The 144,179-nt window shown below is 44.2% G+C and overlaps 1 protein-coding gene and 1 pseudogene across 1 annotated transcript; one reads left to right on the forward strand and one right to left on the reverse strand.

The window, feature by feature from the left end:
* The first annotated feature begins 316 nt into the window (after positions 1-316).
* On the forward strand, positions 317-64,865 carry LOC118366637 (ceramide kinase-like protein; annotated as a pseudogene).
* Positions 64,866-65,833: 968 nt separating this feature from the next.
* LOC118366868 (integrin alpha-4-like) lies at positions 65,834-97,462 on the reverse strand. The gene is made up of 28 exons (XM_035749660.2): positions 97,040-97,462; positions 96,589-96,704; positions 96,208-96,302; positions 93,374-93,503; positions 93,038-93,105; positions 92,383-92,512; positions 91,859-91,944; positions 91,023-91,085; positions 90,611-90,748; positions 89,335-89,443; positions 88,134-88,228; positions 87,412-87,502; positions 86,266-86,311; positions 85,732-85,886; positions 82,572-82,726; positions 77,986-78,135; positions 76,164-76,240; positions 74,719-74,869; positions 74,421-74,519; positions 74,096-74,172; positions 72,509-72,598; positions 71,971-72,058; positions 71,746-71,853; positions 71,434-71,559; positions 71,087-71,212; positions 70,807-70,905; positions 70,389-70,508; positions 65,834-70,194 (listed from the first exon to the last, which is right to left on the reverse strand). The coding sequence occupies exons 1-28, from the start codon at positions 97,219-97,221 to the stop codon at positions 70,093-70,095; spliced, it is 3,072 nt and encodes a 1,023-aa protein (XP_035605553.1). The 5' UTR covers positions 97,222-97,462; the 3' UTR covers positions 65,834-70,092.
* Between the last annotated feature and the right edge of the window lie 46,717 nt (positions 97,463-144,179).

Genomic DNA, 144,179 nt, shown 5'->3' on the forward strand with positions numbered 1-144,179 from the left:
GCTGTTATTGGCAGATAGGTTTGAAACTCTATTTCTTATTGGTCTATTAACTAATTTACCACATGGTGATGTCACCATGGAAGGCTAAAACTCAATCCCACCGAAACAGGCTGAAATTTCAGGTGGTCTTTTCAAACAGCTTTTACACTAAAAGGGTATTATCATACATTTCACAATGTCACATTGTTATTCCAATCTCATAGTGTGGAAATAAAGAATATATAAAACACAGGAAATCACGTTTTTGACTGCACTGGGCCTTTAACACTTTTAAAGCTATTATCTCTCAGAACTAAAGTTATTTCTTTGTTCAAGTATGGGCCTAAGCCTTTATGTCGGCATTGTGGTAAAGGGTTCCTGCACTTCCGGAGCATGTCTTTGCTTCCTGTGTATCTCTCGGTCAGTCGGAGACTCTGAGGCGTACAGAGTATGTGCAGTTGAAGGATATGTTTGAAGTGAAGGTGAAGAGAGATGCTACGAGCCAGCAGACAGGGGGCACTCTCTTGGGCATCACTCTGTTCCAGTTTAAGAAGAATGGACCCAAACTGAAGGACTATGCCATTCACTTCAACAACATGAATGTGGAACACTGTGAGATCTGTTTTTAAAAAATGAAGGAGATACTCAGTGGTAAGTGTGCTTCAAAAAAAAAACTTTAAACATATAGGACTGGTTTCTCTGACAAAGATTAAGCCAAGTTCTAGACAAAGTGGCGAATCTGCTTTTAAGACTGAATCTAGGTCTGGTAAACTGGCTCATATATTATTTGGTCTGACTGAGTAAAAAAGATGGAAAACATCAAATAATGTAGTGCATTTTTATGTGGACTCAACCTTTGGCCCAAACGTAATTGTACTACCCTAAGTGGGCTGTGCTTTTGACAAATATTTGAACACCAAACATATCAGGGCATATATGTTGTACAGCAGTTTGCAGTGATGTTGTTGCCAACAACCCACAAAGATTTTGAGACATGCTCAAATAGTTGGTCACTGATAATAAAGCAATACATTATCGATCACGGTAGTCACTAGGATATCACAATCTTTTTACAGGTTGTCACACATAGACATTCTCCAATATCTTCCTGTTGTGATTTTTTTATGACTTTTTAAAGCAGCACCCCTGTGTGGTTATTGGCTCTGTGAGTGTCCCTAGGAAGAGACCTGGCATGATGGGGACACCTGTCTCTGAGGGCCCTGCTGGGTTGGACCATTTAGGCAGCCTATCCTCCTCCCCTCTCCACCCACTGTCTCCCCCTGTCAGTCCCGTAGAAGGAAAGATAATTACTAACTACAGGGTGGCCACCATCAACCTGTTCTTCAGGCCCTAGTGGCCAACACCTCCACATCGTTCTCCCACCCTCCTCCTCTCCAGCGTAGTCTAGGGCAATGACATGGCCATCACACAAAAAGAGTGCCCATATCCAACACCTTTCAATTCATCTACTATATGCTACCTCATCAGACATAATATCCTTGACAATATAAAATATCCACCCCAGAAATGTTGCCTAATATACAGTACAGTGTGTGCATAGAATGTATGTTGGAGTTTCTGTAAATGAAAAACCTGGTTTAGGGATAGCTCTATCAGGTGCAGCTTAGACAAGCACTCGAAAGCTAGACAGCCCAAGTTAGTGACACTGTCTGTCTGTACATAATGTTGTGTTAACACAATTCAGCGTAATCCCTGTAACGTTCGTTATAGCAGCAGCCAGCTAATACTACGTGATTAGTTCTGCATTAGTCATCTGAGATTAAAGGGGATTGTTGTTATGTTAGCTCAATCTAGCCGGCATTACACCATCTCTCCTTTCACAGGCCTGTCCGCTCTGATATAGCCCTGTACTGTTCTGTTCCTCAGGCAAACCAAGGATTTGTCCAAAATGTCATCCTATTCCTTATATAGTGCACTACTTTTGACCAGAGCCCTATGGACCTGGTCAAAAGTAATGCACTGCCTAGGGAATAGTGTGCCATTTAAGACTCAGTACAACTTTGGCAAAGCCGACTTTTAAAGTTGTACCTCCCTCAGCCTTAGGAGGATCCAAAGCCTTGGCTGTGTTCCAAATGGCCCCCTATTCTCTATATATAGTGAACTCATTTTGACAAAGGCCCATATGCGTCTGGTCAAAAGTAGTGCACAATGTAGGGAATAGGGTGTAATTTGGGACATTGGCCTTGGGTTTTTGTGTGAGAGGGCTGTGAGTACTTTGTACTTTAACACGAATGTATTAACATAATTAAAACAACATGCCTTGAGGCGGCCTACAGGGCACTGAATAGCCTTATTTATGAAGAAAAAAAACATACAAAAACAATAATTAATTGATTCGATATTGTCTTCTTCTTTTTTATGTTGCAGAATGGATCATCTTATGAAACTAAGCCTGGGCCCGTATTCAAAAAGCATTTTAGAAGAGGAGTGCTGAACTACAAGCGGTGACGTCTTTTATCATTGTACAGAATATTTTTCACCAAATGTAACACAGCGGCAGTGCATTTGCACTACTAAATTGAACCAACAAGAGTTATTGGTTGTTATAAAACCTGCATCTCATTACACTCAGATGCTGGGCAAATATGGTTCGACACAGATTCATATACTAAATAAATATACGGCTCTGGCTTGTTCGGACAAAGATCCACTGCGGCTCTAAATATTGACCCTGTTAAAAGGTGGTATTAGGAGCATAATGCAGAGCCCTTAGCCTTCACCTGGCACAACAAGGTCCAAGTAAGTACAAAAGTAAATTAAGGGCATAACAGACCTTGTCCTTATCAACAATAGACATATAATGTTATATACGATTAAATAATAACCATCAACTACATGAATCATGCATATATTCATATAGGCTCTATACAAAGAGTTAAAACATAAACGGTAAAAAAATCCTCTCCATTCTGTTGTTAAACAACTTAGCTAACAGGTTTACGTAGTTCTCACACTATGACTTATCAATAGACATATGAATTCAGTTTAGAGGACAATGGTCAATGGATCAACTCTAAGTTGAACTCTGAGCTTTCCCCCCTCTCTCTTTTTCTCCTCTCTGTTTCACTCTCTCCTCCACTCTCTCTTTTCCTCCCCCTGAGGGCCTTTAGCTACGACAACAATAAAGTTCAACTTGATGCAGGAGTGTGACCATCCACTTTGACAAGAGCACCAAGGCCATATTATCTGTCCAGAGAGGGGAGACGGCCTGGTGTGGGCTATGAGGGGCCTGGTTGGTCTGATTGACCTGCCCAACACAGGACCCACTAATCTGTGAAAGAAAGGGGGCTTTGAAAATGCCATGGAGGTGATTGTAGGATTGTAGCTCTACACAGCGTCGCTCCGCTCGCACAAGGCAAGGGTATCAGAAAGACACAGACATCCTGCCTTGAGCCTTGTACAGGTGCTGCCATTGTTAGCGCTGGCCTCTACACATGCTGGTCTGTCTGTGACCAGGCTGGTGACATTACCAGACGACTGATGGCTGGTTTAATCTGGTGGCTGACACCCTCAGCTGGACCACGCCACCTCATGTGTCAGACCACATCACATGGCTTGTCACTGCGATGGCCCAGCAATGACCACAGCACTGGCCAAGGCAATGCCTCCATTTGGTTTCCAGCATTCAGAATCCGTCTCTAGGAAAGGAGAGTGAGGGGTTGATAAAAAAGGCAAGGAGGGAGACGGGGTTATGCAGCAGCACCTTTTGTGTTTAACTGTCAGCTGGGACACTCCCTTCATTGTGCAACGTTATTAGAGGCTCCCTGGGAAACGAGGGCGTAGGGATACATCGTTCCCACTGTAACAGGTGAGAGCTCCTGTAATCCAGCATACCGCAGTTTAAATTCCCCCCGTGGGAGAAATTATTCAGCAGCACCACTGACTTAACAATAGCCTTATAATAAAACAAAATACATCCCCCTGTGGAAAACAGAGAGAGCAAGAGAGAGAGAGAGAAAAAGAGAGAGAGAGAGAGAGGAGGACCTAGAGGAGGAGCTAGCACACAGTCCTTTATGTTCCATTGTGTGAGGCTATCAAGGTATCATTTTAACAGGCAGTCATGCGCGGCGCGGACCAGGGTGACATGTGGCCCAAAGTAATGCATTTCTCTCCCAGGCAGGCAAGTCAGTTAGCTAATGTGGGAAGCTAATGTAGTAAAAGATAGCAGCATGCATCTGTTCTTCAGGACACACACACACATAGAACCTGGCTAAGGCAGTCTGGAGGAACTCTAATGAAGGAGCTGAGAGACAGAGACTTCACATCTCAGAGCACACAGGAGCTTAATATCCACCGCTTAATGTGACACTGGAACTTTATAATCACCTTCTATCAGAAAGGCTAAAAAACAAAACATCTGGGGCTATATTTATAAAGCATCTCGGAGTAGGAGTCTCTGAGTAGGAGTCTCAGAGTACGAGCCTCAGAGTAGGAGTTTCAGAGTAGGAGTCTCAGAGTAGGAGTCTTAGAGGAGCTCTGCCTGACCTTAGAACCTTATTTATCATATGCAAAATTGTTATTACAATCAGTTGCATAAAGTTCATGATTTAAATTGCTTTACAGCACATGACCTATTTGTCAGTGTGTGTCCAGCAACCTCCCCTCTTCTGATGTGGTCATATCCTCTGTAGGATATTCGTACTCTTCCTGGTTGAATGAGTGTATGAAGGACATTACCCTGGTCCTTGCCTGGTAGCTGACTAGATGAGTGTAAAATCTTAGCCTGGTCCCTGTCTGCTAGCTGACTAGATGAGTGTAGAATGTTAGCCTGGTCCCTGTCTGCTAGCTGACTAGATGAGTGTAGAATGTTAGCCTGGTCCCTGTCTCCTAGCTGACTAGATGAGTGTACAATGTTAGCCTGGTCCCTGTCTCCGAGCTGACTAGATGAGTGTAGAATGTTAGCCTGGTCACTGTCTCCTAGCTGACTAGATGAGTGTACAATGTTAGCCTGGTCCCTGTCTCCGAGCTGACTAGATGAGTGTAGAGTGTTAGCCTGGTCACTGTCTCCTAGCTGACTAGATGAGTGTAGAATGTTAGCCTGGTCCCTGTCTCCTAGCTGACTAGATGAGTGTAGAATGTTAGCCTGGTCCCTGTCTCCGAGCTGACTAGATGAGTGTAGAATGTTAGCCTGGTCCCTGTCTCCTAGCTGCATGGATTAGTGTTGAATGTTACCCTGGTCCCTGTCTGCTAGCTGCATGGATTAGTGTAGAATGTTACCCTGGTCCCTGTCTCCTAGCTGCATGGATTAGTGTAGAATGTAACCCTGGTCCCTGTCTGCTAGCTGCATGGATTAGTGTTGAATGTTACCCTGGTCCCTGTCTGCTAGCTGCATGGATTAGTGTAGAATGTTACCCTGGTCCCTGTCTCCTAGCTGCATGGATTAGTGTTGAATGTTACCCTGGTCCCTGTCTGCTAGCTGCATGGATTAGTGTAGAATGTTACCCTGGTCCCTGTCTCCTAGCTGCATGGATTAGTGTAGAATGTAACCCTGGTCCCTGTCTGCTAGCTGCATGGATTAGTGTTGAATGTTACCCTGGTCCCTGTCTGCTTGCTGCATGGATTAGTGTAGAATGTTACCCTGGCCCCTGTCTGCTAGCTGCATTGATTAGTGTAGAATGTTACCCTGGTCCCTGTCTGCTAGCTGCATGGATTAGTATAGAATGTTACCCTGGTCCCTGTCTGCTAGCTGCATGGATTAGTGTAGAATGTTACCCTGGTCCCTGTCTGCTAGCTGCATGGATTAGTGTAGAATGTAACCCTGGTCCCTGTCTGCAAGCTGAATGGATTAGTATAGAATGTTACCCTGGTCCCTGTCTGCAAGCTGCATGGATTGGTGTAGAATGTAACCCTGGTCCCTGTCTGTTAGCTGCATGGATTAGTGTAGAATGTGACCTTGGTCCCTGCCTGCTAGCTGCATGAATTAGTGTGGAATGTTACCCTGGTCCTTGTCTGCTAGCTGCATGGATTAGTGTAGAATGTTACCCTGGTCCCTGTCTGCTAGCTGCATGGATTAGTGTAGAATGTAACCCTGGTCCCTGTCTGCAAGCTGAATGGATTAGTATAGAATGTTACCCTGGTCCCTGTCTGCTAGCTGCATGGATTAGTGTAGAATGTTACCCTGGTCCCTGTCTGCTAGCTGCATGGATTAGTGTAGAATGTTACCCTGGTCCCTGTCTCCTAGCTGCATTGATTAGTGTGGAATGTTACCCTGGTCCCTGTCTGCTAGCTGCATGGATTAGTGTAGAATGTTACCCTGGTCCCTATCTTTTAGCTGCATGGATTAGTGTAGAATGTAACCCTGGTCCCTGTCTGTTAGCTGCATGGATTAGTGTAGAATGTGACCTTGGTCCCTGCCTGCTAGCTGCATGAATTAGTGTGGAATGTTACCCTGGTCCTTGTCTGCTAGCTGCATGGATTAGTGTAGAATGTTACCCTGGTCCCTGTCTGCTAGCTGCATGGATTAGTGTAGAATGTAACCCTGGTCCCTGTCTGCAAGCTGCATGGATTAGTATAGAATGTTACCCTGGTCCCTGTCTGCTAGCTGCATGGATTAGTGTAGAATGTTACCCTGGTCCCTGTCTGCTAGCTGCATGGATTAGTGTAGAATGTTACCCTGGTCCCTGTCTGCTAGCTGCATGGATTAGTGTAGAATGTTACCCTGGTCCCTGTCTGCAAACTGCATGGATTAGTGTAGAATGTTACCCTGGTCCCTGTCTGCTAGCTGCATGGATTAGTGTAGAATGTTACCCTGCTCCCTGTCTGCAAACTGAGTGTATAATGTTACACATTAACAGGCTTTCCATTAACTCACCATGTGTATCCATGGAGACACCACTTTCTCGTCAACTCCTCTGCATAGATACCAGTCCGTCGCTCAACCTTGCTTGGTCAACAAGGTTTTCTATTGTTGGTCTTTGTATACTTAGTTTGGTGAGGTGGAGAAAACTTCCCCGTGGGCGAGTCAAGTCAATCAGTTAGAGGGTGAATTGTGTGGATGTAATGTAGTAATATGAATTAGTGGGTGAGTGAGTGAGTGAGTGAGTGAGTGAGTGAGTGAGTGAGTGAGTGAGTAAGGGATTGAGGTGTGTGTGATGGATACAGAAAGAAAGTGGATCAGGGAGTTGGTGATTGAGTGATTTCATTTGATCATGGAATATGGTAAGTAAGTTAGATGAGTAGGAGAGAAAGAGAGCATGAACAGTATGTTAGATGTAAGTAAGTTAGTGTGAAAATAGTGTGTGAATGAGCATGTGTTATGTGGGAGAGTATATAATAGGGAGTGTGTGTGTGTGTGGGCTCTCATCACCATGGGAGAGCGGTAGTGTGTGTATATCTGTCTCCTTTCTCTCTGTGGAGGATGAAACAGAGAGAAGCAGATGCTGTCCTCCGTAACAAAGCTATCACAGCCATATCACTTTCACTGGAGGGAGTACCAGTCCTGTCTTAGTGTATTCCCCCCCACAGACTGGACCCTTCTGTCTGTCTTTCTGACCGCATCTGTCTGTCTGTCTCTGCCTCTGCCTCTGTCTCTACATTTACATTTACATTTAAGTCATTTAGCAGACGCTCTTATCCAGACCGACTTACAAATTGGTGCATTCACCTTATGACATCCAGTAGAACAGTCACTTTACAATAGTGCATCTAAATCTTAAAGGGGGGTGAGAAGGATTACTTATCCTATCCTAGGTATTCCTTAAAGAGGTGGGGTTTCAGGTGTCTCCGGAAGGTGGCTTTCTGACTTTAACTGTCTGTCTGTCTGTCTGTCTGTCTGTCTGTCTGTCTGTCTGTCTGTCTGTCTGTCTGTCTGTCTGTCTGTGTATCTGTCTTTTTTGGGGGGCCTTGTCTGTCTGACTCACCTCGTCAGTGTTGAAGCACAGAATACGTGTCGCTGTCTGACACACCGCATTTATTTTTTAAAAAACACCAGCAATATAAACCGAGGATTATCACCTACAGTGAAAACACACCAGCAATATAAACAGAGGATTATCACCTACAGTGAAAACACACCAGCAATATAAACAGAGGATTATCACCTACAGTGAAAACACACCAGCAATATAAACAGAGGATTATCACCTACAGTGAAAACACACCAGCAATATAAACAGAGGATTATCACCTACAGTGAAAACACACCAGCAATATAAGGCACAGGATTATCACCTACAGTGAAAACACACCAGCAATATAAACCGAGGATTATCACCTACAGTGAAAACACACCAGCAATATAAACCGAGGATTATCACCTACAGTGAAAACACACCAGCAATATAAACCGAGGATTATCACCTACAGTGAAAACACACCAGCAATATAAACCGAGGATTATCACCTACAGTGAAAACACACCAGCAATATAAACCGAGGATTATCACCTACAGTGAAAACACACCAGCAATATAAACCGAGGATTATCACCTACAGTGAAAACACACCAGCAATATAAACCGAGGATTATCACCTACAGTGAAAACACACCAGCAATATAAACAGACGATTAACACCTACAGTGAAAACACATATGCTGCTATGCATCTCTTCACTGTACTTAAAGTATGTTATTTTTTTGTAATATTTTGGTTTATAATGTACTTAGTGCTAATACATATTCAAAAAGTTCATTATGGTAACCTTTTGTGTTAGTAACCAAAGACACATTCCCATGAGTCTTTTTGGATTATTTAATGATTTCCAAATACAGTATTTGTTTATTTTTTGTATTCATATTTTCTATATTGACCCAAATCACATGCAGATAACAATTTCTATTATATTCACAACACAGTTGTTATATTCACAACACAGTTATTATATTCACAACACAGTTATTATATTCACAACACAGTTGTTATATTCACAACAGAGTTATTATATTCACAACACAGTTATTATATTCACAACACAGTTGTTATATTCACAAAAGTTATTATAGTCACAACACAGTTATTATATTCACAACTGTCACGTTCGGACCGTAGTTCTGTTATTTTATTCTTTGTTTTAGTATGGTCAGGGCGTGAGTTGGGGTGGGCAGTCTATGTTTGTTTTTCTATGTTCGGCCTAGTATGGTTCTCAATCAGAGGCAGGTGTTGTTAGTTGTCTCTGATTGAGAATCATACTTAGGTAGCCTGGGTTTTACTTTTGGTTTGTGGGTGTTTGTTTTCGTGTGAGTGTTTGGGCAACACGGTACTGTTTCGGTTTTGTATATTTCACATTTATTATTTTGTTCCAGTATTCAGTTGTGTTTTTTGAATAAATCCATATGGACACTTACCACGCTGCGTTTTGGTCCAATCCTTACTCCTCCTCAGACTAAGAGGAGGAAATCCGTTACAACAACACAGTTATTATATTCACAACACAGTTGTTATATTCACAATACAGTTGTTATATTCACAATACAGTTGTTATATTCACAATACAGTTGTTATATTCACAACACAGTTATTATATTCACAACACAGTTGTTATATTCACAATACAGTTATTATATTCACAACACAGTTGTTATATTCACAACAGTTATTATAGTCACAACACAGTTATTATAGTCACAACACAGTTGTTATATTCACAACACAGTTGTTATATTCACAATACAGTTATTATATTCACAACACAGTTGTTATATTCACAACACAGTTATTATATTCACAACACAGTTGTTATATTCACAACAGTTATTATAGTCACAACACAGTTATTATAGTCACAACACAGTTGTTATATTCACAACACATTTGTTATATTCACAATACAGTTATTATATTCACAACACAGTTGTTATATTCACAACAGTTATTATATTCCCAATTTATATTCATTTGTTAAAGTACTGTGAATAAATCCAGAAGAATTATGGTGTATTTTTGTAATCAGCCTACATCTACAACTCTCTGTGGACTGGACACATACAGCCTAAATAATCCCAAATATCTAGTCAATTTATCCAGCACGGAGGGAGGATTGGGTTTGGTTGGGGGCAGAGCACATATGGAGGAAGGGATGTGTGTGTGTGTTGGCGTCAGATCCAGAGCCTCAGCACGGTGATCCCCCTGCTTGAGGGGGTAAATCTGGAGATGGCCGGGTGGGGAAGGGACTCGGTGGGGTTTCGTGCAGGGACTGGGCTGGGGGCTCCCCCACCGCTAATGCGTTCTAATGCCAGCTCCTGACACAGCGCCAGATGCTCCTGTTTGGCAGGGCATCTGAGGATCTGAAGAAAGGTCTGGGGTGTTGGGTTCGCCACCCGTATGCCATACGCCCAGGAGAAGTAGCACAAGATGGGGACAATATGGGGACAAGACGAGTCCAGCCTACACGACTCAGTACTAAGTTAGCCTGGTCCCAGATCTGTTTGTGCTGTTTGGCCAACTCCTATGGTCATTGTCATGTGGCCTGTGTCTTGACAATTACCATAGGAGTTGACAAGACAGCACAATCAGATCTAGGAACCAGGCTAGTTCTCCATATCCTGTATGCCGTCTTTTAATTCCCTGCCTCTCCTGGGCCTTCCAGATCATCCAGGATCCAGCCCCTTAGAGGCCCCACGAGGCCCTGACCTTCCCCAAACTCCGATCCCCCAGCCTGGGCTCAGCCAGGAGGATCATGGCCCCCTCACCAGCCAGGCAGCCAGCCAGTGAATCAGTCAGCCATGGATTTTCAGCAGGGAAAAATAAGACATCTGTTCCTAAAGGATTAGCAAATATTCTGTGCTCTTCTGAAAGCCTGTCTGTGTCCGAGTATTGTCATTGAAGCAATCACTGAGCTGCATATGTGCATTACATCTCTCTCTCTCTCTCTCTGCCTCGTGAACACTCAACCTCCCAGTGTTTTTGAACTCATTAAATGGGAGATTAGCAGCTCACAGCCAAATGAAAAAGAACAGGGACAACACAACATTGGTATACCAGGGCTAAGGCTGAGTAATTGGCCTCAGCTATAATAGCCATAGGTTAACTCCAAATGGCTCCCTCTTCCCTATAAAGTACACTACTTTTGACAAGGGTCCTATGGGACCTGCTCAAAAGGAGTGTGATATATAGGTGATAGGGTGCCATTTGGGACTTTACCATATTTCCCATCATATCCCAGTTGTGATCGTTAGCCCACCAGAGGGGACGAGGCTCTTAGTCTTCCGGTAGGACAGAAGCTTTGTTTTCCAATAGGAATCACTGAGAAACCTGACCTCAGCTCCAGGTAATTTACTGGTGATTATGGGAAAAGTAGTCCCTTGTGACTTGTGGCTGTCTCCAGGGGTAGAGAGAAGCCCTTAGCAGGTCTAAACAGATGCTCTGGTGACTGAATCTCGACCACAGCCACAGGAGCCACACGTCCTCTCCTCCTGGTTCTTTCGGTCTGCACTTAGTGGTGGTCAGAGACAGATGTAGTCACTGTGTTGGGCGACATTCATGTGTGTGTGTGTGTGTGTGTGTGTGTGTGTATGTGTGTGTGTGTGCATGTTGGGTGACATTAGGCTAGCCTTATGGTCCTCAGAGGTAACACAGCATTAAACCCATGAGTCAGCGACAGAAGACATCATCATCGGATACAAACTTGATGATCTCATGTTGTTTTCCACAAGTCCACAACATGGACAACTTCACTCTCTAATTGCACATACGGTATCTTGTCAATATTCAGTCAATGTAGCACCATCATTGGTTATGTCACCCAAGCTCCCACGATTGACCAGTTTTCCATGTCATGTTAGCAACATGTAAGTTAATGAACTCAGAAACACTTTATATTTTTAAGGCTGATTCTGAGGATGCTAAACGAACAATTGAAAAACATAGCTTGCAAGTCTCATTCATCTAGCAGGAACTAGGTGGTAAATGTACCTGTTGGTGTATTTTATGGTGTACTGAAGTGACCCAATAAATACATTTTTCTGTTGTGTGTACACTGTGCGTGTACATGAGTTACCCAGTGTTGATGGTAAACATTTCCTAGCGGGGAGAGAGAGGACTTGATTGAAGAGAGAGATCCCTCACCAGCCTGGCTACCCAGCCTGCCGTGTTGCTATGGTACATAATCCTCTGTAAATTATGAAGCCTGTAGGAAAGCTCTGCTGACGACTGGACTGAAACATAATATTCTGGATTGTATGGAGACTCATGTTGGTTTCATGTTGTTTTAGAAAGGAGAAGGCCAACAAGATTTACAGTCATAGGGTTCCAGTTACCTATGGCTACTTACAGTGGAATGCATTAGTTACTTAGATACTGTACCTAATAATAAAATGTTACTATAATGCTATACGACACTATATGGTGTTTACTTAAAATTAACAGCTATAATGCACAATCCAGTGTTCGCGTTGACAATGACCTAATAAATAGACCTAGCTGTAAGACCGATATATGGCTCAAAGTGTCTCTTTCGATATGATATGAAAAGCAGAGTGTTTTGTGTATCCGTCTGAGTCAGACAAAGTGTGGCTTAATGTGTGTCTGTAGTCCCCTCCCCTCTGTGAGACTGGGGGCTATGTGAAGTTAGCTGGGGGATGATGAGAAACTCCCATGCCCCCTCTTAGCCTCCTTAACTTCCCCTGTTCCTCCTCCCAGTCCCCCTAGCCTTCCCCTGGCCTCCTAACCCTCCTGAGCCTCCTGGGCTGAGCCTCCTGATCCAACCCCCTGGCCTACTTTGGTCCTCCTGAGCCCCAGCCACAGCCCCAACTCAGTCAGCAGTGACAGCATCCGTCCTGCACCTGCTCCCAGTATCAGTGCCTCCGAGCCCAGTAGGAGTGGGAGAGGATAGAGAGACAGGAGTGGTATAGTGGGCCTGGAGGTCATAGGGGGAGGGTAGAGAGAAGTGGAGTGCAGGGCAGGAAGGCCCAGTAAGGCTGGAGATGTGATTCTGCTCTCCAGCCTCATCTGTCTATCCTCTAGAGCAGTGTTTCCCAAACGTTTTATAGTCCCGTACCCCTTCAAACATTCAACCTCCAGCTGCTTACCCTCTTTAGCACCAGGGTCAGCACACTCTCAAATGTTGTTTTTTATCATCATTGTAAGCCTGCCACACACACACACTATACAATACATTTATTAAACAGAAGAATGAGTGTGAGTTTTTGTCACAACCTCGCTCATGGGGTTGTATCGTGGGGTTGTAATCTTACATATTTGTTAATCAAAATTGTGAATAACTCTTCCTGGGTTCCAGCAAAATTAAGGCAGTTTATACAATTTTAAAAACATTACAATACATTCACAAATTTCACAACACACTGTGTGCTCTCAGGCCCCTACTCCACCACTACCACATATCTACTGCAAACCCAACACCTCCCATCACCCCGAGAACACCATCCCACCACCATGGTGGTGGCAGCATCATGCTGTGGGGATGTTTGTCATTGACAGGGTCTGGGAAACAGGTCAGAATTGGAGGAATGATGGATGGCGCTAAATACAGGGAAATTCTTGAGGGAAACCTGGATCAGTCTTCCAGAGATTTGAGACTGGAATGGAGGTTCACCTTCCAGCAGGACAATGACCCTAAGCATACTGCTAAAGCGATGAGGGCTGGATCCAGGATGTCTCTAGCGGGAACCCAGCACCTCTCCTCCGGGCCATAACCCTCCCAGTCAACCAGGTACTGGAAACCCCTGCCCCGTGGTCGAACACCCAGGAGACGTTTTACAGTGTAGGCCGGATGGCCATCAATGACACAGGGAGGGGGGTACGGGGTAACACAAGACAGACAGCAGTGGAACTCAGGACTTTGGAGATTGGAACAGGGCCAATGAAATGAGGGGACAGTTTGCGGGACTCTACCTGAAGGGGAGATCCCGTGTGGACAGCCATACCCACTGCCCAATGAGGTAGCGGGGACCTGGGGTCCGACGACGGTCCACTAGTCGACGATACTTGGAGTTGGTCTTGCGAATAGCCGCCCTGGCGCTTCTCCGGGTATGTTGACAGCGGGGGACAAACATCTAGGCCGAGGGTATGCTGACCTCCTGTTCTTGTTCCGGGAACAGTGGAGGCTGATACCCCATGGAGCACTCGAATGGAGGGAGACCCGTGGCCGAACGGGGAAGGGTGTTCCGGGTATACTCCACCCAAACCAGTTGTCGGCTCCAGGTAGTGGATTGGTTGAGACCAGGCATCTCAGGGTGGTTTCCAGGTCTTGGTTGGCTCGCTCCGACTGACCGTTAGTTTGGGGATGGAATCCGGATGGCCGATGACCCAATAAGGGTACAGATTGCCTTCCAGAACTGAGACGAGAACCCTGATTCAAGACCATGTCTACCGGGAGTCCATGGATCGGGAAGACATGCTGCACCATGAGCTGGGACGTCTCCTTGGCAGAAGGTAGTTTAGGGAGAGGGATGAAATGGGTGGCCTTGGAGAACTGATCAACAGCCATCAGAATGACAGTGTTGCCATCAGACGGAGGGAGCCCAGTGAAAAAGTCCAGAGGTATATGAGACCAGGGACGATGAGGGACCGGTAGAGGCTGAAGGAGGCCAGAAGGAGCTTGCCATGGAGTCTTGTTCTGAGCACACACTGTGCATGCGGCGACGAAGGCAGAGACATCAGGAACCATGGTGGGCCACCAGAAACGTTGTCGGAGGAAGGCTAGTGTACGACGGGACCCTGGATGACAGGTCAGCCTGGAGGAATGAGCCATTCCAGGACCTGGGACTGGGGCTGGGTTAGGGACAAACAGCCGGTTAGCTGGGCCCCCTTCAAGTTCAGGCTGGGAGCACTGCGCCTCATGAACCAGGTTCTCAATACCCCAATCCACAGTGGCAGCAAGGCATGAGGTAGGGAGAATGGTTTCGGAAGTCGAGGGTGTGGCAGAGGAACTGTATAGCCGGGAGAGAGTGTCAGGCTCCACATTTTGTGACCCTGGGCGGTAGGAAACGGTTAAGTTGAAGCTGGTAAACAGGAGGGCCCACCGGGCCTGCCTGGAGTTGAGGCGCTTGGCTGTATGGAGATATTCCAAGTTTTTATGGTTGGTCCAGACCAATAATGGCTGTTCTGCTCCTTCCAGCCAGTGCCTCCACTCTTCCAACGCCATCTTAACCGCCAGGAGTTCTTGGTTGCCTACATTGTAGTTCCTCCCTGCAGGATTGAGACAATGGGACAGGAAAGCACAGGGATAAAGCTTTTGGTCCTGGGCAGATCGCTGGGACAGGATGGCCCACACTCCAACATCCGAAGCATCAACTTCCATCACAAATTGACACGAGGGGTCCGGATGGGTGCGGTTGTGAACCGTTGCTTCAGGTCCACAAAGCCTTTGTTGACAGCAGGAGACCATTTGAACGGTACCTTGGGAGAGGTGAGTGCCAAGAGGGGGGCCGCCAGGGTGCTGTAGTTCCAAATGAAATGGCGGTAGAAGTTTGCAAAACCAAGAAACCATTGCAACTGCACCCTGGACGTTGGTTGAGGCCAATCCACGACTGCATTCACCTTTCCAGGATCCATCTGAACATTGCCCTCAGCAAAGACATATCCCAGAAAGGTGATTGTAGAGCAGTGGAACTCACACTTCTCTGCTTTCATGAACAGTTGGTTCTCCAGGAGGCACTGAAGGACCTGTCTGACATGAAGGACATGTTCTTGTGCAGATCGGGAAAAAAAGAGGATGTCGTCAAGGTACACGAACACAAACCGGTTTAGCATCAATGACCAAAGCCTGGAAAACAGTGGGGGCCGGGTGAGTCCAAATGGTATGACCCCGTACTCATAATGCCCACTGGCTGTGTTGAAGGCTGTCTTCCACTCATCCCCCCGCACATCCGAACCAGGTGGTAGGCATTTCCAAGGTCCAACTTGGAAAATATGGTGGCCCCCTGGAGAGGTTCAAATGCGCAGAGAAGAGGAGAGGTAGGGGGTAACGATTCTTGACAGTAATGTCGTTAAGTCCCCGGTAGTCAATGCATGGACGCAGGGTCTTGTCCTTCTTCTCCACAAAGAAAAACCCTGCACCGGCAGGGGATGCAGACGTATAGTGGCATCCATAAAACGCTCATCAGCCCCAGAGTCAATGAGCACTCTGAGCGACTTAGATTGGTCTCCCCAGAGCACAAGCACAGAAAAGGGTGTGTGGGTGATGGGAATCAGGGAACTCCCAGTCTGACTCACCATAATGCTGGTACCCACTAGAGACAAGGGTTTCCTAATAGGACAGGTCGCTAGCTATAAAATGCCCTGCCCCTCCACAGTACAGACAACAGTTACTGTTCATCCTCCGTGAGTGTTCCCCAACTGACAACCTAGCTCTTCCCAACTGCATAAGCTCAGGAGTATCCAACTCACCCATCGTAGATTCACGAGAGGGCTTGGGTGGCTTCGAATCCTCTTGGAAAAGCGGCCTAAGGAAACTTCCGGATTCCCTCGAAGGTTGTACGAAACATAGCAGGTGTACGATGTTGCCTGAGACCAGACCTCCACTCACTCCTACGTTCCCTTAGGCATCCATTGATTTTGATGGTTAGGGCGATAAGGGAGTCAAGGTCCACCGGTAATTCTCGAGCAGCTAGCTGGGGAAAATAAGCGACACCTGGAGTGAGTGGAGACAATAATGAGGACAGGGTAAACTGATCAGGGTGTGACACCAAGGGATTTTAACAGTTTTTACAGTCATTTTCTTAACAGCAAGATTTTCCAAGGCAGGATACTGAGTGCAGCCCAATCCAGAAATCTGACAGTGGCTTCTGATTAAATGTAATTATCACAGAACCGCTTGTTGCAATTTCGATGAGGCTCTCTTGTTCAGATATCGGTAAGACTGGAGGCAGGGCAGGGAAGGGATAATGAATCCAGTTGTTTGTGTCATCTGTTTCGGGAAAGTACCTGCGTAATTGCGCACCCAACTCACTCAGGTGCTTCACTATATCACATTTGACATTGTCCGTAAGCTTAAGTTATTTGCACACAAAATAATCATACAATGATGGAAAGACCTGTGTGTTGTCCTTTTAAATGCAGACATAGAAGAGCTCCAACTTCTTAATCATAGCCTCAATTTTGTCCTGTAAATTGAATATAGTTGCGGAGATTCCCTGTAATCCTAGATTCACATCATTCAGGTGAGAAAAAACATCACCGAGATAGGCCAGTCGTGTGAGAAACTCATCATCATGCAAGCGGTCAGACAAGTGAAAATTATGGTCAGTAAATAAAACTTTAAGCTCGTCTCCCTTGATGATAAGTGCACTTCTGTATGTTGTGAAAGCGTTACATGGTTGCTGCCCATATCATTGCAGAAAATACACGAGAGTTCAGGGGCCTTGCTTTAACAAACATAATAATTTTCACAGTAGTGTCCAAAACGTATTTCAAGCTGTCAGGCATTCCCTTGGCAGCAAGAGCCTCTCTGTGGATGCTGCAGTGTACTTAAGTGGGGTCAGGAGCAAATGCTTGCACGCGCGTTACCACTCCTCTATGTCTCCCTGTCATGGCCTTTGCGCCATCAGTACAGATACCAACATGAGCAGCAGCTACATTTGGCTACATACGTAAGTGGAATACCCACAAGTGAGTAACGGTTAATGTGACTGGATGTTAGTTATTTGACTAGGCTACCTGTATTTGACATTGTGTTGTTATTTCGCTGAACACTAGATGGTTTTATTTTATTTTTTGCAGTGATACGAGGCTACTCAGGCGAGAAGAAAAAACTGTATAGCCAAATGTATATCCCTTTTGGAAAATATAAATGGACTGTTTGAATTATATTTTTATTTTTTTTAAATGATGATTATTATTATTATTTTTAATGTGAATCACATTTTTATTTGGCGTACCCCCGACGGCATTGTGGGTACCCCAGTTTGGGAATACCTGCTCTAGAGAGACTGGAGAAAGCACATCTCCAGGCCTGCTGTACCTTCCTGAAGCTCCTCTCCTCTCCCGGTCCCCCATGACACCATTGCTCCCTGGGACCCTGACTTTGGTCCCCTCTGTCTGCACATCCTCCTTGATCGTTACTCGTTCCCTTCCTTTTGAACATGTGACCCCGGATGCCCCTGAAACCCAAGAGATCACAATGAATTGTCAGAATGGATAGCTGGGTGGCTGGCAGAGGGCCGGGGGTCCGGGCTCAGAGTGGGGCTCTGTCAGAGCAGAGCCAGGGCTGGCAGGCTGAGGCTCAGGCTCAGGCTGGGGCTCAGGGGGCATAGGGCTCATTAGCGTGTCGAGGTCAGGAACTTCAGGGACCAACCACCAGGGAGCCAGTGGATTAGAGTAATGAGGGGGATAATGGAGACAATGATGGGGATGAGAGGTTCAGCATGCTGCCTCTCCCCATCGATTCCTGGGTCTCCACCAGGCTCCAGGGCAGCCAGGAAGGAACACTCCCTAATTATGCCTAGTTCTAATCCAGTGTGGAAGCTCAGTAGCTCAGAGGCTGGGTGCTTAGTGGAGGGCAGGGTGGAGAACAGACAAAGAGAGGGCGGGGGGAGCTCAGAGAGAGAGAGAGAGGGCAGAGGGAAGAGAGAGAGAGGGCAGGGTGAAGAGTGGGAGAGGTCAGGGGGGAGAGAGGGCGAGCGTTGAGGGAAGGGGAGAGAGTTAGACAGAGAGTCATGACTCCCCCCTATCTCCCTCAGCTCAGACTCTCTAGCTGCAGTTCAGGTTCTGTAAGCGAGAGCTTCAAACCTACTGACCTTTAGAAGTAGAGCGTACTCTACTCACTCTTTGTTCAGCTGATTTTATAGCAAGTGCCTCAGACAAAAGCTCAATACACAGTGATAGAACTGACCATGCCTGGTAGGGATGCCTGCTTTTACTGACTAACAGATGTGCTTGACCTGGACTGGAAATCCCAGTGAATCAGAAATGTACCTGTTTGTTTGCCTTTTTTAATTCTGTTGTCCTCTGCTTCTGTTTTTGCTGTCTCTTTTTGGTGTCTACACCAGGACTTGGTGCTATAAAATAGCTTTACAAATACATTTGATTGATTGATTATCCCCTTGTCTTCTTGCAGGTTTCCAGAACAGGCCCAAATCCCTGAAGGTGTTTGTGAACCCTACCAGCCATAAGAAAGAGGCCTATCAGATCTACAGAGACTATGTTGCACCACTGTTTCAGCTAGCAGACATCAAGGCTGATGTCACCAGTAAGTGTCCCATGAGAGTGTGTGTGTGTGCGTGTGCGTGTGCATATAGCAGCAGCTGTACTACTCTGTTGAGTCTAAAGTGCGTCTCACACTTAATAACAGGAGCAGTGACTCCTCTCCTTACTGAGTAACCTGACCCATGGGAGGGGCTAGGCCCATCTGTTCATATCCTCCCCATCTCCTCCTCCCCCTCTCCTCCCTCTCCTCACCCTCTCCTCATCCTCATCTACTTCTCTCCCCCTGCTCCTCCCCCTCCTCCTCCGCCTGTTCCTCCCCATTCCTCTTTCCTCCTCTCCTCCTCATCCGGTTCCTTCCCTCCCCCTCTCCTGTTCCTCCCCCCCCTCCTTCTCCTCCTGTTCCTCCTTCTCCTCCCCCTCCTACTCTTCTCCTCCTCCTGTTCCTCCTCCTCCCCCTCTTCCTCACCTCCTCTTCCTGTTCCCACTCCTCCTCCCCCTCCCCCTACTCCTTTCCTCCTCCTCCTCCTCCTCCTGTCTGTGTATTGTGTACGTGTGTGTGTAAGTGCTTGTGTAAGTGCGTACATGCTTGTGTGTGTGTGTGTGTGTGTGCACTCTAATGAATGCTACTATCTGATTCCAGAGACTTCTAAAAGCCAACTGACTTCTAAATGCCAACTGTAATAGAATCTGGTTGTGTCCCAAATTGCACAATATTCACTATACAGTGCAATACTTTTGACCAGGGCCCACAGGGTTCATAGATCTCTGGTCAAAAGTAGTGCACTATGCAGGCAATAGGGTCCCATTTGGGATGCGGCCCTTCTTTCCTGAGACTGTGTTCTCCCCGTGGGGAGGGTAGGGGATGAGTGGTCGACGAGGAGCCATTAAAACATACTTTACCTAATATAAATTAAATATCTCATTCGGGCCCCGGCTGGAAGCTGGGAGCTGTTCTGGAGTCTGCAATACACTGCAGTGGCAGTTGGGACCAACTGGGTTTGATGATGTTATAATTTCTGTTATTGATGATGTTATTACTTCAATGAGTTGTGATGGTGACAAATGTGTCCGCAATTTACTTTAACAAGTGAATGATAATGTCATTTGGACAATATAATGACAGTTTGGTAGAAACAGAGAAAAAACATGTTTTTGTAAGCATATAGTTGTAATATTTAGAATAACAGTTGCATAGAATATCTAATGCATGACAAATCATATGTGAATTTATGTATATGGGCCATTTCTTCTGGATAAAAAAGCATCTCTGCATAGTCACTGTTTTTACTTGTATGTACACAACATACATCAACATCATCTTGATATGACAACACAACTGGTACCAGGGAAGAAACATTCCTGCTGTCATGCCCTGGTCGAAGTATTTTGTGTTTATCTTCATGTATTGGGTCAGGCCAGGGTGTGGCATGGAGTTTTTGTATTGTGGTGTGTTTTGTCTTGGGGTTTTGGTGTTGGTATTGGGATTGTAGCTTAGTGGGGTATCTAGCAAAATCTATGGCTGTCTGGAGTGGTTCTCAATCAGAGGCAGGTGTTTATCGTTGTCTCTGATTGGGAACCAGATTTAGGCAGCCATATTCTTTGAGTTTGTCGTGGGTGATTGTCCTTAGTGTCCTTTTTCCTGTCTCTGTGTTAGTTTACACTAGTATAGGCTGTTTCGGTTTTCGTTACGTTCTTTGTTTTGTAGTGCTTGTATTTAGATTCGTGTTACGTTTTGTTCATTAAACATGGATCGCAATCACACGCTGCGTTTTGGTCCGACTCTCCTTCACCACATGAAAACCGTTACACCTGCAGATAATTTTTGGCTATAGTGTATTTCTTTCCGGATAGCAGGATATGTTCAAGCCCCTGTTTTTGCTGTACACTGAGTGTACAAAACATTAAGAACACCTTCCTAATGTTGAGTTGCACCCCCCCCCCCTTTATGCCCTCAGAACTGCCTCAATTTGTCAGGGCATGGACTCTACAAGGTGTCAAAAGCATTCCACAGGGATGCTGGCCCATGATGACTCCAATGCTTCCCACAGTTGTGTCAAGTTCGCTAGATGTCCATTGGGTGATGGACTGCTCTTGATACACACAGGAAACTGTTAAGCATGAAAAACCCAGCAGCGTTGCAGTTCTTAACAGAAACCTGTGTGCCTGGCACCTACAACCATACCCCGTTCAAATGCACTTAAATATTTTGTCTTGCCCGTTCACTCTCTGAATGGCACACATACACAATCCATGTCTCAATTGTCTCAAGGCTGAAGATTCCGTCTTTAACCTGTCTCCTCCCCTTCATCTACACTGATTGAGGTGGATTTAACAAGTGACTTCAATAAGGGTTCACAGCATTCACCTGGGTGTTTTGTATATTCAGTGTAAATGTCCACCTAACATTTCCATGTAACAAAACAAAAGCAATGGTAGGCATTGGTACCATAGACATAGACCAGGAATGAAACATCCATGTGGTTCTTCAGATAGATTTTTTAAAATGAATTTAAAAAATGTAACCTTTATTTAATAAACAGTGGGTTAACTGCCTTCAGGGGCAGAACAACATATTTTTTACCTTGTCCGCACGGGGATTCGAACCAGCAACCTTTCGGTTACTGGCCCGACACGCTAACCAATATGATACACATTCTCACACAACAAATCCTCATCTGCAAGTGTCACATCCGTCATGGAGGAGCCTGTGATGGTTGTGTGTGTGTGTGCAAGGGTGTGTGTGATGGGTGGGTACAGCTGGGACTAACCTGCTCCGACGGAGAGGAGGTGCCCCAGAAATGCTAAATGGGGCAAGGCCATGTAACGCCATCTGTGGTATAGAACCCCGTTCCCCCATATTCCTTGGCATCTTCCTCTGTGGGTGTGTGTGTCGGGTGGGGGATGAGGTGGGGGGGTGATTGTATCTGTGTGTGTGTGTTGAGGACAGCGATGCAGAGTGACAGCTACCTAGTCTCTGGAGAACTGGGTGGGGATACGGGTGCTCCTCTCCCTGGCGTGCCACCCGCTATCCTTCCTGTCTCCCCCACACCCCCACTGTGGATATGCCCACATCCCAAATTGCCAATCTATCAACTCGCTCCAGTGCTGTTGTAGAGTGCATAGTAGTCTCACTGTGTCCCTCGGATGTCCTTCCCCCCGGAAAGTTTGACCTCTTTCTGCCTGAAAAAAAAACAGATATAGGATTTAGAATAACACACCAACTACACGTTATTACAAAATAATGAACATAAGTGTTGCAAAAGATTTAAAATATCCACACCAACTACACGTTATAACAAAATAATGAACATGAGCAGTGGCATTACTGACCTTGTTTTGCATAAGTGAGAGAAGCATTAACACTCTGGAGGCAGCCTCTTTGCATTGCTTCTCTTTTCTTCTTTCAAAATGCAAACTGCATGCAAGTATAAATTGTACTTTACCACCACCCCCATATGTTCATCAGCCATGTGCCAAATTAACATTGGATAGGGATACTAAAAGCCATGTTTTTGTGCCAGCCCAGCCCTCTGATTTAATCTTTCATTCATTAACACATTTATTTATGTTCTCTTGCCTTTCTCTCTTCACAGTCACTGAAAGAAAAAGGGCACACTTTATTCATTCTGTGCAGAATCTAATTGGATGAATATGATGGGTAGGTTTGCTTGCCACACTATCTGTTAGATGGTCCATATAAATCCTCTCCATAAAATATCAGACAGAAAGAAAACCAACCAATACACTGATATGAGCAGGTGTTCCCAGTACGGGAATGCAGCTGCAGCAGAATGATACATCTAATCTCACCTAAGGAAATTCATAAAACCAATCACTTTATTCATTTTTTATATTTAGGGGTTAGGTAGGTAAACAAAAACACCACATTGATATGGAGTTGTGTAATCAGCATGGTGAGATTCCAATTAATACAAGGTATTATACTGGGCTGTGATGTGAGGGAGGAGGGATGAGGGTGGAGGGATGAGGATGGAGGGATGACGGTGGAGGGATGGGGATGGAGGGATGGGGATGGAGGAATGGGGATGGAGGGATGAGGGGGAGGGATGGGGATGGAGGGATGAGGGGGAGGGATGGGGATGGAGGGATGGGGATGGATGATGGCACAGAGTCAAAGTCAGATGAGGAAATAATCCCATGTCTGTGGTACGGTCTGTTTTGTTTATCCTCTTAAGGTGGCATTTACAGTAGCTGTAATAAAAAGCAGAGTTAGAGAAAGAGAAGGAGAGAGAGAGAGAGAGAGAGAGAGAGAAGGAGAGCAAGATAGGAAAGGAGAGAGAGAGGAGAGAGAGAGTAGAGAGAAAGACGGTGAGGGAAGGGAGAGTCCAGGTTTTACAAAATTAGTGATAATACTATGATTAGAACAGTGTGCCAGGGGACCAAGTCGACCCAGCCGAGGCAGTCTCCTTTAAAGAAGTGTGTGGGTGTGTGTCCTCTCCAGTATGGGCATGGCAGGTGGCACTTTAATTACTTGTTCTGGAAGCAGTGATGAAGTACCTCCCATCCAGCAGACTGCTGGTGCGTGTGCGTGTGTGTGCGTGTGCGTTTTCTCCCTGTCTGTGTGTGTGAGTGTGTTTTTACACCACACTGCCACACCGTAGCTCCCATGTGTCTGCATTATAGTCACAATTAGATCCTTTTAGGTAGCTCCAAACTCCTGTTAAACCAGGATTGCTGCATTGGTGTCGCTCAGCAGATCAGCACAGACTAGTCTACACCACAACCTAACCCTTACGAGGGATAGGGGAGAGAAGGGTAGAGGGCAGGGTGGGGAAGGAGGAGGAGGAGGAGGATGGAGGTAGAGGCAGGAAGAAGATGTAGGGGTGGGAGGTAGACAGGGGTGGGAGGTAAGCAGGAGAGGGAGAACGGAAAGACGGAGGGATGTCTGGCTCATGCTCTGCTAGGCAGGTCTGATATGAGGGACAGATGGAGCAGGTGCGAAGAGTGACTGGTGGAAAAGCTGAGCTCATGATCCTTCTGTCCTGCTCTCACAACCTCATTACTGTGGCCCACATATATTAGACACATTACGACACATATACACAACCAATATCTCAATGAATATCTCAATATTTCATGATAAGAACAAATGTGTATTGTGTACTGTAGGTTTTAATGTTTGGATTTATGGTTGACGTTAAGAGTCAGACATATTTTATGCTCCTCTTATCAAAATTAAATATTCTGTTTGCATGGAAAAATCACTGGGTAAGTCCCGGAATATTCAAGCTAAGCTACTTAACCCAACATAGCCTTGTTCGGTTGTTTGTGGTACAGTATCATCTTTAAGCAGGGAAGCTGTGGTATTACCAATACAAGTGTCATTTAATGTCTAATTGATTTGCAATATCACTCAAATTGTTCAGAGACAGGGTTCATAACATGCACTTCAATCAGAGTCAGAACCTGATTGTACAGGATTCACACAAGGCTTATTTCATACAACATTTGTAAGTTATTATATGTCCGTCTCTATGGAGCTTTTTTAAACTTTGGTTAGAAAGGAATTGTGTCTAGCTATATAGGAAGTTTTCACAGACTGTGTGGAAGACGTACGGTATATTCCCCATAGAGAATGAGGTTTTCTAGAGTAGTCCGCTTAAGGAGAGGCTTTCTGTCTGGAAGACATATTCCCAATAGAGTATGTGGTGTTATAGATTCAGGGTCCTTCGCAATGGTCTGATTCTAGATCATATCCTCTTTGTCTTGTCAACACCAGCTTAATTAACCCCAGAAGACTGAGAAGTGGTGCGAAGGCATAAAAAGCTAATCACATACGTCTTCATTAATACATCATAACTCATTCATCTCTGCTTTTAAGGAAAAAAGTATATTTTTTACTGTTTTCCGAGGAAGTCATGCAGGGTGTGACAGCGTGACAGCCTCAGTCCCTGTTACATGGGTTGTGACCCAAATGGCACACTATTTCTTTAAAGTTCACAAATTTTGACCAGGGCCCATAAGGCTCTGGTTGAAAGTGGTGCACTATAAATGGAATAGGGTGCCATTTGGGACACAACCATGGAATCGTGGTGTGTGTAACACAATAGGAATGTCAGACACTACTGTAGGCTGTTGCGATGTGTGTAATTATTTCCAGATCTCACATTAGTGTTAATTATCAGCTCCTCAAATTAAAACATTGTATTAACTGGAGCTTTACTGCCTTTTACAGATTTTATTACTGCCTTCCTGCTTGGGGGGTTGGGGGGTGGATAGGAGACGAGGGGTAGTTTAGTGGAGAGCCTGTGTTCTTTAATAGAGGGATGTATTGCCAGTGTATAATCAAGCAATGGCAGAACATTAGGCAGGCGTGGAGGAGAATGATATGTCATTAGACATCTTTGGAACACGATGCAGAACTTGAGGTCAAAGCCTGGCTCCTATCTAATGCCTCAGCTATATAACCTGTACATAACCTGAGTCTGTCATGCACTGTGAGGTGGGCCTCATCAGCTCAGCATAGGACAGACAAATTCCTTGCTGCTGATTAATCATGTTTTCAGTGAGTGAAACAAATAAACACTGCATCTAATAATCAATTCACGGAATCCTAGAATTTTGACCACATTTAGTGCTGACATTTATGCACATATTGCTTTGTTTTGTTACCACTGCTAGGTAAACTACAGCTCAATATCAAAACCTTAGTAACAGGCAAGTCATCCAATGGGAGTGTAACGGTTCTCTTCTATCTCCTCCTCTGACGAAGAGGTGGAACAAGGATCGGACCAAAATGCAGCGTGATGATGATTCATGATATTTTAATGAAGGAAAAAACTATACATGAAGAAACTACAAAATAATGAAATGTGAAAACCGAAACAGCCCTATCTGGTGCAAACACAAAAACAGGAACAATCACCCACAAAACACTCAAAGAATATGGCTGCCTAAATATGGTTCCCAATCAGAGACAACGATACACACCTGCCTCTGATTGAGAACCACTCCAGACAGCCATAGACTTTGCTAGATAACCCCACTAAGCCACACATCCAACACCCCACAAAACCCCAAGACAAAACCACAATAAACCCATGTCACACCCTGGCCTAACCAAATAAATGAAGACAAACACAATATATTACGACCAGGGCGTGACAGGACCCCCCTAAGGTGCGGACTCCCGGACGCACAGCAAAACAATAGGGGAGGGTCCGGGTGGGCGTCTGTCCATGGTGGCGGCTCCGGCGCGGGACATGGACTCCACTCAGTCAATGTCTTAGTCCCTCCTCCTCGCGTCCTAGGATAGTCCACCCTCGCCGCCGACCATGGCCTAGTAGTCCTCACCCAGAACCCCACTGGACTGAGGGGCAGCTCAGGACTGAGGGGCAGCTCGGGACTGAAGCAGCTCGGGACTGAGGGGAAGCTCGGGACTGAGGGGAAGCTCGGGACTGAGGGGAAGCTCGGGACTGAGGGGAAGCTCGGGACTGAGAGGAAGCCCGGCACTGAGCCGGAAGCCCAGCACTGAGAGGAAGCCCAGCACTGAGAGGAAGCCCAGCACTGAGAGGAAGCCCAGCACTGAGAGGAAGCTCAGGCAGGTAGTTGGCTCCGGCAGATCCTGGCTGGCTGGCGGATCTGAAAGAGTCTGGTTGACTGGCGGGTCTGGAAGAGTCTGGCTGACTGGCGGATCTGGAAGAGTCTGGCTGACTGGCGGATCTGGAAGAGTCTGGCTGACTGGCGGATCTGGAAGAGTCTGGCTGACTGGCGGATCCTGGCAGACTGATGGATCTGGCTGCTCCATGCTGACTGGCGGCTCTAGCTGCTCCACGCTGACTGGCGGCTCTGGCTGCTCCATGTAGGCTGACAGCTCTGGCGGCTTCTTACAGACTGGCAGCTCTGGCAGCTCCGTGCAGACTGGCAGCTCCTTGCAGACTGGCAGCTCCTTGCAGACTGGCAGCTCTGGCTGCTCCATGCAGACTGACAGCTCTGGCTGCTCCATGCAGACTGACAGCTCTGGCGGCTCCGTGCAGACTGGCAGCTCCGTGCAGACTGGCAGCTCCTTGCAGACTGACAGCTCTGGCTGCTTCATGCAGGAGACTCCAGCAGCGCTGTAGAGGAGGAAGGCTCTGGCTGCGCTGGACAGGCGGGAGACTCCGGCAGAGCTGGAGATGAGGAAGGCTCTGGCAGCGCTAGATAGGCGGGAGACTCCGGCAGCGCTGTAGAGGAGGAAGGCTCTGCCTGCGCTGAACAGGTGGGAGACTCCGGCAGCGCTGGAGAGGCGAGGCGCACTGTAGGCCTGATGCGTGGTGCTGGCACTGGTGGGACTGGGCTGAGAACACGCACAGGAAGCCTGGTGCGGGGAGCTGCCACCGGAGGGCTGGTGCGTGAAGGTGGTACTGGATAGACCGGACCGTGCAGGCGCACTGGAGCTCTTGAGCACCGAGCCTGCCCAACCTTACCTGGCTCGATACCCTCTCTAGCCCGGCCGATACGAGGAGCTGGAATGTACCGCATTGGGCTATGCACCCGCATTGGGGACACCGTGCGCTCCAAAGCATAACACGGTGCCTGCCCGGTCTCACTAGCCCCCCGGTAAGCACAGGGAGTTTGCGCAGGTCTCCTACCTGGCGTAGCCCTACCCCCTGTGAGCCCGCCCCCAATACATTTTTGGGGCTGACTCTCGGGCTTCCGTCCGCGCTGCTGTGCTTGCTTTGCCAACTCCATTATCCGATAACCTTCCGCGCACTGCTCCATCGAATCCCAGGCGGGCTCCGGCACTCTCCCTGGGTCGACCGCCCACCTGTCTATCTCCTCCCAAGAAGTATAGTCCATACTCTTGTAGTCCAAACCATACTCCTCTTTGGGCTGCTCCTGTTGCCTCTTCTCCTGCTGCACCTTGGGGCGGCTACACTCCCCTGTTTTAGCCCAGGGTCCTCTCCCGTCAAGGATTTCCTCCCATGTCCAGAATTTCTTATTACGTATCTCCTGCTGCCGCTGTTGCTTCACCTGCTGCTCCTGCCTGTTGACACGCCGCTTGGTCCAGTTGTGGTGGGTGACTCTGTAACGGTTCTCTTCTATCTCCTCCTCTGACGAAGAGGTGGAACAAGGATCGGACCAAAATGCAGCGTGATGATGATTCATGATATTTTTTATGAAGGAAAAAAACTATACATGAAGAAACTACAAAATAATGAAATGTGAAAACCAAAACAGCCCTATCTGGTGCAAACACAAAGACAGGAACAATCACCCACAAAACACTCAAAGAATATGGCTGCCTAAATATGGTTCCCAATCAGAGACAACGATACACACCTGCCTCTGATTGAGAACCACTCCAGACAGCCATAGACTTTGCTAGATAACCCCACTAAGCCACACACCCAACACCCCACAAAACCCCAAGACAAAACACACCACAATAAACCAGACAAACACAATATATTACGACCAGGGCGTGACAGGGAGGGGCCAATAAAATACTCTAATACAATTTTACCCAATATAATCACGCTTTAATTACAACTAGCCATGGATTGGAGGCTAAAAAAATATTTTTAGGAATGGTAATATAAGGCCTTGTTCAAAAGCATTTCTGAAATGAACTGTAATAAGCTTTCATCAGTGTACTGATGTACTGATGTACTGATGTATTAGTAATGTGCTTATAGGAGCTAAATAGGCTCAGGCTTACAGATTTGACCAAATTCCTAGAAAATGCTGCATCCATGACATAATCTGACTATTCAATACATTTAATGGGAATTATCATTTCAATGAATTGAAATGGATTCGACAGGTCTAGGTCAACCAGCGCTGTAATAGTGATGAATGTAGAGAGAGTGTGTGTGTGTGTGTGTGTGTGTGTGTGTGTGTGTGTGTGTGTGTGTGTGTGTGTGTGTGTGTGTGTGTGTGTGTGTGTGTGTGTGTGTGTGTGTGTGTGTGTGTGTGTGTGTGTGTGTGTGTGTGTCTGTATCTGTGTGTGTGTGAATTCTTGCATGTGTATGCACCTGTCTGTCTGGCCCTGACCTGTATTACAGACATGTTCTCTGTTTAGTCAGGTGATTAATATGATTGATTTATCTTGATATGTCAGTATGTCATGTTTACCTCAGTTACGTAGGCTTAGAGGAGGAAACAATTACTCAGGCATTTACCCTGAGCTGCATTGAAGTTCACTGTTTCATGCTCTGTGTGTGTGTGTAATGTTGTATTTTATCCTTCAGGGTGGTGTGTGTCAGCGTCGACAATTCGTGGCCGATTTACGCGTGTGCTGTATCTCATACATGTGTGTTTTCTCCAGGGTTGTGGCTTTCGGTGGGGACGGCTCGGTGGCCGAGAAAGCCCATGGTTTGTTGCTGCAGGCCCAGATGGAGTCAGGCAGGGACACAGACTCCATGTTCACGCCTGTCCAAGCACCACTTCCTCTAGGGCTAATACCAGCAGGTGAAGAGCAAGGGTGGCAGCGCACACACACAACAACAAACACGTACACACACACGCATGCACACACACACTCCAGCAGGTGAGGAGCAAGGATGGCTTGACCTCTCTGTTCTGCAGCTGTTCTCAATCCTCACCCAATATTTAGAACAGCTTATCTCCGGGTGTGGAGATGACCATGTAGTTTATGAAGTGTATATCCGCTAATAGAACCCCATATTGGTTTGAATGGTTTTAGCTTGTGTGCTATTACACACCATCAATCCATAAAGGTCATATAAATGTTTTCTTGAAGCATAGCAGGGGCTTCTCAAATTTGAGCTTTGTGAAATTGTGTTAATAGAGCAAAGTGATTTCTTAGCTACTCAAAACATATTTTTTTAAACTAGGCAAGTCAGTTAAGAACAAATTGTTATTTACAATGACAGCCTAGGAACAGTGGGTTAACTGCCTTGTTCAGGGGCAGAATGACAGATTTTTACCTTGTCAGCTTAGGGATTCAATGACATTTCCATAGAGGGAGTTATTTACTTCTCAATTGAAAACAAACTGGTCGTTCAAGCAAGTGTATCATTTTCAACTTGGTTGAATTGCAATTTGGTTTGATTGCACTGAGAGCTAAATGCCTTGTATTATAGACGGAACCACAATTATACAGCATTCTATTCCACTTTAAAATGGTGAAAGCTCCATCAACCATTGAACATGCATGTGGCTCAGACATTGGCTGGGTGTATGCCTCATGCAGTAGATGATGGTTATAGAGCAGGCAGGTAACCCCGTGATACAAGTCAGTATTCGTCATCTATCCATGTTTGAGGACGTCGGGAGATGACGTGGACTAGGGTTTTGGTTTTCCTAGGGTGTTATAGATGGTGTAAGCATCTGATTCCAAAGGTTGCATGTTCGAATCCAGCGATATAGAGTTGTTTTTGATATTTTGGTTGCAAGCCTATCCAAAACCTAAGAAACTAGTCGTACCCCTTGACTTATTACACATTTTGTTGTGTTACAGCCTGAATTCAAAATGGATAAAATATTTTTTTTCCTCACCCATCAACCCACAATACCCCATAATGAAAAAGTGAAAACATGTTTTTAAATTTTTTTGCAAATGTATTGAAAATTAATTACAGAAATATGTCACAAGTATTCACACCCCAAGTCAATATTTTGTAGAAGCACCTTTGGTAACGATTACAGTTGCGAGTCTTTCTGGGTAAGTGTCACAACTTCCGCCGAAGTCGGCTCTCCTTGTTCGGGCGGTGCTCGGCGATCGACGTCACCGGCTTTCTAGCCATTGCCACTCAATTTTTCATATTTCCAATGGTTTTGTCTTGTTCCATACACACCTGGTTGTAATTCCATAATCACACTGAATGTATTTAGTCCTCTGTTCCCCTCCATGTCGTTGTGTGAAATTGTTTTATGTTATGTGGGTATTGTCACGCGCCAGACTTTCGTTTATGTTCCGTGTTTTGGTCACGTTTATGTACTTATGTGCTTTCGTTTGGACTGAAATATAAAGTGTGCCTGTTATCTACACTGCTCTCCTGCACCTGGCTTTGTCTCCAGTACACACCCGTAACAGAAGAGACAGGAAGTCTCTCCAGTGCCTCGACCAACGCAACCGGGGTTACCTCCACCCGTCCCGTCCGGAGCCAGTCCCAGTGGGATGGGTCTCTCCCTTCCCAGGGAGTATGATGGGATGGCAGCACAGTGCCAGGGATTCCTGTTACAACTGGACCTCTACCTGGCCACTGTTCACCCAGCTCCCTCAGGAAGGGAGAAAGTGTCCGCCCCTCGTCTCATGCCTCGTGGGGAGAGCTTTGGAGTGGGCAAACGCCGTGTGGGGAGAAGGAGACGTGGCATTGGACCTTCAAGGAGTTCACCCGGCCGTCTTCGACCATCCGCCCGAAGGTAGAGCGGCTGGGGAACGGCTCTTCCATTTGAGGCAGGGGACGAGGAGCGCCCAGGAGTTCTCCCTGGAATTCCGGACCTTGGCCACTGGAGCAGGCTGGAACAACAGGGCCCTCATCGACGTGAGCTGGCCTGCAGGGATGCCACCATCTCATTTGACCAACTGGTGGATTTGTCCATCCGGTTGGATAACCTGCTGGTCACCCGCGGACTTCCAGAAGGGGCTCTCTCGGTTCCATCTTACTGCACCCCCACTCCGGTGCCCGAGGAGTCGGGAGGGGCTGCCCGTAGGGAGGCTGGAGGAGGGGCCATCACATGCACCATCTGTGGCCGCAGATGGCACACTGCCAGTCGGTGACGTGTCGGTCCCTCTGGGAGTCGAGTCAACAGGCAGGGCACTCTGGCGTCACCCCAGGTAAGTCTGCACCACACTCATCCAGAGTCCTCTGTTGACCATCTGTTTGTACATGTTTGTTTCCCTGAGTTTTCCCGCCTCCTCAAGTTATTTTTTTGTGAAGAAGAAGAAGGATGGAGGTCTGCGCCCGTGCATTGACTATAGAGGTCTCTATCAAATCACGGTGAGGTACAGTTACCCGCTACCTCTTATTGCCACGGCGATTGAGTCAATGCATGGGGCGCACTTCTTCAAGAAACTGGATCCCAGGAGTGAGTATAACCTGGTGCATATCCGGGAGGGAGACGAGTGGAAGACAGCGCTTAGTACCAACTCAGGGCATTATGAGTACCTCGTCATGCCGTACGGGTTAATGAATGCTCCATCAGTTTTCCAATCCTTTGTCGATGAGATTTTCAGGGACCTGCACGGGCAGGGTGTAGTGGTTTATATCGATGACATTCTTATATACTCCGCTACACACGCCGAGCATGTGTCCCTGGTGCGCAGGGTACTTGGACGACTATTGGAGCCTGACCTGTACGTCAAGGCCGAGAAATACATGTTCTTTCAGCAGGCTGTCTCCTTCCTAGAGTATCGCATTTCCACATCAGGGGTGGAGATGGAGAGTGACCGCATTGCAGCCGTGCGTAATTGGCCGACTCCCACCCCGGTAAAGGAGGTGCAGCCATTTTTAGGGTTTGCCAATTACTACCGGAGATTTATCCAGGGTTTTGGCCAGGTGGCTGCTTCCATTACCTCACTGCTCCTAGGGGGGTCCGGTACGGTTGCAGTGGTCGGCTGAGGCGGACAGGGCTTTTGGGCAGCTAAGAGTTTACTTCGACTCCCGTGCTGGTCCGGATCCCTCTTTGGCGTTCATAGTGGAGGTGGATGCATCACCAGGCTTGGGATAGAAGCTGTGCTCTCACAGCTTTCTTCTCGAAGAAGCTCAGCCAGGCGGAGCGTAACTATGATGTGGGGGACCGGGAGCTGTTGGCTGTGGTTAAAGCGTTGGCGTGGAGACATTAGCTTGAGGGGGCTAAACACCCTTTCCTCATCCGGACTGACCACCGCAACCTGGAGTACATCCGGGGAGCGAGGAGACTGAATCCACTTCACGCAAAGTGGCCCATGTCCTTTACCCGTTTTGTGTTTACCCTGTCCTACAGACCAGGTTCCCAGAATATGAAGGCAGACTCACTGTCCCGGCTGTATGACACAGAGGAGCGGCTCATGGATCAGACTCCCATAGTCCCAGCCTCTTGCCTGGTAGCGCCGGTCATGTGGGAGCTGGACGTGGACATTGAGCAGGCGTTGCATACAGAGACCGCTCCCCTCTAGTGTCCCGTCGGGCGTATGTACGTTCCGTCTGCTGTCCGTGACCAGTTGATCTATTGGGTCCACACGTCACCCTCCTCTGGTCATCCGGGGATCGGTCGGACGGTACGCTGTCTGACTGGGAAGTACTGGTGGCCCACCTTGGCTAAGGGCGTGAGGGTTTATGTTTCCTCCTGCTCGGTGTGTGCCCAGTGTAAGGCTCCAAGACACCTGCCCAGAGGTAAGCTATACCCCTTACCCGTTCCACAAAGACCTTGGTCACACATGTCAGTGGATTTTTTAACCAATCTTCCTCTTTCACAATGATCCTGGTCATTGTGGATCGTTTCTCTAAGTCCTGTCGTCTCCTCCCTCTGCCCGTGCTTCTTACCGCCCTACAGCCTCCTGAAGCCCTGTTTACTCACGTCTTCCGGCAATACGGGGTGCCTGAGGATATAGTGTCTGATCGGGGTCCCCAGTTCATGTCGAGAGTCTGGAAGGCGTTCATGCCTTACCTCGGGTTTTCACCCTGAGAGTAACGGTTAGGTAGAGAGAGTCAACCAGGATGTGGGAAGGTTTCTGCGGTCCTATTGCCGGGACCGGCCGGGGGAGTGTGAGGCGTTCGTGCCGTGGGCCGAGATGACGTAGAACTCACTTCGCTACTCCTCCACTAACCTCTCCCCCTTTCAGTGCGTATTGGGGTACCAGCCGGTTCTGGCATCGTGGCATCAGGGTCATCAGGCTGGTCCTCTCCAGGAATCTGAGATGTGGGAGGATCCTCCGCCTCCTCTGGACATCGAGGGGGCCCTGGCGTACTCCGTTCGTTCCATCCTGGATTCGAGGCATCAGGCAGCGGCCCTTCAGTACCTCGTGGAGTGGGAGGAGAGGTGCTGGGTCCCGGTTGCGGATATTTTGGACAACGAACTGCTGCAGGAGTTTCACCGTCCCCGGCCGGATCGCCCTGTGCCTCACCCTCCGGGTCGTCCCCGAGGCCGTTGTCGGCATGCCGCTGGAGCCGGGCGTCAAGGGGGGGGTGGCACTTTCACGACTTCCACCAAAGTCTGCTCCTCTCCTTGTTCGTGCGACGTTCGGTGATCGACTTTTGTTTATGTTCCCTGTACTTATGTGCTTTCGTTTGGACCAGAATAAAAAGTGTGCCTGTTATCTACACTCTGCTCTCCTGCACCTGACTTCGCCTCCAGTACACACCCGTAACCCGTAAAAGTCTAAGAGCTTCCACACCTGGATTGTGTAACATTTGTCAAGTTGGTTGTTGATCATTGCTAGACAACCGTTGTCAGGTCTTACCATAGATTTTCAAGCAGATATTTTTTCTTTACACGACTAGGTGCCCTTATTTGCTAGGCATTGGAAAACCTCCCTGGTCTTTGTGGTTGAATCTGTGTTTGAAATTCACTGCTCGACTGAGGGACCTTACAGGTAATTGTATGTGTAATTGTACAGGTAATTGTAAATCATGTTAAACATTATTATTGCACACAGAGTCCATGCAACCTATTATGTGACTTCTTAAGCAAATTCTTATTCCTGAACTTTTTTAGGCTTGTCCTAACAAACGGGTTGAATACTCATTAACTCAAGACATTTCAGCTTTTATTTTGCAATTAATTTGGAGAAGTTTGGAAAAACATATTTCCACGTTGACAATATGGGGTATTGTGTGTAGGCCGGGGACAAAATAAATCTCAATTTGATCTATTTTAAATTCAGGCTGTAACACCACAAAATATGGAAAAAGTCAAGGGGTGTGAATACTTTCTGAAGCTACTTTATATGACAAAACAAGCAAGTATAGTGTAGAGAATCATTGTGCCATCTAAACCGCTGTGAAATATATTTTTCATAACCCCAAATATTGTATTTTCAGCTGTTTGAAGTTGGTGTACAAAACCGAAAGTAAAAGAGGCAAAAAATAAAAGATTAAAATAGCTCACATAAAATTGATCTACCGCTTCTTACACTTGCTTTCAATGAGAATGATAGATCTATATCTCACATTTCTATGTGAGTTTGGTCGGTTCACCCAAAAAGTTACATATTGCAACTTTAAACACTTCGAAATTTGATGTTTGCAACAACTTCGAAATTTGACATTTAAGAAACATGGATGAACATCTAATTCTGATGTGAGACTGTGAGAGCTTGTAGTATAGAGAGCTCATCACTCCAATAATTTGTGGAATAAACCCCCATAGCCACACATACACACACACTCACGCATCATGAGTGACCCTACACACCACAGCCGGCAGCAAGGCTATCAACAACGCTGCCGTGGGCCAGTCCGGCTTTTTGTGCCAACAGTTTGACCTTCATGTGCCATTCTAGGCTGTGGTGGTGGGTGGTAAAATGGAGTGCTGTTGTTAGCAGCCACTCTGCACTCATTGCAAATTGGTCGCTCAGAGGTCACTGTTTCTCTTCATTAGTGGGTGTTCCCACGGGAGTATTTGTGAACAGTTTCTTGTCACAAACAGGAGAGAGAGGAGAGATAGGCACCACTGTACCATGACTATGTCACTCCTGAGACTGAAGGAGGGATGCTATCATGTCTCCTTTGTTGAAGAAAATAATAAATAAACTCCACAGTTTATCAAAATGTGTCAGACACCATTTGAATTTAGAAAATAGTTGGAATTAGGGTACTGTCAAAGTAAACCATTACATTCTCAACAATATCCATATTTATTATATATCTTACAGTTTTTTCATTTAATTTATTTATTTGAGATTTAAAAATCGAGCTACGGGCGGCAGTCTAACGGTTAAAGCATTGGGCCAGTAACCGAAAGGTTTCTGTTTTGAGTACCTCAGCCGGCAAAGAGAAAAAGCTGTAGATGTGTCCTTGAGCAAGGCTCTTAACTTCTTGAGTGTAGGGGCAGGATTTTCGTTTTTGGACATACCCATTTGAAACTGCCTATTTCTCAGGCCCAGAAACTAGAATATGCATATAATTGTCAAATGAGGATAGAAAACACTCTAAAGTTTCCAAAACTGTCAAAATATAGTCTGTGAGTACAACAGAACTGATATTGTAGGTGAAAACCTGAGGAAAATCGAACCCGGGAAGTGCTGTTTTTCCTGAAAGCTCTCTGTTCCATTGGATGCCTTGCCTCCATTTAAAGTGATATCAACCAGATTCCCTTTCCTATGGCTTCCTCAAGGCGTCAACAGTCTTCAGACATAGTTTCAGGCTTTTATTTTGAAAAATGAGCGAGAAAGATAACATTGCGTCAGTGGATAGATGGGTGTTCACAGAGTTTTGCTTGCGTAACAGCCATTGTCTCTCCCTCTCCTATTGAAAAAGCGACAGTCCCGGTTGATATATTATCGATGATATATTTTAAAAACAACCTGAAGATTGATTATAAAAAACGGTTGACATATTTCTGTGGACATTGGGAATACTATTTGGAATTTTCATCTGCGATGTCATGACTGCTCGAGCCTGTGGATTTCTGAACATAACGCGCCAAACTAATGGAGGTATTTTGGATATAAAATAATCTTTATGGATCAAAAGGAACATTTATTATGTAACTGGGAGTCTCGTGAGTACAAACATCCGAAGATCATCAAAGGTAAGCGATTTAATCTATTGCTTTTCTGACTTTCGTGACCAATCTACTTGGCTGCTAGTGTTTGTAATATTTTGTCTACTGAAAGAGATGTTCTTACATAAACGCTTGTTATGTTTTCGCCGAAAAGCTGTATTGAAATCTGACACGCCAGGTGGATTAACAACAAGCTAAACTGTGTTTTGCTATATTGCACTTGTGATTTAATGAAAATGAAATATTCTTAGTAATCTAATTTGAATTTGGCGCTCTGCAATTCAGCGGGTGTTGATGAAAATGATCCCGCTAAAGGGATGGGTGCGTCAAGAAATTAACCCTAATTTGCTACATTAGGGCTGTACTACTATGGCTGATCATCAACTAGATTCAGCCGCGGGATGATTTATTTTCTTGAGTGGATGGTCAGGGGGCCAGAACATAATTACAAATAATTTGTACACTGCAAATTGGCCGCAAAAAGCCCTAACATAAAATACTTATTTTCCACCATAATTTGCAAATAAATTCATAAAAAATCCTACAATGTGATTTTACGGAATTTCTTTTCTCATTTTGTCTGTCATAGTTAAAGTGTACTTATGATGAAAATGACAGGCCTCTCTCATCTTTTTAAGTGGGAGAACTTGCCCCCCCCCCTCACCCACTGTATATCTCTCTATTATGCGTCGGAATACTTTGGAACATATTTCCAAAATTAAATTTGATTTGCTGGTGTTGTTACAGTATATTATGTCCAACAATGAAAGCAATTATTTAAAAAAATGAAAACATGTATTTAAAATAATTTGCATTTGTATCTTAAAAATATGGGCTACTTAATGCGTTGTGCATGCTAATCAAGTTATCATTCCTATATACTAGCCTATTATACACTGCACCAATTTGGTGTATGTGACAAGAAAACATTATTATTCTTTTTTTATACAGCTGTTTTGTATGTATAGCATAGACGCTCCGGAATTCTAATTAATTTGACTTGTTTCTTTGAAATTCCAATGTTGGTGCCGTTAGTTTCTTAGTCTCTCGTAAGTCTCCCATCTCTCGCTCTCTCTATCTATCTATCTCTCTCTCTCTCTCTCTCTCTCTCTCTCTCTCTCTCTCTCTCTCTCTCTCTCTTTCTCTCTCCTCTCTTTCTCTCCCCCCTCTCTCTCTCTCTCTCTCTCTCTCTCTCTCTCTCTCTCTCTCTCTCTCTCTCTCTCTCTCTCTCACTCTCCGTCATGCTTGACTAGACTAGCGAGTCATTGCATCCAATTCATCTGCCGGCCCGGATAGGGGCGGGGAGACATTAATGAGATTATGAATATTCATGATGTCTGCTAAATTAAGTTAATTGTTCTGCAGAAGTGCCTCACACACTTCCAAGGACATTTTTTTTCTCTCTCTCTCTCTCTCTTTTTCTCTTTTTCTCTCTCAATTCAATTCAATTTAAGGGCTTTATTGGCATGGGAACATATGTTAACATTGCCAAAGCAAGTGAAGTAGACAATTGAACAGTAAATATTACATTCACAAAAGTTCCATTAGTATAAAGACATTTTAAATGTCATATTATGTGCAAATAGTTCAATTAGAAAAGGGTGTATGGGTCTATATAGTTTGGCAGCAGGTTAGGAAGTGCAGCTCCACCTCATTTTGTGGGCACTGTGCACATAGCCTGTCTTCTTTTGAGAGACAGATCTGCCTGAGTCTGTACATAATTAAAGCTTTCCTTAAGTTTGGGTTGGTCATAGTGGTCAGGTAATCTGCCACTGTGTACTCTCTGTTTAGGGTCTCCTCTCTCTCTCTCTCTCTCTCTCTCTCTCTCACACACACACACACACACACACACACACACACACACACACACACACACACACACACACACACACACACACACACACACACACACACACACACACACACACACACACACACACACACACACACACACACACACACACACACACAATCTCTCTCTTTCTCTCTCTGTCTCTCTTCCTCCCCTCCTCCTGCATGTTAGCTCTCTTCATCCGTCATGTTGTTGTATGTATGAGGCAGTGCGTGTGCCTTTTGGGAAGGGGAAATTAACGAGGGTGAATTATGGAATTACAATCGCTGGAGATAATATGAGCACCACACACAACAATGTCTAGGAACAATAGATGTAAACAAAACTGATGATGGAAAATACTACATTATTATCTACACTAGTTCCGTTGTAGTATTAGGGAAATCTCATGTGGTATTTATCTGCACTGTAGATATATTGGATTATAAGGGACAAAAGCATTCCATGCAATGGAGTAAAGAAGAGATTAATCACACTATGCAAATTATTAGTTAATTTGCATAATATGCCATTACAATGCTTACGCCTAAGCATCTAAACATTTTGAACTGTCTTAGTCCAATCAATACATTGAATTAATAATTGTAGCAATGAAGATCTAAATCACCTTAAAATAAATTGTATCATTGGGAACAACTTTGTTACAGTAACAGTGTAATAGTAGCTGTGGATTGGAAGGTCAGAGGTCAGCACTATATAATATCTATCGGTAGCCAAGCTGTCTGAACATCACCCCTGTATTCCGTGCTCTGTGCTGTCCAGGCCTCTACCGCATTTCATAGGAGAGGAGGAACAAGTCAATCCCTCACCCAACCAACCACCCATCCATCCAGCCATCCAGCCAGCCAGCCAGCCAGCCAGCCAGCCAGCCAGCCAGCCACCCACTCAAGCCACTCACTCACTCACTCACTCACTCACTCACTCACTCACTCACTCACTCACTCACCACTCACTCACTCACTCACTCACTCACTCACTCACTCACTCACTCACTCACTCACTCACTCACTCACTCACTCACCCAGCCACTCACCCAGCCACCCAGCCTGTCCTATCTGTCTGTAATGCACTTCTTTACAGACATCAGTTATCATATCCTGTTAATCTGAGCAAACAACATGGCAGATAGCAGCTTGAAAGGAAATGCCTACTCACCTAGTGACAGAGACAACCTGCTCTCTCTTTCTCTCTCTGCTATCTCTCTCCCCATATCTTTCTCTCGCTCACTTTTTCATTCTCTCTCTTTCTTTCTCTCTTTCTCTCTGTATATACAGTAAATCTGTCTCTCTTTCTCTCCTTTCTTTCTCTTTCTGTCGCTCCCCTTTGTCTCTTTGTCTCATGCTTTGTCTCTCTCTCTCTCCCCGTATATACAGTAAATCTCTCTCTCTCTTCCTCTCTCTCTCTCTCTCTCTCTCCCACACTCTCTCTCTCCGTTCTGTGTGTTTGTCTCTGTCTATAATCAGTACAAACACACTGACACCTGTTCTATCCCGTCCACCACTGCCAGCAAGGTAAACTCAGCCTAATTGGCACCAGACAATATTAAGTTGAATTAATTCATTATTAACCATAGCTACCTCATCTACAAATAGTAGGATACATTGTGTTTGCATAGGCTTTCTTGTCTTTTGTATCATTGAGAATTGTGATAGCTTGCTACATTCAGATGGCTTACTTCTGCAATAATTAAGCTCGGTCATATGTTTGGTAAATAGGATAATTGATAGGAGAATGAGTGAATGCAAATAGCAGAAATACCTGGATGGTATAGACATTTCCCCTTTGAGAACTACTTATTGTTTGATGACAATATCATGTGTATGGCATTCCACTGATGTTGTTCTGCATCTCTTTTTCTCCAGGCTCCACTGACACGGTGACGTGTTCTGTCTATGGCATATGGCACCTTGTTACCACTGCAATGCACATCATCATGGGTACGTTCTCATTTCTCCAGTATTATCCCATTTAAGATGTAGACATCACTACAATGCTATTGATAATAGAGCTGCTTCGTAACACAGAGACCTTGAGCAATGGAACAGGGATCTAATACAGCTCAAATATACACTGAGTGGATTAATATGTAAATGGTATGCATATTTACTTTACAATTCCACCAAGTTGTGTGTCTGCGTGTGTGTGCGATCCTCACATAAGGTATGGGTTTCAGTATTATATGGTGCTTCTTCGCCACATTAGAATGGTTGGTGAGGAACTAGTGGTTGGCGCAATCTGGTCCTTAATTAGCTCCATCGCTGCAATTGTGGGATGTGGGAGGCCCTGAGCAGAGATGCTGGTATTGTCTTCTGACTACTAGATCTGGTTAACAGGCCCCCTGGAAGAATGAACAGTCCCTGGAGAACAAGGGGGAAGGGCTGTCATCCTGTCCCTCACACGTTCTCTGTTTTTTCTCACGGTGTAGATAGGGCTTTCTCACACTCGCTGAGTCTCTTGTGACAGACTCTTAACATAAATGTTAACAATTCTAATAGCTGGCTTGGGCAGGTGTTATTTGGTTCTGGTGTTCGGAGAATACAAACCTTACCATACGTCTGTCTGTCTTTCTGTCTGTCTGAGGAGGAGGTGAAGTTCCTGGTAGTGAATTGTCTGATCTGTTGTGTTGGCGGTGCTGTGTGAGCTTCTCCCGACTTAGCCTGATAGACAAGAGGATTGGGCTGTGAAGAGATAAGAGACAGTACCGGGGTTTACTGGAAAACATGCCACACAAAATATACTTTGGAGATAGAATGCCCTCTTTTTGTGGACATTCAAACAATATGTTTATTGCATTAGCTGTATCCCTGTTATAAATGCAGTATAATGTATAGTAAAATCAGTTAGAAATGTTATGAAAAATAGCAACTCTGCGATGGCGGTGACAGAGAGGGCTGCCTCGCTTCTAGTCCTTAGGAAACATTGCAGTAAATTGTTTTTTGATGTATTGTTTCTTACTTTGTTAGCCCAGAAAATCTTAAGTGTAATTACATACAGCCGGGAAGAACTATTGGATATCAGAGCAATGTTAACTTACCAGCACTACGACCAGGAATACGACTTTCCCGAAGCGGATCCTTTGGCCGCACCACCAGGGCATTTGAACTGATTCCAGAGGCCGACCCAAAACAACGCCGCCGCAGGAGATGGAGTCGAATCGGTCTTCTAGTCAAACTTCGGAGGAGCGCACACCCCCACCGCTTCCAAGAATATTACTCGCTAATGTCCATCCCTAGATAACAAAGTTGACGAAATCAGGGCAAGGGTTGCTTTCCAGAGAGACATCAGGGATTGTAACATACTCGGTTTCACGGAAACATAACTCTCTGGGGATATGCTGCACAAATTTCTTGTTAACAAACTATAGTTTTGACAAGCCTGTCGGGAAATCTACTTTGTGCATGATTTGTTCTATAAAGTTCATAATTTATGTCCAAAGTTGTCCCCCTTGTTGTTAGTGCGTTCAGCCCAGTAATCCAACTTCATGACCCGCGAGGTGCAGGCAAAAAGTCCAAAAGTTCCATTACAGTCCGTATAAACATGTCAAACGATGTATAAAATCAATCTTTAGGATGTTTTTAACATACATCTTCAATAATGTTCCAACCGGAGAATTCCTTTGCCTTCAGAAATGCAATGGAATGCGAGCTAACTCTCACGTGAATGAGCATCACGAGCTCGTGGCACTCTGCCAGACCACTGACTCATGAGACCTCATGAGGCCCACTTCGCAGTAGAAGCCTCAAACAAGGTTCTAAAGACTGTTGACATCTCGTGGTAGCCTTAGGAAGTGCAATTTGACCCCATAGACACTGCGTTTCAATAGGCCAAGCGTTGAATAACTACAAACCTCAGATTTCCCACTTCCTGGTTGGAGTTTTCTCAGGTTTTCGCCTGCCATATGAGTTCTGTTATACTCACAGACATCATTCAAACAGTTATAGAAACTTTAGAGTGTTTTCTATCCAAATCGACTAATAATATGCATATATAAGCAACTGGGACTGAGAAGCAGGCAGTTTACTCTGGGCATGCTTTTCATCCAAACGTGAAAATGCTGCCCCCTATCCCAAAATGGTTTTAAGCAGCTTGGGAATATTCCAGAAGATTTTGTCATGGCTTTAGAAGCTTCTGCAATTACATCATTTGAGTCAATTTGAGGTGTACCTGTGGATGAATTTCAAGGCCTACCTTCAACCTCATTGCCTTTTTGCTTGACATCATGAGAAAAAAAGGTTTGGTTCATCCTTGGGAGCTTTTTCCAAATGCTGAAGGTACCACGTTCATCTGTACAAACAATAGTACCAAGTAATGGGACTACGCAGCCGTCATACCGCTCAGGAAAGAGACACGTTCTGTCTCCTAGAGATTAACGTACTTTGGTGTGAAAGGTGCAAATCAATCCCAGAACAACAGCAAATGACCCTGTGAAGATGCTGGAGGAAACAGGTACAAAAGTACCTTTCTATACTGTAAAACAAGTCCTATATCGACATAACCTGAAAGGCCGCTCAGCAAGGAATAATATAATAATAATAATAATAATAATAATAATATAATAATAATAATAATATATGCCATTTAGCAGACGCTTTTATCCAAAGCGACTTACAGTCATGTGTGCATACATTCTAAGTATGGGTGGTCCCGGGAATCGAACCCACTACCCTGGCGTTACAAGCGCCATGCTCTACCAACTGAGCTACAGAAGGACCACCAGAAGGAAGAAGCATCTGCTCCAAAACCGCCATAAAAAAGCCAGACTACGGTTTGCAACTGCACATGGGGACAAAGATCGTAGTGTCCTCTGGTCTGATGAAACAAAACTGTTTGGCCATAATGACCATCTTTAATTTTGGATGAAAAGGGGGGAGGCTTGCAAGCCGAAGAACACCATCCCAACCATCAAGCAGCATCATGTTGTGGGGTGCTTTGCTGCAGGAGGGACTGATGCACTTCACAAAATAGATGGCTTAATGAGGAAAGAAAATGATGTGGATATATTGAAGCAACATCTCAAGACATCAGTCAGGAAGTTAAAGCTTGGTCGCAAATGGCTATTCCAAAAGGACAATGACCCGAAGAATACTTCCAAAGTTGTGGCAAAATGGCTTAAGGACAACAAAGTCAAGGCATTGGAGTGGCCATCACAAAGACCTGACCTCAATCCCATAGAACATTTGTGGACAGAACTGAAAAGGCGTGAGCGAGCAAGGAGGCCTAAAAACCTGACTCAGTTACACCGGCTCTGTCAGGAGGAATGGGCAAATGTTCCCCCAACGTATTGTGGGAAGCTTGTTGAAGGCTACCTAAAATGTTTGACCCAAGTTAACCAATTTAAAGGCAATGCTAGGCAATGCTACCAAATACTAATTGAGTGTATGTAAACTTCTGACCCACTGGGAATGTGATGAAATAAATAAAAGCTGAAAGAAAGCAACTATTATTCTGACATTTCAATTTTTTAAATAAAGTGGTGATCCTAACTGACCTAAGACAGGGAATTTTTATTGGGATTTAATGTCAGGAATTGTGAAAAACTGAGTTTAAATGTATTTGGCTAAGGTGTATGTAAACTTCCGACTTCAACTGTAGGTAGAGTTATTAAAGTGACTGTTGCATAGATAATAACAGAGAGTAGCAGCAGTGTAAAAGAGGAGGGGTGGGCAATGCAAATAATCTGGGTAGCCATTTGTTTAGATGTTTGGGAGTCTTATGGCTTGGGGGTAGAAGCTGTTTAAAAGCCTCTTGGACCTAGACATTAGCGCTCCGGTACCGCTTGCCATGCGGTAGCAGAGAGAGCATTCTATGGCTAGGGTTGCTGGAGTCTTTGGCAATTTTTATTGCCTTCCTCTGACACCGCCTGACACCGCTATAGAGCTTCTGGATGGCAGGAAGGGCTGGGCCGATGTACTTGCCATACGCACTATCCTCTGTAGTGCCTTGCGGTTGGAGGCTGGGCAGTTGGCATACCAGGCAGTGATGCAACCAGTCAGGATGCTCTCGATGATGTAGCTGTAGAACCTTTTGAGGATCTGAGGACCCATGTCAAATCTTTTCAGTCTTCTGAGGGGGAATAGGTTTTGTCATGCCCTCTTCACGGCTGTCTTGGTGTGCTTGGACCATGTTAGTTTGTTGGTGATGTGGACACCAAGAAACTTGAAGCTCTCAACCTGCTCCATTACAGTCCCGTCAATGAGAATGAGGGCGTCTTCGGTCCACAATCATCTCCTTTGTCCAGGATCCAGTTGCACAGGGAGGTGTTTTGTCCCAGGGTCCTTAGCTTAGTGATGAGCTTTGAGGGTGTGTTGAACGCTGAGCTGTAGTCAATGAATAGCATTCTCACATAGGTGTTATTTTTGTCTAGGTGGGAAAGGGCAGTGTGGAGTGCAATAGAGATTGCGTCACTTTTGGATCTGTTAAGGCGGTATGCAAATTGGAGTGGATCTCTGGTTTATGGGATAATGGTGTTGATGTGAGCCATGACCAGCCTTTCAAAGAACTCCATGGCTACGGACGTGAGTGCTACGGGTCAGTAGTCATTTAAGCATGTTACCTTAGTGTTCTTGGGGACAGGGACTATGGTGGTCTGCTTGAAACATGTTCATATTACAGAAAATGTCAGTGAAGACACTTGCCAGTTGGTCAGAGCGTGTTCGGGGTTCACGTCCTGGTAATCCGCCTGGCACTGTGTCTTTGTGAATGTTGACCTGTTTAAAGGTCTTACTCACATTGGCTGCGGAGAGCGTGATCACACAATCGTCTGGAACAGCTTATTCTCTCATGCATGTTTCAGTGTTACTTGCCTCGAAGCGAGCTTTGAAGTAATTTAGCTCATCTGGTAGACTCGTGTCACTGTGCAGCTCTTGGGCTGGGCTTCCCTTTATAATAATAATAGTTAGTTGTAATAGTTGGCAAGCCCTGCCACATCCAATGAGCGATACCACAACGGCCCTCAAGGAACTTCACTGAACCTTACTGGACTTTATGAAAACTGGAAAACATATATCCTGAGGATGCATTTATTGTAGCTGGTGATTTTAACAAAGCCAATTTGAGGAAAAGGCTACCTAAATTCAGCATATCGACTGTAGCACTCGCGCTGGAAAAACATTGGGCCATTGTTACTATAAAAACACTGGACCATTGTTACTCTAACTCCTATAGGAAGAAACTCAAAAAGGAAGTACCCGTGCTAAGGACTATTCCACGCTGGTCTGACCAATCGGAATCCACGATTGTTTTGATCACGAGGACTGGAATATGTTCCGGGTAGCCTCAGAGAATAATATTGACGTATACGCTGATTCGGTGAGTGAGTTTTTAAGGAAGTGTATAGGAGATATTGTACCCACTGTCTATTAAAACCGACTCAAACTAGAAACCGTCGATTGAAGGCAGCATTCGCGCAAAACTGAAAGCGTGTACCATTGCATTTAACCATGGCAAGACGACTGGCAATATGGCAGCATTCAAACAGAGTACCGTAATTGCTGGACTATTAAGCGCACCTGAATATAAACCGCACCCACTGAATTATTAAAAAATATGTATTTTGTACATAAATAAGCCGCACATGTCTATAAGCCACAGGTGCCTACCGGTACATTGAAACAAATTAACTTTACACAGCCTTTAAATGAAACACAGCTTGTAACAAACATAAATAGGCTTTAACGAAACACGGCTTGTAACAAAAATTAAAACGGTAGCCTACCAAGAAAGTAATTGGTCACTATCTTCCTCCTCCTGTGCACTGAAACCACTGAAGTCATCTCCTTCGGTGTCGGAGTTGAATAGCCTCAGAATTGCTTCATCCGATGTTGGATCGTTTTCATTGTCGCTCTCGTCACTTTCATCCGGAGGCAAATTCCCCGCTGAGCTCATGCTGCCCCTTCAACACGCAGCAGTCCAGCCTTTCGAAACCCGTTGATGATAGTGGATTTTTTGACAATGCTCCACGCTGTCAAGACCCACTGGCAGACTTGACCATAAGATGCTCTTCGCCTGCGGCCCGTTTTAGTGAAGGATTTCTCCCCACTTGTCATCCAAGCCTCCCACTGAACAAGGAGCGCCACCTTAAATGCACGATTTACACTGATGTCGAGTGGCTGCAAATACTTTGGGCCATCTGCATTTCTTCCCTCTGATAGCTTTTGTTGTCTTTCTGCACTGAGTCAGTTCCTCACGCTGCTGTTTCCAACGTCTTATCATCGACTCATTAAGGCCAAGCTCCCATGCAGCAGCTCTATTTCCTTTTCCAACAGCCAGATTTATCGCCTTCAACTTGAAAGCTGCATCATATGTGTCTTTGCCATGATGAGGGTGACAAAATTACTACCGCAATCAGAATGATGGGAAGTTTGAGCGCGCTCTATTTACGTCACATTATGTGATGGTGCTCAGTTTTTTGGCGGCATGAATCTTGTGAAAGCGGGAAAAATCCATAAATTAGCTGCGTCATTGTATAAACCGCGAGGTTCAAAGTGTGGGAATAAAGTAGCGGCTTATAGTCCGGAAATTACGGTAGTCATTCCCTCCGCAAGGCAATCAAACAAGCAAAATGTCAGTTTTGAGACAAAGTAGAGTTGCAATTCAATGGCTCAGACGTGAGACGGATGTGACAGGGTCAACAGACAATCATGGACTACAAAAAGAAAACCAGCCATGTCGCGGACACTGACGTCTTGCTTCCAGGACTGTGGTCTCTCCTTCTCCTTGGCCTATGTGAGTAAGACAGTTAAACGTATTAACCCTCCAAAGGCAACCGGCCCAAACAACATCCAGAGCCGCATCCTCAGAGCATGCGCAGACCAGCTGGCTGGTGTGTTTACGGACATATTCAATCTCTCCCTATCCCAGTCTGCTGTCCCCATAAGCTTCAAAATGGTCACCATTGTTCCTGTACCCAAGAATGCAAAGGTAACTGAACTAATCAAATCAAATCAAATCAAATTTATTTATATAGCCCTTCGTACATCAGCTGATATCTCAAAGTGCTGTACAGAAACCCAGCCTAAAACCCCAAACAGCAAACAATGCAGGTGTAAAAGCACGGTGGCTAGGAAAAACTCCCTAGAAAGGCCAAAACCTAGGAAGAAACCTAGAGAGGAACCGGGCTATGTGGGGTGGCCAGTCCTCTTCTGGCTGTGCCGGGTAGAGATTATAACAGAACATGACCAAGATGTTCAAATGTTCATAAATGACCAGCATGGTCGAATAATAATAAGGCAGAACAGTTGAAACTGGAGCAGCAGCACAGTCAGGTGGACTGGGGACAGCAAGGAGTCATCATGTCAGGTAGTCCTGGGGCACGGTCCTAGGGCTCAGGTCCTCCGAGAGAGAGGAAGAAAGAGAGAATTAGAGAGAGCATATGTGGGGTGGCCAGTCCTCTTCTGGCTGTGCCGGGTGGAGATTATAACAGAACGTGGCCAAGATGTTCAAATGTTCATAAATGACCAGCATGGTCAAATAATAATAAGGCAGAACAGTTGAAACTGGAGCAGCAGCACAGTCAGGTGGACTGGGGACAGCAAGGAGTCATCATGTCAGGTAGTCCTGGGACATGGTCCTAGGGCCCAGGCCAGTTGAAACTGGAGCAGCAGCATGGCCAGGTGGACTGGGGACAGCAAGGAGTCATCATGTCAGGTAGTCCTGGGGCATGGTCCTAGGGCTCAGGTCCTCCGAGAGAGAGAAAGAAAGAGAGAAGGAGAGAATTAGAGAACGCACACTTAGATTCACACAGGACACCGAATAGGACAGGAGAAGTACTCCAGATATAACAAACTGACCCTAGCCCCCCGACACATAAACTACTGCAGCATAAATACTGGAGGCTGAGACAGGAGGGGTCAGGAGACACTGTGGCCCCATCCGAGGACACCCCGGACAGGGCCAAACAGGAAGGATATAACCCCACCCACTTTGCCAAAGCACAGCGCCCACACCACTAGAGGGATATCTTCAACCACCAACTTACCATCCTGAGACAAGGCCGAGTATAGCCCACAAAGATCTCCGCCACGGTACAACCCAGGGGGGCGCCAACCCAGACAGGCCGACCACAACAGTGGATCAACCCACCCAGGTGACGCACCCCCCCCAGGGACGGCACGAGAGAGCCCCAGCAAGCCAGTGACTCAGCCCCAGTAACAGGGTTAGAGGCAGAGAATCCCAGTGGAAAGAGGGGAACCGGCCAGGCAGAGACAGCAAGGGCGGTTCGTTGCTCCAGAGCCTTTCCGTTCACCTTCCCACTCCTGGGCCAGACTACACTCAATCATATGACCCACTGAAGAGATGAGTCTTCAGTAAAGACTTAAAGGTTGAGACCGAGTTTGCGTCTCTGACATGGGTAGGCAGACCGTTCCATAAAAATGGAGCTCTATAGGAGAAAGCCCTGCCTCCAGCTGTTTGTTTAGAAATTCTAGGGACAATTAGGAGGCCTGCGTCTTGTGACCGTAGCGTACGTGTAGGTATGTACGGCAGGACCAAATCAGAGAGGTAGGTAGGAGCAAGCCCATGTAATGCTTTGTAGGTTAGCAGTAAAACCTTGAAATCAGCCCTTGCTTTGACAGGAAGCCAGTGTAGAGAGGCTAGCACTGGAGTAATATGATCAAATTATTTGGTTCTAGTCGGGATTCTAGCAGCCGTATTTAGCACTAACTGAAGTTTATTTAGTGCTTTATCCGGGTAGCCGGAAAATAGAGCATTGCAGTAGTCTAACCTAGAAGTGACAAAAGCATGGATTAATTTTTCTGCATCATTTTTGGACAGAAAGTTTCTGATTTTTGCAATGTTACGTAGATGGAAAAAAGCTGTCCTCGAAATGGTCTTGATATGTTCTTCAAAAGAGAGATCAGGGTCCAGAGTAACGCCGAGGTCCTTCACAGTTTTATTTGAGACGACTGTACAACCATTAAGATTAATTGTCAGATTCAACAGAAGATCTCTTTGTTTCTTGGGACCTAGAACAAGCATCTCTGTTTTGTCCGAGTTTAATAGTAGAAAGTTTGCAGCCATCCACTTCCTTATGTCTGAAACACATGCTTCTAGCGAGGGCAATTTTGGGGCTTCACCATGTGTCATTGAAATGTACAGCTGTGTGTCATCCGCATAGCAGTGAAAGTTTACATTATGTTTTCGAATAACATCCCCAAGAGGTAAAATATATAGTGAAAACAATAGTGGTCCTAAAACAGAACCTTGAGGAACACCGAAATTTACAGTTGATTTGTCAGAGGGAAAACCATTCACAGAGACAAACTGATATCTTTCCGACAGATAAGACCTAAACCAGGCCAGAACATGTCCGTGTAGACCAATTTGGGTTTCCAATCTCTCCAAAAGAATGTGGTGATCGATGGTATCAAAAGCAGCACTAAGGTCTAGGAGCACGAGGACAGATGCAGAGCCTCGGTCCGATGCCATTAAAATGTCATTTACCACCTTCACAAGTGCCGTCTCAGTGCTATGATGGGGTCTAAAACCAGACTGAAGCATTTCGTATACATTGTTTGTCTTCAGGAAGGCAGTGAGTTGCTGCGCAACAGCCTTCTCTAAAATCTTTGAGAGGAATGGAAGATTCGATATAGGCCGATAGTTTTTATATTTTCTGGGTCAAGGTTTGGCTTTTTCAAGAGAGGCTTTATTACTGCCACTTTTAGTGAGTTTGGTACACATCCAGTGGATAGAGAGCCGTTTATTATGTTCAGCATAGGAGGGCCAAGCACAGGAAGCAGCTCTTTCAGTAGTTTAGTTGGAATAGGGTCCAGTATACAGCTTGAAGGTTTAGAGGCCATGATTATTTTCATCATTGTGTCAAGAGATATAGTACTAAAACACTTGAGCGTCTCTCTTGATCCTAGGTCCTGGCAGAGTTGTGCAGACTCAGGACAACTGAGGTTTGGAGGAATACGCAGGTTTAAAGAGGAGTCCGTAATTTGCTTTCTAATAATCATAATCTTTTCCTCAAAGAAGTTCATGAATTTATCACTGCTAAAGTGAAAGTCATCCTCTCTTGGGGAATGTTGCTTTTTAGTTAGCTTTGCCACAGTATCAAAAAGGAATTTCGGATTGTTCTTATTTTCCTCAATTAAGTTAGAAAAATAGGACGATCGAGCAGCAGTAAGGGCTCTTCGGTACTGCACGGTACCGTCCTTCCAAGCTAGTCGGAAGACTTCCAGTTTGGTGTGGCGCCATTTCCGTTCCAATTTTCTGGAAGCTTGCTTCAGAGCTCGGGTATTTTCTGTGTACCAGGGAGCTAGTTTCTTATGAGACATTTTTTAGTTTTTAGGGGTGCAACTGCATCTAGGGTATTGCGCAAGGTTAAATTGAGATCCTCAGTTAGGTGGTTAACGGATTTTTGTCCTCTGGCGTCCTTGGGTAGGCAGAGGGAGTCTGGAAGGGCATCAAGGAATCTTTGTGTTGTCTGTGAATTTATAGCACGACTTTTGATGTTCCTTGGTTGGGGTCTGAGCAGATTATTTGTTGCAATTGCAAACGTAATAAAATGGTGGTCCGATAGTCCAGGATTATGAGGAAAAACATTAAGATCCACAACATTTATTCCATGGGACAAAACTAGGTCCAGCGTATGACTGTGACAGTGAGTGGGTCCAGAGACATGTTGGACAAAACCCACTGAGTCGATGATGGCTCCAAAAGCCTTTTGGAGTGGGTCTGTGGACTTTTCCATGTGAATATTAAAGTCACCAAAGATTAGAATATTATCTGCAATGACTACAAGGTCTGATAGGAATTCAGGGAACTCAGTGAGAAACGCTGTATATGGCCCAGGAGGCCTGTAAACAGTAGCAATAAAAAGTGATTGAGTAGGCTGCATAGATTTCATGACTAGAAGCTCAAAAGACGAAAACGTCATCATTTTTTTTTTGTAAATTGAAATTTGCTATCGTAAATGTTAGCAACACCTCCGCCTTTGCGGGATGCACGGGGGATATGGTCACTAGTGTAGCCAGGAGGTGAGGCCTCATTTAACACAGTAAATTCATCAGGCTTAAGCCATGTTTCAGTCAGGCCAATCACATCAAGATTATGATCAGTGATTAGTTCATTGACTATAATTGCCTTTGAAGTAAGGGATCTAACATTAAGTAGCCCTATTTTGAGATGTGAGGTATCATGATCTCTTTCAGTAATGACAGGAATGGAGGTGGTCTTTATCCTAGTGAGATTGCGAAGGCGAACACCGCCATGTTTAGTTTTGCCCAACCTAGGTCGAGGCACAGACACGGTCTCAATGGTGATAGCTGAGCTGACTACACTGACTATGCTAGTGGCAGACTCCACTATGCTGGCAGGCTGGCTAATAGCCCGCTGCCTGGCCTGCACCCTATTTCATTGTGGAGCTAGAGGAGTTAGAGCCCTGTCTATGTTGGCAGATAAGATGAGAGCACCCCTCCAGCTAGGATGGAGTCCGTCACTCCTCAGCAGGTCAGGCTTGGTCCTGTTTGTGGGTGAGTCCCAGAAAGAGGGCCAATTATCTACAAATTCTATCTTTTGGGAGGGGCAGAAAACAGTTTTCAACCAGCGATTGAGTTGTGAGACTCTGCTGTAGCGCTCATCACTCCCCCTAACTGGGAGGGGGCCAGAGACAATTACTCTATGCCGACACATCTTTCTAGCTGATATGCACGCAGAAGCTATGTTGCGCTTGGTGATCTCTGACTGTGACAATTGCTCTGTAGCACTCACTTCTGTCATCATGAAGTACTTTGAAAAACTAGTCAAAAATCATATCACCTCCACCTTACATGTCACCCTAGACCCATTCAATTTGCTTACCCCCCGAATAGGTCCACAGACGATGCAATCGCCATCACATTGCACACTGCCCTATCCCATCTGGACAAGAGGAATACCTATGTAAGAATGATGTTCATTGACTATCGCTCAGCATTCAACACCTTAGTACCCTACAAGCTCATCATTAAGCTTAAGGCCCTGGATCTCAACCCCGCCCTGTGCAATTGGGTCCTGGACTTCCTGACGGGCTGCCACCAGGTGGTGAAGGTAGGAAACACTGGGGCCCAACAAGAGTCCGTGCAAAGCCCCCTCCTGTACTCCCTGTTCACCCATGACTGCGTGGCCATGCATGCCTCCAACTCAATCATCAAGTTTGCAGACGACACAACAGTAGCAAGCTTGATTACCAACAATGACGCAACAGCTTACAGGGAGGAGGTGAGGGCTCTCGGAGTGTGGTGTCAGGAAAATGACCTCTCACTCAAAGTCAATAAAACAAAGGAGTTCAGGAAACAGCAGAGGGAGCACATCGACGGTGGAAAGTGGTGGAAAGTTTTAAGAAGGTGGAAAGTTTTAAGTTCCTCGGCGTACATATCACTGACACACTGAAATGGTCCACATAGACAGTGTGGTGAAGAAGGCACAACAGCGCCTCTTCAACCTCAGGAGGCTGACGAAATGTGTCTTAACACCTAAACTTTTACAGATGCACAATTGACAGCATCCTGTCGGGCTGTATCACCGCCTGGTACGGCAACTGCACCGCCCACAACCACAGGGCTCTCCAGAGTGTGGTGCGGTCTGCACAACGCATCACCGGGGGTGAACTACCTGCCCTCCAGGACACTACATCACCCGATGTCACAGGAAGGCCAAAAAGATCATCAAGGACAACAACCTCCCGAGCCACTGCCTGTTCACCACGTTACCATCCAGAAGGCGAGGTCAGTACAGAGGCATCAAAGCTTGGACCGAGAGACTGAAAAACAGCTTCTATCTCAAGGCCATCAGACTGTTAAACAGCCATCACTAGCACAGAGAGGCTGCTGCCTACATACAGACTTGAAATCATTAGCCAGTTTAATAAATGGAACATTAGTTACTTTAATAATGTCACTTTAATAACGTTTACATATCTTGCATTACTCATATGTATATTCTCTATTCTATACTATATATTGCTTCTTAGCCTATGCATTGCTCATCTGACATTGCTCATCCATGTGTTTTACATATTCTTATTCCGCTCCTTTACTTAGATTGTGTGTATTAGGTATTTGTTGTGGAATTGTTAGATATTACTTGTAAGATATTGCTGCGCTGTCGGAACGAGAAGCACAAGCATTTCGCTACACTCACAATAACATCTGCTAAACATGTGTATGTGCCAATACAATTTGATTTAATGCAGAACATTTTGTGTACAGTACAAAGTGTAATCCTATTGAAACAATCACGCATGCTACAATAAACTGTTATTATTAAACAAACTTTGACCTCAACTACACGAGATAACCCCATTCTTCATTAAATCCTCTTTGTCTAACATTACAGGCCATACGGTTTTGTAATACATAGTTCCAATACTGAACTAGGAGGGACTTCTAGCAACAGCAATAGAACATGCAGTTCAGTCAGTCCAGTTCTGTCAGCGGTTATGGTGATAGATGATTGGAATTGTGTTCAGATTCTTCTACACATAATAGCATTCACACTTTATTCTGAATAACCAATATGGAGGAGAATCAGATAATTAAATGATGAAAATAAAAATGCAAACAAACAACATTTCTGAAGTTTTGACATGTCTGAATCTCATTTTGACATGTCTGAATCTCATTTTGACATGTCTGAATCTCATTTTGACATGTCTGAATCTCATTTTGACATGTCTGAATCTCATTTTGACATGTCTGAATTTCAAATCGCACCTGATTAGAAACAAGGCAACAGTAAACCTGTTGTCCCACACTAATGATGCAGCACCCCTTTGGGCCAATGAGTGACAACATTTCAAGCTCAAACGAGACAGGATATATGCTTGATCAAAGTTCTGAATTTTAGTTTAATTTTGTAACTGCCGGATCTATAAGGCAAGATGCATCATTCACCCAAGTTTAGTCAAAATCGGGCCAGTGGAGTTGAAGATATTGCGTGCGACTAATGAACAAACGTACGGACAGAGACCGATCCACAGCCCCCTTCCGATTTCATCGTGGGCGACAACAGCGATGGGAAAATAGAAATAAGAAAGAAATAAGAGAAAGACAAAAGACAGAGCCCTCCACACGACCTATCCAATTAGTTTGCCAAATACAAAGCTTGGTGACAGTTTGGTAATTAAGTTCTGTCTCCTAAGGCTGCTGAGTGCATCACTAACCATGATCAAAATGATGCAGCGCCCCCCTTGGGCTTTTCAGTGTAATATTGTAAATTATGAATTTCTATGGCTAGATGCATCATTCACCAAGTTTAATCAAAATCGGGCCAGTGGTGTCTGAGATATTGCGTGTGACTAACATATGTAGAGTTGATTACTATAGCGCCCCCCTTGGGCCAATCAATGTAATTTTGTAAATGCTGGCTCTCTATGGCAAGACGCATCATTCACCCTAGTTTTGTTAAAATCCGGCCAGTGGTGTCGGAGATATCGTGTGGGTTCGCTAGACTCATGTCTCTTAGCATGTGCCCGTTATAGCACCACCATGTGGTCGATATGAATGTTCGTGCATATGTGAGCCTTGACAGTGTTTGCAATATGTGTACCAAATTGTGTTATAATACTGTAATGAAACAGCAGGGAGCAGGTCTCGAACCCTCGACCTTCGAGCCCGAGGTCCGGCGCGCTATCGACTGTGCCGCAAAAGCATGCTCGTGCGGCAGGGTCGATTTGCGCGCGTATAAAACCCAGGGTCGTTAGAATACAAATATCCTTTACTGACTTATACGCTACACTACTCCCTCCTTTCAAAGGGCGCGTCCTCGCACTAGCTTGGGACTCTATGTCTTACAGGAACGCGCTCACCGGCCAAGCACATGCACTGTCGTGGATACAAGATCCGACCACTTCTGACACCAATGTAATGAAACAGCAGGGAGCAGGTCTCGAACCCTCGACTATCGACTGTGCCGTAAAAGCATGCTCGTGCGGCAGGGTTGATTTCCACGCGTATAAACCCAGGGTCGTTACAATACAAATATCCTTTACTGACTTATATGCACTTATGTTCCAGACCACATCCACGTGAATGTTTATTGGTCAATAGCGGACATGTTGTTTTAGTTACTAGTCTGGAAAATATTGCGCTGATTGATGTCCATAGATGTCACATATCAAGTTTCCTGTAGATCGGTCATTCAGAACAGTAGCGTTTTTTCACAAAATACTAAATGGCGGAAAATTCATCATGGTGGACCTCATGGGTCCCTGAGGCCAATTTCTTCCTTGTGAGGAGAGGGACCAATGTAACAAATTTCATGGCTTTCGGTCAAATTGAGCATTTTTTATTTCCTGTTATAGTGCCACCATCTGGCCAATCAGTGTAATGTTGTAAATGCCGGATCTCTATGGCAAGAGGCATCATTCACCTAAGTTTCATTGAAATCGGACCAGAGCTGTCTGAGATATCAAATCAAATTTTATTAGTCACATGCGCCAAATACAACAGCTTACAGTGAAATGCTTACTTACAAGCCCCTAACCAACAATGCAGTTTAAAAAATATGAATAAGAATAAGAAATAAAAGTAACAAGTAGTTAAAAAGAGCAGCAGTAAAATAACAATAGCAAAACTATATACAGGGGGTACCGGTACAGAATCAATGTGTGGGGTCACCAGTTAGTCGAGGTAATTGAGGTAATATGTACATGTAGGTAGAGTTATTAAAGTGACTATGCATAGATAATAACAGAGAGTAGCAGAGGTGTAAAATAGGAGGGAAATGCAAATAGTCTGGGTAGCCATTTGATCAGATGTTCATTGCGTGTGACTAACGAACATATGAACGAATGCACGGATGAGAACAGATGCACAGATCCACAGTCCCCTCCCCGATTTCATCGTGGATGACAATTAACTTTCAGACAAAATGTTTGGGTTATAAGCAAGATAATGTAAACAAGAACACAGAACACTTGATACGAACAAGGAATGGTGATGCTTATTTACGACGGGCCGATATAGGGCTTGTTGGTTTTCTAATGAAGTAATATTTATGCATGTGAATAAGGCCAACTGGCAGGATGTTTTAGACCTTCATGAATATTCATGAGTTATGAGGTCAGGAGCCATATATTATATGGGCGAGACAGAAAGAGGTCAGGAATGTGTATAGGCCAATAGGATGGGACCTGTGTCTGTATAAGCCTATATTGCCACAAGAGAAATGGCAATGACCATGGCATAGTCTGATATATTGTAAGTTATAAACCAGAGATGAATAATTTCCCATTTTGTGTGCTGGACTAAATGTAGACCTACAACTGAAGTGAAAGAATGCCATACACGTACTAGTTACATCTCAATCTCTGACAGAACCCGTCACCGAGTAGAAGCATGTCATTCAAGCTGCAACACCAGGGTGCCAACTTTATACAGTACATTAATCGATATCAGTCATATCTATTCTTCTTCTCTCTTCCCTCTCTTTGTCTCCTGTCTGTGTTACTATAGGAGGTAGATGTGTGTAGTTTCATTTCTCTTGGTCGCCTCCTGCATTTCGGCTTCTCTGCCATGTTTGGTTTTGGGGGGTGGATGCTGGCCCTGGTGGAAAGGCATCAATGGATGCCACCTGGGCAGAAACAGGAGTTCACTGTGATCAAAACGCTAGAAAACCTCAAGTAAGTTTCTCAATAGAGCCTTAAACTCAACTCTGGACCTCGAAGCCAGTTCCACAGCATTTTCCATTGTTCCCCTCTAATCAGGGACTAATTTAGACCTGGGACATCAGGTGGGTGCAATTCATTATCAGGTAGAACAGATAACCAGCAGGCTCTGGACCTCGTAGGGTAAGAGTTGAATACACCGGCTCGAGAGGGTCACAGACACACAGACACAGACACACACACACACACACACACACACACACACACACACACACACACACACACACACACACACACACACACACACACACACACACACACACACACACACACACACACACACACACACACACACACACACACACACACACACAGACACAGACACAGACACAGACACACACACAGACACACACAGACACAGACACAGACACAGACAGACACAGACACACACACACAGACACACACACACACAGACACACACACACACACACACACACACACACACACACACACACACACACACACACACACACACACACACACACACACACACACACACACACACACACACACACACACACACACACACACACACACACACACACACACACAGACAGACACAGACACACACACACAGACACACACAGACACAGACACACACACAGACACACACACACACACACAGACACAGACACACACACACACACACACACACACACACACACACACACACACACACACACACACACACACACACACACACACACACACACACACACACACACACACACACACACACACACACACACACACACACACACACACACACACAGAGAGAGAGACACACACAGAGAGACACACACAGACACACACAGAGAGAGAGGCAAACAGACACAGACACACACACACACACTACCCGTCAATTCTGGACTAAGCCTCCAGGGAAAGAGGCTTGCCTGCCAGGGTTTCCTTTTGAATAGTCTCTTTATCACACATGAATCTGTCTCTAGAGAACCATCCCTCCTCTTCTCCAATCCAGCCATCTAAAGTCTACTCTCTTCATCTTTCTCTCCCTCTCTATCTTGGTATGTCTGATTGCAGACCTGAAGACTGTGAATTGTCCTATCTTCCTGTGAAGAAAGTCCAGACTGAAATGCTGGATCTAGTAAAATAAGTGACAGAAGTCTGTCTGATTATAAAATCTGTAGTCCAAGTTTGATCGTAATTACCTGTGTGAATTTGATTTGAAACAAGCCTCTGCAGGCATAGTAGATCGTTGGAAGGGAACCAAAATACCTTCTTTGTAGAAGAACAACCGACTAAATATGTGGGGGGAGAATCTCACAAAGAAAGACAAAAGTCAAAATGATGCATCTGAAAATATATATATATTTTCAGAAATGAGTCCTTGAAAGATGACAACGACATAGGTGAGTTTGTCATGGATGATGTTTTATCAATGTGAACTTTTCTATATCTTTTATAGTGTGACACTGTCCGTCACTGAAACCCTGTCTTCTCTAGAAGAGCAAGAGTTGTGGATGACCAACCAGGGTTTGTTCCTCAATGTCAGCATCATGGCCATCCCCTGTCTCTGCTCCATGGCCCCCAGGGGCCTGGCCCCTAACACCAGGTATGTGGGTCTCTGTTAACACAATCACACCTGCATATGTGAGTACAATACATGCATACAAACCTGAATCCATGCCTGCATCTGTGCCTAGTAATGTATATATGCGTGTGGTTGACTGAGCATTGAGCAATGTGTATGAACTACGTCCTGGACCAGTGATAATGGCATGGGGTTACCGAGCTGCCATACCGTGCCTTGTTATGCAGGGAAGGCCTGCTCACTCCAAGACCTCTCCATCACGGTTGACAACTCCACGGTGTCCCACTCCCAGAGAGCAAAGCACCTTGACGTGACCCTGGCCAACACCCTGTCGTTCTCTGCAAACATCAAAGCAGTGACTCGCTTCTGCAGGGTCATGCTCTACAACATCCGTAGAGTACAACCTTAACTCACACAGGAAGTGGCGCAGATCCTAATCCAGGCACTTGTCGACTTCCGTCTGAACTACTGCAACTTGCTGTTGGCTGGGCTCCCTGCATGTGTCATCAAACCCCTGCAATTTATCCAGAACGCTGCAGCTTGTCTGGTGTTCAACCTTCTCAAGTCCAGCCTCCATGCCCGGCCAGTTATCCCCCAGGTAGGGTGAGGAGGCCACTCCCGGTGGGGGGTCGGTACCATACATGGGACATACTAGCCAGTTCCAGGTAATCCAATGAAATTGGGATTAGTGTTTGGATCAGACTACCGAGGTCAAAGGCTTCAAACTGGACTACTGAGCGCATAACGACTCTGATTTAAGGGAGTGACAGAACTTAATTAAAGAGAATGGCAAAGCTTATTAAAGGGAGTGTCAGAGGGAGGACTTAAAGACAAGAGCATATGTGTGCACTGCAGGACCAGGCCTCCTAGGTGGCTCAGCCTGTATCCCAAATGGCATCCTACTCCCTATATAGTGCACTACTATATAGTGATTTATATGGGGAATAGGGTTTCATTTTGGACACAGACCCAGTGTGAATCTGGCCACAGTAATGATAGAGCATGTAGTAGAGCAACAGGCCTCACACAGTGCAGTGGAACCACACTGCGTATTATAGCATCACCAACCTTAACTACACAAGACAGGAACAGTAGGAGTATTTGTAAATATAGCATGGTTGATGTAGACACATTTACAATAAACACATCATGTAGTACTAATGAAGTTGGAACTAATGTATACTGCTGTCTGTTCTGTTCCTGACATTATCTATTCCTCTTCATGGTGACAAATCACGAAAAATATAGGATGTGTTGCTTAATCAACCTGCTTGGATTGAAATGGCCACAGTGATGAAGTATACTGTACATATGAACCGATTTCTCTCTCTCTCTCTCCCTCTTTCTGTGTGTGTGTGTTGTGTGTGTGTAAGATTGAACAATGGAAGCATGGCCTTTGTTCGCAGCAGGAAACACTTCCAGGTCAGAGTTCATCAAACACCTGAAGAGATACAACAGTGTAAACAATCAGGTGAGGTCACCAGGGCAGACCCTCCTTCCTTCCACACTCACTCACTCACTCACTCACTCACTCACTCACTCACTCACTCACTCACTCACTCACTCACTCACTCACTCACTCACTCACTCACTCACTCACTCACTCACTCACTCACACACACACACACACACACACACACACACACACACACACACACACACACACACACACACACACACACACACACACACACACACACACACACACACCCCTCCTCATTCAGTGAGTCAGTCAGTAAACACATGTAAACACACACACACACACATGTAAACACACACATAAACACACAAAAACATTAAATACACATGTAAACACACACACACACACAAACAGAGAGAGAGAGAGAGAGGGAGAGAGAGAGAGAGAGAGAGAGAGAGAGAGAGAGAGAGAGAGAGAGAGAGAGAGAGAGAGAGAGAGAGCGAGAGAGAGAGAGAGAGAGAGAGAGAGAGAGAGAGAGAGAGAGAGAGAGAGAGAGAGAGAGAGAGAGAGAGAGAGGAAATCCCGCTGTCACTAATGGAGTTTGCCGCCCTGCGAGCTTAAGCAGAATTAGCATACTGTCAAGTCAAATTAATCACTGACTGTCAAATTTCCCTAAAACACTTTTCAGGCTAATACAGATTAGTCCATTTAAGAGCCCAGCAGCCCACCTGTCCTGTTTTCCATCCAACACAATCTAATCTAAGCCTGTTTGTTAACCTACATTCTAAATATACAGTTGGCTGTATACAGGGGGATGCTACTGTGTGACTGGGTAGGCAGGGATCACTCACAGTGTGTGGGAGTCTACTGTACTTGAGAAGAGAGTTTCAATAGAACAGGTTTCATAATGTTCAGGGTAAACAAATAGTTTGAGGGGACTTCATAACCATACTGTCCGTCCGTCCATCCTTCTTTCTGTCTGTCCTTCCGTCCTAGCAGTTCTGACTAATGTTTGTGTTGTTGGGCCATTTTCCATGAAAACAAGCAGGACGTGAAAATGATAAAATGATGACTCAGACAAACGAACCAGACTCTATTTATTGTCTGACTTCTATTGAACGATTTCTGGGAAACTGAGTCTGAAGGACAACTAATGAAAAACATATTTACATCCCACAAATCTGATGGGGAGTCAGAATACAAAAGCCAAACAATATGAGTTGTGGTAGGAAATGTAGACACACCTGTACTCCATGTACTCCCTGTATCATTCATCGACAAAAGATAGGCTGTGTCATTCATATGAACTACTTTCATGTTTCCACTGGCTTAACTGGTTTAAACTTTTGTCCAAGACCGGATGTAACCTTGGTGACCAGGGTCATATAACAGCGTGATTGCTGTTTAGGGAATTGTGTTGTTGGGGACATGTATTCACCCTGTGCATCATCATTGCCCCCTAGTGGTTATAGTTAGAAATGACTGAGACGATGGTATTGTTTCCTCAGCCCTTCCTTCCTCTATTCCACACTTCCCTCTCAAAGCTTGTTGGAGGTCCTAGGGAGGGGTCTTGGATCCTCCTTGTGTACAATTGGACAATAAAGTAATCTCCTCCTGCTCCTCTTCCTCCCAGTTCAGTTTCTCCTTCGTGGAGACACACACGGTGCGAGCTGTGAGGCTTCACCCCCGCTCTCAGAGGATCTGGTCTGACGATGTCTGCGATGACAACCGAGAGTGTGAATCTAAGAACACACCCATAATCTCCTCAGAGGGGACCTAGCCTTGGAACGTAAACAGAGACCTACGGGAGGTGCCCTCAGAGCTACTCATCAGGTTCGGCTCTTGTTCTTGACTTGGCCCAAAGCACCACAGCACCTGCACTGATAAACCTCATATGTTAGTGGCTGGATTCAATCTGTATTGCTGAAGTTCAGAGCTGTAGCCCAGTTTGAATTTAAATGCAATGTTCCTGTGTTCGCAGAGACTGTATTGACGGTAATCGCTGCATATGTCGGCTCAATCAGAAATGACCTTTACATTTCAGTTGTGCTACAGTACTGAACTTCAGTGATACGGGTGGAATCCAGCCCTAGGGGTTGAATTCATAAAGCCTCTCAGAGTAGAAGTGCTGGTCCTGAAAATGATCCTAGATCAGCAGTCCTACTCTGAGACGCTGTGTGAACACTGGCCGATATATAAGGTACAACTCTATCCTTCAGCTGGTCTAAAGCCCCATAGCACCTGTCAGATAGACCTTCAACCTGGATACGACCCCTGTCTCAAATAACATGTTACCAAAGCAGTGACCTAACGCTGCTCACTATGTATAGCCCTACCTGTAATCTAATGGTCATATTAATCTGGGTTTAATTTACACCCCACAAAGAGAGTTCTTAGAGGTTAGGGTTAGGGGTTAGGGTTAGGGTTAGGGTTATTTCACCAGCAGGGTACATCCTCAACTCTTGACCCTGTTTGTTTCACCAGCAGGGTACATCCTCAACTCCTGACCCTGTTTGTTTCACCAGCAGGGTACATCCTCAACTCCTGACCCTGTTTGTTTCACCAGCAGGGTACATCCTCAACTCCTAACCCTGTTTGTTTCACCAGCAGGGTACATCCTCAACTCTTGACTCTGTTTGTTTCACCAGCAGGGTACATCCTCAACTCCTAACCCTGTTTGTTTCACCAGCAGGGTACATCCTCAACTCTTGACCCTGTTTGTTTCACCAGCAGGGTACATCCTCAACTCTTGACTCTGTTTGTTTCACCAGCAGGGTACATCCTCAACTCCTAACCCTGTTTGTTTCACCAGCAGGGTACATCCTCAACTCCTGACCCTGTTTGTTTCACCAGCAGGGTACATCCTCAACTCCTGACCCTGTTTGTTTCACCAGCAGGGTACATCCTCAACTCCTAACCCTGTTTGTTTCACCAGCAGGGTACATCCTCAACTCCTAACCCTGTTTGTTTCACCAGCAGGGTACATCCTCAACTCCTAACCCTGTTTGTTTCACCAGCAGGGTACATCCTCAACTCCTAACCCTGTTTGTTTCACCAGCAGGGTACATCCTCAACTCCTGACCCTGTTTGTTTCACCAGCAGGGTACATCCTCAACTCCTGACCCTGTTTGTTTCACCAGCAGGGTACATCCTCAACTCCTGACCCTGTTTGTTTCACCAGCAGGGTACATCCTCAACTCCTAACCCTGTTTGTTTCACCAGCAGGGTACATCCTCAACTCCTAACCCTGTTTGTTTCACCAGCAGGGTACATCCTCAACTCCTAACCCTGTTTGTTTCACCAGCAGGGTACATCCTCAACTCCTAACCCTGTTTGTTTCACCAGCAGGGTACATCCTCAACTCCTGACCCTGTTTGTTTCACCAGCAGGGTACATCCTCAACTCCTGACCCTGTTTGTTTCACCAGCAGGGTACATCCTCAACTCCTGACGGTGTTTGTTTCACCAGCAGGGTACATCCTCAACTCCTAACCCTGTTTGTTTCACCAGCAGGGTACATCCTCAACTCCTGACCCTGTTTGTTTCACCAGCAGGGTACATCCTCAACTCCTAACCCTGTTTGTTTCACCAGCAGGGTACATCCTCAACTCTTGACTCTGTTTGTTTCACCAGCAGGGTACATCCTCAACTCCTGACCCTGTTTGTTTCACCAGCAGGGTACATCCTCAACTCCTGACCCTGTTTGTTTCACCAGCAGGGTACATCCTCAACTCCTGACCCTGTTTGTTTCACCAGCAGGGTACATCCTCAACTCTTGACCCTGTTTGTTTCACCAGCAGGGTACATCCTCAACTCCTAACCCTGTTTGTTTCACCAGCAGGGTACATCCTCAACTCCTGACCCTGTTTGTTTCACCAGCAGGGTACATCCTCAACTCCTGACCCTGTTTGTTTCACCAGCAGGGTACATCCTCAACTCCTGACCCTGTTTGTTTCACCAGCAGGGTACATCCTCAACTCCTGACCCTGTTTGTTTCACCAGCAGGGTACATCCTCAACTCCTAACCCTGTTTGTTTCACCAGCAGGGTACATCCTCAACCCCTGACCCTGTTTGTTTCACCAGCAGGGTACATCCTCAACTCCTGACCCTGTTTGTTTCACCAGCAGGGTACATCCTCAACTCCTGACCCTGTTTGGAGTGGACATCGAGGAGGCAGAGGAGGCACACATCAAGTGCAGCTGCATTTAACACTGTCTGTAGAGTAGATTCGATACCATTTAAAACTGTCTAAAGGGTGGAGGAGTCTTTACACATATCAACCTGCACTGCCACTGAATGTAACACACAGGATTTCCTACTGTACTCTAGAAGAAACAGTCTTCAGTTTACAGACTGCCTACAGTTAAAACAGTCTACAAGAGAGGAGTCTATAGACACAACCTAAAACGGTCTCCATGTAGAGTTGATCTATTATGCAGAACCTCAGGTTGCACTGCCACTGAATGTTACCGACAGGCATGACTACTGTACGACACTGTGAATGTTACCGACAGGCATGACTACTGTATGACACTGTGAATGTTACCGACAGGCATGACTACTGTACGACACTGTGAATGTTACCGACAGGCATGACTACTGTATGACACTGTGAATGTTACCGACAGGCATGACTACTGTACGACACTGTGAATGTTACCGACAGGCATGACTACTGTATGACACTGTGAATGTTACCGACAGGCATGACTACTGTATGACACTGTGAATGTTACCGACAGGCATGACTACTGTATGACACTGTGAATGTACAGGACACTGTGAATGTTACCGACAGGCATGACTACTGTACGACACTGTGAATGTTACCGACAGGCATGACTACTGTACGACACTGTGAATGTTACCGACAGGCATGACTACTGTACGACACTGTGAATGTTACCGACAGGCATGACTACTGTACGACACTGTGAATGTTACCGACAGGCATGACTACTGTACGACACTGTGAATGTTACCGACAGGCATGACTACTGTACGACACTGTGAATGTTACCGACAGGCATGACTACTGTATGACACTGTGAATGTTACCGACAGGCATGACTACTGTACGACACTGTGAATGTTACCGACAGGCATGACTACTGTACGACACTGTGAATGTTACCGACAGGCATGACTACTGTACGACACTGTGAATGTTACCGACAGGCATGACTACTGTACGACACTGTGAATGTTACCGACAGGCATGACTACTGTACGACACTGTGAATGTTACCGACAGGCATGACTACTGTACGACACTGTGAATGTTACCGACAGGCATGACTACTGTACGACACTGTGAATGTTACCGACAGGCATGACTACTGTACGACACTGTGAATGTTACCGACAGGCATGACTACTGTACGACACTGTGAATGTTACCGACAGACATGACTACTGTACGACACTGTGAATGTTACCGACAGGCATGACTACTGTACGACACTGTGAATGTTACCGACAGGCATGACTACTGTATGACACTGTGAATGTTACCGACAGGCATGACTACTGTACGACACTGTGAATGTTACCGACAGGCATGACTACTGTATGACACTGTGAATGTTACCGACAGGCATGACTACTGTATGACACTGTGAATGTTATCGACAGGCATGACTACTGTACGACACTGTGAATGTTAGACATCAAATAACCAATGACAAACAGACACATTAAATAGAAACAGTTCATTTTTACACGCCACACACTTATTTATTAAAAATAAAAATAATAATTTCATTTTATTGAAATTCAAATTGGAATGTGCCCCCTTTATTTTTGTCATAACTGACAACTTGGTCAGGAAAGGTTGACTCCCTGAATTAACTGTCCTGAACCTTAAAATACAAGCAGTAAAAACATGTTACTAATCCTCATTCAACAACAAAACATCATCATCATCAAGGCACACCACATCTCCTAAACCTGAATGTTCCAATCCCTTACAGCTACAGTAAGAACACAATCCACTGATTCCAAAGATTCCAACAGAGAATCCAAAGGGATGAAAATGTAAAAATGGGAAGGCCAGTGTTCCGTGTGTTTCATTTAAGGCCTGGCATGTCTCCTATGCCTCGAGGAACATTTCTGAGTCACTGAAGAACCAGCTTTTACATTTTTTTTGTTCTGACTGCATTGAAAACTTCTGCTGGCATGGTGTACGAGCAACGAGCTCTCACAGTCTCACTGCAGAATCAGATGTTCATCTGTTCTGCAAGTGTCAAATTTAGAAGTTGCTCATAACATCAAATTTAGAAGTTGCTCATAACATCCAATATCAAAGTTACTCCAACATCACATTTCAAAGTCGCTCCAAAATTCACATTTCAAAGTCGCTCCAAACCTCGCATTTAAAAGTGTTTTGTTGCTCCAGCTGCTCTGTATCGTTCCATGTCTCCAAACGTCAAATTTCGAAGTTATGGTCCGAATGGTTAAGGAAATGGTTAAGATTTGGGATAGGGTTAAAACATTAAGTTTAGGCACTCCTTCCAAATGATTAGGTAAGGGTTAATGTTTGGGATAGGGTAAAACAATTATAAAAAGGCATTTCTTGACATCCTCTGGACATAGATAAATGTCCAATTTCGACGTCAATCTTGAACGACCTGACTGGTATGAGTTGCTCACACACACACACACTTTGTTGTTCCCCTCTAATCAGGGACTGATTTAGACCTGGGACATCAGGTGGGTGCAATTCATTATCAGGTAGAACAGATAACCAGCAGGCTCTGGACCTCGTAGGGTAAGACTTGAATACACCTGCTCTAGAGGGTCACACACACACACGCACACGCACACACACACACACACACACACACACACACACACACACACACACACACACACACACACACACACACACACACACACACACACACACACACACACACACACACACACACACACAGGGTGCTGTCCCCTTGAGGAGTGTGTCATTCATGTGTCGTTCAGTGAGTTGAGTGACACCCAACAACAGCCCCTTTTTTTCACAGATGACACTACACTGTCCTCCTCATCCTTGTTGTCTTCAGTTCTATACTACATAAATAAGCTTAAACTTCTGTCCCATCCACTTCTACATATATACACATCTATTGATGATATAGATTTGACATATAGATGTGTATATATCGATATACACTCAACGGCCAGTTTATTAGTTACACCCATCTAGTACCGGGTCGGACCTCACTTTGCCTCCAGACACACCTGAATTCTTTGGGGCATGTAAACGTTGCTCAATTGGTATCAAGGAACCTAAAGTGTGCCAGGAAAACATTTCCAACACCATTACACCACTGCCACCAGCCTGTACCGTTGACACAAGGCAGGAGGAGGCAATGGATTCATGCTGCTTATGCCAAATCCTGACTCTGCCATCAGCATGATGTAACAGGAACCGAGATTCGTCGGACCAGGCAATGTTTTTCCACTCATCAGTTGTCCAGTGTTGGTGATCGCGTGTCCACTGGAGCCACTTGTTCTTGTTTTTAGCTGATAGGAGTGGAACCCGGTGCAGTGGTCTGCTGCAATAGCCCATCCGTGACAATGTTCTGAGATGCTGTTGTACTGCGTCATTATTTGCTTGTTTGTGGCCCACCTCTTAGCTTGCACGATTCTTGCTATTCTCCTTCGACCTCTCATCAACGAGCTGTTTTGTCCACAGGACTGCTGCTGACTGGATGTTTTTTGTTTGTCTCACCATTCTCGTTAAATCCTAGACACTGTTGTGCGTGAAAAGCCCAGGATGCCGGCCGTTTCTGAGACACTGGAACTGTTGCGCCTGGCACCGACGATCATGCCATGCTCAAAGTCGATTAGGTCACTCATTTTGCGCATTCTAATGTTCAATCGAAGAGTAACTGAATGCCTTGATGCCGGTCTGCCTACTTTACAGTGGGGCAAAAAAGTATTTAGTCAGCCACCAATTGTGCAATTTCTCCCACTTAAAAAGATGAGAGAGGCCTGTAATTTTCATCATAGGTACACTTCAACTATGACAGACAAAATGAGAAAGATAAAATCCAGAAAATCACATTGTAGGATTTTTAATGAATTTATTTAAAAATTATGGTGGAAAATAAGTATTTGGTCAATAACAAAAGTTTATCTCAATACTTTGTTATATACCCTTTGTTGGCCATGACAGAGGTCAAACATTTTCTGTAAGTCTTCACAAGATTTTCACACACTGTTGCTGGTATTTTGGCGCATTCCTCCATGCAGATCTCCTCTAGAGCAGTGATGTTTTGGGGCTGTTGATGGTAGGCTTTGTTACTTTGGTCCCAGCTCTCTGCAGGTCATTCACTAGGTCCCCACGTATGGTTCTGGGATTTTTGCTCACCGTTCTTGTGATCATTTTGACCCCACGGGGTGAGATCTTGCGTGGAGCCCCAGATCGAGGGAGATTATCAGTGGTCTTGTATGTCGTCCATTTCCTAATAATTGCTCCCACAGTTGATTTCTTCAAACCAAGCTGCTTACCTATTGCAGGTTCAGTCTTCCCAGCCTGGTGCAGGTCTACAATTTTGTTTCTGGTGTCCTTTGACAGCTCTTTGGTCTTGGCCATAGTGGAGTTTGGAGTGTGACTGTTTGAGGTTGTGGACAGGTGTCTTTTATACTGATAACACGTTCAAACAGGTGCCATTAATACAGGTAACGAGTGGAGGACAGAGGAGCCTCTTAAAGAAGAAGTTACAGGTCTGTGAGAGACAGAAATCTTGCTTGTTTGTAGGTGACCAAATACTTATTTTCCACCATAATTTGGAAATAAATTCATAAAAAATCCTACAATGTGATCTTCTTGATTTATTTATTCTAATTTTGTCTGTCATAGTTGAAGTGTACCTATGATGAAAATTACAGGCCTCTCTCATCGTTTTAAGTGGGAGAACTTGCACAATTGGTGGCTGACTAAATACTTATTTGCCCCACTGTATATAGCAAGCCACGTGACTCACTGTCTGTAGGAATGAACCATTTTCGTGAACAAGGTGTTGTACCTAATAAACTGGCCACTGAGTGTATACAGATGAAGTTCCTATGCATAAAGAAAATCTTCAGCAGTGCATTCATAAATGTTTCGTACCTCGACCCAATTCAAGTAGTCAGGTCTGTGAGACTTGGGCCATGTTCATTAGGGCAGACCGTGGCAAAATGTTTTGCAATGGAAAATGAGCAGTCCTCAATTAATGGACAGGTACAGATAGTACCTTCTTGTTTCGGTTTGTGCTTATTTATCAAGTTCTGTTTTCACTTCCTGAGATCTTGGTAGGAAATCAAAATAGGAATGATAAGCCTATTTCTATGAGATCATGTAGCCCATGTTCTAATGTACATAATCCATGTTCTAATGTACATAGTCCATGTTCTAATGTACATAGTCCATGTTCTAATGTACATAGTCCATGTTCTAATGTACCTAGTCCATGTTATAATGTACATTACATGTTCTAATGTACATTGTCCATGTTCTAATGTACATGACATGTTCTAATGTACATAGTCCATGTTCTAATGTACATGACATGTTCTAATGTACATGACATGTTCTAATGTACATGACATGTTCTAATGTACATAGTCCATGTTCTAATGGACATAGTCCATGTTCTAATGTACATTACATGTTCTAACATACATTCAATGTAAACACTCCAATGTGTTATAGTCTCACTGCACCAGACCCAGAGGTAAAGTGTAATATAGTTGTCCCGCTGACAACACATTTTAAGCTTACACTTCGTCAGCCTTTTCCTCTTGCATGTTTTAGGGAAATGACATTTTTCCTTTCCTTGTCATTCTGAGCCATCACAATTTGAATGGTCCAGCAGTTCTTTCCCTTGGGTTTGGATGATCTCAGTCAAAATGTGCCTCTTAGTCCATGTTGTAGTATAGAACCATTCTGTATTAGGACACAGTCACTCTGTCTTGATCTCAATCTTAGGATCTACTCTCAGTCTTAGTCAAATGTTTTGGTATATAGTCCCAGCTATCCCTCCTGATCTCATCCTCCTTCTTAAACTGCCTTTTAAAGAAACCAGCCTGAGAAGGAAAGAGAACAGGGTTCAGGTTCAGATTACAGTATATACATTAATATACAGCCACCATCTATAAATCTAGTACTTCAAATGATGCATTTTAAGAAAAGGAAGCAGGAGAAGAAGACTGTGACTGGTTTGCATTTTGTAGTGTGTTTGCATCCTGTCTTGTGTGTGATATAAGGGAGTAGTACTGACCTTCCAGAGGGCGAAGATGAGCAGGGCCAGGATCAGCAGTCCCACCAGTAGACTCACTACAATGATAAACACCTCCACTGCTGCCTGAGGCTTCTGGCTGAAGTGGGCCTCCAACACAACCTGAGACAAGGAATGAAATACAACACTATTACAGAACTCGTATAATATTTCTATGACGTGCAACAGCATACCAGGTTTTTTTACATAGGGCTGTCATTACCGGCGCTGTCCTATGGATACCAGTGTTTATACAGTTTGAAACTCAACAGAGGTACTCGAGGTTACAGAGCTATCCTGACACCTCCTCACTCTACCAGGACATGGACTTGAGTGACCTCAATTGTGGAAAAGGGACATAGTATGTAAGTCATAATAAGTGTATTCTCCATTAGACTGCTGTATGAGATGAACTTTTTACCTGAGCGATAGGGATCTTCTGTAGGATGATGGTTTGAGGGTCCTCCCTTGGTGATGTGATGATGCCAGTACTCTCCATCAGCATCACTCCATGACGTCCCTAAGAAGAGAGGAAGGAAATCAATTTGAGCAGACAATAGAAATAGAATGACTAGAAAGGGGGAGGGGCACAGACCATCCCGTACACACACTATACACACACCGGTACATTTATGAGACTGAGACTTTGGCCATGTAATGAGATGTGCAAGGGCACGTGTAACATAAAGTTAAGTGTTTACAGGTGAGAGCTGTAGAACGGTAGGATTCAGCTTCACTTCCATGTGAATGGTGGCTTCTTTCCCAATGTCCATATCTCCTAGTCTACACTCCAGAGTCAGGCACAGGTCATCACCATAGGCACAGAACTATGGAGAGAAAGGTTATATTTCATTTGCCATGTGTAATGGATACATTGGAAATCTAACACATCCAAAAGCTCTGACAATAAAAAACGGCAGGAAATATGCAAACATACAACAATCAGCAATAACATGTTAATGCTGAAATAAGGACAAAGGGCACAACAAAATGAGTGGTATAGATAACTATATATCAGAAGGGAGGAGGAAGTAGGGGTGATATTTACCATTTTGCGTTTGCTGGTTTTGGAGAAGAAGAAGACCAGTTCTTTGATGAAAGAGGACTGTGGCACCTCACAGTCATCCTCCACCGCAATGGAGTCGTTTCGAATGGAGCATTCTCCAAGAGACGTCTGACAGATGGAAAAGAAAACAAGTTAAACATTCATTAATGTATGCCTATATCACAATGCAAACATGCACATATTAAGTAGAATAATAGAAAAGTTTAATAACAGAAAAATATAATAATATAACAATAATCTAGATGAACGTTTAAAAATAGACAAATGACAAGTTATGAATATTCCCAAACATACATGGAAGTCTGTGACGTGGAGTAATCTGTATGGATATGGTGACAGGATCTTGGGAATATCAACCTCCACTATCGTGTTGAGAGATTTGCTTGGACCAATATTGACAACCTATCAAGTGGAGGAAAGTACACAGGTCAGTATAAACACATTAATTCATTTGAAAGCTCCAACTAAGCTCTAGTGAGTCTATCAGTCTCTCATAAGTGTGTACTATACTGTGCATACCTTGTAAGTGTAGTTGAATGTCTCTGTGTAGCAATCAACTGGAATAGGTGCCTGGTCACCAAATACAAAGGATGTTGGAGTCATAAACCTGCAAGGGAGAGCAGTGATTATCTTATGAAGTGCAATAAGATGTATTTAAATATATACTGCCAATGCTGAGCAAGGAACTGTCTTTGTTACTGTAAAATCAGGGGTCGACAAAAGGCGGCCAGCGAGCCAAAACCGTCCCTCAAGTGTTTGTTTTGGTACCCCGCATTTTTTTGCAAAAGTTGTTTTTGGTCAAAAACACTGCAAAATCACCAGGAATTCAGCAAAAAAAAGTTTAATTTAGGAAATCTGTTCCTAAGTATTCCCACAAAAAAATTGATATTTGATTGTGTGTCAATGTAATGAAGTAATTAAACTATTGTTATTTTCAAATTCAATCTCTTTTTTTTGGCTTAGTTGTGGTCAGTTTGGTGTGTACAAATGATTATAATTATGTCCCGGGCCCCAGACCATCCGCTTTGCCTACCACTGCTGTAAATCGGTGTCTTACCCATGAATGTTGACATCTACTCCATATCTCAGTGGTAACATTAGAGTGGCAGAGTTGTCATGCAGAAGATCCTCATTTTCATAATTGTCCCTGGAAAATACACAATGTAAGATAAAAAAAATCTATTTTGATTACATTTTATAGTGATGCAGGCCTAATAACATAGCTCATGCCATTATACTGTTAAAGGACTCAAAACCAAAGAATTTCTAAAACATAAGACTTTGCAGAACTTCAAATTCCTAGTATTACTCAAAGTGAGGAGCATTACATGACACCTAGATTCAATCAGATCAAGCGTGAACCGGCGATCGCCATCACCCCCATAGATGATGTTTTGGCGATGTCGGAGGTGGAACTGCGTTGGAGCTATCAAATTGGTGATAGCTCCAACGAGCCTAATTGATCATTGTCATGAAGTCACACCCGCCCTACTGGCGTTCAGAACGAGAAAGTGTAGGCTATATAGCAATAATGACGGGCCTAATTGAGATGTATATTATATCTCATATTCCAGTGTTCCAACTTCTAAACAAGGCTGATTGGCATTTCTCTTAATGCAACTCTGTGCAGCCAAGGGCAATGTCTGCTTCAGGTATAAAGCTGGGAGCTGCTTGTGGATTTGACAGCTCTCACGCAGTTGTTCAGGGGCAGAATGACAGATTTTTACTTTGTCAGCTCGGGAATTGGATCCAGCAATCTTTCGGTTACTGGCCCAATGCTCTAACCACTAGGATACCTGTCACCCCAATGTATGAAGGAAGACAGGTCTTAGAAACTTCACATTTATAGTCTTTGAACAAAACTCCAGTTAAGTTCAAGCATGGAATGTTCTAGAGTGTTCTGAAATGGCCAAACATTCCAAAGCCATTATTTATCCAAAAAACAAAACACAGACCGCAAGGAGAATTTCTTAACCACAAAATCAAACAACTATGGGACAGAACCCAAAAGAGGGAACCTGCAGCACCCTCTGATTTGAATGATTCAGCTAACTGAGACTTTGTGTTTCCTAACAACTGAACAAACACATAGACTACCTTTGTGTTTCCTGTTCCCCTAACAACCGAACAAACACATAGACTACATCATATCTCACTGTGTCTCACTGGGCTGTTTTACGATTCTCCGTTTGCCTGTTCGGTTTAATAAGGCTGGTCAGCATCAAGACGTCACCGACGTTGTAACAAGACGTCAGTTTCAAAAACATGTCATTCAATTAACAGTAGGCTGCTGAGGGGAGGACAGCTCATTATAATGGCTTGAATGGAGTAAATGGAATGGTATCAAACAGATGGAAACCACGCATTTGATGAGTTCGATACCATTCTATTTAATTCAGTTCCAACCATTTCTATGAGCCTGTCCTCTCTAATATGGGTGTCACCGGCCTCCTGTGATTTGATTATTTCATGTATTTCGGAGAGAAAATGTGTTCGGGGGTTAGGGGATCGGATCTTAGGTCAGACGTAGTGTAAGCACATCCAGTTACTTAGATACTAGTTAGAAAGATACTGACAAAGACCTTTGGGTCGAAACATTGCACTCGATAACACTGACATTCAACAAAGTTGGGTCTGTACTTACCCACTAGCGTTGATGGAGATGCTAACGTCACCAACACTACTACTCTGGTTCACATCCAACAGAAAACTGATATTGACCTGCAGAAAAGATGGAATGTCTCATTAGTTACCAAGCAAGACAACAGCACTAGTTGTGGAAAATAAGACAGGAACATTGGCACCTAACTAAATAAATTGGTCTGAGTAATTAGTTCAAATTAGTCTTCAGCTGATGGTGTTTCCAACAAGCAGTGAGAACACTCAGATCCAGTTTAATGGAGTAACTTTGGTGTAAGGTTAGAGTAAGGTTGGAGAAATGTTGGAGTCAGGTTGAGTATGAAGCCAACCTTGGCCCCAGAGCTGAGGTATAGGTTTCCCACACTGCAATCCACTCCTACTATTGTCTTGTTCTCCTCTGAAATGTCACAGCTCACAAACTTCTCCTCCTGAAAACAATAACAGATAGATGATGGGATTGTGTGAGTTACTTATTGCAATCCAAGAGGGCACAGATTCTTGTGCTTTCTCACAGAGTTGTGTGTGTTTCTTGAACTGTCCATGCAACAACATCTAAATTACATTGGTGATCATGTGAGAATTTGAAAAACTTTGGGTAATCAATACATACATCAGTCAAACACTTACTGCGTCAAGCACTTTGATGTAGTGCAGGTTATTGGGGAATCGGAGCTGGAGTCTGGGGAGGAATGCATCATCTCCCGTGTTCACCAGGGTTGTGTTCAACATGATGGTCTTCCCATTGCCAAGTGCAAAGTACGGCATGTTGTTGTATCTCCTGCAATAATAACAGTCTTATTATAAACTGGGTGGTTTGAGCCCTGAATGCTGATTGGCTGAACGCCGTGGTATATTACATTGGTAACCAGTTTATAATAGCAATAAGGCACCTTGGAGGATTGTGGTATATAGCCAATATACCACGGCTAATGGCTGTTTCCAGGCACTGTGCATTGCATTGTGCATATGAACAGCCCCTCGCCGTGGTATATTGGTCATATACCACACCTCCTCTGGCCTTATTGCATAAGTATAAAACTGAAAGTCTCTCTCCTTATACCTGTGACTAGCAGACATCTGTGCTAAAACCACAATGAATCATACCCTCTTGTGTAGGCAATTATTGCCTTAATTCAATTGACTTTAGTCATACAACAAAACATATAATTTCATACTTCATTAGACTTGAGTCGTATAACTTTTTTTTACAGTGCCAGCTTCATGGTTTCAGAGGAGACCAACAGACTAAACAGTGACAGAAATAGTAACGACAGAAAAAAAAACATGTCCCAAATGACTCTCTGGGTCCTGGTCAAAGGTAGTGCACTACATACTGTAGGGAATAGGGCTCTATCTGGGACCTGCTGGTTTCCTGGCTTTTAGGGAATTAGTAATTACACCTTAGGGAGGGGGACTGAACTGAGTTGGCACTGAGACTAGGGCTGCATCCCAAATGGCACAATATACCCTACATAGTGCATTACTTTTGACCAGGACCTACAGTATAGGGAGTGGTTTCCTTGACACCACCAGCACTAAGGGCCTCACAAGCCTGCAAACACCCACACCCACACCCACACACACCAACACACACACACCAACACACACACACCAACACACACACACACACACACACACACACACACACACACACACACACACACACACACACACACACACACACACACACACACACACACACACACACACACACACACACACACACACACACACACACACACACACACACGCGCACACACACACACACACACATGCCTCATGAATAATCAGATCATGTATTAGCTTGGCGGTTAAGCATTTAAGTGTGACCATATTGGTGTAATGGAGGCTCTACTGACAACACCTGGTCTTGGTCCCATGAAGGTTGTTTTCCCTCCAGAAATACTGTTTGTTTTAAATGCTGTATATTTAATTTGTAAAATGAACCTTTCAAGAGCTCAGCCTTGTCGACAGCAGAGATGAGAAATAGAAAGTCAAAGCTTCAAGACAAAAGGTTGTGAGAAAAAGAAAACATATTGTAATTGAACATGATGAAATGCTACTGTACTTACTGTGGTAACACCAGTTGAGCAGAGACCTGCAGATTGGTTGAGCAGTTGGCCAATGAACAGTACCGAGCAAACTCTGTCTATGGATAGGAAAGGTGCAAATAAAGTGTAAGATGATGGGGCCATCCGTACAGTTATGAATCCTCCAGATGTGTGGACTCGAGTCACATGACTTGGAGGAGTCAGACCACAGTCACAAATATGATGACTTGCAACTCGACTTTGACTTTGACACCAATGACTTGTGACAACTTGAACTTGAGCCTTTTGACTCGACCTGACTTGATAACCCTCCCCAACCCAAATCTAAAAAATGATGCTATTAACAAAAAGTGTGGAGCGCATCAACTCTTCATTTAACGGATTCCAGTTTGACTCGGACAGCAGCCAATCAAATTGTACCAGCTGAGAAAAAGTTGAATTCAGATGGAGCCAAACGGACTGCAACTTGCAAAACATGCGGGAAGAAAATGACAGACAGAGGCGCAACAACTTCCAACTTTGTTGGACATTTGAAGCTGCACAAAGAACCGTAAGTCGAGGCTAATAACAGCTATATCATTTAGAACTTTACTAGTGTAGCATGTAGGCTAATGTAACGTTAAATCAATGAGCCTCCACATAGTCAGTCAGTGCGGGAACGTGATCATTGCACCCAAGATTGAGCTACAACTTTCTAGGCAGTTGGTAGCCTAAATCCTGACTGATGTTACTGGTGTTCTGAAAACCATTGAAATACATTAGCCTACTGTAACCACACAGAGAGAGTGTGTGGAGGTGGGTGGGTGTGTGTGTAAAGGTTGGGCGATTGTGTACAAGCCTACATCGCCGACTGCGCCCCCATATCGATCCTCAATAGCCGATCGCTATTGGGGGGGGTCTTTCTCATGGCTACCCACGTATTTCCTTGGAAATATAAAGTTTATTTGGCATTCATGATTTGAGTAAATGTAATATACTAACTATTACTCTTGTTAGAAATATGAAATTGTATTACATTTGGTGAAGAGCACATTAGGACTTGTCTAGAACTCGAAACTCAAAGTTTAGGACTTGAAACTTGCCTGTCTTGACTTGAGACTTGATTTGGGACTTGAGTGCTAAGACTTGAGTCTTACTTGTGACTTGTAAAACAATGCCTTGGTCCCACCTCTGGAATCCTCTACTATACATACCATGCATCAATATGAGTGGAGAACTGTAGAGCTAGTTTCCCGGACATAGCCTAGTACCTGGGCTAAAGAACACTTTCAATGTAGATTCTCCATTGAGCATGATTCTTAAAGCTAGAATCCTTTCATTGAAACAATAACAAGACGGTCACCCCGCCTCGGTTTTGTTGAAACTCTGAGAGACGGAGAAATGTAACTACTCTCAAATTCATAGACAGAGCTATGGATACCAGGACTGACTATCCATGACATCAAAATGATAGTTTTTACATTGGCTGCATGGATTTGAATTAAGAGAAATCTTATGCAGCCTTGTTTACAAATTCGAACACTGGAATGTGAGTCGGAATCTACACCTCGATAAGGCTGATATAAATCCTCAATATTTATTTTGTTTAATGATTTTCAATTTGAGTGTCATTATTTCTGTATAGCCTACACTTTCTAATTCTGAACTTCTAATGCGAGTGGGATGGGTGTGGCTTGTTACAATGATCTGCATCTGCTCACCGATTTGACAGCTCCAACTCAGTTTCACCTGAGACACCGCTAAAACATCAGCTTTTCGGGTGTCCGCTATCGCCGGTTAACATTTGATCTGATTGAATCTAGGCCTTAATCTGTGTCTGGGAAACTGGCCCTACGAGACTCACCTTATTGGCCACCAGGTTACCGTGCCCCCCTCTCTGCTGCAGTATGGGTTTCAGAGCAGGGAAAGTGGATCCTCCGTTATGGACAGTGTGCTCTCTGAGAGTGTACGAAACCTCAAAATGGATGGGTGTGAAGATATCTCGGACATCTTTCTACAAGCGGTAAAGAGAAAGAGAAAATTAAAGGATCAATTTACATACAACCTTGAGAAGTGGGGAGCTTCTTGCTTGACCTCGCTAATGGATGTTCTGGGGTAGGTTGTTGTGGGGGTCTGCCTGGGCTCTGGCACAATGTTACAGTGTCCTGTGCTGTCTGTCCCACTAAAAGAGTTGGCTTGTGGCCACTGCAGATGTCCCGAAGAGCCTCTCCTCCAGCTCAAACACCTGCCTTTAGCTTAAGGAGGGATAGGGCACTACAGTAATCTCCTAATTCTGACATAGTTATTTTTTTGAAGACAAAGATATATATTTTATCTTTTGCTAAATTGTTGACTAAGTTGTAATGCTATGATACCAAAAAAGGACTGCTATACGTTTCTATGACTGAAAGATTGAATACATAACTTTGTAAAATAAAGAATGGTATCTATAGAGCGAGACGCTTGAATAATTCCTATGTTCCACCCTCTCTTATTTTTTCAGTGAGCACACATAGCAGCTATAAACCAGCGCTTCATTACCTGCAAGGAAACACGTGCCGTCATCATTGCTTTGCACAAAAAGGGCTTCACAAGCAAGGATATTGCTGCCAGTAAGATTGCACCTAAATCAACCAATTATCGGATCATCAAGAACTTCAAGGAGAGCGGTTCAATTGTTGTGAAGAAGGCTTCAGGGCGCCCAAGAAAGTCCAGCAAGCGCCAGGACCGTCTCCTAAAGTTGATTCAGCTGCGGGACAACCAGTACAGAGCTTGCTCTAGAATGGCAGCAGGCAGGTGTGAGTCCATCTGCACGCACAGTGAGGCAAAGTCTTTTGGAGGATGGCCTGGTGTCAAAAAGGACAGCAAAGAAGCCACTTCTCTCCAGGAAAAACATCAGGGACAGACTGATATTCTGCAAAAAGTACAGGGATTGGACTGCTGAGGACTGGGGTAAAGTAATTTTCTCTGATGAATCCCCTTTCTGATTGTTTGGGGCATCCGGAAAAAAGCTTGTCCGGAGAAGACAAGGTGAGAGCTACCATCAGTCCTGTGTCATGCCAACAGTAAAGCATCCTGAGACCATTCATGTATGGGGTTGCTTCTCAGCCAAGGGAGTGGGCTCACTCACAATTTTGCCTAAGAACACAGCCATGAATAAAGAATGGTACCAACACATCCCCGTAGAGCAACTTCTCCCAACCATCCAGGAACAGTTTGGTTACAAACAATGCCTTTTCCAGCATGATGGAGCACCTTGCCATAAGGCAAAAGCGATAACTTAGTGGCTCGAACAAAACATCGATATTTTGGGTCCATGGCCAGGAAGCTCCCCAGACCTTAATCCCATTGAGAACTTGTGGTCAATCCTCAAGAGGCGGGTGGACAAAGAAAACCTCACAAATTCGGACAAACTCCAAGCATTGATTATGCAAGAATGGGCTGCCATCATCAGGATGTGGCCCAGAAGTAAATTGACAGCATGCCAGGGTAATTGCAGAGGTTTTGAAAAAGATGGGTCAACACTGGAAATATTGACTCTTTGCATCAACTTCATGTAATTGTCAATAAAAGCCTTTGACACTTATGAAATGCTTGTAATTATACTTCAGTATTCCATAGTAATATCTGTCAAAAATATCTAAAGACTCTGAAGCAGCAAACTTTGTGGAAACTTTGTGGCTCTTCCCCTCTGGACTCTTAACCACTCCTCCCTTACTCTCCTTTCCTCCCAGTCCCGCTATATTTTTATCCAGTTCACTATGCTCCTTCCCATGTAACTTGATACGCTGTTCTGGACTTCCCAACGTCACCTACTGTCCTTATTAGACCCCTTTATCAGACATAAACTGAATGGGTCATTGGTTGCTGACGCAGTTGCCACCCAAATGATGGTCCATCCTGATAACAAACTAGCCGATGATTCATCGACCGAAAGGTAAAACAGGTCTATGACCATCAGACAATGTCCCTCGACTCTACTGACTCATAATGCTTTGATCTCTATCAGTAGCATGCTGTCCTGACCAGAAGTGCATAGCACATAGAATAAAAAAAGGTTTTACCAGATATTGTTCACCCTGATCAGACAGGTTTTTTACATGGACGATATATTGGAGATCATATTTTTAATGAGGATAACATTGACTTGTGTTTTATTTCGCAAGACACATTTTCGTTTACCATCAAAGGACAGTAATGTTTCACAGCGATACCAAAAAGATCATCAAGGGGTTAGAAACCCAGGGGATTTAAACAAGTGTCAATGTATGTAGAAGTCCACAATCTGGTCCCTGCACAGTCTCATTGAAGATCTTGATCACTTTTCTATGGATTAAAACATAATTATGACAGCTGTGCCATATTACGTATTGGATTTGTAAAAAATACAGTGTTTACACTCCCCTGTAGTTTACAAATAAAATGGGCGGATGGTGAAGTAGACATACTTGGTATTCACATCTCAAAAAATATAAATGAACTTACCACAATCAATTTCAATGGACAGTTTGCAAAAATACATACGATTCTGCAACCATGGAGAGGGAAATACTTGTCTATTCATGGAAAAATCACATTGCTTAACCCTTTGGTCCTATCACAGTTTACTTACTTACTAATGGCACTGCCTACTCCAGATGACTCATTTTATAAATCATATGAGCAAAAAAGATGACATTTTACTTGGAATGCTAAGTTAAGACTAAATTAAATGCTAAGACAAAATTAAATGTGCTTATTTATATAATGAATATGAGTTTGGGGGGCTAAAATTATTAAATATTAAAGCTCTAAACCTCTCACTAAAAGCATCACTCATACATAAATTATATTTAAACCCAAAATGGTTCTCCAGTAGATTATTAAAAAAGGCTCATTCTTTGTTCAAAAATGGCCTTTTTACCTTTATACAGATTACAACTTCTCATTTCCGACAAATTGAAAATTAAATTTAGTTTAAAGTATCGCCCTTTCTTAAACAAGCCATACAAAGTTGGTTACAATTTCAGATATATCCTCCAGAAAAGATAGAAGAAATATTACAACAAACGTTATAGTTAAACTCAAATATACTGATCAATAAATAAAACATTCTTTGTGGAAAAAATTGCAAATAAATGTATTATATTTATTAATGATATTATGAATTGAAACGGAGGAGTTGTCACATATGCAGCTATCGAATATATATGTGAATATCTGCTCAATCCAAATTTAAAACCAACTAATTGAAACATTACCACAAAAACGGAGGAGGCAAGTGAAAAGGGAGAAGTATAGGGAACTTGTTTGCCTGCCATATATTAAAGACACAAATTGGCTGAAAGGAACTAGCATAAATAGAAAAATATACCAGTTTCATTTGAGGACAAAAGTGTTGACAGCTGCGCCATACAGGTTGCAAAATAAATGGGAAGAGATTTTTAATGTACCAATTCCACGACACATGGTTTATGAACTGGTACAAAAAACTACACTTCATTCAACACTTAGAGTTTTCCAATTAAAATTATTATATACAATTCTTGACACCAACAGAATGCTATATATATCTCAGCTCTGTAGATTTTGCTGCGAAGAGACAGAATCAATAGATCATTTATTCTGGCATTGCCCCTATGTAGCTTGTTTCTGGTCACAGGTTCAGGAATGGTTAAAACATCACAACATGCTCTTAAAATGAACCTTACAAATAGCAATGTTGGGCGATTTGGAAAGCCATAGTCAGTTACTAAATAATATAATAATACTAGTAGGAAATTTTACATCTTAAGCTCATAATCTGTGGATACTATACGGGCAGTTAACCCACTGTTCCCAGGCCGTCATTGAAAATAAGAATGTGTTCTTAACTGACTTGCCTGGTTAAATAAAGGTAAAATAAAAATAAAAATAAATTAGAAAGGTAAATCAATTATGTAAAACATCACAGCACAATTTAAATATATATGGCACATGGAAACCAAACAAGGGTGGTCGATGGTGATAGGTGGGTGAGGGTTGGAATTATAGAGCTTATGTTTGGTTATGTATTAGTATTTTATTGTTATTTGACTGCTTTATATAAAAGTATGTAAAATGTGTATTTAAAATGTAAAAATGTATGTATATGTAGCAGAAAAGCAGTAAAAAAACAAAAATATATTTGTCTTCCAAAGGGGGGGTTAATAAAAATACAAAAAATACAAAAAAAAGCATGCTGACCTGACCTGAAGTCAGTTCTTTGATGCCTGGCAGTAGCATGCTGATATTTTAATAATTGACACCACAGCCTAAACTGACTTGAGGCCACGCATAGGGTCTTACAATAACTGACTCTGGGTTAGTGATTATAGTGTCTGGGCTGGGGTTCTAAACTTACCTGAAGCCATTGCATACCTGACAACAGTTCTCAGTGGTTACAGCTGCTGACCCTCACATCCGACCCCTTACCCCTGAACTCTTACTCACCCTTATGAAGGCCTGGTGGGGGACGCAGGTCAGGTGGTCGTGTCTGGTCTTGACCCGCCCTGTTGTAGTGTTGGACGTCCCGTTTCCGTGGAAATGGAAACGTGAGGGGAAGGACTCCTTGTGCTGTGTGTCTGCTGTCAGATTATACTGGAGCACTATGGGTGAGAGTGAGTGAGGGGGGTGGAGAGCGGGAGGGAGAGAGGGTGGAAAGGAGGGTGAGAGAAGGAAACATTGAGGTAACAATATTTTGTTTCAGAGACCACCCAGAGTTGACATGAACCAGGGCCCCAGACATACAGACCTAAACCCAGCCTCAACCCCCAGACATACAGACCTAGACCCAGTCTAATCCCAGACATACAGACCTAAACCCAGCCTCAACCCCCAGACATACAGACCTAGACCCAGTCTAATCCCAGACATACAGACCTAAACCCAGCCTCAACCCCCAGACATACAGACCTAGACCCAGTCTAATCCCAGACATACAGACCTAAACCCAGACTCAATCCCAGACATACAGTCCTAAACCCAGTCTCAATCCCAGACATACAGACATAGACCCAGTCTAATCCCAGACATACAGACCTAAACCCAGTCTCAATCCCAGACATACAGACCTAAACCCAGTCTCAATCCCAGACATACAGACCTAAACCCAGTATCAACCCCAGGCATACAGACTTAGACCCAACCTCAACCCTAGACCCAACCTTAACCCCAGACATACAGACCTAGACCAAGCCTCAACCCCACTCTCAGACCCAGACATACAGACCTAGATCCAGGCCTCAACCCCAGACCCAGACATACAGACCTAGACCAAGCCTCAACCCCAGCCTCAACTCCAGTCCCAGACATACAGACCTAGATCCAAGTCTCAACCCCAGATCCAATCACAACCCCAGTCTCAGCCCCAGCCTCAACCGCAGACCCAGCCACAATCTCAACTCCAGCCTCAACCCCAGGCTCAGCAACAGCATCAATCCCAGCCCAGGCTCCCAGCCTCAACCCCAGCCTGCAACCCAGCCTTACTACCAGCCCAAGGCCTAGCTCCAGCCTCAGCCCCAGACCCAGCCTCTTTCTCAGCCCCAAACACAACCCCAGACCCAGCCCTAATCATAAATGTACTATAGATGGGGAAAACATATTTTTTATATTTTTTATTTCGCAAGACACATTTTCGTTTACCATCAAAGGACAGTGATGTTTCACAGCGATACCAGATAACTTTGAATAACTTAAATCCTTTCTGTAATTCACCATTTAAAATCCCACCAAAAAGATAATGTTAACTGCCTATGTTCCATAGATGGACAACATCATTGTATCTATCAGGACAGGGCTGTGCCAGAGCCTTACAGGCTCTAACAGACACTTTCACCACAGGAATGCTCTGCATAGATAACCCTTGATAAGGCAGGGTTAACAAACTAACCAACTGTCCCACGCCTCAGGGACTAGTGATAAGATGGAAGGACTGACAGTGATAAGGAAAAAGTCTGTCTCCGACACAACAGTGTTTTCTGTCAACTAGTCCAGGTCAGGGGCTTTCATAACTATTTCCTATACTAGACTTCGTGCATTATACCATTTTCCACATACATACTAGTAGTATAGGAATGCTCACATTACTATAGCATGTTTGAAAAATTAGTTTTTGGTCACTATTAAGTAGAGGTCGACCGATTAATCGGAATGGCCGATTAATTAGGGCCGATTTCAAGCTTTCATAACAATCGGAAATTGGTATTTTTGGGCGCCGATTTGCCGATTTAATTATATATATATATATATATATATTTATATCTTTATTTAACTAGGCAAATCAGTTAAGAACATATTCTTATTTTCAATGACGGCCTAGGAACGGTGGGTTAACTGCCTCTTTCAGGGGCAGAACGACAGATTTTCACCTTGTCAGCTCGGGGCAACCTTACAGTTACCTAGTCCAACGCAATAACGACCTGCCTCTCTCGTTGCACTCCACAAGGAGACTGCCTGTTACGCAAATGCAGTAAGCCAAGGTAAGTTGCTAGCTAGCATTAAACTTATTTGATAAAAAACGATCAATCATAATCACTAGTTAACTACACATGGTTGGTGATATTACTAGATATTATCTAGCATGTCCTGTGTTGCATATAATCTGACTGAGCATACAAGCATACAAGTATCTAAGTATCTGACTGAGCGGTGGTAGGCAGAAGCAGGCCCGTAAACATTCATTCAAACAGCACTTTCGTGCATTTTGCCAGCAGCTTTTCTTTGTGCGTCAAGCATTGCACTGTTTATGACTTCAAGCCTGTCAACTCCTGAGATGAGGCTGGTGTAACCGAAGTGAAATGGCTAGCTAGTTGTGTGCTCTAATAGCGTTTCAAACGTCACTCGCTCTGATCCTTCTAGTAGTTGTTCCCCGTGCTCTGCATGGGTAACACTGCTTCGATGGTGGCGGTTGTCGTTGTGTTGCTGGTTCGAGCCCAGGGAGGGGCGAGGAGAGGGACGGAAGCTATACTGTTACACTGGCAATACTAAAGTGCCTATAAGAACATCCAATAGTCAAAGGTTAATGAAATACAAATGGTATAGAGGGAAATAGTCCTATAATTCCTATAATAACTACAACCTAAAACTTCTTAACTGGGAATATTGAAGATTCATGTTAAAATGAACCACCAGCTTTCATATGTTCTCATGTTCTGAGAAAGGAACTGAAACGTTAGCTTTCTTATATAGCACATATTGCACTTTTACTTTCTTCTCCAACACTTTTTTTGCATTATTTAAACCAAATTGAACATGTTTCATTATTTACTTGAGGCTAAATTGATTTTATTGATGTATTATATTAAGTTAAAATACATGTTCATTCAGTATTGTTGTAATTGTCATTATTCCAAATAAATAAATACAAATCGGGCGATTAATCGGTATCGGCCTTTTTGGTCCGCCAATAATCGGTATCGGTGTTGAAAAACCATATTCGGTCGACCTCTACTATTAAGTACACACACCAGAACCAAAACTGTCTTTTGTTTGTAAGTGCCCCTGCACACATAACCTTCACTAATGTAATGATTAACACAATGCAAACAGACAGGTTGTTTTCACAGTGCAGGGCTATGAGGGAGCCAGGGGCACGGGTAGAGGGTCTGCTCACCTATTGAAGAGGTGAAGTGTCGAGCATGGACCCTGAAGCAGACTGTAGCATTGATGCAGACAGCAGGAAGACCGTTGTCAGAACACAGCGCTACATAGCGGTCTACACTGACAGGCAGGGGCATGAAGGCTTCTACCACTATTACTGGACGAGTCCTGGCACAGGGAGACGACAACATGTCAACAACATGAAAACAACACATCGACACTCTGTGTCAAAACAAATACAATTGTACATTTGCATTAGAATATGGGAGCTACAGTATATGGGCCAGAAGACAAACAAATCTACAAACCAAAAGGTATTACAAAAGGTAAACATGGCCAGGGAACTATACAGGTCAAATACATGGGCCAAGCCACTTTCACTGAGGTAATATTCAGAAAGTAAAATAATGAAATGTAAGATAAAATGTTCACCAATGTTCATTGAAAGCTTAACCTCTACCCGACATCTCTGACATGAATGCAGTAATTCTAGTTTCAGAGATGAGTTATCTAGTGGATGTAATGTGATATGTAACACAGTTCTTACCTCAGAACAACAGCTGAGTCTGAGAGGAAGGCCCCTACTGCTACATCTGTAGTTTAGAGAGATGCAGATAGATAGCTGTCATTATCTTGACCATGCAATTTCCTGCTATAGGCCTATCTGGCTGCAAGGCTCTCTAGACTTGTTAAAGCTCTAAACCAGTTTGTTACTCAGTTTAGAACCACTCATAAGACATCAGTGGAATGTTTTTAATTCATTCATTTGTTCATTCATTCATTTGTTCATTCAGTCAGTCATTCGGTCATTCGTTTGTTCATTCAATCCACATCAGCCTGCAGACAAAATGTATTCACACAGTTTACTGCACTGTAACCAAAACTCCATTAAACTTTACAGCAATGTACTGTTAAACCAATGTTCCTTTGGAAGTTATTGTAACATACTGTACTTTTTTCCTACAGTAACTTACAGGTAACTAACTGTCTGCCAGTAAGTTACCATAAAAACAACAGGATTTATTTTACAGTGTGGCAATAAACTGATGCGTTTTGTTTTTAGAAAAGTATTTAACACTTGCGTTACAAATCAATCTATAAAACAACAATTAAAACAAATAACACATGAAAAAAACGAAGGAAATGTTTTATTGACAGACAGTACACAATACTTTACAATGTACCAGTTCTAAGAGATGACTAACTGTCTACATCTCTCTCTCTGCCAGTCTACCGTATATCCTGTTTAGTTCACAGTGTATCACTAGTGGAAGATGCGAAGATGAGAAGCAGAGAGTAAGCAGACAACCATCAGTAGTGACCCTAATTTAAACCCCAGGATATTCCCACTGCCCAATTTGGTTTTCCCTTGGTAGCAGCCAAAACACACACACACACACTCACACACACACACACACTCACACACACACACACACTCACCCACGTGCACACACACACTCACCCACGTGCACACATATTTTCCCGTCCCCTGTCCTCAGTTCTCAGTTCTGTTCCCACCACTGCCATGTTTTGACCATCTTACTAATTTAAGGCACAGCATGTGTGACATAATAACAGGACATTTCCGTGTGTTCTGTTCTAGTCAGCAGTAGAGAAACCGAGACAGACTCAAACATTGTACTGGAGGGAAAGGTTGACAGTCAAGGTTGACAGTCAAGAAAGGGATAGTTACCTTGGTAACCGTTTTCATCAACATCGATGCCTCCTGACACAGACTGGCCGAACATCTTTAACTCATTACCCAGAACAGAGCCAGTGATCCTCTGATGATGGAACAAGAACAGCTTGATTATTCTTACAGTTTAACCCTCTGTACTTCACACACTTCATACTCTTCATTTTGTCTCCCAAACCAACAGAGCTGTCTATGACTACCAGATGTAAGCTGTACAGTACACATTTCAGCTTTTTTTCTAGTACGGAGCTTTGAGATTCAAGTAAGGTAATTGATCTGTATTTGGATATACAGTAACTATATTTTCTCCAAGAGATTGTATTCCACATTGAGATACATTTATTTACATATACATTGATTTATCTCGATGGTATTCCATAACTAAAAGCTCATTTAAATGTAACTGCTTCATGTAAACTGTCTCACATGCTCAGACAGAGAAAAGCAGGAGACCAAACAGTTTAAGGAAATCGTAGCAATTCACAGTCAGGAACTCTCTTCCGACTGTCTGAGAGCAAAGAGAGAAATAAAGGCACATTTGATCCTCACGTCCTATCTCCCTCCCTCCCTTCAATCTATTGTCCCTGATCGTTGGTCAGAGGAGGGACACCCTGACCCCTCTTCCCTTCACTCCCTTCTTTCCTTCCAGTAATCTCCTGTCCCTGAAGTCTGCGGACAAACAGCAGCTGGAAGGGACAAAGCCATAGCTGAATACATACTTGAGAGAAGGTCTGAGAGATCCCTGTTTTCCTCCCATTGTAGATATATATAGCCCCACGCAGCTCTTCTTCCTGCGGAGCCCCCACTGCCACATCTGGAACACATTTACAGTCAGTCAGTGGTTAACTTAGGATGCATCCCAAATGGCACCATATTCCCTATTTTGTGCACTACTTTTGATCAGGGCCCGTAGGGTAATGGAGTTAATTAGTGCACTTTATAGGAATTAGAGTGCTCTTTTTTTTCTAACCTTTATTTAACTAGGCAAGTCAGTTAAGAACAAATTCTTGAAACCTTTCGTTTACTCGTCCAACGCTCTAACCACTAGGCTACCTGCCGCCCCAATTCAGAAAGTAAACCAAATTCCAATTCCAGATTTTCCTTATTGAAAAACATTGAAGAGAATTGGAATTCTAGAGTACGTCCTGAATTGACAAGAATTTAAATGGAATTGACCCCAACCCTGGTGTGGGTGTGTGTGTGTGTGTGTGTGTGTGTGTGTGTGTGTGTGTGTGTGTGTGTGTGTGTGTGTGTGTGTGTGTGTGTGTGTGTGTGTGTGTGTGTGTGTGTGTGTGTGTGTGTGTGTGTGTGTGTGTGTGTGTGTGTGTGTGTGTGTGTGTGTGTGTGTGTGTGTGTTGAGGAACTGGCAGTTAGGCTGGTGTAAGTGGCAGTTAGAAGTGTGCTGGGGCCCTGTGATCAGCTGTAGGGGATGTGGTTGGTTGGTGGTATTGCCTCTGTGTTGAGTGGGGCTGGTTTATGGTGTGTATCTTCGTACCCAGTTACCCAATATCACCACAGACTTTAGTGCAGTTCCTTCTGACTGGCATAGCTCACTTTCTGTTCGTTTTAGAGCTGCCAATTGCTCATAGCCTTGATCAACCATCCTGATCTTGCGAGCTTACATTGAAAAAAAATGAGAGCGCATGGTGGATCAGGCTACATTGCATTCAACTGAAATATGCAGATATTTTATTTTGCAACAATTGGGACAGTACCTACTTGGAATATATAACCAAGTTCAATTTCACTTTATTTTTTAATTTTTTTTAACCAAAACCTATGCAGAACATTGGCACATTCGCTAGTGTAGCTGATTTTGTCATCATAGTTTTGCTGTACTGTGACAGATCATTAGAACTTTAAAGATAAAGTAAGAATAGCTTTATATCTTTGGTAAAAAAAAATATGCATAACACTCACCAGCAAAGCCATCATCATCAATATCTCCCAGATCAGTTATGGTCTCCCCAAATCTGGCAGCATACGAGTTGCTTCCCACCAACTGAAACTCTGCTTCCTTCATATTAGCCTTAAAACACATTCATTTACAGTCAATATTCCTTCTCGCCTCTGCCCAGGGTAATGGCTTGTAAAGTTGATCCGGGAAGAAAAAAACAGTAATTTGCTGATGGAGATATGTGGGGGAAGTAGCTAGCTAAGCTCCATGTAATTGTAGTCATTAGGTTGGTAATTACGTAAAGTTACTCATGTCATGCAGAGTTGCCTGGTCCTTAGTAGTACACTATAAATGTAGCAGATATCTGCTGGTTTAGCGTTCCGTAATACAAACTCATCAGTCATAGAAACAGTCCTCAGGTCCTGCTATCATCATGCTGTGTTGTTTTATATCATCTGCCAGTGTATAAGAGAGTACAGTAATATAGTAACTCCAGCCTCTTCTTTTTATAGGAAATGGCAATAAAATAAAAATCTCTTTACTCGAGCATATTCATTTCTATAAAGTTATCTCTTTGTTCTGAAAGCTGAATAGTTAGTCTAGATGTTACTACATAGGTATAAGAGCAACTTAATGTTAAGTGATACCATCATTGGTTTTGAAAGTTTTTTGTTATAACAGTGCACAACGCCAGTATTGTATGAGATGCTTAACTTCTATCATATTTAACAACTACAGAGTTACGTTGTGAAGATAACAGTATGTGTGTGAGATGTGAGGTAGGAAGTCTCTATTGATGTTATTCTGTTTTAACAAATACTGTATCTTCAGGGACAGTGTTCCATATAACAGCTTCACAAAGTTTAGAGTAAAATTTCAATAGGTAATGGACCATCAAATTACATTAGATCCAAGGCTATTTGAAAATCTCACAGCTAGACACACAATAACTGCACAATAAGTTATTTTTACGATAGTGGTGAAAGAAAGGTTGTATCTCACTCAATTTGTTTTTCCTCGAATCCTCGCATCCTCACTCCTCACCTCCTTCTCAAGCCACATTGGAAGAGAAGATCCAATGTCCCTCCCTCCTGACCTTCTCCTCCAATGAGTTTTGAGAAGGCAAGAAGAGGAATCAGGGAAATCAAGGTTGTCTGTCGTATACTGTATTTTTTATGTGGAGGGTGCTGATTATGATACTTGTAAGTGACAAGCCTATCATAATTGCCCCTGAGGGGAGAAATATAAAGTTGTATTGAATTGAAGAAAAAACAGATTGGGAAAGATCCCAGTACTTACGGCTCCTTGGTTTATGTAGACATGGACTTGTCCTTCCTCTCTCACGGTGCTGTACATGGGAGATCCTACCAGTAGATCAGACAGGCCATCTCCATTCAGGTCCACAGCACACACACTGGCACCAAAATACGAGCCGAGCTACAGTATAGGAAAACAGGTTTCAAGTTAATACAGTCGATCAAATCAATCAAATTTATTTATGAAGCCAGCAGTTGTCACAAAGTGATTTTGCAGTGAAGAGGTATGATCGAATTCTGCATCAAAATCAAGACATTCATTTCCGGTTTCCCAGACAAAGCTTATACCCAGTCCTAGACTAAAGAGCATGCTCAATGGAGATTCTTAGTACAAGACTAGGCTTGATCTGTGTCAGGGAACCTGGCAGTAAAGATATCTGGCTACTAATTCCCACCTTGCTGCCCTTGACTTCACTGATTATCTTCAGCATGTTTTCTTCAGCTCTGAATAGGTAGGCCTGGAGAAGAGGACAGAAACGACCTGGTCACATCAAAACTTAAAGCCAACTACGGATGAATGGTAAAGTGCATAAACTACTGAGATCATATCACAATACCCATACAGACATGATCTCAAATCAAATCACATTTTATTTGTCACATGTACCAAATACAACAGGTGTAGGTAGACCTTACAGTGAAATGCTTTGAGGCCATTAAGAACTAGCAACTTTTACAGTCTTCAAAAAATAAAATATTCCCCCATAAAATGTGCACAGAATTTCCACAAGACAAAATTATTCCCCACTTTCTGCAGAGAGATTAATTTACATTACCTTATGGGCCCTTGTCAAAACTAGTGCACTTAATAGGGAAAAGAGTGCCCTTTGGGACATAGTCTGTGTCTGCTAAATGAGTTAAATGTAAATAGAATGTATTGACGACAAGATCCTTAAAGCATATCTAAATAAAAGCCTTCCGACAAGTTTAAAATGTCCTGCATTGCAGGAAAGTTCTCCTGCAACAGGGCAACCAGAGCAAAACCCACATGTATTTTTCACATACATTTCACCAGTAACATGAGGAATGCCCAATGCATCATATATTTAGCATCACCCTGGTTAGTGATTCAAACACACACTGTATTGTACTTACCGCCTTTAGCTTGTCAGGTCATAAGAAGCAAGCCACATATAAGAGTTGGTTCTGTGCTTCTTTCTACAGGCGGGTGGTGGGGTGAAAGGGATATGATGGGGGTGAAAGAAAAAACAGGAATGAAATGAACTCTTACCTTACCAGTCTGCCCGTGCTGGGGCGCACCGCCTACAATCTCTGTGGAGTCAGGGTGGAGGAAGTGGCCGGCCCCAACCGAGTAGCCTGGTGAGGAAAAGAAGGATCACAATATAACCAAAGAATCAGACTACCAGAGTAGCCTGGCAATGGAAACGTATCACAATGTTAATACAATGTCAGTGCAACATTAGTATAACCTTGATAAAACATTTGTAAACCTTAATACATCTTTAGAATACGCAACGGAACAGGTACTGTAGAACAAGATGGCACTGGTTGATATAAGAGATAAGAGAAACGAGCCAGATGTAACTGGCATGATGATTTGCAGTAACTACAATTGAGCAAATATTGAGCAACCCCCCCCCCACGCACACACACACAGACAAAAGCATGCTTCCTCTCTGTATTCCCTTACATTACACTTCACCAACTCAAAAACAACTGTGTGTCTTTATGAGACATGTGACAACCAGACAAGTCTTTCTGATCGTCTCCAACCATATAAAATAATTAACATACCCAGGTAACTGCCATAGAGGACAGTGCTGCTGTCATCCACATAGGCAGACAGGACCCTACTGGAGGTGTTGTAGACCAGGACAGATCCAGTCCAGTACGATGTCCCTGGGGCTCCCATAATTATCAAGTCCTGAAGAAAAACAACACAACACATACATCAGAGTGTTGTTCAGTTTTTGTTTTATGTTTGTGATTTCCCAGTAAACCAAAATTGGTTCTGTGAAAGTTCGCAGAACCTTCTTTACGGTGTGGCAAATGTTTGTTCTCATAACACAAAAACTATTGTGTTATTACATTACCTGGAAACCTAATGAGAACATTTGGGGAATGTCCTGTGGTGGTTGTTTCAGATGTTGTGCACAACATTTTAGTGAATGTTAGGAAAACATCCCAATATTTCATTTAAATCATTTTCCGAAGAATGTTTGAATGTTTTTGGGATGTTATCATCTTAATCTTAGAGCAAAAAAAATGAACTAGAACTTAAAGAGAATCTTAACTAATGTTCTGGGAATGTTCCCAGTTTAAAGGGTTGTGTGCATTTCAAGTTTGTGACTTGTGTATGTGTACATGTACATGTGTATGTGAACACGTGCATTACTAGCATATACATAAAGGTTATAGGTTTAAATAGAATATGTAGAGGAACTGATACCTCAGTCAGAAAGTTGGATATCCCTGCTTGGCATGATCCATAGTCCTCACCAAACTTCCGTTGGTGATCTGGAGAAAGAGTGGCAGATGCATTTTCATTTTGGCCAATAAAGCAAGCTTACTGTCAACAAGCTCTCAGACTCAGTGCAGGTTGCTTACAGGTGTGGCCTTGGAGTTAGACATGGCGAGAACAAAAACATATGGATACTCGGCCTCGGTTATTGACTGATTCATGTGATTTATAACCCACATTTATATTTTTCTGTTGCAAAACGTTTTGCTACGGTATGCATTAATGAATAAGAATCAGATATCCTGTAAATGCAAAACAGTGTACCTTTGTAGCATGGGATGAGTGGTTGAGACTGTTTGAGGTCAGCCTCGTATCTGTAACAGACACCATGAGGCAGCTTATTCTGGTTTTCTTTCCTGGAATAGAACACGTTCTTCCAACGATGCCCACATGCCTGTGGAAGGAGAAGCAACACAGATGTTGTTGGAGGAAATGCAACTATTTGAGAGGAGGAATGTAACAACAATGGAATAGTCTACACACACAATATGTATGTTTGTGTTTATTCTAACAAGTGACATAATGAGAGCACTGCGCAGCAGCTAGTTTACAAAATACCGTTAAATGACAACACAAAATATGACAACACAAAATATGTAAATGATGTGGGTCTTCAAAATAGGAACATCAGTGTAATATGAGATCATTTGATATGTCTGGTAGAGTTGCAAAGGATGCAAGTCTTGTTTCTTGTTTAAGACCAGGCACTACAGGCTGAAATAAAAATGTTGCATCTACCTATTCTGAGATTTTTTTGGGCACTTTGGTCCATTAATATGAGTATTTTCAAAAAATAAACATTAAAAAAATAAAAAACATAATGAAAAAATACAGTACCACTCAAAAGTTTGAACACATCTACTCATTCAAGGATTTTTCATAATGTTTTACTATTTTCTACATTGTAGAATAATAGTAAACACATCAACACCCTGAAATAACACATATGGTATCATGTAGTAACCAAAAAAGTGTTAAACATATCAAATTATATTTTAGATTTTAGATTCTTCAAAGTAGCCACCCTTTGCCTTGATGACATATTTGCACACCCTTGGCATTCTCTCAACCAGTTTCTTGAAGGAGTTCCCACATATGCTGAGCACTTGTTGGCTGCATTTCCTTCACTCTGCGGTCCAGCTCATCCCAAATAATCTCAATTGGGTTGAGATCGGCTGATTGTGGAAGCCAGGTCATCTGATGCAGCACTACATCACTCTCCTTCTTGGTCAAATAGCCCTTACACAGCCTGGAGGTGTGTTGGGTTTTTGCCCTGTTGAAAAAAAAATGATAGTCCCACTAAGCACAAACCAGATGGAATTGCGTATCGCTGCAGAATGCTGTGGTAGTCATGCTGGATAAGTATGCCTTGAATTCTAAATAAATCACTGACAGTGTCACCACACCATCACACTTCCTCCTCCATGCTTCATGGTGGGAACCACATATACAGAGATCATCCATTCACCAACTCTGCGTCTCACAAAGACACAGCGGTTGGAACCAAAAATCTCACATTTGGACTCATCAGACCAAAGGACAGATTTCCACCGGTCTCATGTCCATTGCTCGTGTTTCTTGGTCCAAGCAAGTCTCTTCTTATAATTGGTGTCCTTTAGTAGTGGTTTCTTTGCACCAATCGACCATGCACACAGTCTCCTACGAACAGTTGATGTTGAGATGTGTCTGTTACTTGAACTCTGTGAAGCATTTACTCGTGCTACAATTTCTGAGGCTGATAACTCTAATGAACTCTGTAGCATAGGTAAGACAGGCGGTCCTCGTGAGAGCCTGTTTCATCATAGCGCTTGATATTTTTTGTGACTGCACTTGAAGAAAATGTCAAAGTAATAATGGACTATCTATTCTCTTCGTTTTTTGAGCTGTTCTTGCCATAATATGGACTTGGTTTTTTTTACCAAATAGGGCTGTCTTCTGTATACCACCCCTACCTTGTCACAACACAACTGATTGGCTCAAACATATTAAGAAGGAAAGAAATTCCACAAATGAACTTTCAATAATGCACATCTCAATAATGCACCTCATGAAGCTGGTTGAGAGAATGCCAAGAGCGTGCAAAGCTGTCCTCAAGGCAATTGGTAGCCACGTTGAATCTCAAATTTAAAATATATGTTGATTTGTTTAACACTTTTTTGGTGTTAAATGTGTTGTTTCAAAGTTTTGATGTCTTCACTATTATTCTTCAATGTGGAAAATAGAAAACTTAAGAAAACCCCCGGAATGAGTAGGTGTGTCCAAACTTTTGACTGGTACTATATATTTTCTTTAGTTTATCATACTGCTGTAATCAACATTTTAATGAATTTGAACCACTTTAAAATGGACATACATCAATAATTTCAAAGCTGACTACATTGAATTGCACTAAAAGCCCATTTCATAGAGATTGTTACAAACTGGCCTATACTTAATCATTTACTTTGAAGAGATGGTGATTGGGTCTAAATAGGCGTTTGCTTTTTGACGTTAGTCTAAATTCAGTGTACTTGTCTTCAACTGCCATTTCCCGAAAGTCAGATTCTTCTTACAAGCCAACAGAAAATGTTCAGCTTCAGAAGCATCTGCATTCATCAAATTGTGTTTGGTTATCCTTAGACATATTCTCCAGACTTGCTCAGAGGGAATTGTTGATATGTTGTACATTTTTGTATCCTAGATACATGTTGCAAATATTTTTTTATTTTAATAAAATATTTAATCAATGTTTTAATACAAAAAAAGTATTATATTTGTGCCTACATTCAACTGGCAAAAGTTGATTGTGATATAAATTAAGGGAAATAAAATACCCAATGAGGGTGTGATGCCTGGCCTTAATAAACAAAGTTCACCAATACAAGATGTACCCATCTCATTATTTGATTTCAGTCTCGGAATGGGCACAAACACTGTATTACTGGAATTTACACCAATACTGACCATCTGAGAAGGGATTGTAATATTTGTTTACCCCTACTGGGACTAATCTACATAGCCAATACATGACCATCACTGTAAAGAACTTTATGACACCTGCTGATATAAAAAGGGATTTATAAATACATGTGATTGATTTATTGATTGACTTAACATACCAATACATGGCCATCACGAGGCTGTCTGGACAGGCTGACTCCGAGCCACTGGTTGTCACTCTCAGAGAAGCATGTCTTCCCACAACTGTCCACACCTGTAGTACAGACACACACACATGCAAGCACACACACCAACGAGTGAGAGAGAGAACGTGAATTGAGAGGTGGCAATGACCTTTAACAATGCCTTATAAACCCTTCGAAAACAATCTGTGGGGCATCCGTGTTAAACATGAAGTGGTTCTAGTTATTTGACCGACGTGCTTTCATATAATCCAACGGAAATGGGTCAATGTCAGTGCACAAATCCCCAAAACCACCTTGGTCAAATAACTTGGAAGCAACACAGATTTTTTTATTGGTAAAGTCGATATTACAAACCTGTTGATATTTGATGACATTCTCTCTTGTCCGAGATGCTGCACTTATAAATTGCTCCTGGTTTTTTTACGGCTGGGTAGGAAGATGAATTCGCAACTGGAGCTCCGACTAATAACCTATAACAGGCAATATGGAAATGAATACCCCTAACGTTACAGTTTTATACACATCAGCTGTGGGATATCGAACAAACAAATCATTCACACTGAAAAACAAAAAAAGGCAACATGGATACTCGTAATGTGCAGTTTCTGGTGTTTTGTTGTGTCAAAAGGTACTTGTGTTTATAGAATCCCTAATTAACAGTTTTCACACATTTTGGGGCTGAATACCCATTTTGTTCATTCTTCAACAACTAATAGCCTAAATGTGTGTAGCCTATTCAGTTATGGTGTTCTACAGTATGAATAGAGGTTTAAATAAAGCCTACCACAATGTTTGATTCACTTACCATGTGCTTTTCTGGTTCTTGTGTAACAATACAGAATATCCAAATAAAGATCCACTTGGTCCACTGAAACTAATGGGGTGGTCTACATCCAAATTGTAACACTCGGTGAGATTACAGCACCAGAAGTACGCGAGAAGAAAGCTCCAACAGCAAGAAAGATTGCCCGGCGTTTTTCGCTCCATTTTTGTAAAACAAATACCAACTTTTCTAACACGAAGAGATTACAAGTGAAGGCAGATGAAAACAAAATTAAATAAAAACGTCGTTTATTCAAATCCACGGAAACAGAGAAAAGTCGTACATCCCAATACCAACTTTAGAATTGTATCTGGATAGAGTTGAATAGAGACTGGGCGCGCTCAACTCCTGTTGCGCTTCTTCATGCGTCGGTCGTTCTGCCTGTGCGCAACCTCACATCGTTCGGCTCATGACTAAATTCCGTCACGTGAAACTTCACAAAGTGAGTTAAACCTCTGGCGGATGGCTTGCATGCTGCTCCCCAAATTCATCAAACATAGAGCCCAACCCACCCTGAAACCTTCTATCCACATCATTACAACTGAGAGAGATATGTATCCCCTGGATCCTGTGCACGTGAGGAATACATTTTTATTTGAATCAAAGCCACACACATACCATTCCTTCAGAAAGTACTGTATTCATCCACACCTTGACTTATTCCACATTTGTTGTGTTAAAGCCTGAACCAGGCTTGCCTCTAGGATTTTGCCTGTGCTCAGCTCCGTTCTGTTTCTTTTTTTATCATAAAAGCTCCCCAGTCTTTAACGATTACAAGCATACCCATAACATGATGCAGCCTCCACTATGCTTGAAAATATGGAGAGTGGTATTCAGTAATTTGCTGTATTCGATTTGCTTCAAACACAATAGTTTATAATCGGGACAAAAAGTTTTTGCTCTGTCAATTAAGTTAGTGTGGTGGAGTAACTACACAGTTTTTTCCTTTCACAGCCATTAAACTCTGCAACAGTTTTAAACAGTGGTGTGAATTACTGAAGTAAAAATGATTGAATGTACTACTTAAGTTGTTTTTTGGGGTATCTGTACTTTACTTGACAATTTATATTTTTGATAACTGTTACTTTTACTTCACAACATTCCTAAAGAAAATGTTGTACTTTTTACTCCATACATTTTCCCTGCCACCCAAAAGTACTCGTTACATTTTGAATGCTTAGCAGGACAGGAACATTGTCTAATTCACACACTTATCAAGATATCATCCCTGGTCATCCCTACTGCCTCTGATCTGGCGACTCACTAAACACATGGTTCGTTGGTAAATTATGTCTGAGTGTTGGAACATGCCCCTGGCTATCAGTATATAAAACAAATAAGAAAAGTATGCTGTCTGGTTTGCTTAATATAAGGAAGTAAGAATGATTTATACTTTTACATTTACTTTTGATACTTAAATATATTTAAAACCAAATACTTTTAGACTTTTACTCAAATAATATTTTACTGGGTGACATTCCCTTTCACTTCTGTCATATTTTTATTAATTAAGGTATCTTTACTTTTACTCCAGTATGAAAATTGTGTACTTTTTCCACCACTGGTTTTAAAGTCCCCATCGGCCTCATGTTGAAATTCCTGAGCAGTTTCCTTCTTCTCCGGCAACTGAGTTAAGAAGGACACCTGTATCTTTGTAGTGACTGGGTGTATGATACACCATACAAAGTGTAATTAACAACTTCACCATGCATGTATGTATTATTATTTTTACCCATCTACCAATAGGTGTCTTTAGTTGCGATGCATTTGAAAACCACCCTGGTTTTGTGGTTCAATCTGTGTTGGACATTCATTGCTCGACTGAAGGACCTTACAGTGTGGGGTACAGAGATGAGGTAGTCATTCAAAAATAATTTTAAACACAATTATTACACACAGAGTGAATCCATGCAACTTATTATGTGACTTGATAAATACATTTTTACTCCTGAACTTAATTAGATTTGACATAAAAGGGGTTGAATACTGATTGAATCAAGACATTTCAGCTTTTCATTTTCATTTCATTTGTAAACATTTCAAAAAACATAATTCCACATTATGAGGTATTGTGTGTAGGCCAGTGACACAACATCTCAATTTAAACTATTTTACACAACAAAATGGGGAACAAGTCAAGAGGTGTGAGTACTTTCTGAAGGTACTATAGATGCTGCTGAAATTGATTGTTGGCTATGTGGCAGCACTGGCTGGTCTACTATACATTCATGCCAGCATAATACTAAAGTCTAATTAGCTTTTTGTAATAGGTGAAGGAATAGAAAAAGTAACTAATACAAAACATGTACATTTTTTTTATCTTACTAGCAATACAGATTAAATTAAGAACAAATGGAATTAGTCTATTGAAATGTTATTTTACAGAGCAAATATGGACCATGATTGAGTGTCAGTGTCTGGAGGGAAACTGGGAACGTTATCCTGACCAGGAGGAATGTCTGTCTGGTCTGTCAACAGTATTTCCCATATTGGTCCGTCCAGAACATGATGTGAATTTAAGTTAATGACCTGCTGTGTAATTTGGTAAGAATTTAGCATCTGTCAGGTATTTTCTCCCTCCTTGTTTGTGTGTTTGCGTGAATGCGCATGCATCTATGTGTGTGTAAGTGTGTGTTTGTATGTGTGTGTGTGTGCCTACCGTAGGGCTGTCGTGGTCATGACATTTTGTCAGCAGGTTATTTTCATGCAAAAGACTACCCGTCTCACAGTAGTTGACTGTTAATTAAAATAAACATGTTTAGCATCTCCATACGTGCACATGCGCGCGTGTGTGTGTGTGTGTGTGTGTGTGTGTGTGTGTGTGTGTGTGTGTGTGTGTGTGTGTGTGTGTGTGTGTGTGTGTGTGTGTGTGTGTGTGTGTGTGTGTGTGTGTGTGTGTGTGTGTGTGTGTGTGTGTGTGTGTGTGTGTGTGTGTGTGTGTGCATGCAGAGCTAGTGTTGGTCTTGCCGATAGTCTGCTGGGCTAATTGCCTGCTCAGTTATTGTTGGTGGAGGGCTGGATGGAGAGTTTGGGCAAAGTCCACTTGGTTAAGCAGTAGGTCGTTTGTCTTAACAGTAGGTCAGTTTGATTAGCAGTAGGTTGGTTGGATTAGCAGTAGGTCGGTTTAACAATCAACTGCACTCCTACTCCAAGATGCTTGATACGTCATTTCCAGTCACAACTTGCAGACTTGTTTATGTGCTGTTGTGCATTTTGTTGCTAACCTTACTTTGCTACCTGACAACTTTAAGGTTTTAACTTTTTAATTAACGTTTATATTTTTAGTTTTTCCCTCGCTCTACTTTTTTTCATTCAACTTTTTCACTACGGACGCTTTATCTGGACGTGATTTGTGAGGACCTCCACCAGCAGAAGAAGTAGTAACATTAACATGAGGCCTTCTAATTGCAGTTGCTGTACTCATAATATACAGGAGAACGATCGCCTTACGGCGAGGATAGCTGTGCTCTAAGCCCAGCTTCAGACGCAATCGTTAGGAAAAGGTCATTTCAGTGTAGGAAAGGATGAAACAGCGTCTGTGCCACCAGTATGTACAGATAGTAGTATAAATCCCCTAGCACAGTCCCTGCAGCTGGACAACTCTCTCATGGCTCCTGGAGGGAAATTCTGTAGGAATGCTCAACCGCTGTCGCTCATTCAGCCGACAGAAACTTTTAACCAGTTCTTCCCATTAAGCAGCGAGTCGGAGTCAGAGGCCGAGCCGTCTCTGTTCTCTACTCCTCCCGTTACGGGGTCTGAGACGCTGAAGCCTCCTACCATTAGCTCTGACAAATTGAAAACCCTAGTCATCGGTGACTCCATTACCCGCAGTATTAGACTTAAAACAAATCATCCAGCGATCATACACTGTTTAGCAGGGGGCAGGGCTACCGACGTTACTGCTAATCTGAATATCTTTTTATATATATTTTTATTTATTTCACCTTTATTTAACCAGGTAGGCGACCTGGCCAAGATAAAGCTGTATGGTCCAGTTGCACCCCTATAAATATGGTGCTGGCTAAAGATAAAACTGGTGAGTGTAGAGAGTATAGGGGTATTGTTATCCACGTCGGCACCAACAATGAAACAGTCAGAGGTCACCAAGCGCAACATAGCTTCAGCGTGTAAATCAGCTAGAAAGATGTGTTGGCATCGAGTTATTGTCTCTGGCCCCCAACCAGTTAGGGGGAGTGATGAGCTCTACATCAGTCTCACAACTCAATCGCTGGTTGAAAACTGTTTTCTGGCTCTCCCAAAAGATAGAATTTGTAGATAATTGGCCCTCTTTCTGGGACTCACCCACAAACAGGACCAAGCCTGGCCTGTTGAGGAGTGACGGACTCCATCCTAGCTGGAGGGGTGCTCTCATCTTATCTACAAACATAGACAGGGCTCTAACTCCCTAGCTCCTCAATGAGATAGGGTACAGGCCAGGCAGCAGGCTGTTAGACAGTCTGCCAGCTTAGTGGAGTCTGCCACCAGCAGTCAGTGTAGTCAGCTCAGCTATCCCCATTGAGACAGTGTCTGCCTCGACCTGGGTTGGGCAAAACTAAACATGGCGGTGTTTGCCTTAGCAATCTCATAGGAATAAAGACCTCCTCAATTCCTGCCATTATTGAAAGAGATTGTGATACCTCACATCTCAAAATAGAGCTACTTAATGTTAGATCCCTCACTTCCAAGGCAGTCATAGTCAATGAACTAATCACTGATCATAATCTTGATGTGATTGGCCTGACCGAAGCATGGCTTAAGCCTGATGAATTTACTGTGTTTAAATGAGGCCTCACCTCCTGGTTACACTAGTGACCATATCCACCGCACAATCCGCAATGGCGGAGGTGTTGCTAACATTTATGATAGCCAATTTCCATTTACAAAAAAAACCTGACGTTTTTGTCTTTTGAGCTTCTAGTCATGAAATCTATGCAGCCTATAGCTACTGTTTACAGGCCTCCTGGGCCATATACAGTGTTCATCACTGAGTTCCCTGAGTTCCTATCGGACCTTGTAGTCATGGCAGATAATATTCACATTTTTGGTGACTTTAATATTCACATGGAAAAGTCCACAGACCCACTCCAAAAGGCTTTCGGAGCCATCATCGACTCAATGGGTTTTGTCCAACATGTCTCTGGACCTACTCACTGCCACAGACATCCTCAGGACCTAGTTTTGTCCTGTGGAATAAATGTAGTGGATCTTAATGTTTTTCGTCATAATCCTGGACTATCGGACCGACATTTTATTACGTTTGCAAATGCAACAAACAATCTGCTCAGACCCCAACCACAGATCATCAAAAGCCGTGCTATTAATTCTTGGACAACCCAAAGATTCCTAGATGCCCTTTCAGACACCCTCCGCCTACCCAAAGGACGTCACAGAACAAAAACCAGTTAACTTCTTAAGGTATAGGGGGCAGCATTTTCACTTTTGGATAAATAGCATGCCCAAATTCAACTTCCTGCTACTCATGCCAAGAATATAAGATATGCATATTATTAGTAGATTTGGATAGAAAACTGTTTATGTAGCAGGCAAAACCCAGAGGACTAACCGTTCAGATTTTTTTCTGTTCAGTTTGTTCTCATTGGGAAATGGTATTTCTTAGGAACTTGTTTTCCATTCCTACCGCTTCCACTGGATGTCACCAGTCTTTGGAATTTGGTTGGGGTTATTAATTTGTGCAATGAAGAAGTACGGCCATCTAGGAACTGCGTAACACTGTTGAGAGTTGCGCAAGACTTGAAAAGTAGCTTGGTTTGTTGTCTTCCTGTATTGAACACAGATAGACCCGTCTTCAATTTGATCGATTAATAACGTTTAAAAATACCTAAAGTTGTATTGCAAAAGTAGTTTAAAATGTTTTGGCAAAGTTTACAGGCGAATTTTGAAATATTTTGTAGTGACGTTGCACAATTTGGAAGCTGTTTTTTTCTGGATCAAACGCGCCAAATAAATTGACATTTTGGATATATATGGATGGAATTAATTGAACAAAAGGACCAATTGTGATGTTTATGGGACATATTGGAGTGCCAACAAAAGAAGCTCGTCAAAGGTAAGGCATGTTTTATATTTTATTTCTGCATTTTGTGTAGCGCCTGCAGGGTTGAAATATGCTACCCTTTTTGTTTACTGTTGTGCTATCATTAGTTAATAGCTTCTTATGCTTTCACCAAAAAGCCTTTTAAAAATCTGACATGTTGGCTGGATTCACAACGAGTGTAGCTTTAATTTAGTATCTTACATGTGTGATTTAATGAAAGTTAGATTTTTATATAATTTATTTGAATTTGCCACGCTGCATTTTCCCTGGCTTTTGGCAGAGTGGGACGCAAGCGTCCCCTATACCATAAGAAGTTAACCACCTAACTGAAGAACTCAATTTAACCTTGCGCAATACCCTAGATGTAGTTGCACCCCTAAAAACAAAAAAACATTTGTCATAAGAAACTAGCTCCCTGGTTTACAGAAAATACCCGAGCTCTCAAGCAAGCTTCCAGAAAATTGGAATGGAAATGGCGCCACACCAAACTGGAAGTATTCCGACTAGCTTGGAAAGACAGTGCCGTGCAGTATCGAAGAGCCCTCACTGCTGCTCGATCATCCTATTTTTCCAACTTAATTGAGGAAATAAGAACAATCCAAAATGTGTTTTTGATACAGTCGCAAAGCTAACTAAAAAATCAGCATTCCCCAAGAAAGGATGGCTTTCACTTCAGCAGTGAAAAATTAATTAACTTCTTTGAGGAAAAGATCATGATCATTAGAAAGCAAATTACGGACTCCTCTTTAAATCTGCGTATTCCTCCAAAGCTCAGTTTTCCTGAGTCTGCACAACTCTGCCAGGACCTAGGATCAAGGGAGACACTCAAGTTTTTTAGTACTATATCTCTTGACACAATGATGAAAATAATCATGGCCTCTAAACCTTCAAGCTGCATACTGGACCCTAACCAAATAAACTATTGAAAGAGCTGCTTCCTGTGCTAGGCTATCCTATGTTGAACATATAAACGGCTCTCTATCCACCGGATGCGGACCAAACTCACTAAAAGTGGCAGTAATAAAGCCTCTCTTGAAAAAGCCAAACCTTGACCCAGAAAATATAAAAACTATCGGCCTATATCCAATCTCCCATTCCTCTCAAACATTTTAGAAAAAGCTGTTGCGCGGCAACTCACTGCCTTACTGAAAACAAACAATGTATACAAAACGCTTCAGTCTGGTTTTAGACCCCATCATAGCACTGAGACTGCACTTATGAAGGTGGTAAATTACCTTTTAATGGCGTCAGACTGAGGCTCTGCATCTGGCCTCGTGCTCCTAGACCTTAGTGCTGCTTTTGATTCCATCAATCACCACATTATTTTGGAGAGATTGGAAACCCAAATTGGTCTACATGGACCAGTTCTGGCCTGGTTTAGATCTTATCTGTCGGAAAGAAATCAGTTTGTCTCTGTGGACGGTTTGTCCTCTGACAAATCACCTGTACATTTCGGTGTTCCTCAAGGTTCTGTTTGAGGACCACTATTGTTTTCACTATATATTTTCCCTCTTGGTGAATTCATTCGGAAACATAATGTTAACTTTCACTGCTATGCGGATGTCACACAGCTGTACATTTCGATGAAAAATGGTGAAGCCCAAAATTGCCTTTGCTGGAAGCCTGTGTTTCAGACATAAGGAAGTGGATGGCTGCAAATGTTCTACTTTTAAACTCGGACAACACAGAGATGCTTGAGGCCTCCTAACTAAGGCCTCCTAACTGTCCCTAGAATTTCTAAGCAAACAGTTGGAGGTGGGGCTGATTGAGTGTAGTCTGGCCCAGGAGTGTGAAGGTGAACGGAAAGGCACTGGAGCAACGAACCACCCTTGCTGTCTCTGCCTGGCCGGTTCCCCTCTCTCCACTGTGATTCTCTGCCTCTAACCCTATTACAGGGGCTGAGTCACTGGCTTACTGGTGCTCTTTCATGCCGTCCCGAGGAGGGGTGCGTCACTTGAGTGGGTTGAGTCACTGACGTGTCTTCCTGTCTGGGTTGGCGCCCCCCTTGGGTTGTGCCATGGCGTAGATATTCGTGGGCTATACTCAGCCTTGTCTCAGGATGGGAAGTTGGTGGTTGAAGATATCCCTCTAGTGGTGTGGGGCTGTGATTTGGAAAAGTGGGAGGGATTAAATCCTGTCTGTTTGACCCTGTCGGGTGGTATCGTCGGATGGGGCCACCGTGTCTCCCGACCTCTCCTATCTCAGCCTCCAGTATTTATCCTGCAGTAATTTATGTGTCAGGGGGCTAGGCTGTTATATCTGGAGTATTTCTCCTGTCTTATCCGGTGTCCTGTGTGAATTTAAGTATGCTCTCTCTAATTCTCTCTCTCTTTCTCTCTTTCTTTCTTTCTTTTTTTTCTTTCGGAGGACCTGAGCCCGAGGACCATGCCTCAGGACTACCTGTCCTGATGACCTCTTGCTGTCCCCAGTCCACCTGGCCCTGCTCCGGCTCCAGTTTCAACTGTTCTGCCTCTGCGGCTATGGAACCCTGACCTGTTCACTGGATGTGCTACCTGTCCAAGACATGCTGTTTTCAACTCTCTAGAGACAGCAGGAGCGGTAGAGATACTCAATGATCGGCTATGAAAAGCCAACTGACATTTACTCCTGAGGTGCTGACCTGTTGCACCCTCGACAACCACTGTGGTTATTATTATTTGACCCTGCTGGTCATCTATGAACATTTGAACATCTTGGCCATGTTCTGTTATAATCTCCACCTGGCACAGCCAGAAGAGGACTGGCCATACCTCATAGCCTGGTTCCTCTCTAGGTTTCCAATCCTTTCTAGGGAGTTTTTCCTAGCCACTGTGCTTCTACCCCTGCATTGCTTGCTGTTTGGGGTTTTAGGCTGGGTTTCTGTACAGCACTTTGAGATATCAGCTGATGTAAGAAGGGCTTTATAAATACATTTGATTTAACAGTAGGTTGATTGGTTTAAAAGTAGGTTGGTTGGCTTAACAGTTGGTCGGTTGGTTTAACAGTAGGTTGGTAGGTGAAACAAGTTTTTTTTTGTGAGAGAGTACACACACAGAATATAAATTATTTGGTGTGCTCTTTGGCTTGTAAATGTGGTGTTTTACCAAGAGAAGTAAAGGAAAATGGCAAATAAAGGACAGAGAAGGAAAGAGAGATGAAGGAGACAGAGGAAAAGACGGAGATGAAACAGGTCTAAATGGAATGGAATGGATTAGTGTCTGATTGCCTTAACTGCCAATGAATCAGCTGTTTTCTAACTCTACACTCCACTAGCAGTTTGATTTCAACCAACGTTTTCTCTCTCTAAGAACAGCGAATGCATTTCGGCAATCATAACATAAAATGTAATGAAGCAGTTCTCTCTCTTTTCAAAGACTTAACATTTCCCATTTATGACTGAGATAAAGTAGTGTCTTTCAGCTCAACTCACATGTCCTTATTTGGTGTGTGAATGGAATGCGTTCTGCCACTGATTCAGGCTGGAGTAATGATGCTAGTAGTATAATAACAACATGAGCCAGTATTACTCAGCTGAAATTATGAAAGTCATTTCTCAATTGAAACATCTGGAATTAATGTGAGCTTTCTCTCTCTCTCTCTCTCGCAGTGCATGATGGGAGTTTTTTGGGAGTTTGAGTGTTTGGTGTGGAGGGCTGTCCTAACTAACTTTCTTGATTATTTTCTTGGTCTTTTCTTTAAATTGTATTTTCTATGGTGGAGGGTTAATGCAATATTTGTTTTAGTGGTATCCACAGTTTTTTTTCAAAGTTAGGGTGGACGAAGACAGACTAAGTTTTCTGAGGTTTGGAAGGTGTGGTGTGAGCGATGGCTTCTGAGCTTAGTGCGGAGGAGACTCTGTCGATACGGCATGGATCCAGGTGTGTTCCTGAAAATGGAGTTCTAAGGGGAAACATTTAAGTGGAGTAGGTTCTGTTCGTGGTCGGTGAACAGGTAGGAGCTGAATTTATACATTCTGCTTCTAGAATGAACAAAGCTGTGGTTGTGTTCATGAAAAGGGCTAATTTGGTTGGTAGGCTAATTGCTCGTGGAATATTTGTAAGGGCTTTGTTGGTGCCAATTTCATCTCTCTCTACCCCTTCGACAAGAGTGGTAGTTGCAAATTTGCCTCCGTTTATTACGGATAATCAAATCAGGAAAGAGCTGAATTGTTTTGGTAAGTTTGCTAGCGGTTTTCGTGTACTGTCGGGCAGATGCCATTAAGCACATTATTTCGCTCCGGAGGCAAGTGTATATGTTTCTGAATAACGATGAGCAACAGCTAAATGTACATTTTAAAGTGAGGCATGGGGAGGGGCTCTATGCAGGGTTTGCCAGCACAGATAGTCTATGGTGTTTTGAGTGTGGGGATTTGGGGCATAAGAGCTTTGCGTGTCCACATAGACATGGTGAGTGTACAAGCGCCAGTGGCGGAAATCGAAGTCAACGTGCAGGGGGTAATGAGATGCAGACAGCAGAGCCTGGGCCTAGTCATGCCCGGGATGGTGGTGTAGATGAGACTGGGCCTAGTCATGCCCGGGATGGTGGTGTAGATGAGACTGGGCCTAGTCATGCCCGGGATGGTGGTGTAGATGAGACTGGGCCTAGTCATGCCCGGGATGGTGGTGTAGATGAGACTGGGCCTAGTCATGCCAGGGATGGTGGTGTAGCTGAGGCTGGGTCTAGTCAGGCTAGGGATGGTGGTGTAATTGAGACTGGGCCTAGTCATGCTATGGAGGGTGGTGTAGATGAGGCTAGGTCTAGTCAGGTTATGCTAGTGGATGAGGAGAGTAGAGTGGGGAAGTGTAAGAGACTAGGGGGAAGGAGGAGATGTGTCAAGCAAAAAAGGGTGTGGACAAAGGCACCATGGAAACTTTGCCTGTTGCTGTGGGCGAGGCCCTGATCAGAGAGGAAGGGCAGGTGGTCAGGATGGGAGATAGAGATGAGGAGGAAAGTGAGTGTGAGGAAGAGGATAAAGAGTTATTTCTTTCAGACTCCTCTTCAATGGGCCTTCAGCTGACAGCCAGTCAAACAGAGGGGTCAAAGTACACATTGAGAGAACCTGACAAGGGTCCTGAATGAGACCAAGGGGAAAAAGTTAATCTTGAGGCTTTTTTCTGATCCGAGAAAGTTTGTAAGATCAGTACAAAATGCTATGAAAAATGAGGGGCATGGTGTCCTCTCACCATGGGGCTTTTGAGCTTTGCTATTGGTCTCTTTCTTTGCTTGCTTTTCTCCCACTTCTTATGGAGACTCTTTGGGCAGGCTCGCTCAATATAAATGGTGCCAGAGATGCGGGAAAGAGGAATGTGTTAGGTGAATATGTAAAACAAAAAGGTACAGGTGTTGTTTCTGCAGGAGACAGTGATGTGTTGAATAAAGTCGATTGGGGGCTCTTGTGGAAAGAGGCAAGTGTGTTGAGCCATGGGACAAATTTCAGTGCAGGGTTGGCAGTCCTTTTTGCACCGGGTCTATCTGTAAATATTTGCTCATCAAATAGGTGCTTGTTGTTAATTTTTGCTTTTACATCATGGGTTTGTCTTTATAAATGTGTATGCACCTAATACAGGGAGAGAGAGGGGGTTCTATTTGGGAGTCTTAGACAGGAACTCTCACAGGTAGCGCCTGAGGAGACGCTTGTGGTCGGAGGGGACTGGACAATGGATTTTACGAAAGACAGAAATGGGGAAGAGCCTCATTCAGTGTCAGTGGGAGTGTTAAGGGACATCATTAACCTCTCTAGGGTAGGGGGCAGCTTTCGGAATTTTGGAGTAAAAGCATGCCCAAATTAAACGGCCTGCTACTCGGGCCCAGAATATATGATATGCATGTAACTGGTAGATTTGGATAGAAAACACTCTAAAGTTTCCAAAACCTTTAGAATAGTGTCTGTGAGTATAACAGAACTGATTTAGCAGGCGAAAACCTGAGAAAACCCATTCAGGAAGTAGTTTTTTGTTGTTTTTGTAGTTTTCTATTCAATGCTGTTACAGTATCCATTGACTTAGGACTCTATTTGCAGTTCCTATGCCTTCCACCAGATGTCAACAGTCTTTAGAAATCGTTTCAGGCTTGTATTCTTATAAATGCCGGAGTAAGACCAGTCTGAATGAGTGGACCCTAACGTGACGCAGAGTTTTTTTCAGGCACATTTCTTGTTTACCTTCTATATTGACAACGTTATTGTCCGGTTGAAATATTATAGATCATTTAGGCTAAAAAACTACCTGAGGATTGAATATAAATATCGTTTGACATGTTTCTATGAACTTTACGGATACAATTTGGATTTTTTTTGTCTGATTGTTTTGACTGAGATTGAGCCTGTGGATTACTGAATAAAATGCGCTAACCAAACTGAGGTTTTTGGATATAAAGAGAGTTTCTGCTTGGCTGGTTACTGTTTGTAATAATTTGTCAACTGGGCAATGTTCTGGGCTAGGTATGTTCTGGGCTAGGTATGCTTTCGCCGAAAAGCATTTTATAAATATGACACTGTGGTTGGTTTAACAAGAAGTTAATCTTTAAACCTATGTAAAATATGTTTTGTTTTCCGAATTGTCATAATGAGCATTTCTGTAATTGAATTTGGCGCTCTGCAACCTCACTGGATGTGGCCAGATCGGACGCTAGCATCCCACATACCCTAGAGAGGTTAATCAGTTCGACCTAGTGGATGTTTGGAGAACTAAACATCCTAACACAAGACAGTATACATGGGTGAAGGTTTTTGGGGCTACGGTGTGTGCAGCCTGACTTGATCGGTTTTACATGTCTAGGAATTGGAGCAATTGGCTGTTTGGCGCTACCATTCTCCCGGTGGGGTTTTCGGATCACCACATAACCATGGCTCGGCTGTCTATTTCACCAGGGCCCCGGCAGGCATGCTATTGGAAGTTCAATGTAAAGCTCTTACAAGATGCCACTTTTTTCTCAGGTTTCCAGACCTTTTGGGAAAGGTGGGGGCAGCGAAGAGAGAAGTATGAGTCTCTGAGTCAATGGTGGGATGTGGGGAAAGTCCAAATTCGGATTTTCTTTCAACAGTACACAGCTCTCTCATCCTCAGAGGCTAGGAGAGTATTGGGGGAACTAGAGCGTTGTATTAGTGAGATGGAGGTAGAGATGGTGGGCCAAGGCAATGTAGGCCTTCAGGCTAATTTAGCTGAATTACATATGGACCTGGGTCGTTTTTTCCAGGTTAAAGCAAAGGTAGCACTTGTAAGAGCTAGCTTCTCCATGCTCAAGGAGATGGATTCTCCCAGCTCCTCCTTCTTTGGTTTGGAAAGACAGAGCCGTGAAGCCAAAAGTATGCATTGTCTACGGCTGTCTGATGGGCGGGAGCGGACTGTGGAGTTTTATACTGAGTTGTATAGTGCAGAAGTGTGTGATCCTATGTGTGCTCAGGTCTTGCTCGCAGGACTCCCTAAGCTCTCTCCCCCGATCGTACACCGGGGGTCGATGGACTCCCAGTGGAGTTAAATAAAAAAAATCTGGGGAATAATTGGACAGGACTTCTTTTGCGTGTTGCATGAATGCGTCGGGGTAGGAGAGTTGCCGATGAGCTGACATCGGGCGGCTCTGACACTCCTGCCCAAAAAAGGGGACTTCTGTGAACTTAAGAACTGGAGGCCTGTGGCATTACTCTGTGTGGACTACAAGATATTCACCAAGGTCCTCTCTAACAGACTGAAGTCCCATTTGGACTCGATAGTACATAAGGACCAAACATATTGTGTACCGGGACGCTCAATCACGAACATCTTGTTCTTAATCAGGGACATGTTGGACTTGTCGAAAGGTTCTAATGTGAACTTTGGACTGGTCTCTTTAGATCAAGAGAGTGGACCATGAGTATCTGTTTAACTTCTTATGGCTGGGAGGTGCTATTTCCACGTTCGGACGAAAAGTGTGCCCAGAGTAAACTGGAACCTTGTCAGTAAACTGCCTGCTATCCCAACACTCTAAACAACTCTTCATGTTGTTGAACACAAACACACACAATCACACACAAACACACGCAACACAGACGGCCCAGATAAGAGCTTTGAATCAGCCCTATGCCACCAGGCTTCCCCTATAATTTCTTAATTGTAGTATTACGACAATCCTGGCGACTGGAGAGATACATTCCTGTTCACTCATTCAGGGATTACGCTGATTCTCATAAACACAGTACACACATGGCTGTGTTTAAACATTTACAGTGGCTTGCGAAAGTATTCACCCTCTTGTAATTTTTCCTATTTTGTTGCCTTACAACCTGAAATTAAAATGGATTTTTGGGGGGTTTGTATAATTTGATATACACAACATACCTACCACTTTGAAGATGCAAAATAAATGTTATTGTGAAGCAAACAAGAATAAGACAACAACAAAAAACTTGAGCGTGCATAACTACCCCCCTCAAAAGGCAACACTTTGTAGAGCTACCTTTTGCAGCAATGACATCTGCAAGTCTCTTGGGGTATGTCTCTATAAGCTTGGCACATCTAGCCACTGGGATGTTTGCCCATTCTTTAAGGAAAAACTGCACCAGCTCTTTCAAGTTGGATGGGTTCCGCTGGTGTACAGCAATTTTAAGTCATACCACAGGTTCTCAATTGGATTGAGGTCTGGGCTTTGACTAGGCCATTCCAAGACACTTAAATGTTTCCCCTTAAACAACTCGAGTCTTGCTTTAGCAGTATGCTTAGGGTCATTGTCCTGCTGGACGGTGAACCTCGGTCCCAGTTTCGAATCTCTGGAAGACTGAAACAGGTCTCCCTCAAGAAGCGACATCGATCATTCCTTCAATTCTGACCAGTTTCCCAGTCCATGCCGATAAAAATCATCCCCACAGCAGGATGCTGCCACCACCATGCTCCACTGGGATGGGATTCTCGGGGTGATGAGAGGTGTTGGGTTTGCGCCAGACATTTTTCATGATGGCCAAAAAGCAACATTTTTGTCTCATCTGACCAGAGTACCTTCTTCCATATGTTTGGGGAGTCTCCCACATTCCTTTTGGTGAACACCAAACATGTTTGCTTATATTTTTCTTTAATGAGCAATGGCTTTTTTCTGGCCACTCTTCTGTAAAGCCCAGCTCTGTGGAGTGTACGGATTAAAGTGGTCCTATGGACAGATGCTCCAATAACCCTGAAGGAGCTGCAAAGCTCCACAGCGGATATCTTCGGTATCTTTGTTGCCTCTCTGATTAATGCCCTCCTAACCTGGTCCGTGAGTTTTGGGGGGCTGCCCTCTCTTGGCAGGTTTGTTGTGGTGTCATATTCTTTCTATTTTTTAAATAATGGATTTAATGGTGCACCGTGGGATGTTCAAAGTTTCTGATATTTTTTGTAACCTAACCCTAATCTGTACTTCTCCACAACTTTGTCCCTGACATGTTTGGAGAGCTCCTTGGTTTTCATAGTGCCGCTTGCTTGGTGGTGCCCCTTGCTTAGACTCTGGGGCCTTTCAGAACAATGTGTATATATACTGAGATCATAATACAGATCATGTGACACTTAGATTGCACACAGGTGGACTTTATTTAACAAATCGTGTGACTTCTGAAGGTAATTGGTTGCACCAGATCTTATTTAGGGGCTCCATAGCAAAGGGGGTGACGTACATATGCACGTACCACTTTCCTGTTTTTAAATTATATATATATATATTTTTTTAAAGTTATTTTTTTCACTTCACTTCACCAATTTGGACTATTTTGTGTATTTTAATTACATGAACTCCAAATTAAAATCAATTTAAATTACAGGTTGTAATGCAACAAAATAGGAAAAACGCCACTGGGGGTAAATACTTTGCAAGGCACTGTAACCTGACCGTCTATCCAATAATGATAGCTGCTGTTTTACCGTCCCGGAGCCAATTGTGCTATTGTGTATGTTTTTTCACCTCACCTTATTTGTACCTTATTTTGTACATAATGTTTCTGCCACCGTGTCTTTATAACGGAAAAGAGCTTCTAGATATCAAGACAGCAATTACTCACCCCGTACTGGAGGAATACCTTTTCGTCAATGAGTCAGACGGGAAGGATGTACTTCAGACGCCCGACAAGGCCCCTCATCTCCGCCATTCGCAGGAGAAAGAGACGGAGGTATCGGGGACGATGTCCAGGTGTCTTGTAAGGATCCGTCGCTGAGAGGGTAATCTACCATCGGTCCTATTAGCCAACATACAATCAATCTATAATAAAACGGACAAACTACGGTCACGTTTAACCTACCAACGGGACATTTAAAAACTGCAATATCTTATGTTTCACAGAGTCGTGGTTGAATGACGAAATTATAACATTTTGCTGGCGGATTTTAAGCTTTTTCGGCAGGATAGAAAAGCGGCTTCTGGTAAGACAAGGGGTGGCGGTCTATGTATATTTGAAGCAACAGCTGGTGCACAAAATCTAAGGAAGTCTCAAGGTTTTGCTGAGGTAGAATATAGCTGTAGACCACACTATTTACCAAGAGAGTTTTCATCTGTATTTTTCATAGCTGTCTATATACCACAACAAACCAATGCTGGCACTAAGACCGCACTCAGTGAGCTGTATACGGCCATAAGCAAACAGGAAACGTTCATCCAGAGGCGGTGCTCCTAGTGGCCGGGGACTAGTGCTTGGAAACTCAAATCCGTTTTACCTCATTTCTATCAGCACGTTAAATGTGCAACCAGAGGGATAAAACTCTAGACCACCTTTACTTCACACACAGAGACTCATACAAGGCTCTCCTTCGCCCTTCATTTGGCAACTTTTACCATAATTCTATCCTCCTGATTCCTGCATACAAGCAATAACTAAAGCAGGAAGCACCAGTGACTCAGTCAATAAGAAAGTAGTCAGATGAAGCAGATGCTAAGCTACAGGACTGTTTTGCTAGCACAGACTGGAATATGTTCCGGGATTCTTCCGATGGCATTGAGGAGTACACCCCATCAGTCACTGGCTTCATCAATAAGTGCATCGATGACATCATCCCCATAGTGACCATGCGTACATATCCCAACCAGAAGCCATGGATTACAGGCAACATCCGCACTGAGCTAAAGGGTAGAGCTGCTGCTTTCTCTAACCCAGAAGCGTATAAGAAATCCCTCTATGCCCTCCGACTATCCATCAAACAGGCAAATCTCAATACAGGACTAAGATTGAATCATACTACACCGGCTCCGACACATGTCGGGTGTGGTAGGGCTTACAGAGCCGCAATATGCCCAGTGACGCTAGCCTATCAGAAGAGCTAAATTACTTCTATGCTCGCTTCAAGGCGAGTAACACTGAAACATGCATGAGAGCATCAGCTGTTCCGGACGACTGTGGGATCACGCTCTCCGCAGCTGATGTGAGGAAGAGAGGTCAACTTTCACAAGGCCACAGGGCCAGACGGATTACCAGGATGTGTTCTCTGAGCATGTGCTGATAAACTGGCACGTTTCTTCACTGACATTTTCAACCTGTTCCTGACTGAGTCTGTAATACCAACAAGAACACTAAGGTAACCTGCCTAAATGACTGCCGACCCATAGCACTCACATATGTAGCCATGACATGCTTCGAAAGGCTGGCCATGGCTCACATCAACACAATTATCCCAGAAACCCTAGTCCCACTCCAATTTGCATAGTGCCCCAACAGATCCAAAGATGATGCAATCTCTATTGCAGTCAGCACTGCCCTTTCCCACCTGGACAAAAGGAACCCCTATGTGAGAATGCAATTCATTGACAACAGCTCAGGACCTTGGGATTAAACACCTCCCCCTGGAACTGGATACTGGACTTCCTGGCAGGCCGCCCCCAGGTGGTAAGGGTAGGCAACAACACATCTGCCACGCTGATCCTCATTACGGGGCCCCTCGGGGGTGTGTGCTCAGTCTCTTCCTGTACTCCTTGTTACTCATGACTGCATGGCCACGCACGACTCCAACACCATCATCAAGTTTACCGATGACACAACAGTGGTTGGTCTGATCACCAACAACGATGAGACAGCCTATAGGGAGGAGGTCAGAGACCTGGCCGTGTGGTGCCAGGACAATAACCTCTCCCTCAATGTGATGAAGACATAGGAGACGATTGTGGACTACAGGAAAAGGAGGACAGAGCACGCCCCCATTCTCATCAACGGGGCTGCAATGGAGCAGGTTGAGATCTTCAAGTTCCTTGATGTCCACATCACCAACGAACTATCATGGTCCAAACACACTAAGAAAGTCATAAAGGGCATGACAAAGCCTATTCCCCATCAGGAGACTGAAAAGATTTGGCATGAGTCCTCAGATCCTCAAAACGTTTTACAGCTGCACCATCGAGAGCATCCTTTCTGGCTGCATCGCTGCCTGGTATGGCAACTGCTCGGCCTCTGTCCGCAAGACACTACAGAGGGTAATGCGTACGGTCCAGTACATCACTGGGGTCAAGCTTTCTACCATCCAGGATCTCTATACCAGGTGATGTCAGAGGAAGGCTCTGAAATTGGTCAAATACTCCAGCCACCCTAGTCATGTACAGTTCTCTCTGCTAACGCACAGCAATCGGTACCGGAGTGCCAAGTCTAGGTCCAAAAGGCTTCTTAATAGCTTCTACCCCCAAGCCATAAGACTCCTGAACAGCTAAGGGCTACCCAGACCCCTCTTTCACGCTGCTGTTACACTCTGTTTATTGTATATGCATAGACTCTTTAACTCTACCTACTTGTACATATTACCTCAATTACCTTGACTAACCAGTGCCCCCGCACATTGACTCTATACCGGTACCCCATGTATATAGCCTCACTATTATTATTTTACAGCTGCTGTTTCCTTATTTTTATTTTTTTTTCTATTTTGTACCTAACACTTTTTTTCTTAACTTATTATAGCATTGTTGGTTAAGGGCTTGTAAGTAAGCATTTCACTGTAAGGTCTATACCATGTGACAAATACAATTTGATTTGATTTGATCAGTTGTCTCTGTCCAGATATCCAGTTCCCTCAGCTGTCTACTTTATCTTACATCTTGTTCCAATTAGAGAGAGCAAGGAGACCTGCTTCACACAGGGCGCATGAAGGTCACTTTTTGACTGTTCCCTTTACAATATATACATTTGAGGTTATTCTCTAAAGCCTGGATGTTTAATGTGGGGTTTAGGTAATCAGAGGTATTTTAATACCTATAGTAAGCTGTAATACCTCTGGTGCTATGGCACATAATGGCAGGGTGGGGACCTTCCCATTGGAACACTGATGATGATCTGAAATCTCTGTGACATCTCTGATACAGTGGGATGTGGAACAATATCAGGGTTGTGTTCATTAGGGCACACAAAGGAAAAACTTAAAATGTTCTTATTGAACAAGTCCAGGTAGTCCCTCCATGTTTCAGTCTGTTTTCTTCTGTTTTCTTCTATTTGATGCCTAATTAACCAGGTAATAATTTTCTTTACGATTGATGCACAAGGTCATTTAACCTCTTACTTGTGTGAGCCAGCGGCGGTGGGTGCCGTTTAGGACCAGGAAGGACCATTTATTTTAATGAGCATGGCCTTATTTCTATTACAGCGTAATGGATGACTGTCATTCATATTCAATTCACCCAGTTCAATGTAACATTGATAGGCTTAGGCTACTACATGAAACTCACAATTTCCCAATACCCATCATGAGGTTGCTACAACCTAGCCTATAAATGAAAGTTTACAATGCAGGTTCATACAGTTCAAGAGAGAAATTTGAAGTGACAGACAGTGACACATGGACAGACAGTGGCACTTTCAATACTGCCTTGCACACTCTTGCCTGCATCTAGCTATTCTAGGGTGTAGTCATTAGTCCAACAGTTACAAACGAAAGTTACTTTTGGACAAATTCAGGTATGTAAAGTATATCATCGTTTAGTTTTTCAACAGAATCGACAGAATGAATACACCCTTGATCATCTGTAGACACAGTTCAATTTCATAGCAGCCACGTTGTATTCCTTCTCGCATCTACGTGCTCTCCTCCTTTCAACTTTTCTCTTCACTTTTCGACTTAAATGCACAACAAATCAGCTGTATGTGACCAGGCAAAAAAAACTTTCCGAGCCAAACCATATCATAAGTGCTATGCACAGCCTACACCGTTGCCCCCATATTAGCTAAAATAACATCATAGTCAACATAGCTAATGGAATGAATGTGTTAGTAAACCCGCTACAATCATGCAGTACAGTATACAGTCAGTAAGCAGTTTAGCAGTTACACCTGCAGGCCCCTGGGTCAATAAATTATTAAAACCAAAAGCTTGCCTTGACTTGGAAGAGTTCCATTGTTGTGTTGGATAGTAATAGCCAACTAGCTAACATAGCATCTGTTTGAGCCTGTTGTTTGAGTAGTCCAAACTAGCTAGCTGCATTTGCTAGCTAAGAAAGTGAAAGTGACAAAAAGGATGAAATGCGTCTCTCTCTCACTCACTCCTTCTTTTTTGAATAAATTAGTTTGTTCCAAACAGTTCAACTATTGTTTTTCTCTATTTTTGAGTCAACTACTCACCACATGTTATACACTGCAGTGCTAGCTAGCTGATCCTTTGATTGGGTGGACAACATGTCAGTTCATGCTGCAAGAGCTCTGATAGGTTGGGGGATGTTCTACAGATGTTGTCCTAATTACTGTGTATGGAAAGAGGTGAGAACCATGAGCCTCCTAAGTATTGTATTGAAGTCAATGTACCCAGAGGAGGACGGAAGCTAGCTGTCTTCCGGCTGCACCATGGTGCTACCCAACAGAGTGCTGTTAAGGCTACTGTAGACCACTGCAAAACAGTGAGATATTTTGTGACATTAATATATTTAGTATAGTTTTATCTAAAAAGTATAACTTTTTTAATGTTTCACTTTTAATTTATATGAAATTCCGTGAGGAGGGTCCTCCACTGGTGTGTGGTATAGCAGGATGCAGATAATCTACTTTACGGGGTACAGTATGTACCCTACCACCCAATGCCACCACCCATCTTTGCCCCAACGCTTTATCACTCCCCTTATTAATTAATAACTAAATTATTGAGAGCTAGATCAGTTTGTAATAACTGAGGTTGTAAGAGTACGTCTGTGGCATTATGTGCTAGCTGTTGAATGCCCCCCCACTCTCTCCAATGCATGGTCTCAGGAGGTATGTGAACTCATTTCATAGCCCAGAGCTGTAAGCCATTAGCAAGGGGGCATCATACAGGGGAAAATTAAGTGTTTTGCTTCTGAAATGGACGTCAGTGTGCTGCTAACAGTATAGCTTCCTCCATTGTTCTATCCCCATACCGGGCTCAAACCAGTGATCCTCTGCTCGCAGACATTTGTGACCGCCCTCCTTGATAACGTACAAACCATTTCAGCTATCAAAAAAATATCAAATTCGATAGCTCCCTCGGCGACATCTCAAGCTAGCTGGTTGTATACAGTTGAATTCATTAAAACTCGTTTTTCAACCACTCCACACATTTCTTGTTAACAAACTATAGTTTTGGCAAGTCAGTTAGGACATCTACTTTGTGCATGACACAAGTAATTTTTCCAACAATTGTTTACAGACAGATTATTTCACTTATAATTCACTGTATCACAATTCCAGGGGGTCAGAAGTTTACATGCACGAAGTTGACTGTGTCTTTAAACAGCTTGGAAAATTCCAGAAAATGATCTCATGGCTTCTGATAGGCTAATTGACATCATTTGAGTCAATTGGAGGTGTACCTGTGGATGTATTTCAAGGCCTACCTTTAAACTCAGTGCCTCTTTGCTTGACATCATGGGCAAATCAAAAGAAATCAGCCAAGACCTAAGAAAAAAATTCTGGTCTGGTTCATCCTTGGGAACAATTTCCAAATGCCTGAAGGTACCTCGTTCATCTGTACAAACAATAGTACTCAAGTATAAACACCATGGGACCACACAGCTGTAGTTCCGCTCAGGAAGGAGACGCGTTCTGTCTCCTAGAGATGAACGTACTTTGGTGTGATAAGTGCAAATCAATCCCAGAGCAACAGCAAAGGACCTTGTGAAGATGCTGGAGGAATCGGGTACAAAAGTATCTACATTCACAGTAAAACAAGTCCTATATCGACATAACCCGATAGGTCGCTCAGCAAGGAAGAAACCACTGCTCAAAAACCGCCATAAAAAAGCCAGGCTACAGTTTGCAACTGCACATGGGGACAATGATCGTACTTTTTGGAGAAATGTCCTCTGGTCTGATGAAACCAAAATAGAACTGTTTGGCCATAATGACCATCGTTATGTTTGGAGGAAAATGATGTGGGGGTGCTTTGCTGCAGGAGGAACTGGTGCACTTCACAAAATAGATGGCATCATGAGAAGGGAAAATTATGTGGATTTATTGAGGCAACATCTCAAGACATCAGTCAGGAAGTTAAAGCTTGGTCGCAAATGGATCTTCCAAATGGACAATGACCCCAAGCATACTTCCAAAGTTGTGGCAAAATGGCTTAGGGACAACAAAGTCAAGGTATTGGAGTGGCCATCACAAAGCCCTGATCTCAATATTATGGAAAATGTATTGGCAGAATTGAAAAAGCATGTGCAAGCCAGGAGGCCTACAAACCTGACTCAGTTACACCAGCTCTGTCAGGAGGAATGGGCCAAATGCTTATTGTGGGAAGCTTGTGGAAGGCTATCCAAAACATTTGACCCAAGTTAAACAATTTAAAGGCAATGCTACCAAATACTAATTGAGTGTATGTAAACTTCTGACACTCTCGGAATGTGGTGAAAGAAATTAAAGCAAAAAAAAATCAGTCTTCTCTACTATTATTCTGACATTTCGCATTCTTAAAATAAAAAGTGGTGATACTAACTGACCTAAGAAAGATAATTTTTACTCTGATTAAATGTCAGGAATTGTGAAAAACTGAGTTTAAATGTATTTGGCTAAGGTGTATGTAAACTTCCAACTTCAACTGTATCTGTCTGACCACCATGTGCCTGGCTGGTTGTATATCTGTCTGACCACCATGTGCCTGGCTGGTTGTATATCTGTCTGACCACCATGTGTGAAGAATTCCATTGATTTAAAGCATCTTCCCTGTGTTTACTTTGATTTAGAAACCACTCAGTTTTCCCATCAAAGGAAGTTATGAAATCCCTCTGTTTGTGTGGATAAAGTTAAGACAATAAAAACTATCTGAATACCCCAATATGTTCCTCTCTTCTCCTCACATAACATTCCTGAGCACCATCCACATGGCTGTCAGAGGCCCTAGTGTACAGTATCTCAGGACACACACACGCACACACACACACCCTGAACTCAACCCACATGGTTGTGAGAGGCCCTAGTATCTCTCACGAGAGGAGAGACATAATGAGCTGCCTGTGATTTGTACCCAGGGCAGCAGCTCAGGACAGACGCCAGCTGTAGCCAAGGCATGCACCGGTTACACAGGACCTACTACAAAACTTCTAACGGTGCTCTTCAACTGGCCAGGAGGAGAGGGTATAGGGAGCAGTAGTTCTGCATCATTGGCAGGAGATGCACTACCTTGGATCTGTGTTAGCATGAGGATCAACTACCAGCAGTAAATATATGATGGGACTGGGTGGGTTCAAGTGCAATGTACAACACTGGTCTTTACAGGTGATGTTTATTGTCAGGAGGGAGATGAAAGGGGGGAAGAACAAGGTTACCAACAAACACATACACAGAGGGTGATGCTATTCCAACTGGAGTGACATTATCCCTCTTGTCAGACAAATCCTGAGATCCTAATTGAGACTCCAGCTTAGTGGATAAATGCTTGTCATTGTCAAAAACTGGGCAACTCCATAGCAAATGTTTAGCCATTCACAGCCGATCATGAGATCAGTCAGATAATAATGCAGGAGAGCTGTCAAAATTCCAAATGAGAGGGAGAATTGATGAGTAGATCCCTAGCAACAGTCTCTCCTCAGGACAAACAACCCCCCTAGCAACAGTCCCAGCGGGTACAGATACACTGTAGCTAATTGAATCCATCAGCAGATGGGTGTGTGTGTGTATATGTTTGTGTGTGTTTGTGTGCATGTGTATATGTGTGTGTATGTGGGCATGCATGAGTGTGTGTCTAAATCACAACCATGAATAAGAAATGTCTTGTTAAATCAAACAACAGTCATCTCAAATGGAACTAACTTTACAGCGATTTTCTGTCTCTCTCACTGAACATGCCTGTCCCGGTTTCATTTGCTTTGTGTCCACCTCTTGTCCAATGTCCTTTCCTTTCTCTTACCTCCATCTACTTCACCTCCACACTTTTTTTCTTTGACCTCTCTCTCTCCTAGTCCTGCCTGGCTCAGCAGTGGTCCAGTGATTCAGCTGAATCTGATCTTCCACCCGCTCCATCATCCCGATATGAAATTAGCCTGATCTCATTTCCATGCCAAACAGGACATTTGGCAGGGAGCAGTGCAACCCAGGCTGAGCCTCATCCTTGACATCTTCATTGGGGGGCCAGGCAGGCAGCAGGCACCAGGCTGAAAGAGAAAGTGGGGCACTGCTGCCTCCCCTTGATTCTGCACAGGGCATCACTGCTAAGGGTGGTGTGTGTAAGCATGTGTGTGTGTGAGGTGTACATGCCCTTTTAGGAAGGTTACTACACCCCCACCTCGGCCCGTCAAGCCTTCCACAGGGAGAGGCCTTCATGGGTATGGTGAGGAGCAGTGAGTGTGAAGTCTAGCCTAGCGAGCCAGAGAAGCTCAGCTGTAACTGAGGTTTGTAACCAACCAGCAGCCCAGGCACCATATACTGTACCTGCACCATCCTGGGATTTTAATTGCCATTCAGTGGCTTGATAAATGGATTGGCATAATGGGACGATATACTTGACATATGCAGGGCTCTCCTGAGACTGAGGGATTCATCTTTTGTACTTCACACATCGTTCGCTCGACATGCTGCAGATACCAACACAGAGGGAGAGGCGCCTCTCGCTCCACTACCAGCTGCGTCCCTGTCACCGATGCACCCCTCCTCTTACCCCCTCTCTACCCCCTCTCACTCTCCCCTACCCCCTGCTCACCCCAGCCAATCAGATCTTTGCCAAATTCAAAGCCCAGTGCCTGGGGGTTAAAGAGAAAGAGAGACACAGCCCAGATGCCACACCACAGAAGAGTAGAGTACTGATTCGCTCTTTCTCTCTCTCACATAGCCCGTCTTCTCTTGACAGCCAGGTCTGCCTATGGTAGCAAGGCTATGCTCACTCAGTCTGTACGTAGTCAAAGCTTTCTTAAATTTATTCTGGGTCAGTCACAGTGGTCAGGTATTCTGCCACAGTGTTCTCTCTGTTTAGGGCCAAATAGCATTCCAATTAGCTCTGTTTTATTTTGTTCAATTCTTTCCAATGTGTCAAGTTATTATATTTTAGTTTTCTCATGATTTCGTTGGGTCTAATTGTGTTGCTGTCCTGTGGTGTCTGTTTGTGTTTGTGAACAGACCACAGGACCAGCTTGCTTAGGGTACTCTTCTCTAGGTTCATCTCTCTGTAGGTGACAGCTTTGTAATGGAAAGTTTGGGAATCGCTTCCTTGTAGGTGTTTGTAAAATGTAACGGCTCCTTTATGGATTTTGATCATTAGCGGGAATCGTCCTAATTCTGCTCTGCATGCATTATTTGATGTTTTACGTTGTACACAAAGGATATTTTTGCAGAATTCTGCATGCAGAGTCTCAATTTGGTGTTTGCCCCATTTGGTGAAGGAACCCCAGGCCTCACAACCATAAATAGCAATGGGTTCTATAACTCAAGTATTTTTTGCCAGATCCTAATTGGGATGTCAAATTTTATGTTCCTTTTGATGGCGTAGAAGGCCCATCTTATCTTGTCTCTCATATTGTTCACAGATTTGTGGAAGTTACCTGTGGAGCTGATGTTTAGACCGAAGTATGTATTGTTTTTTGTGTGCTCTAGGGAATTTATATTTTTAGGTCCTGGCAACTGGACCTTTTTTGGAACACCATTATTTTTTTATCTTACTGAGATTTACTATGCAGAAGATCTAGGTGCTGCTGTAGGCCCTCCTTGGTTAGTGACAGAAGCACCAGATCATCAGCAAACAGTTCAGATTCTAGTAGGGTGAGGCCAAGTGCTGCAGGCTGTTCTAATGCCCTCACCAATTAGTTGATATATACAGTGGGACAAAAAAGTATTTAGCCCGCCACCAATTTTGCAAGTTCTCCCACTTAAAAAGATGAGTGGCCTGTAATTTTCATCATAGGTACACTTTAACTTCTTCGATATAGGGGGCAAATCATCTTTTTGGAAAAACTGAACATTTGCTATCTGAGAGTCTCCTCATTGAAAACATCCGAAGTTCTTCAAAGATAAATGATTTTATTTGAATGTTTTTCTTGTTTTTGTGAAAATGTTGCCTGCTGAATGCTAGGCGTAATGCTATGCTAGCTATCAATACTCTTACACAAATGCTTGTGTAGCTATGGTTGAAAAGCATAGTTTGAAAATCTGAGATGACAGTGCTGTTAACAAAAGGCTAAGCTTGTGAGTGAATATATTTCTTTCATTTCATTTGCGATTTTCATGAATAGTTAACGTTGTGGGGTCAAAATGATCACAAGAACAGTGAGCAACAATCCCAGAACCACACAGGGGGACCCAGTGAATGACCTCGGAGTATATTGGGCAGGGAATGGTGTCACCTCCGGTGTTTGTACCCTGTGTGTGCTGAGTGTCAGGTTCTTGTCCAGTACTGTCATTTAGGTCACCACAGACTAGTACATGTCTACGGGCCTGGAAATGGTTGATTTCCCCCTCTAGGATGGAGAAACGATCATCGTTAAAGTATGGGAATTCTGTTGTAATCATTAAAGTATGGGATTTCTATTGTCATCGTTAACCTCATAGTCCGCCCCACCCCGCATGCGGTCGCGTTACTACAGCCTCAAGCTCATTACCATAACGCAACGTTAGCGATTTCTAAAAATCGCAAATGAAATGAAATAAATATGCCTGCTCTCAAGCTTATCATTTTCTTAACAATCCTGTCGTCTCAGATTTTCAAAATATGCTTTAGAACCAGAGAAAATCAATAATTTGTGTAAGAGTGGTGATAGCTAGCTTAGCATTTAGCGTTAGCATTTAGCACGCAACATATTCACAAAAACCAGCAAATGGATCAAATAAAATAATTTACCTTTGAAGAACTTCAGATGTTTCAATGAGGAGACTCTCAGTTACATAGCAGATGTCCAGTTTTTCCTGAAAGTTTCTTGTGTAGGACACAACGTTCCGTTTTGTTACTATGCATTTGGCTACCGAAACTAACCGAAAATTCAGTCACCTACACGTCAAACTTTTTTCCGAATTAACTCCATAATATCGACTGAAACATGGAAAACGTTGTTTGAATCAATCCTCAAGGTGTTTTGTCATATATCTCTTCATTGAAATGCCGTCCCTGGAAGCCTGCATTCTTCTCTGATTCGGATGGAAAAATACTGGTAGCTGACTTTTGCGCACCAATTTCCACGCAGACACCGTGCGGGACACTTGGCAATTGTAGTCTCTTATGGTCAATCTTCCAATTATATGCCTACAAATACGTCACAATGCTGCAGACACCTTGGGGAAACAAGAGAAAGTGTCCGTTCATTCCTGTCGCATTCACAGCCATATAAGGCGATCATGGAAAACGTAGCCTCAGAAATCCTGTTCATTTCCTGGTCGGTCAAACATCTTGGTTTTGCCTGAAGCATTTGTTCTAGGGCACTCACAGTGAAAATCTTTGCAGTTCTGGAAACGTAAGAGTGTCTTCTTTCCAAAACTATCAATTCCAAGCATAGTCGAGCATCTTTTCGTGACAAAATATTGCGCTTAAAACGGGCACGTCTTTTTATCCAAAAATGAAATACTGCCCCTATAGGACTAACAGGTTAAAGTATGGAGATTCTATTGTCATCGTTAAAGTATGGTGATTCAATTGTCATCGTTAAAGTATGGGGATTCTATTGGCACTGTTAAAGTATGGGATATATATTGTCACATTAACAACAATATCCAAGGGTCAAAATAACCATACATTGAACAATAACAATAAGCATACAGTAGAGGACATGCAGGTTGATTGGTCTGTCAGACACTGTCCCTCATCTTCTGGCAGGCAGCAATGTAGTGCCCTGCCAACCCACAGCTCTCTGTGTCCTCCCCCAACAGGACTCTCATCAGAGTAAACCAAACCAGGGGGACAGTTTGCGAGACTCCACCCGGAAATGCGCATCCTGGGTGGAGAGCCATACCTTCTGCCTGAGAAGATATCGGGGAGCCGGGGTCCGATGGCGATCCGTTTGTCATTGATATCTTGAGGAGGGCCGGCCGGGCTATCCTCCAGGTACGATGACAAACATTGGGGTAGAAGGTATGCCAACCTCCTCCTCCTGCTCAGGGAAGAGCGGAGGCTGATACCCCAGGGAACAATCAAAATGTGACAGGCCCGTGGCAGAGCAGAGATGGGTGTTGCGGGCATATTCAACCCACACAAGCTGCTGGATCCAGGTGGTGGGGTTGGCGGAGATCAGGCAGTGCAGGGTGGTCTCGAGGTCCTGGTTGGATCGCTCCGACTGGCCGTTGGACTGGGGGTGGAATCCGGAGGACAGGCAGGATGACAACCCAATGAGAGTGCAGAACGCCTTCCAGAACAAGGACGAGAACTGAGGACCCCGGTCGGAGACCATGTCCACGAGCAGTCCATAGATCCGGAAGACGTGCTGAGTCTCTTTGGCAGAGGGTAGTTTGGGGAGAGGAATGAAGTGGGTCTTTGGAGAACCGATCCACCACGGTCAGGATGGCGATGTTGCCATCACACGGGGGAAGACCCGTGGGACGGTGGGGGACAGGCAAAGTTTGGTGGAGACCAGCCGGAGCTTTCCGATGAGTCTTGTTCTGTGCACAAACAACGAATGAGGACCCAACTGGACGACTGCATCTGGATTGACATTCTTGGATCCCGGGCGGTACGAGAGGGAGAAGTTGAACCGTGTGAACAGCAGGGCCCGTCTGGCTTGCCTGGAGTTGAGGTACTTGGCGGTGCTGAGATACTCCAGGATCTTGTGGTCAGTCCACATGTTCTGCCCCCTCCAGCCAGTGCCTCCATTCCTCCAATGCCATTTTCACCTCAAGAAGCTCCCGATTCCCCACATCGTAGTGCCTTTCCATGGCATTGAGGTGATGGGAGAAGAAAGGGGCATGGATTTAGCTTGAGGCCAATGGCAGAACGCTGGTATGGGACAGCCCCCACTCCGACGTCCAGCCGGATGAACCAGGACGGGAGCTGTCGTGAAGTGATGTTTGAGGTCCCGAAACGTCCGGTTAGCATCTGGGTACCACGTGAATGGAACCTTGAGCGAGGTGAGTGCCGACAGGGGGGAAGCCAGGGTTCAGTAACCCCGGATAAAGCGGCCCCGGATAAATGTTGCAGCTGCATCCCGGACTGGGGCTGAGGCCAATCCATCACCACCTTCCGGGGATCCATCTAGACACTCCCAGCAGAGATGATGTAACTCAGTAAGGGGATGGTGGAGCAATGGAACTCGCACTTCTCCGTCTTCACAAACAGCTGATTCTCCAGAAGGCGTTGAAGGACCTGCCGGACATGGAGCACTTGTTCTTGAGAGGAGCGGGAGAAGACGAGGATGTCATCAATGTAGACAAAGACGAACCGGTTCAACATGTCATGGAGAACATCATTCACTAGAGCCTGGAACACAGCAGGGGCGTTGGTGAGGCCAAAGGGCATGACCAGATACTCGAAGTGGCCACTGGCCATGTTGAAGGTGGTCTTCCACCTGTCCCCCTTTCGTATCCGCACCAGGTGGTAGGCGTTCTGTAGATTCAGCTTGGAAAATACAGTGGCCCCCTGGAGTGGCTCGAAAGCACAGGAGATAAGTGATAGCGGTTCTTAACCTTATTGTCATTGAGTCCCTAGTAGTCAATGCACGGGCCTTGTCCTTTTTCTCCACGAAGAAGAAGCCTGCGCCAGTGGGCGAAAAAGGGGGACAGATAAATCCAGCATCTAGGGAGTCCCCAATGTAGGTATCCATAACCTTGGTCTCAGGTCCCGACAGAGAGTACAGACGTCCCTGGGGCGGCATGGTGCTAGGGAGAAGGTCAATCCCGCAGTCATATGGTCGGTGTAGCAGAAGCAAAGTGGCCCGGGCCTTGCTGAACACCTCCCGGAGGTCCTGGTATTCCGTGGGAATGGCGGAGAGGTCCTGGGCACCTTCCGAGCCCCCAGGAAGAAGTCCCGGGGCAGGTTGTGCTGACTTCAGGCAATGGGCATGGCAGAACGGGCTCCAGCCCATGATGGCACCAGCAGACCAGATAATGACCATTTGACCATCGATTTGGATGGTCAAACCGATGAGGGAATCGAGAGCCGGAGGTAACTCCTGAGCAGTAAGCTCGTCCTTGACCTCCGAGATGCAGTGCAGGAACATATCGAACAGTGCTTCCTGGTTCCAAGAACTCTCCGCTGCCAACGTGCAGGAAATCCACCACATAGCCAGCCACACTGCAGGAGCCCTGCCGAAGCTGAAGTAGCCTCCGGGCAGCTTTTCTCCTGGAGAACGGGACATAAAAAAAAACTTTTTCACCAATGCCATGAATCCCTCCAGACTAAAGTATATGGCTGTTTCCATACAGAAGTAGCCCAGGTGAGAGCCCTCCCGGACATCAGCGTGATGAGATGGGCTATCTTGGAGTGGTCCAAGGGGAAGGAGGAGGGCTGAAGCTCGAAAAATGAGGGCATACTGAGCTAGCAACGCCCGACAGGTGCTCGACTCTCTATTGAAGCGTTCCGGGGGGGGCGAGGTAAACTGGTCTCCCGAGAAGGTGGAGTGGCCGATGATACGGCGCTGCTAGCAGCTAGGTTACTGAAGGGCTGTGGGGTTACCGCCATGGTATGCTGCCTCCCAGACAACCAGCCTAATTGCTCCAGCACACCGTCCAATGCCTGGTCATGGCGCTCAGCCAACGTTTGGACCACCTCCATAAGGCCATGAAGCAGTTCCTCGTACTCCCGATGGTGGCTCGTTGGGAGGAGATTACTTTGCGATGACCCCCGGGTCTGCTGGGACAGTCATGACCAGTTCGTACTGTCAAGATAAGGTAAGACCCAGATGCAGACCGTGTCGAAGTAACAATGTTTATTACAGCAACAGAGTCAATGGTACAGGACGGCAGGCAGGCTCAGGGTCAGGTTAGGCAGAGGTCGGAAATCCAGATGGGGCAAAGGTACAGGACAGCAGCCAGGCTCAGGGTCAGGGGCAGGCAGAGTGGTCGTCGGGCTGGTTCAGGATCAGGACAGCCAAGGGTCAAAAACCAGGAGGGCGAGGAAGAAGAGAGGCTGGGAAAAGACAGGAGCTGACAAGACAAACGCTGATAAGCTTGACAAACAAGACGAATTGGCAACAGACAAACAGAGAATACACAGACGACAGCTGGAGGGGGGAGACAATCACAAAGACAGGTAAAACAGATCAGGGCGTGACAGTGTAGATGGGTGAGCTTTTTATTTATTTCATCCATTTTGAATTCAGGCTGTAACACACCAAACTGTGGAATAAGTCAAGGGGTATGAATACTTTCTGAAAGCACTGTATATATCTGGGTATATGCCATAATGTGTTTTTTTATAAATCAAATCTAGATAAACAAGATTGAATCAGCAATGAAGCACCAGCCTTGTTTGTCTCTGGGGCAGTGCATAACAATAAGCATGGTGCAACAAACTTGCATATCCAAAACAAATTTGCATATCAAATGAAACACAAACTGGTCACATCTGTGAGTGCAACGCATCACGGCACTCTCAGAGGTTGCCATGGTGACAGATGAATGAATGAATGGCTGTCTCTCTTCTCTCACACACAATAAATTAGGCAGTTTATGTTTTATTTATTTTATTTAAAATTTCTCCCAAGCCCAATTAATTAAAACCAGCTCAGAGTCAGTAAATCATGAGTAAACAGGGTGACCAGCAGGTAACTGAAGACATCAGATATCCCCTCTCATGTTGAGGACCACCAAGGATATAATCCTATTATACTGCAGATGCCCAGGGATGAAGAGTCCTGCTGAGAGACGTGGAGATGCGATCACTGTCAGAGAGTTTACCTGTAACCAGAGAGGAAGACAAGAAGCAAGTGGGTCCAATCCTGTCAAAATCTGTCATGGGAATACAGCGATAAGCAGACCTCCTGCCTTCCCGCCTTTGGGACAACGACTCCCATTGTTAGGGCGGAGACAATATTATCTTGTCATTCTTTGCAGTACCTCTGCTGTAACTTTCCGCAAGGTTAGAGTTCAAAGCAGGGCAGCAGGCATGTGGTCATAAGTTGGAAATTGGCTGGATCTAGAAAGCCCTATCAGTCTGATACATATGGAGAGAAAGATAGAGAGAGGAAGAATGGGAGGGAGGGAGCGAGAGAGAGAGAGACGCTGAGAGAGAGAGAGAGAGACGCTGAGAGAGAGAGAGAGACGCTGAGAGAGAGAGAGACGCTGAGAGAGAGAGAGACGCTGAGAGAGACGCTGAGAGAGAGAGAGAGACGCTGAGAGAGAGAGAGAGAAGCTGAGAGAGAGAGACGATGAGAGAGAGAGAGAGACGATGAGAGAGAGAGAGAGATAGACGGTGAGACTGAGAGAGACGCTGAGAGAGAGAGAGAGAGAGAGAGAGACGCTGAGAGAGAGAGAGAGAGAGACGCTGAGAGAGAGAGAGACGCTGAGAAACATATCCTGGAATATCCAGAGAGAGAGACGCTGAGAGAGAGAGAAGAGACGCTGAGAGAGAGAGAGAGACGCTGAAAGAAGAGAGACGCTGAAAGAGAGAGAGAGACGCTGAGAGAGAGAGAGAGACGCTGAGAGAGAGAGACGCTGAGAGAGAGAGACGCTGAGAGAGAGAGAGACGCTGAGAGAGAGAGAGAGACGCTGAGAGACGCTGAGAGAGAGAGGGAGAGACGCTGAGAGAGAGAGAGACGCTGAGAGAGAGAGAGACGCTGAGAGAGAGAGACGCTGAGAGAGAGAGAGACGCTGAGAGAGAGATGCTGAGAGAGAGACGCTGAGAGAGAGACGCTGAGAGAGACGCTGAGAGAGAGAGAGAGAGACGCTGAGAGAGACGCTGAGAGAGAGACGCTGAGAGAGAGACGCTGAGAGAGAGACGCTGAAAGAGAGAGAGAGAGACGCCATGAGAGAGAGAGAGAGAGAGCTGACGCTGAGAGAGAGAGAGACGCTGAGAGAGAGATGCTGAGAAAGAGAGAGAGACGCTGAGAGAGAGAGACGCTGAGAGAGAGAGAGACGCTGAGAGAGAGAGAGAGAGATGCTGAGAGAGAGAGAGAGATGAGAGAGAGAGAGAGACGCTGAGAGAGAGAGAGAGACGCTGAGAGAGAGAGACGCTGAGAGAGAGAGAGAGAGACGCTGAGAGAGAGACGCTGAGAGAGAGACGCTGAGAGAGAGACGCTGAGAGAGAGATTTGGCCCTACACAGAGACGCTGAGAGAGAGACGCTGAGAGAGAGACGCTGAGAGAGAGACGCTGAGAGAGAGAGAGAGACGCTGAGAGAGAGAGAGACGCTGAGAGAGAGAGAGACGCTGAGAGAGAGATGCTGAGAAAGAGAGAGAGACGCTGAGAGAGAAAAGCTGAGAGAGAGAGAGATGCTGAGAGAGAGAGAGAGACGCTGAGAGAGAGAGAGCTGAGACGCTGAGAGAGAGAGAGAGAGACGCTGAGACAGAGAGAGAGACGCTGAGAGAGAGGGAGACGCTGAGAGAGAGAGAGACGCTGAGAGAGAGACGCTGAGAGAGAGAGAGAGAGAGACGCTGAGACAGAGAGAGAGACGCTGAGAGAGAGAGAGAGACGCTGAGAGAGAGAGAGAGACGCTGAGAGAGACGCTGAGAGAGACGCTGAGAGAGAGAGAGAGAGAGAGAGAGAGAGAGAGAGAGAGAGAGAGAGAGAGAGAGAGAGAGAGAGAGAGAGAGACGCTGAGAGAGAGAGACGCTGAGAGAGAGAGAGACACTGAGATAGCCATCGAAGGAGTTGACCTGGATAATGTGGTTATATATGTCACTGGAGACTTCATAGGGAACGGGAGCCAATGATTTGCCTCTCGGCTAGATGGTGAGGGAAACCATCCTGGGAAGTATAATCCATACACATCTACCAGATTGTGTGTATGTGTGAGGGAGAGGAAGGTAAGGAGAGAGAGGGAGATGGGAGAGAGAGAGAGCGAGAGAGAGAGATGGGAAGGTGAGAGAGAAAGCAAGAGAGAGAGACTCTGTGTGTGACAGATTCTAATTACTGTGTAAAAACAACATATGGAATCTTCATTGTCCATTTCATCCCTCAATGTGCCATTAAGTCACCTCTCCTGCTCAATCACCATCAGTAGAGATTGTGTGGGGGCCGCTTTGTTTGTCTGGGTGCGTGAGTGTATGCATGCGTGCTTGCATTCCTGTGTGTGTGTGTGTGTGTGTGTGTGTGTGTGTGTGTGTGTGTGTGTGTGTGTGTGTGTGTGTGTGTGTGTGTGTGTGTGTGTGTGTGTGTGTGTGTGTGTGTGTGTGTGTGTGTGTGTGTGTGTGTGAGAGAGTCATATAGGCATTGTGTTCATCAAGCAATCAAAGACTGTTCCTCTGTGTGTTCACTGTTAGCGTGCTGGATGGACGCTTAAATAGGAGAAGATTCCTCTGGCAGAGCATACACCCAAACCAAGCTTACAGTGTAACACCAAAACAACTATGACAATATTACCCAACATATTGTACAATTAACTAAATTAGAAAATGTAAGAGTAAGTTAACTATAGTGTATTCTTCTTATTGCAGATTTAGAAATAGAGGACTGATGCTATCAACAATGGACAAAGACTCTTATATGAAAATGGCAAAGCATTATTTTCACCCTTATCCATCCATCTGTCCATCCACCCAACAAAATGTTATGTGATAAAAGGAATATACAAAGAAGCTATTTCTAAAATTGAACTCAAACATCATTATTCAGCCTTTAGTAGAGTCAACCAGTCAGTAAAAGATTAAGTTTGATTCACTTGACTTTAATTTTTCTCTGCTCTGTCACATTAGATTTCGTTAAGGGATTAGCATCCAATTTAATCAATCTGACTGAGTGGAACTACATTTCAATTCATGTTTATTTCTTTTCAAATCTGTTTGGTGATGATTGAGTTTTGAGTGTGAGTTTATTTTTTATTTTTTATTTTTACAGGGACAGTGCACATTAATCAACGTTTCAGTAAAAGTGCCGTAAAAGTGCCTAATTTTCAACCGCAGTCCCTGGGCAAGTTATTAAAAACAATTACAATATAGACAATAGCAACATAGAACAAGCAAAACATAGCAACATAGGTAGGACAAGCAAGACATAGCATACAGACAGAGCAACATAGGACAAGCAAGACGTAGCATACAGACAGAGCAACATAGAACAAAAAGCAGCAGAGATGAACACATATTTTATTTAAGCTTTATTTAACTAGGAAAGTCAGTTAAGAACAAATTCTTATTTACAATGACGCCCTACACCGGCCAAACCCGAACAACGCTAGGCCAATTATGTGCCACCCCATGGGACTCCCAATCACAGTCAGTTGTGATACAGCCTGGAATCGAACCAGGGTGTCTATAGTGACGCCACAAGCACTGAGATGCTGTGCCACTCTGGAGCTGTGTGATGAAAAACTCCGAACTCAATTTTTGCCCTTAAAAAAAAAACATTTATTGAAAGCAGTGCCTCCCCTCAATGCACTTTGAACATTTCATGACTGACCAAGAAAATGAGTAGTAGCCACCCTTTGCCTTGATGACAATCTCTCTCTCTCTCTCTCTCTCTCTCTCTCTCTCTCTCTCTCTCTCTCTCTCTCTCTCTCTCTCTCTCTCTCTCTCTCTCTCTCTCTCTCTCTCTCTCTCTCTCTCTCTCTCTCTCTCTCTCTCTCTCTCTCTCTCTCTCTCTCTCTCTCTCTCTCTCTCTCTCTCTCTCTCTCTCTCTCTCTCTCTCTCTCTCTCTCTCTCTCTCTCTCTCTCTCTCTCTCTCTCTCTCTCTCTCTCTCTCTCTCTCTCTCTCTCTCTCTCTCTCTTATTCAGCCAAACATCTGCGCCAGGATTCTGGTTTTGAGCTGATCAATGGAGGTACATGTGACACAGACAGAGCTGCAGCTGAATAAGGGAGGAGTGGAGATGGTGTCGTTCTCTTTCTCTCTCTCGCTTTCTTTCTTGCTCTCTGTTTGTTGTTCTGTCTGTTGTTCTCGCTCCCTCTCTTGCTCTCTCCCTCTCTCCCTCCACTTGCTCTCTTTCTCGCACTCCACTCTCTCTCTCTCTCTCTCTCTCTCGCTCTCTCTCTCTCTCATTCTCTCTTTCTTACTCTTACCCATGGAATGCCACTACAGGCCTCTATGCTGTGTGAGATCAGGACATCTGGTAACCAGCTTCTTTTCTGATTCATTAGCTGATGTCGCTGCTGTGGCCAGAGGGCTTTACAGTGGAGAGGAGAACTGAAGAGAGAAGATGGGGAGAGCGGGGATGAGGGATTTTGGGGAGGTGAGGGGAGAGGGGGGTAAGAGTGAGCATGTAGACACGGGGTAACTTGGGAGGGGGGTGTGGTGGGGAAGTGAGTTCGCAGCCTGGGAGGTGTTCTGTGAATACCTCATCCCTTACATACGTGATGAGGACCACGTAGATTAGTATTCACAATACATAATGTGAGCTCAGAGAGAACCCTTGGCAGGGGAAAAAGAGACATACACACAGGCTTGCAGGCATACTAGCATGTGAACACACACACACAAACACACATTATGACAATTCCCAAGTTGCTCACATTTGCGTTGCCAATATATAGAGATACATTTACTTCACGCTTCACTAATAAGTATGCTATTACTATAGAAACCATGCATCTCACACCTGCTTATTCATTTCTACACAATGCAGAACGATTGCTCCTAACACTCTGTGTGTCTTGTATAATTTATTTCCTAACAGCACAGTACAAATCTGTGAAAGCATTATTTATTCCAGCATTAATTAATTATGCAAATGAGTTGCAATTAACTAATCTCTTTCTAAAACACCATTTGCATGTTAATGAACTACATGGCTGTGACACGATTTAATTGGGTAGATACTGTAGGTGCATTAAATGCAGTGTTTGTAGTAGACTATCACAGTGTGTGTAGCTAGCAGTTCTCCAGTCAATTTAACATGAAACTATTACAAGTGTAAATGACATTTGCAGCGTAGCACATAATACAAAATGATCCAGATGAATAATAATGTAGCCTACATTTCCTCTGTTTCATTTATAAAGCAGTTACACTTAGATGTAATCTTTGATAGTGTCTTTCTGTCAGGAAGTTGGCTTCAACAAGTCAGTGGAAGAGTGTACCGTAGAAGGAGGGTTGTAATAGAACAACAGGGTCCAGGTGATGGTTAGTTAGTATCTCAGTGACCATCATCTGACCTCTCCTCTCCAGATAAGGTCTGAAGTCTGGGGAGACACTGCCCTGTGTAATGAAGGGATGAAACCCTTTAAAACTACTTGCCTGGCTTTATCTCAGGTTTAGAAACCTGCGTCATACGCCACATGAAAGTAGTTTAGACCGTTAGAGGTTAAGGTTAGAGGTTGATGAGGGAGTGAAGAAAGCCTGGGAAATTGTAGAATAGCCTTTACAGCCAAATAACTGTGAACAAGAGAGTAACACTACTCTAGACCAGGGGTATTCAAATCTTACCCTATGAAGTATGGAACCTGCTGCTTTTCAGTTCTACCTGATAATTAATTGCACACACCTGGTGTCTCAGGCCTATATCAGTCCCTGATTAGAAGGGAATCACCCACCTGGTGTCTCAGGCCTATATCAGTCCCTGATTAGAAGGGAATCACCCACCTGGTGTCTCAGGCCTATATCAGTCCCTGATTAGAAGGGAACAATGACAGAATGCAGTGGAACTGGCTTGGAGGTCCAGAGTTGAGTTTGAAGGTTGGCAGTTGGTACTACATGCTTTGTTTTGGCTGTATGCGAACCAAACAAGTGTGCTCGCATCCTCCCTTAAAATAACTTTGAGGCAATCGTACTGTTTGTCCATATTGAGACGCTGTAGCCAGTATACCCTTCTTAAAAATATTCAGAATGAATCTAAGATAACTCAATGAATCTGTCATTCATTTAGATTTTTTTGCAGAGGAGATCTTAGTCGGTGCAGTATTTATCAAGAATGGTCCACCACCCAAAGGACATCCAGCCAACTTGACACAACTGTGGGAAGCATTAGAGTCAACATGGGCCAACATCCCTGTGGACCGCTTTGGACACCTTATAGAGTCCATGCCCCAACGAATTGAGGCTGTTCTGAGGGCAAAAGTGGGGGTGCAACTCAATATTAGGAAGGTGTTCTTAATGTTTTGTACACTCAGTGTAGAGATTAACACTCTCTACATTGCTCCAGACAGTTGGTACTAGAGAGTACCACTCTACATTACTCTAGAGAGTGTGATGTCTGCATACGCCAGGGAAATTACCTTTAAAAGTCTAGCACTGTTCGCAGGTCATTAATCTGCATTGGAATGAATCCTGGCATTGGTTTAGGGCAGAGGAGAGAAGTTGTTAATGATGGAAACCCTACAGTTTTTGTGACTGTAAATGAAGCTGCCTCTCTATTGGCTGTCAATCTCTTGACCCTGCTGTCCTGTTGAAGGACAGCATCAAGGCTTCCATCCCTCTACCCCCTGCTGCTAATCTTATCAAAAGAGGTTGCAGTGTAGTATTAGTATTAGCATTTTATTGGCCTCCCCATTAGCTGTTGCTAAAGCAGCAGCTACTCTTCTTGGGGTTTGGACTAACTAACTTGGAACCTGGCCCTATATCTCTCCTGATTGGGTGGAGGGTTCAAGAGTGAGAGACAGGACAGGACAGAGAGGTTATGGTGTGGGTCTGGACTCCTGATTGGGGGCCTATCTCTCCATAGGATCCCACCGCGCTAATGGACGTCTTTAAGTCTTTCCACCATCCTCCTGACCTGCATCTCCATCTGTGTCCACTCTGACCTCGGTGTTCTGTATCTCTGTGTCCATGTCAGATAGAGAGCCTTGGTGCATCCACCTGGAAGCAGTCAGGGAGGAAAACACAGGACACAGCTGGGACAATAGCAGTCAACCAATGACTCTGTGTGACCATGGCAGAGAAGTCAATGATTCAGTGACTCTACTGGAATATCCCGGGTCCTCTAGTCTCTTTGTGTATGTAGAAGTAACAATACAGCCATACAAAATGGAAAGCAAACAGTCTGATTTGCTGCAGAAACATTTTGAATGAATTAATATTTGAATGTATTTAACTCCTTAGTTAGTCCGTGGTGTATTGTTAAAAACAGGCTTTAGGAGAAACCTGGTCCGTATAATGAGTTCCGCCTGTTATATGACGTGATGGTGTATAATTAGCAAAGCCGTATTAATTATTATGATTAAAACATTAGCCATGCGGATCATGAATGCTGTGGTTTCAGTGTGATGAAATGACTCTGGGTCCTCCTGACCTAAAAACCTCTCCTCTTATCCACTCCCCTCCCTTGCCCTCCTCTCCTATCCTTTCCTCTCTCTTCTCTTCCGATTCTCTCCAAGGCACCAGAAGGAAGATGTGTAAATGTGTTTTCATCCTCAGATGGCCCTAGTATACTAAATACACTTCTCGCCCCTGAAAGAATAGAGGGGTGATTTGGAAGGCGGCCAAATTACAAAGCCTTAATGAAAAGAAGCCGCCTGCGTTGGTTGAATGGTAGTCTGTCAAAAAATGGTAAACTTCTCTAGGGCAAAATGTGTTTCTGTGACTTGGCCATGTTTAAATGGGATCTATTAATCCCATGCAGAGGTAGAGAAAGAGGGGAGAGGAGGGGGAGGATGGGGAGGAGAAGAGGTGGTGAGGTGAGGAGGGGGAGATAGGAACTGGTGGGGAGGAGGGAGGGGAAATAAAAGAGGAGAAGGTGGAGGGGAAGAGGAAGGAAAGTGGAGAAGGTGGAGTGGAGGAGTAAGAAAAGAGGAGATGGTGGAGGAGAAGAAGAAGGAAAGAGGAAAAGGTGGAGGGGAAGTGGAAGTGGAAGGAAAGAGGAAAAGGTGAAGGGGAAGTGGATGGAAAGATGAAAGGTGGAGTGGAGGAGGAAAGAAAGAAGAGAAGGTAGAGGAGAAGAGGAAGGAAAGAGGAGAAGGAGAAAGAAAAGAGAAGGTGGAGGGGAGGAGGAAGGAAAGAGGAGAAGGTAGATGGGAAGAGGAACAAGAGAGAAGGTGTAGGAGAGGAGAAAGGAAAGAGGACAAGATAAACGTGAGGAGAAAGAAAAGAGAATGTAGAGGGGGAAAGGAAGGAAAGAGGAGAAGGTGGAGGGAAGGAGTAAGAAAAGAGGAGAAGGTGGAGGGGAAGAGGAAGGTGGAGGAGAGGAGGAAGGAAAGAGGAAAAGGTGGAGGGGAGGATAAAGAAAAGAGGGGAAGAGGAAGGAAAGAGGAGAAGGTGGAGGGAAGCTGTAAGAAAAGAGGAGAAGGTGGAGGGAAGCAGTATGAAAGTGGAGAAGGTGGAGGGAAGGAGTAAGAAAAGAAGAGAAGGTGGAGGGAAGCAGTATGAAAGAGGAGAAGGTGGAGGGAAGCAGTAAGAAAAGAGGAGAAGGTGGAGGGAAGCAGTAAGAAAAGAGGAGAAGGTGGAGGGAAGGAGTAAGAAAAGAGGAGAAGGTGGAGGGAAGGGGGAAGAAAAGAGGAGAAGGTGGAGGGAAGGAGTAAGAAAAGAGGAGAAGGTGGAGGGAAGCAGTATGAAAGAGGAGAAGGTGGAGCGAAGCAGTATGAAAGAGGAGAAGGTGGAGGGAAGCAGTATGAAAGAGGAGAAGGTGTAGGGAAGCAGTATGAAAGTGGAGAAGGTGGAGGGAAGGAGTAAGAAAAGAAGAGAAGGTGGAGGGAAGCAGTATGAAAGAGGAGAAGGTGGAGGGAAGCAGTAAAGAAAAGAGGAGAAGGTGGAGGGAAGCAGTAAGAAAAGAGGAGAAGGTGGAGGGAAGGAGTAAGAAAAGAGGAGAAGGTGGAGGGAAGGGGGAAGAAAAGAGGAGAAGGTGGAGGGAAGGAGTAAGAAAAGAGGAGAAGGTGGAGGGAAGCAGTATGAAAGAGGAGAAGGTGGAGCGAAGCAGTATGAAAGAGGAGAAGGTGGAGGGAAGCAGTATGAAAGAGGAGAAGGTGTAGGGAAGCAGTATGAAAGATGAGAAGGTGGAGGGAAGCAGTATGAAAGAGGAGAAGGTGGAGGGAAGCAGTAAGAAAAGAGGAGAAGGTGGAGGGAAGGAGTAAGAAAGAGAAGGTGGAGGGAAGCAGTATGAAAGAGGAGAAGGTGGAGGGAAGCAGTATGAAAGAGGAGAAGGTGGAGGGAAGCACTATGAAAGAGGAGAAGGTGGAGGGAAGCAGTATGAAAGAGGAGAAGGTGGAGGGAAGCAGTATGAAAGAGGAGAAGGTGGAGGGAAGCAGTATGAAAGAGGAGAAGGTGGAGGGAAGGAGTAGGAAAAGAGGAGAAGGTGGAGGGAAGGAGGAAGAAAAGAGGAGAAGGTGGAGGGAAGGAGGAAGAAAAGAGGAGAAGGTAGAGGGAAGGAGTAAGAAAAGAGGAGAAGGTGGAGGGAAGCAGTATGAAAGTGGAGAAGGTGGAGGGAAGGAGTAAGAGAAGTGCAGAAGGTGGAGGGAAGCAGTATGAAAGAGGAGAAGGTGGGGGAAGCAGTAAGAAAAGAGAAGGTGGAGGGAAGCAGTATGAAAGAGGAGAAGTTGGAGGGAAGCAGTATGAAAGAGGAGAAGGTGGAGCGAAGCAGTATGAAAGAGAAGGTGGAGGGAAGCAGTATGAAAGAGGAGAAGGTGGAGGGAAGCAGTATGAAAGAGGAGAAGGTGTAGGGAAGCAGTAAGAAAAGAGAAGGTGTAGGGAAGCAGTATGAAAGAGAAGGTGGAGGGAAGCAGTATGAAAGAGGAGAAGGTGGAGGGAAGCAGTATGAAAGAGGAGAAGGTGGAGGGAAGCAGTATGAAAGAGAAGGTGGAGGGAAGCAGTATGAAAGAGGAGAAGGTGGAGGGAAGCAGTATGAAAGAGGAGAAGGTGGAGGGAAGCAGTATGAAAGAGGAGAAGGTGGAGGGAAGGAGTAAGAAAGAAGGTGGAGGGAAGCAGTATGAAAGAGGAGAAGGTGGAGGGAAGCAGTATGAAAGAGAAGGTGGAGGGAAGCAGTATGAAAGAGAAGAAGGTGGAGGGAAGCAGTATGAAAGAGGAGAAGGTGGAGGGAAGCAGTATGAAAGAGAAGGTGGAGGGAAGCAGTATGAAAGAGGAGAAGGTGGAGGGAAGCAGTATGAAAGAGAAGGTGGAGGGAAGCAGTATGAAAGAGGAGAAGGTGGAGGGAAGCAGTATGAAAGAGGAGGTGGAGGGAAGGAGGAAGAAAAGAGGAGAAGGTGGAGGGAAGGAGTAAGAAAAGAGGAGAAGGTGGAGGGAAGCAGTATGAAAGTGGAGAAGGTGGAGGGAAGGAGTAAGAAAAGTGCAGAAGGTGGAGGGAAGCAGTATGAAAGAGGAGAAGGTGGGGGAAGCAGTAAGAAAAGAGAAGGTGGAGGGAAGCAGTATGAAAGAGGAGAAGTTGGAGGGAAGCAGTATGAAAGAGGAGAAGGTGGAGCGAAGCAGTATGAAAGAGGAGAAGGTGGAGGGAAGCAGTATGAAAGAGGAGAAGGTGTAGGGAAGCAGTATGAAAGAGGAGAAGGTGTAGAGAAGCAGTATGAAAGAGGAGAAGGTGGAGAGAAGCAGTATGAAAGAGGAGAAGGTGGAGGGAAGGAGTATGAAAGAGGATAAGGTGGAGGGAAGCAGTATGAAAGAGAAGAAGGTGGAGGGAAGCAGTATGAAAGAGGAGAAGGTGGAGGGAAGCAGTATGAAAGAGAAGGTGGAGGGAAGCAGTATGAAAGAGGAGAAGGTGGAGGGAAGCAGTATGAAAGAGGAGAAGGTGGAGGGAAGCAGTATGAAAGAGGAGAAGGTGGAGGGAAGGAGGAAGAAAAAAGGAGAAGGTGGAGGGAAGGAGGAAGAAAAGAGGAGAAGGTGGAGGGAAGGAGGAAGAAAAGAGGAGAAGGTGGAGGGAAGGAGGAAGAAAAGAGGAGAAGGTGGAGGGAAGGAGTAAGAAAAGAGGAGAAGGTGGAGGGAAGCAGTATGAAAGTGGAGAAGGTGGAGGGAAGGAGTAAGAAAAGTGGAGAAGGTGGAGGGAAGCAGTATGAAAGAGGAGAAGGTGGGGGGAAGCAGTAAGAAAAGAGAAGGTGGAGGGAAGCAGTATGAAAGAGGAGAAGTTGGAGGGAAGCAGTATGAAAGAGGAGAAGGTGGAGCGAAGCAGTATGAAAGAGGAGAAGGTGGAGGGAAGCAGTATGAAAGAGGAGAAGGTGTAGGGAAGCAGTATGAAAGAGGAGAAGGTGGAGAGAAGCAGTATGAAAGAGGAGAAGGTGGAGAGAAGCAGTATGAAAGAGGAGAAGGTGGAGGGAAGGAGTATGAAAGAGGAGAAGGTGGAGGGAAGCAGTATGAAAGAGAAGAAGGTGGAGGGAAGCAGTATGAAAGAGGAGAAGGTGGAGGGAAGCAGTATGAAAGAGAAGGTGGAGGGAAGCAGTATGAAAGAGAAGAAGGTGGAGGGAAGCAGTATGAAAGAGGAGAAGGTGGAGGGAAGCAGTATGAAAGAGAAGGTGGAGGGAAGCAGTATGAAAGAGGAGAATGTGGAGGGAAGGAGGAAGAAAAGAGGAGAAGGTGGAGGGAAGGAGGAAGAAAAGAGGAGAAGGTGGAGGGAAGGAGTAAGAAAAGAGGAGAAGGTGGAGGGAAGCAGTATGAAAGTGGAGAAGGTGGAGGGAAGGAGTAAGAAAAGTGCAGAAGGTGGAGGGAAGCAGTATGAAAGAGGAGAAGGTGGGGGGAAGCAGTAAGAAAAGAGAAGGTGGAGGGAAGCAGTATGAAAGAGGAGAAGTTGGAGGGAAGCAGTATGAAAGAGGAGAAGGTGGAGCGAAGCAGTATGAAAGAGGAGAAGGTGGAGGGAAGCAGTATGAAAGAGGAGAAGGTGTAGGGAAGCAGTATGAAAGAGGAGAAGGTGGAGAGAAGCAGTATGAAAGAGGAGAAGGTGGAGAGAAGCAGTATGAAAGAGGAGAAGGTGGAGGGAAGGAGTATGAAAGAGGATAAGGTGGAGGGAAGGAGTAAGAAAAGAGGAGAAGGTGGAGGGAAGCAGTATGAAAGAGGAGAAGGTGGAGGGAAGCAGTATGAAAGAGGAGAAGGCGGAGGGAAGGAGTAAGAAAAGAGGAGAAGGTGGAGGAAAGCAGTATGAAAGTGGAGAAGGTGGAGGGAAGGAGTAAGAAAAGTGCAGAAGGTGGAGGGAAGCAGTATGAAAGAGGAGAAGGTGGGGGGAAGCAGTAAGAAAAGAGAAGGTGGAGGGAAGCAGTATGAAAGAGGAGAAGTTGGAGGGAAGCAGTATGAAAGAGGAGAAGGTGGAGCGAAGCAGTATGAAAGAGAAGGTGGAGGGAAGCAGTATGAAAGAGGAGAAGGTGGAGGGAAGCAGTATGAAAGAGGAGAAGGTGTAGGGAAGCAGTATGAAAGAGGAGAAGGTGGAGAGAAGCAGTATGAAAGAGGAGAAGGTGGAGAGAAGCAGTATGAAAGAGGAGAAGGTGGAGGGAAGCAGTATGAAAGAGGAGAAGGTGTAGGGAAGCAGTATGAAAGAGGAGAAGGTGGAGAGAAGCAGTATGAAAGAGGAGAAGGTGGAGGGAAGGAGTATGAAAGAGGATAAGGTAGAGGGAAGGAGTAAGAAAAGAGGAGAAGGTGGAGGGAAGCAGTATGAAAGAGGAGAAGGTGGAGGGAAGCAGTATGAAAGAGGAGAAGGCGGAGGGAAGGAGTAAGAAAAGAGGAGAAGGTGGAGGGGAGGAGGAAGGTGGAGGGCAAAACTAAACCAATTTAGTGCTAACAAGTTCTCTGTGGTAAAAGTTTAATGGAACAATTGAAATGATAAAACATCATGATCCATGCTGTATGGTGGTGATGTCACTGTTGTGACAAGAGCTCACTGAGAGCCCATGCTTTTCTAGTAACAAACCTGAGTTAGAACTACCAGTAGACAATTATACTGTAGGTTCTCTCTTTTGGACTCCAATATTTAGTCATCAGTCTATCATTTTTTTGCATATTCAGCTCTGAATACGGCATACATCCTATTCATAAGGGATGTGAGCAGAATAAGTTCTCACAGGAAATGAAGAGAGAAGTGCCCATGGGTGCAGCTGGGTCCAACGAGAGAAAGTCAGTCAGTGGTAGAGAGAGAGAGATGCTGAAAATGTATATAATATATCTCTCCTTTGAAAGATGCCTGAGTCCTGCATGGTGAGCATGAGTTTGAAGTTGAAACAAAGGAACCAAAGACAGTCAAAGTAGAGGGGGACAGATTGAAGATGCACACCATCCCCAACTCCACACGCACACATTCACACTGTCTCCATGGTGGTGTAGTTCTGGTTCAAATGAAGACAGTCTAAACATAGCTAACCCCCCCCCAGCTATTCATGCTCACACCTCCCAATTAACACTCCCCCAGTATGCAGCCTCCTATTACCTAGAAACTGAGCAGGCAATACACGCCGACATCACTCCTCCCTTCCTCTCCCTACTCTGCGTTTCTAATGGAAAATAATGTAGGAGTTAAAGGTTGTGATTATTCAGACAGTAAGGCAACTCATGGTGGTGAACAGCCACACACAGATCCCAGCTAGGCTAACACCTCATCTTCACAAAATGCCTTTGAACATAATTAAATTGGCTTCCAACTGATGATTATTCATTAACGCTTTATTATTTTTGTGAAAGATGATTTCACAACCTCCACCACTTTTCTTACCTCTCTCTCTCCCTCTCTTTCACCGTCTCTCTCTCTCACTCTCTCGCTCTCTTTCTCTCTATTTCTGAATTCGAACAGCAAACATGCGTCGTTGAGAATGAGCTAATTGCTGAGAGGCAGATTGAAATCCAATTAGCAATGATAGTATGGTTGACACTTCTCTGTGGTTAGTCGATCGGCCCAATGCCTGCAGGAGACCACACTCCTCATCACATCACTCTTCAAAGACATCAGGAACTTTGGAGCAGATGCTCCATTATCTAATGAGAATTGGAGTTCGAGTGGGACATCGTTAAAGTAGTGTTAGGGTGGGAATCCAATTCAGTTTGTTAAGTCAAAGAGATTGTAGACTAGACACTAGACTACCATTTGGTTGCAGGAGAACAGCCAGTCATTTCTATGCGATGACCATCACATAGAAATAGATATTCCAGTTCAAGTCAACATTCTGTGACAGGGCTGTAGACAAGACAATCATTTGGTCAGTGGTGTCAGCCGGTGACATAAAGGGTTTGGGAGGATTGAGACTCCTCTGGATTTGGTTGCAGGTCAAAACTAAATCATTGCAGTGAAAAGTAAACATACAGTGAAATGTTTACTTACAAGCCCTTAACCAACAATGCAATGTTAAGAAAATGAAGTGTTAAGTAAAAAAATATATAATAAAAAATAAAAGTAACAAATAATTAAAGAGCAGCAGTAAAATAACAATAGCTAGGCCATATACAGGGGTACCGGTACAGAGTCAATGTGCGGGGGCACTGGTTAGTCGAGATAATTGAGGTAATATGTACGTGTAGGTAGAGTTAAAGTGACTATGCATCGATAATGAACAGAGAGTAGCAGCAGTGTAAGGGTTCCTGTCTTGGGGGGTAGGTATATGCTGTCTTTATACTGTATTTATTCAACAACATGTGAAATAAACAGACACTGTTCACAGCCCACAGATCAACCACCAGCTTGTTATCAGCAGACCAGAAGCACCAATAAAAGGAAAAAGTACAGAAAGTATAATACTGACACATGCATACAAACACACGATAACATACACACTATACACACACATACACATGGGTTTTGTGTTGTAGATATGTGGTAGTAGAGTAGGGGCCTGAGAGCACACACTTAATGTTGTGAAATCTGCTATGAATGTATTGTAATGTTTTTTTAAAATGTATAACTGCCTTTTGCTGGACCCCAGGAAGAG

This window comes from Oncorhynchus keta, chromosome 34, assembly GCF_023373465.1.
Source record: "Oncorhynchus keta strain PuntledgeMale-10-30-2019 chromosome 34, Oket_V2, whole genome shotgun sequence".
Classification (NCBI taxonomy): domain Eukaryota; kingdom Metazoa; phylum Chordata; class Actinopteri; order Salmoniformes; family Salmonidae; genus Oncorhynchus; species Oncorhynchus keta.

Coding starts and splice junctions, on each gene's coding strand:
- LOC118366868 (XM_035749660.2), bottom strand. CDS start 97,221: ATGGAGCGAAAAACGCCGGGCAATCTTTCTTGCTGTTGGAGCTTTCTT. Junction 92,513..93,037: donor TATCCAACTTTCTGACTGAG/GTATCAGTTCCT, acceptor GTTTTTCTTCAG/GACTTGATAATTATGGGAGC. Junction 74,870..76,163: donor GCTCAACTGGTGTTACCACA/GTAAGTACAGTA, acceptor TTATTATTGCAG/GAGATACAACAACATGCCGT.